The following is a 144,179-nucleotide window of genomic DNA, read 5'->3' as shown; positions in this document are numbered from 1 at the left end:
GTGTGTCTGAATTCATGGAGCTGCTCCTGTAACTGGCAATGGCTTGATTAGGTGCCCTTCCAGTAGTGAATAGCACCTGCAGTGTCTCTGGGAAAGCATACTGTTTCACTAAATCTGGATGTGTATCTATCCTTAATAAATATGTATACAACACCTGCATTACCTTGCACACTGTCAGTTTAAGGTATGAACATGTGGAAGGATGTGTAGTCTAGTATGACTGTGGTGCTGTCCACAGCTGTAAACCAGGTGTCTTTGACTGCAGAAATGTCTGCATATTTCAAGGTGGGGACACCTTCCACAGAGTGGGGTTTAGTATTGCCCAGCATGTAGCAGCATAAATGTGATGTTGTTTGAAGATGGCGTTTTTATTGGAAAGTTTTCCCTCCAGATTGTGTCTATAAGATGCACTGTAGGGGTGTCAGCGGCCTTAGCCAGTACTCAAAATTACCATAAAAACACCAACTTGCAAAAAAGAAGAAAAATGAACCAAATAGCTGAATTGAACCATGATAATTTACTGCAAAAGAACTCAGATAAAAATCACAAAGTAAGCGCTTTCGTAAGGCACAATAGTCAGCCTTCATCAGACAAATTCATCTCACAAGTACTCAACATTTATATTACAAACCATACCCACTAAACAATTAAAACTAAATTAAAATTAAAATTTATTAAAAATAAAATGTTTGTAGACAGGGCTTATCCTAAGTATTTGATTAATAATATCATGAAGTAAGTGGTAGACAAATGTTTCAAAGGGATTAATAAACCCATTTTAAATAATACGGGGCAAGTGTTTTGAGTCCGGTGGTATCTCTGCATGGAGTGGACATGGATGGGAGCTCTATTGCTCCTGGTGTTACCCTTGTTCATGGTGGTGAAGGGATATCCAGTGGGTCTGAACTGGGAGAGAGATTTTCCTGCCCTTTCTTGACTACGTTTTCCAGTGATAGTTATTCTATACAAGATATAGTTAATAAAAATTGGATTGTTTTGAAAAGTGATCCTGCTATGGAGGCCCTGTTTGGTGAACAGCCTGAAATTGTTTTCAGGAGGGGGAGGAATATCAAAAACATTTTAGAGCAAGCGAAGGATACTAAGATACAAGGTAAAATTACATCTTGTGGGGCCTGTAGTCAGTGTAAACACATTTTAATTACATCTAAGGTGAAGATTTGCAACAAAGAAATCAGTGTTCATAGGTTCACAGGTTCATAGGTTGATACTAGACTATCTGCCCTAGGGCATTTATAAACCTAGCCAGAGTGTGTTTGGCTTTCGCCACCCTTTTAGATTAGTTGACTGTGCCTCTGTATAGTAGGTCACAGAAGGTAGCCCTTTTAAGGTTAGTTTACTGTACCTCTGTCAAGCAGGGACACAGAAGAGATCCCAGGGGTAAACGTACAATCTCCCATCCATTCATCAAGATTTCTCTTGAAGAGGGTCAGTGAAGGGCTCTGCCTAACATGGATTGGGATTTTGTTCCAGAGTGAGAGGAGCCTCTGGGATATGAATCTGTCCCTTCAGCATGTCTTATTTATTTCTGTGCTGAGGGTCAAGTCCCTGGAGCGTGTAGCTCTAAGGCATTTGGATTTCCTGAGGTGAAGCATGTCCATTAATTTTGGGTTGGACATGGCTTTATACGTCAGACACAGATCGCCTCTGAGTAGGCGGTACACAACTGAGTAGAGCTGGAGTTTCTTTAACTGAACTGCATAGGGCATCTGTTTGAGCCCCTTGATCCTCTTGGTGAGGTACTTTTGGGGTCTTTCCAGTTGCTGCAGGTGTCGGGTAAGGTACATCCCAAATGGGGCATTGTATTCAATTATGGGCCTGATAAGTGATGAGTAGAGGGGCACAATGACCTCTCTTGATCTAGATGTGAACCCTTTCATGATAAGGTGGGCTATATAGAAGGTCTTTCTAACCACTTTGGCAACGTGATTGTCAAAGGAGAGATTGCTATCTACTTGGGTCCCCAAGTCCCTAATTACTTCTTCCATACTTAATGGATTACCACCTATGTGGTAATTTGTGGGCACTTTGTTTTTCCCAAAGGGGATGACTATGCACTTTTTGGCATTTAGCTTTAGGCCATGGCTCTGGCACCAGTTATCCGTCTCTGTGAGACCCTTTTGGAGGATGCTTGTGTCAGCCAGAGAGTCGATTATTGCACCCAGTTTGCAGTCATCTGCGAACTTGGTCAGCCATAGTCCACCCATGTTAGCCTGTACCTCGGAGAAATATATACCGAACAAGAGAGGAGAGGTCCCGGGACTGAGCCTTGTGGGATGCCACTTGTAACTGGTTTAGAGTCTGACATAGCACCTGCTATTCTGACCATGTGGATTCTATCCCTGAGCTAGTTTGCAACCCATCTTGTGACATAGGGGTTGATATTTAAGCTGGTGAGCTTATTTATGATGCCCAAGTGGGGTATTGTGTTGAAGGCTTTTGCGAGGTCCAGGTAGGCTGTGTGGACTACCTTCCCTTCATCTATGGCATTGGTAACTGTTTTAAAGAAGTTGACCAGGTTCAAGAGGCAAGATCTGCCCTTAACAAAGCCAAATTGGGTAGGATCCAGTGTCTGGAGGTTTCTAATGTCTTTGTTTATGATTTCCATGATGATACGCTCCATAGCTTTGCAGACCAGGCTAGTCAGGCTTATAGGGCAATAGTTTCCGGGGTCTGTTGTGGCACCACCTTTGTGGAGTGGGACCACTGTTGCTCTACGCCATTCCTTGGGTACATATCCTGTAGTAAGGCTGAGAATGAACAGTGACTTTATATGAGGGTTTAGTTCTTCTTGAAGCTCATGTAAGATGCAGCCCAGGACACCGTCTGGTCCCATTGGTGCTGTGTTTTTTGCTTTGGAGAGAGCACCTCTCACCTGTGCATCTGTGATCTCAGGAAGGCTACACGCTGTTGGGATAGACATTTGCTCTTTTGGGGGGGAAGGGGGGGAGAAGTTTGCACTGAACCTTTCTGCTAGGATGTTGGCAATGTCTGTGGGTTCAGTGTATTTTTTGTCATTTTGCACTAGCTCAGAACATATCTGGGAGTTGCCTCCCAGGTTTCTGACATAACTAAAGAAGGCCTTGTGATTATCTTTAGTGTCTTGTGCAATTTTTCTTTCAAAGATGGCCTTAGATGATTTTATGAGGGATTGTAGTTTCTTTCTAGTACTGATCAGAGACGCCTTCCCTTTTTGGGATTTTGCTCTATCATGTAGTAGCTTTCTCTTTCTGTTGTATAGCTTATTTATGGCCGGGGTCCACCAGACAGGTCTCCTGTCTTTGGAGGAGTGCGTCTTGGTTTTATTTGGGATAGCATGCTCCATGCATTTCTGTAGGTGTCCATAGAATACTTTTGTAAAGGATTCTGCATTTTGGGCCATATTTTCCACTGGCCCAGGGGCTTTGAAGGATTCCACCTCAGTTTTGAGAAGTGTGAAGTTTGCTTTTGAGAAGTTCTTCATCATGGTTACCTTGACTGGGGGTGGGGATGGAATATGGATGTTCAGTGAGATTAGTTTATGGTCTGATCTTACCAATGAGGGGTATACCACTGGTGTGGAACATAGAGACCCCATGTTGGTGATGACCAGATCCAATATGTTTTCCCCTCTTATGGGAGTGGTGACCAGTTGTTCCATAGCATTTGAGTTTATAAATTCTAGGAACCGTTGGGCGAGGGTGTTTGGGCTTGAGTAGTTTTCACAATCAATGTTTGGGTAGTTGAAGTCACCCAATATAATGGTGTTTGGAGAGACCTTCGTATTCTCCAGTGTTCTCAGGAAAGCCGAGTGAGGTTCCTGTGTTTGGGAGGGTGGTCTGTAGCAGACTGCAAACTGAAAGGCAGTTTTGCCCACTGTTAGTTGTACATGGATGGTCTCTGATGCTTCGTGCAGTGCCACTAACCTGGAGGTGTGGGTATCTTTGATAAATATGGATACTCCCCCTCCTTTTGTGGTTCGGTCCGAGTTTTGGGGCCAAAAAGCATGGTATGAAGTATAACCTGTTATTGCTGGGGTGCTCTCGGGAGCCTTGAACCAGGTTTCTGTTACTGCACAGATATCGATATACTCCATACTGAGGAGAGTCTCGAGTGCATGCATCTTGAGGTTTAGACTTCTGGCGTTGAGCAGCATTAACCTTAGTTTTTTTTTCTTTGTGTTGTCTATGGAGATGGGTTTGTCTTTTGAGCCTTGCCTAAAAAAGGCACTATGGGGGAGGCAAGAGCCTTTGCCAGTATTCAAAAACCCAGGGGTGACAGGTGCAAGCCATCCCTAGCGAAGCAACGTGGCTTGTCAAGCATGTCATCCCAGGCTGACAGACACTGGATCCTCTTTGAATGACACCAATACTTTAGCCAATTGTTAAAACTGATCATTTTGTCTTTATACTGTGGCATCATTCTTGGTGAGGATAAGATGCTACTCAAGGTCAGGGTCATACCGGCCTGGGCTACATGATCAAAGAGCTCCTCTATGTCTCTTTTTATGTAGTCCAGGGAGGTATGTCTCAGGTCATTCACACCAGCATGGACAATGACGGAGTAATATTTGTACTTGCTTTGGAGTGACCTGAGTGCTTGTGTTATGTGGCGGATCCTGGCACCAGACAAGCAGCTTACAGTGACCTTCGCCTTGTTCAGCCTGGTGAGTGGGACGTCAGTGTGTCTGACAATAGAGTCACCTATTACAAGTGTATTAGGTGTGTTGTTTAGCCTTAAGGGCTGTGACTGTGTGGCACACTGACTTTGTGAGCTATGTGCTATGTGGGTATTGTTTCGTGGTAGGGGTTGCTTGGATGTCTGCTTTGGAGGTCTCTGCTGCTTAGGCAAATTTTTATTTAGAGCCTCCGAGTATGTTCTTGTGTGTTTATGTGTTTGGTTTGCTGATGTGATAGGTCTATGTGAGACTGGATTTGTGGTGTGTGTGGTTACCTTCTCCTCCTGACAGGCTGTGCCAGTACTGGGTTGAGAGAACTTAGCCTCCAGTCTGGCTATATAGTTGCATCTCTCACATATATTTGAGCTTGTTGGGAGGAGAAGAGGGTGGTCTGTATACATAAGGCAGTTGTAACATTGCCTCAAGATTCCCAGATTCACCAACTGGACTGGAGAGTAAACCCGAAACTGACCTTTGGACATGCCTGAATAATATAGGGAACTACTTATTGACTGATCAGAAAGAACCAATAGGGAGCAAGTACTTAAAAGGAGTATAAGAGGAAGTAGTGCTTAAGTTTATTAGTATTTACCTATGAGATTACTTATACGAGCAAGTGCAGGGCTTTAGAATGAAAATAGAGTGGTTATTTTGAAATTTAGAGCAGTTCTAAGGGAAAAAGTGAAGAGCAGACTTTGTGGAGCCGGGAATACTTTAAACCTGTTTAAGTGGCGTTGCCCGACGCTGCTCTATGCGCAAGACCACGCAAAAAGAGAGTTGCAGGGTTTTAAGAGAGAGAGATCAAGGAGTTTGGAATTGACCCAAAATGGCCAATAAAACTACAGTTTCTAGGCAGTAACCACTCCTATAGGGACAGGCAGGCTGTTCAGTCTTAACCACTGCCACTGGTGAACACAGAGACTTCCCTTTAGCCCAAGCAAGCACTGGCCTCCAAGAAACTTACAAACAGTTCAGAACAGCAACTCTGTAACTGAACTTTTTTTTAAATTAGAGAAAGTGGGAAAATAGCAAGATTTTTTTTTTTTTTAAGGATAGCAGAGACACACAAGTAGCAAACTAGTCAGAACAGTGCAATAAATGACCCCAACACATGTGTGCTAGGTCAGAGGCAGGAAACATGCAATTTAAGAAAAAACTATTTGAAATTAAGTGCAACACAAACAGGCTCTAGGTATATTTTAAATACTGTTTCTAACCCAAATATCAACTTTTGCAATCAATAAAATGCCGAAAAGTAGGCGGCAATGCAGTTTTTCTAAGAAATAAATCATAAGAAAATACTTAAAGGGAAATTTACTTGTCACACATAGGGAGTAGTATATGCGGCTTTGTGTTCTCACTGTGCCAGCTTTTATGTTGGAAAGACCCAAAGGAAGCTGACCCAGAGAATATATGAACATCTGTATGATGTCCGCCGTTGTGACGAAAAGAATGCCTTATATACGCATATCAAAAAATTCCCTAACCGTGTTTTTGAATTTTTGGTATTATAGCAGGTTAGAATTGGTGACAGGGTTGGTCCTTGGTAAATTTATAATAAGAATAACATTTTTATTTATGAATTGTTTATTATTGTACAAAATATATATATATATAGATAGATATATATATATATATATATATATATATATATATATATATATATATATATATATATATATATATATTGTTTTTAGGTATGATTGTTTTATATATAATTGTTAACATTCAATTATTCTGCAAGTTTTATGTATTTTAAGTGATTAATTGTGGATTCATTGTTTAGTGTGTGTGGTTTGCAATATAAATGTTGAGCACTTGTGAGATGAATTTGTCTGATGAAGTTTGGCTATTGTGCCTTACAAAAGCACTTACTTTGTGATTTTTATCTGAGTTCTTTTGTAGAAAATTATTGTGGTTCAATTCAGCTGTTTGGTTCAGTACTCAAAATCCCAAGGGTGAGAGATGAAGACCATCTCTGGCAAAGCATTGACATCTATCAAGCAAGTCATCCCAGGCAGACAAGTAGTGGAACCCTTTACAATGACACCACACACTAAGGCAATTATTGGTGTCCCTCATTTTCCATGTGTATTGAGCCATCATCCTAGGTGAGGGTAAAATGCAGCTGAATAATATGGGCATACTCGCAAGAGACACACAGTGTGTAAGCTCAGTCATTTGTCTGCATACAGTCTGGTGACATATTTCCTAGTCATACACACCTGCAGGAAATATGATGTCATCATTATGTCACCTGATATTCCTTGAATTGTGGCAATATGTGGTATGGCGTATCGTGTCAACCGACAGACAGCTTACTGTGATGTTTCCCATATGTAGCCTGGTGACAGAAACATCAATGTGTCTCGAGATGTACTCACCTATGAATAATAGGTTTGCTTTTGTGTTTTGCCTCCAGAGGTAGGATTTTCTGAGGTGTCTGCTGTTTGGAAATGCGTCTGATAAGGAGCTGCACATATGCAGGTCTGTGTGATGTGGATGTGGGTGGTGCGGGAGGTGAGTTGTGCATGTTGACAAAATGCTCATTGCCATATGTACTAACTGCAGCATAGCAGTAAAGGGGTAGGTACACTTTCCACATATCATCAGCTGTCATTGATAGTGCCATTAGCAATACAGTCATGCTTGTGTGTACGTCACAGCATGCCATCATTAGGCAGTGTCATGACAGATGGTGAAACGTAACATGTCACCTTTATGTAGGTCCTCTAAGTTAACAGCAACTGACAGTGTGCCATACAATGCTTTGCCAGCCATGTGGACCTAGGATTGACCATAATCATGTCATTAGGCATGGTCCCAATATCATGCCTACAAATGAGACACTGTGCAATCCTGCAGAGTTAGGGTCATGTTGCCAAACGCTTGTGGTTGACAGCCTGAAATACAGTGTTTGTAGGCACACCATGCAGTGAGTTATGGATGCCTGTGCATGCACACAGGACTTGTTCAATGTTGCTGACATTACATTGGCCTTGCAAGCATACAATGCCTGTCAAGCAACCACACAGCAACTCGGTTGTTGTGTGACATGATGTGGGAACACAGATGTGTGTTCCAGGTACATAACTGTACAATTTGACATACCTAGGACATGTGGCAGGTGGACACACTTTGGCCAAAGTTGGCCAGTCCTCTGCAGTAGCCCTCACAGCCATGTCATGCAGATAGCCACCATTAATCTGTTGAAGGGCAGGATGCATGAAGTATTGTGAAATTGTTCCCCAAGATTGATCACCACTGCTGTGCTGCTTGTATCAGCAAGCCTGGACATTGCACATTATATTGTGACACTGCAGCTTTGCTCCTAATCACCATCTGGTCAGTTCCCTTGTGACATACCACCAACCCTGGTACAGAAGGCATAATACTGCAAAAGCCAACTGATTGCTCAGGTCGCTAATCAAGGCATCTACCTGCAGGAGGGTATGTGAAGCCTACAGAGCCTTTCATGATGTGGAACAACCATGTGGATAAACAATCAGGCTGCATCCTGCCACTCATCATGTGCTTCATAGCAACATTTTGTGTGTGACGACAGAAAAAAATATCAAAGCATGGTATCCCATGTCAGAGTGTTTGTGGTGAGATCAGCAGTAGTAGTAACCAGGCACCAGCAATTCAGGGGACTCCCCTGCTCTATCCATTCTTCACAAGGTTATATTGTCCTTTCAGTACATACCACTTGAGTAGTGTCTACCTGCAGAATACTGTGTGAATCCTCCCACCTTATCTTCACAGGGTATACATATTACACTTCCCTCTATTGTTTGCCTGTGCTCTGTACAGGCACCTTGGATGACTCATTTCTTGGAATCTGATGGAAGTAACTGCAATACTTAGTTGCACAGAGGACAACTACCATGCAGTGATAACCAGCATCACCAGATCTCTCAGTCATCTGATATGTAAAGCAATGGAAGGAGTTAGCATGGATACAGTCAGTAACAATGTTGTACACCTATTGACGCTGGACTAAACACAGTTTGTTTTGCTCAGGGGCAAATCATGCCTACCTACCATAACTAGTGGACCTCATTGAGTGTTACACTATGCAATGGATGATGGGAATAGGACTCACTCCACCTATCATGGCCTGACAAGTATTTGACAATATTAGGCCAGCAGGCCTTGCTGGAAACTGTGTAGGTTATTTACAGAGTGATATGTCAGCTGATGGATAGCCAAGTGTCTAATAGTCATAATCTGGGAAGATAGCATTGGGCAGGCCTATGCTGCAATGACACCAGCCACCAGTGGACAGTCACACACAGAACCAACAGTTATCCAGGGTGGCCTGAGACACACATTCAGTTGTCATCAGAGCCACTGACAAATAGTAATTGTCAAGGACTGCACAATACTATCCTTTTGGAAGTCATCCACTCCTGGAAAATATAGTAGTGTCAACAGACCACACACAGTTGAACCATTACTCATAGACTTATGGACACAGAGAGTAATGTAGCCTTTGACTTTCACTAGTCAGTATGTTATGTGACTCCATTCAATTTTGTACAACCTATACAGAAAGGTATGGCATGTATATCCCAGACTGTCATTGTTATACCATATTTGGCACTCATTACACCTATCACTGAGTGCAATGGTACCTTTGCTATGTCAGTAACAGGCATATCTTACAACTGTAGCAGGCAAACAGGTTCCATGGTAAACCAATACACACTGCAGATAACAAGTCCGATACAGTCTGTGTCAATAGTGTACATGTACAGCCTGTCTCTTACATGCTTTGGAGGGGGTGTGTATGGCTACCATACAGGGAGGTGACAGATCCCACTGTGTAACTCGTACTTATCCAAGACAGAACTAACACATGTATTACCTGTTCTACACACCTACACCATCACTGTGATATAAATAGTACATGCTGGAGAGACAGGTATGTAACACAGACACTGCACCCTATATGTAACAGGCTCCCCACGCATGTGAAGCACACATCTGTTGTAATGCACATCATGTGCAAGTTACACAATGGGATGCAGAACAAGACAATCATAACTGGTGTAGGACAAATGTCTGTAATGGACACAGGAAATCTGTAGATGGGGCATCTCCATCACCACAGCTCATAGAAATGTTAGCGCCAGAAAACCTGGTGACACTTATCAAGGGTATCAGACTGTGTCATAAATGAAGGATGCATGAGTAGGCTGCATGATGCCATTGTCCTTGTTAGCCTGTTATACATGCATGACCCTATGGAGCCATGCACCTATACTGATGTACCTTGCTGGAGATATATGTCTTATGTGCTGACATTCCATCCTGTGCTATGATGTCTATGGGTTTATTGCTGCTGTGTATCCATAGGTGCCCCCTACAGACTCCTGAAACTGAACCATAAACAGGCCTGTGATACATCTTCCATTGAATAAGTATACAGCCATTACAACATGATACAACATAAGGTACACAAAACTATGTGGCTTACTCATTACAGATATCAGCATACAGTATATATCAATGACCAGTACAAGTGGCATGGCTAAGCAAAACTGCATTCCACAATTACATTTTAATGTATATAGTCACTCTGTGCATCAGACACATAGCTTCATTTCCTTGCATCATTGACAAGGATGACAAGGATGCGGCACAGGTATCATCACTTGCACAGGCTATTGTGTGGGGGTGCAGGAGGCCTAGGCTGACCCAATAGGTTGAAATCATGTGTGTGAGTCAGGAAGGGAAGCAGACAAGATGGACCATGGAAATGTGTTGTGTGTGTCTGTAGGTGACCTGATTTTGACAGTGGTGTGTGCATAAACACAGTCAAGCTCAGTGCTAGCCCTACATGTGTGCATGTTGGACAGCTGTGAACTGTGCATGATAGAGCAGACAGTTCACCATCTTTGCCCACAAACATGGGAACTGGCTTTTCCAGGAGTTGCACTGGCACCTCCTTGACCAAGGTAAAAAGCAGTGCTAGTACCTGACTGTGACTGCTGTCTGCTGGGATTGTGTCCTCCATGGGAACACCCAGGACCACAAGCCCATGGCCTGCCATGCCTTGGTGTAGACAGCACATTCCCCTCTGGAGTGCTGGATGTACTGCAAATATGGGAGCATGATTGAGCATGGCCATGTGGACTCTCAGCATATGTAGTTCCTGACCTATATCCACAAGTCCGATGCTCAACTCCAACCAGATGTTCCACCACAGACAATGTGCATTCCAAGACAGATGTTCTGCAATCTGTCTCATACCACCTTCTTTCCATTGCATCAGTGAACTGATCCAGGATATTACCAGTGCAGTGGAGGTAGTCATGGATGGCAGACTGCGCTGCATCCATAACCCTGAGCATTCATCTGGAGTTCCTTTCAGAATGTGCTCATGCCTCCATAATGACCCAAAACATACACTGTGTGATCTGTAATGAGACATCTGCAACAGGTGATGGAATGACAGTAGGCCTCCCAGGGGTACCCCTATCAATCCACTTGTGTGGAACCTTACCAGCTCTATGGCTATATTCAATGTCTACACTCACTGGAGCCATAGTTGCCACACTTTCCTGTTCAATGTCCCCAGCCTCTGACTGTCCAGTATCTGTGGCCTCCATGGACTGGGTATGTGTAGGCATGCTGACTGTGTGTGGTGATAATGAGGGAAGAAGAGAGATGTTAACCTCTGGGACAGATTCAGCCCCTGAAACCCCCACCTGTGCCTCACTTTGGCCACCATCATCAGGGACTGAAGAGACAATGACATCAGGTTGTGTAGGGGACAGAGACCAACCTCCCCAAACATGTCTGTTAAGAAAGGGAAAAGCAGTACATTAATATCCACACTAGTATGTTCTGCAGTACTATGTTGCAATATATGTAAAGCTGTATACACTGTTGACACTATTACAGACCTGTTTAACCCCCAACCTCATATAGTAGCACATGAGGGCATTACTTTTACCACAAACATCTGTAGTTACTTGTAAATAAAACCTCTTTACACTGCAGTCTCATCAACAACAATGAGGTACACTTTTGACATTTGTAAAGACTCTTCACAGTTAACACATATGCAATCTGTAATGTCGTGACAATACTGTCACATCTAGCAGTGTGGTCACACCTACAAGACATATATAAGAGCCTAAAGTGTGTACAGTCAGAAAATATATGTTTAGTTGGAAATCATGCTGACAGTACAGCAATCCACACAGTAGGCCTGGGATGACATATTAGGGAATACATTGCAGTAAATCTACATCTGTAACAAAACAGTGTTATGCTTACCAGGAGCAGGACCACAGCCTTGTTTGATTCCTGAGAGATCTGTGAATAGTTGAGGGAGAGGTAATGTAAACAACACTGCATATTGCACTTTAACATGGTAATTTGTCTATATATCTGACATTTACAGTAGTTACTCTGTTAATTGTTATGTTGGTCAAAATCTGAGCATGAGATTCAAACTCCAGTTAGCCCCTCCCCCCAAAGGACAAATACCTGACACCATGGAAAATGAGCTACACCTTGGCACACTGAATGTTACAGTATTCCAATGCTGATCAAACTGAGCCTACCTGGACACTCCTCTGGTATGGAAACTGTGGCACCCACATCCACAATATATGATGTGATGGATGCCTGGGAGTTCTCGTGTGTTCCTTGGTTCGCCAGAAATTCCTCAGTACCTGAGGGTGGTTGTTCTGCTGCAGGACCGCCACTGGTGACACTACAATCCCTTGCCACATCTGCTGCTCTTCTGCATGCATTAATCATATCTGTGGCACGGTGTCGAACCTGCTGATATGTCCTGCTTTGGTGACCTATGGCATTCACATTATGGAAAAGGTCAGCCCACAATGCCGCCTGCTGTCCCCTGTTGTGCCACTCCCAGGACAGTAGGAGTTTATGGTGTTGATGGAGGCCTTCCAGGATTATATCATTCTCAGTATCTGTAAAAGGGACACATCGTCTGGCATACCTTTCCTAAAAGACAACAAAATGGGAACACATGACAGGATCACATATGTGGAAATGCACTTATGTAGAGATACAGCAAGAACAGAATGGCTGACAGTATCCACTGCTTGATCATACATATCATATTCCACAGTGTGCAAACATATTAACTGTGTGGATACAACTTGTATACTAGCAATATTCAGCTATTCCCGTGTGTGCCATGACAGATACTGCTGTATGATCACACAACCAAAACAGGAGTCCATTGTAGTTTGTCCCCTAGGGGCAACCCCCCCTAATAATATGTCAAAACAACAGTACCAAACAAATAGCAGTGTGGTTTTGCAACCAGTATAAAGTGACATTCCCATGAGACCAGTGTGCCACATTGACAAATTCATGTACTGTACATCCTCTGTAGGTGTAACATGTCATCATTACAGTTCTAAGATAGGCTTAATGCTGTAATCCCCATTCCCCCTAAGTATATTCACATATATGCATCATTTTGTAAACAAAAAGGTTACATACCTGATAGAGTACAATACTCCTCTATTGATCTGTGCAGATATATAAAATGTTTGGCAATTTATTTACTTCCTGAAGAAAGTCTCATATAGACTGGTTCCCCTAGTCAGCTGTTTGCCTTTTTAACATGGTTTTCATTACCATGTGATTGTCTCTTAACCAATCTGCGGTTGTGAAATGCTAATTGCAGCCAACACAGCTGATTTTTCAGTATAATCAGCCAATGACATGCAACCACTGAACAAGATATAAAGCCTTCATGTAGATTAGAAGCCCTTTCTGATATATTGTGCTGGACATTCCTGGGGTCAAGATACTACATAATCGCAGAGAGCATGTCTGTAGCAGCTACTTTTACATACAGATGTGTATGATACAGGCTGCAGCTGATGCAGGAGGCAATACGCATAACCAGAGAGTGTGAACACTTTGGAGGACAACAGGCTGTAATAGGAACTGTGGGAGCTGTGGCAGCCTTATTGTTGAGGCAGGGCCAGAGTGAGGGTACCCATTCCACTGCAAATTAAAGCATGTGTTTAAGGTAAGTATGTTAGGCAATGGTATCACTAACAGAGTACTAGACAGCATGTTTGTTGGGCCCTTAAGCAACATAGGTGGTAAATATACCATTATGTCAACCATTTGGGCAACTGTCAGGCCATGTGTTACATTATGGTAGTCATTTGGAATGTGTGTGCTGGCAGTCCTTGTTACTAGCAGGACCTCCATATGTGTATGTTAGTTGTACAGCTGTGCTAATCTGTAATATCATTATGAACTGATTGCGTGCTGCACTCTATTAGTAGGCCTCATTTGCATTACCTAAGTTAAAATCCTCTGTGAATGCATATTAATGCATGACCTGACATTTTAAGTCCTTATAGTGCTGCTATAGGGATATGTAAAATATGTTCCTATCTGCATGCCCGTGACTTCCATCAGTGAAAAGCAGACATTTCATTTGAAATGCATTGTGTGGATAATGACTGCATGACTCACCAATTCACTGATGGCTTCACAATAATGTAATTTAAATGTCGCACAACACTGGATTTGAACACAGTGCTATGTGTGGCAAAAATGACTGCTTATAAAGCATTTAACAAACTGAGCTACTGAGTCATTGTGACAACATGTGTATTTGTGAAGGTATAAGTGCACACATACAGTCTGTGACTTACCTCCAGTACATCTGTTATTATGTGCCTGCTTTATAGGGATGTATTTCTCCACCAGAAACCCAGCTGAACAAGTATTTTGCCATTAATGTTTTAGTAGGTGTACCTGTACATGTTGCGGTTAAAAGTGCCCATTTACTTGCTATTAGAGACTTCAGTTATATCCATTAGTCTTTGTCTGGCTTTGTAGTGGTGTAGTCCTGTAACTGACTTGAAATTGCGCTCCCAGTTTTTCCTTTACTTTTTCAGCAAGTTTGCATAACGTGGTGTGACGCGCAGCTCTGTTTACACATGCTTAATTACACTAACTTGCAATTACCATGTATTGCATAAACCACCTGTTTTAATTAACAGCTGTGTGGCATGGCAGGTTAATGCAGTGGTCTGCAGATGTGATGGTCTCAAGTTTGAAATAGGAGACAGGTGTTTATTTTGTATGTGCTTATTATCATTTAAAACACACATCAATATAGCTCCATTTAGCTGAGCTTAGTGACACTGTGCAATGTGCCATGTCATGCATTTTCAAGCAAAAAAACTTTAAAGGAAAGAAAAAAGAGCAAGTAGCACACTGGTGAAATGCAGTGGAAGCAGGGGGAAAAACATAGTGAAAAGCAGGTAGGTATGTGCAGGAAGGGTGTAGGGAAGACCCATCGCTATCCATTTCTTGCACAGCAATAACTGTGCCCTTGACAGGATCTGTAGAGGAATTTGGACTGTCACCCCCAGAGAAAGGAGTGAGGATAACACAACTATGTTGTCAAGCCAATTGGACCAAATGTTGACACATGTGAAATGGAGAGTTATGTGTGGGACAATATATTTTTATTTGGGGGGGGAGCAGGTGCCCAGTTTTTTTTAAGGTGAGAGTGGAATGTTAGGGAAGGGACATAGGTATGTGTGGGGGAGGTAAGTTGGGAAGATGAGGAAGCTTTTGCAGACAGGCAAGACAGCAGGCAGGCATGGTGTGTGACACAAGAGGGAGGTGAACACCTTGGACGGGGAGGGTGTTGCGGAATCCCAGTCTCAAGTACTTTTGCAAGGTAGGAGAGTGACTCAACTCCCCACCCATGTGAATTTTGGCACTGCTCCTTCACTGCCCCTGGGGTGGCAGTGGTGGAGCTTGGACTCCGGGTGAGGTTGCCCCACCAGGGTGGCCAGTATGCCCTCCATCCAGTGCAGGCAGCATCCAAAAGCATGGAACACAATCCTGTGTACCAAACCAGACAGTTCATTGCTGGTGACAACACCCCCGCCACCACCACTCATAGATGGTGGAGGAGCCCCGTCCTGTGGGGCAGAACTACCCAATGCTGCAGGTAGTGTAGGTCAGCAGAGGGGCACCACCAGGCTGGGTCCCAGATGTGCTGAGTCCAAGTGCCACAGCCAGAGGAGCCAAGGTAGGTGGATCACCTGGAACCGGCTATCTTGTCACTCTGTAGTAAATTAGTTGTAACAACAGATTAAAGTTAGTAATAACCAAACCAATGTATTAGTAACATACTGGAACATAATATTGATTAATCCAAATACATATTAAGGTATATTATTTGGAACACAACTTTAAATAACATAACAGTAAGTATGTTAACAGCAAACCAGAATGAAATAACCCATAATGCCAGCAAAACAGTTTAACAGAATATATTAATATTAAATCATAACAATAAATAACATTAATAAACTAAAGAGGATAAGTGTTGGGGAGAGAGAGAAAAATATACCATTATTGAAGTCACAGATTATATTAATACACAGACTGCTAATACATTCTTCTACAGGTGTGCAGTGTGCAGTGTCATTTTTGACTACAGTGACTCAAATTCACCTATAGATGATGCAGCATGTACATACATCTCAAGCTGTTAGCATGGGATAGTATGGGTCAAGCACTAACTAATGCAGGTACACATCTACACGGAATTGTTTCACGTAATGTGCATGTACATAACTACCAAGGTGTTCTGTAAACAGATTTGCAAATACATTGCATTCCAGGTAATCATTTTCTACTTATCACGGACCAGACAGATTGTGCAGTTGTCATTACATTATGAAAAATCATGACACTTGAGAGGTATGTTTGTGTACACTAAGTAGACTAGACAGCCATCATGTCTTAGTTGGCAAGCATGGTAGTAGAACCCTAAAGCTATGACTGCAGGGGCCATGTGCACATTATCTAACAATTGACTGCAGTGAGATTAGAACCAATATGCAATGAATACAGCCCTACTACACTTATTTTGGCATATTATTATGAAACCACAATCCTGCTTAATGTTATTGCTCTTTAGAATCTGTGAAGTATACACATGATATCTGCCCAGAATGTGGGCTACCTTACCCATATACCTTGTTACTGGAGTGGGAGGAATAGAGAGCATTATGTGACTGAAAGTGGGCCACAGACAGCCCTGAACCATACTGTGGGTTGTGCAATACATTTATCAGGCAATTACTTTTGCATCCTTTATTTATTTCAGTTTTACAGCTGATTGCAGCAATATTAGAACAAACATGCAATGAATACAGCCCTACTGCACTTATTTTGACATATTATTATGAAACCACAGTCCTGCTTTACACTTTATTGTTATTGCTCCTTATAATCTGTGAGGTATACACATAATATCTGCCCAGAACGTGGGCTACCTTACACATATTCCTTGCTGCTGGAGTGGGATGCATAGAGTTGAATACAGCCTTACTGCACTTATTACAACACATTAGGTATCAAACCACAATCCTACTTTACACCTTATTACATATTGTTATTGTTAATTGTTTATTGCAGTACAGTTATCAAAAAATATCCATACTTACCACACTCATGGTGCATCCTGGCCAGGCGCCTGGCATGAGACTTGACGTTGCAAGCGAGTTCAGCTGCAGCTGTTGGAAGAGAAGCACATCATTATGCATACTGGTTTTGCACAGATTCTGCTTGTATTTTAGTAAAGTAGTGAACGCCCAGTCCTAGCCTTTTGGACCCAGGTGTCCAAGGTTCCCCTCTTCCTTCACTTCAGGTCATCATAGTGGTGATGACCCTGCTCGCCAGTGCAGGGGATACCAGTAGCACTGGTAAGATCCCTGGCCAACTGATCCCAGGCTTCAACTTTACATTTTAAGCCCTGGTAATCGTCCTGCAACAGCTGGGGTTCATAGTTCCAGACCAGGACTCCAGCAAACACTCTGGACTCCTGCACACACCACCTCTGTGCCCAAAAGCATGCTCCCTCACTGACTACCAGGTATATTGACAGGTTAATAAGACTCCAATGAATGCTGCAGAATTCCCACCTATTGCCCCTAATATAGGCTGTTTTTCCACCCTTACACATCATACTGCAACATTCAAAAAAGTACCACATTGCTAAGCATCACGCAAACCTGCTTAGTGGAGCTGAATGTTGTGTAAACTAACCCAGCTGTGTTTTAGAGAAGCTTAGCAATGCACAAATAGGAGTAACCATTAACCATGTTTAAGCAGTGCTTCACACCATGCAACTTTTTCAAATGTAACAATTTTGTTTTTACATTAAACCACCCTTCAGATCAGCTCACACATTTCCACAGCAATAAATGTAAAAAAGTGTGACTGCTGGGGATTCAATCCCAGGACCTGCAACACTCTAGGTCATGGCTCTACATATTCAGGTATGTGGTAGTAAGAAAAGCACTATCCCCTTCACATATACTGCTAAGCTACCTGTTAGCATTACTAACCACCACCCCACACCATGGAAATGACCATTCATAATATAAAATAAAAACATAGTAGACAAAAACACATAATTAATTACATCCATTTTCTATTTATAGATGTCTGGCCGATATCACCTGTGCATGTGTAAGCACACTTCGGCATTGCTGCTCTCTGCATCACCCAAATGGGCATTAAAAGAAAGCAAAATAATTAAATACATCTGGTTTCTATTTTTAGATGTCTGGTAGATGTCAACTGTGTATGTGTAAGAGGAGCTCGGCATTGCTGCTTTCTGCGCCGCACCACACAAACAGGCATTAAACATTTTAAAAATGAATAAATAAAAGTAAAACAAAGCATATTTGCACTACACTAGCAGGGTACATTACAGGGATCCTTCTCCTGCACATAAGATCTGTCCAGGAATTCCGTGGACAATCCACAACCTTGGGAACCTACACTATTGCCTACATGGATTCATTATCTCTGTTCCTGTGATTTTCCTCGGCAGCATGGCATGATTAATATGCATGGTGTGCTGCCAAGGGGGAACCATGGCCATATACACCGGTACATTACATGTAGTCTCTACATGGAGCCTACATGGATTTTATTGAATCCTGAAGTAAGTGTAACATATATTTGATGAAAGGAATGTAGGAGGAAGATGTGATGCAAATATTGTTTATTGTAAATATTGTACATGTTGTTGTCTTTCGGCTTTTCCTGGTTAGGGGTCGCCACAGCGGAACTCCGGTCCACTAATGATTGGCAGTAGATTTTCACAAACGCCGAGGTGCCAGCTCGATGTTCAACCTTCCACGAAGGCACGCCCATTTATGCATGTCTTTCGAACGCCCACTCAACTGCGGGGAGGACATGTAGACTCCACACAGAAGGCACTCCCCACACTCCAACCGAGAATTGAACGGGAGAACCTCTTGCTGTGAGGCAACAACGCTACTGCTACACCACCTATTGTACATAATGTAAAGAAAGAAAAAGCCCTGTTCCTGAGTGATGGAACAAATACACAACAATCCAATCAAAAACAAAAATATGTTCCAAACACTGAACCACCACAAAGGAGCTCAAATCCAAGTAGAAATCCAAATAAAGTCCAAATGAGATTTATTACAAGAGTAAGCACTTTCACAACCTATCCTGGTTGCTTCCTCACACCAAAATGAATTCTTAAAAACTCACACCCATTTTAAAATACATGTCATATAAAATCAGCCAATCAAATCAAGAAAAGCGCAAATGCTTTCCCAGCTTAAAAAGATAGACAATTTAAAAACATAGACAATTCAAAAGCAGTTTAGAGGCAGCTTAGTTACAATTCAATAACATGTTCTCCTACCCTATCCAAAAAACATATGTAATCACAATAAAATATATATTACAATGTATATTTCTAAAATATATGTCTAAAAATATAAATATATATATATATATGGGTCACCTTCAGATGCCCGACAACGCGTTTCGCCGACACGGAATCCGACGGGACGAAAACACCGACAACGCAGATGACCGACAAGGTGAGAATCCGACGGACTCGGTAAGTGTGCGATCGAGTGAGGGATGTAGTGTTACGGAGCGGACAGGTAAGTGTGCGATAGTGAGGGACTGTGGGTTTAGGGGTGGGTTAAGTGAGTTAGGGTTAGGGTGCAGGTAGGGTGAGTGTGCGGTAGTGTCGGATCTTGGGGTTAGGGGTGGGTAAGTGAGTTAGGGTTAGGGTGCAGGTAGGGTGAGTGTGCGGTAGTGTCGGATCTTGGGGTTAGGGGTGGGTAAGTGAGTTAGGGTCAGGGTGCAGGTAGGGTAAGTGTGCGGTAGTGTCGGACCTTAGGGTTAGGGTTTGGGTTAGGGATAGTGGATATGTTATGTAGTGTACTGTGTTGTTTACGTGTAGTGTGTTGGTGTAATGGTTTTCGGTGTTTTGCGTTGTCGGTATTTTTAGTTGTCGGTCTTTTGGTGTCGGTGATTAGTGTGTCGGTGAAACGCGATTTCGGGGATATAAAGGTGATCCATATATATATATATATATATATAAACAAAGAGGGAGTCTAACAAAACTGCTTCATGTTACTTTTTTCCTAAGTTTCCTACTTTTTAAGACTGGTTTCAGTGATATATAATCATTTAGCCCCGGTGGTTTATGTGCGGCTAACATCAAAATCCATCTAAGCTCTTTCTGTTTGGTTTTATTACATAAATCCCCACCTCTCATGCTGTCTGTTAAGGTATCTATAATGGAAAAACTAAAATAATGATTCTCCCCATTTTGAATCGTGTGTTTAGCTATTGCACTATGCTCCTGTCCTGTCCTAAAGCAATAAAGATGGTCACGAATCCACTCTCTCAAGCATCAGTTGGTCTTCCCAACATAAAATGCCTCACAGCACACACACTGGGCCAAATATATCACATCCTTACTTTGACAATTCCCGGTCACCCTAAACTTATATAATCTCCGTATTGTAGAATGAACAAACAATTTGTTTGTCTCAATGTATTGACAAAATGCACAACTATTGCACCTCATTGTTCAATAATTCACCAAAGGGATATGGTCCATCCTTTCTTTGTAGCAAAGCATTTGTCTGAGTGACCTCTTATTCTTATATATAAACTTAGGCTTATCACCCACTATTTTCCTGACTTGGTCATCAGTCCCTAAAATATTCCAATTCCTGTATAGTATATCCTTTACCAAGTTCATATCAGCCGAGTGTGTCATGCTGTAATTTAGGGTTTGTATATCATCCACCCTTTTCTCAGAGGTCAGACCACCTCTACTCGGACTGGAGAAGTAGGGTTTCCCTATATTATCTCTCTTAGTCTTGGCTATCAAGCAAGCCTCATCTATCTCTTTCTCATGGTAGCCTCTGGCTACAAACTCATCTTTCAGAGTCATCAAACTAGCCTCAAAGTCCTGGTCCCTTGCATGTAGTCTTGACATTCATACGGCCTGGTTTTTAACAACATTTTTAAAAATGTGGGGTGGGATGCATGCTCGTGTGGTGGACATAGCTATTACGATAGCAATCCTTTCTATGTAATCTAGTATATATCTTCCCTGTTGTCATTTCCAATATTACTTTAACATCCAAGAAGTCAACACTGACCCTTGAACTGTTCACAGTAAAATTTAAGAATTCTGTGCTATTATTTAAGCATTCAACAAATTCATATAACCTTTCTTCAGTGCCACCCCATAAAAGAAACAAATCATCTGCAAACTGTCAAAAGAACAATATGTTCCTACTAAAAACATTGTTATACATCATGAAACTTTGTTCCCACTGAGCCATTACTAAACTGGCATAGCTATTAGCTGTGGGGGTCCCCATGGCTACTCCTGATGTTTGTAAAAATTACTTTGTCTCAAAGGTAAAAACATTGAATTCCAATATCAATTCAAGTAAAAAAACATTAAAATCAATATTTTCTACACTTAATGTGGCATCCTTCTTCAAGAATTCCCTTAGAGAATTCCCTTAGATAACATATTCCTATTTCATTGGGAATGTTAGTAAAAAGGGATACCACATCTAGGGTAACCAAAAGTTCTTTCCCAGTTGTCTTATGTTGTTGTTGTGTCTTTCGGCTTTTCCCGGCTAGGGGTCGCCACAGCGGAACTCCGGTCCGCTAATGATCGGTAGTTGATTTTTATGTGCCAAGTTACCAGCCCTGACGCACAAACTTCAACAAAGGTATGCCCATTCATGCATGTCTCCACGCAGAAGACGTTCTAGCTGAGAATCGAACCGGACAGCATCTGACTGTGAGGCGACAACGCTACCGCAGCACCACCACTGCGGTCCCCAGTTGCCTTATAATTGCTTAAAAAGGCATAAAAATCTTTCACAAAATGTTCTGTGTCTCTCAATATTAAACAATATTTAGATATCAAGGGTCTGAATTGTTTTTCCATAAAAATAGATGCTGGCTCAATGATCCACCCAGCATAGGTCTGAAGGGTTGTTTCAATCTGTTTTTATGGACCTTGGGAAGTCCATTGAAACTGGGAACAGTTGGTGTATCAACAATAAAATATTTATATAAATCATCAGATATAACATTCTCCAAAAAACAATTTTCAATTTGACGGTTGTAGCTCTCAGTCAATGAATGCACTTCTGTTTCATCAATCACCTTATATGCGTTTGCACAGTCTAGTAAATTATTCATAGATTCTAAATAGAAGGACTTGTCCATCACCACTATTAAATGCCCCTTATCTGCTGGTTTAATAATTATTTCCCCATCATTACAAAGCCTATTCAATGCCTGTTTTTCATTCAGTGTCATATTATAGAATCTCTTACCCCTATAGTTAGACCTAAAAATGTCATACAAACCCTTCTCGCATGCTTTAACAAAGACTTCTATACTAGGTGGTAAAGTTGGTGTGAATATGTTGTGAATGGGTGTGAGTTTTTAAAAATTCATTTTGGTCTGAGGAAACAACCAGGACAGGTTATAAAAGTGCTTACCCTTGTAATAAATCTCATTTGGACTTTATTTGGATTTCTACTTGGATTTGAGCTCCTTGGTGGTGGTTCAGTGCTTGGAACATATTTTTGTTTTGACTGTACATAATGAATTTAGTACAAAATATGTATATAAAATGTAAATAAGGATGATTGTTTTAATAAAGGACCGCAGCTTTTTTCAATAGGCATCATCAGATCTTTTATATCCACCTGAGCTACTATCAACTCAAGCAGATGGGGTCTCTGTTTAACATCTCATGCAAAGGACAACACACTCAGAGAGCAGCACTGCAGTATCAGCAATTGATTTCCCTGGTGCATGAAGAGAACCCACAGCCTTTGGCAACAAAGGCAAATTTGCTACCTGTTGAGCCACTGACACCGCACAGTACATGAACATGTCTGTATTTAAAAGCTGTACCTCTCAGCCAAACAGTAGGAAGAAACAAAAACAAATGTACTCTTTGAAAACTAAATATACAAAACACAAATTTCAGTAAAAGCTTACTTTTGAAAGACTGGACACTCACACACTATAGGTTTGAATGTGTTATATGAGTAAAAGTGCTATCCCACACACGTTTGGCATGCAGATGTCCTGTTTCATTAAATAATGGCATGTGAATGTTTTGAATGAAGTGTGATGACTCATTTTAGTTATGAAAGGGTTCAATGGAGTTCAGCACTCCTGTTTCATGATATCTTTTCGGCCTGTGACCTGTAAGTGCTGTCAAATTTTGTGACTGAATAGAAAGGACAATGGTTCAGAAGTTGAAACAAGACTTTAATTAATAAAGCCAAATGATTATACATTTGATAGCAGTAAATAATCGGGTCATGAATATTGTCTTACCATAATGATTTGGCATGGAATTTAACTTTTCTTTAAACAGAAAAACCTTTTAACCCATACTTTAATCTTGTATTATTGATTAGTTCTGATAATGAGTAATGAAATATCATAGAACAACACAGAAAGCAAGCACCCAGACATCAGAAGTTTGCAAACTGCAATATTTAGGGCAAAAACATTTTCATGATGGTGCAATACCCAAGGAAATATCTTTAGTTTCTTGTGAGAAAGAAATTCAAAACTAATAGCTTTCTCAGATCTCCTTAGCATTACTGAGCACAAATTGCTATAAACAAACAGTTCTGAATCGAAGAACAAATAAAGCTATGAATAGGAAAGGTTTCATAAAAAAAGTCTGCAAACAAATGTTCACTTGCAAGTGTTATGAACAGAAGTATTCACTTGAACAAATACATGTTTCATGCTGTTACATTTACTAGGCAATAAATTTTTTCAGATCCCAGCTTTTCTTTTCAGTGATTGCACAACAAGTTGTGATATACATTCTTTGGAGACCCAGTCTGGCTGACAGGTATTAATTGCCTAACGCTTTTGTTTAGAACAATATATGCATTAAATAATGGGACAAAAGGCTATGCACATAGCACCAAAGAAGGTCATCATGGAATAATGCAAATGACTTTTCTATTGGCTCTGGGAAGTGACTGTTGGATTAATTAAAATATACCAGGAGAAAGCAGCACAAATAAGAAACCATTCATTAAATATTCTTGTAATTTGTTTACCATTTTATCCTTATACTTCACTTGTTCCGATATGTACTGCTAGGATCGGTAGCCCTTTGTAATGACAGGTCTTAAAAAAAACCTACATAAGAAAATAAGTAAAATATTCAGTATCTTAAATTGGAAGAGTACTGCTTTGTAAACATACCACAGAGAATGTAAATCAAGTAAACATGCTGAAAAAAGCATGGTATGTCATAGAATGTTAAAAGGAAACCAATGCCTTCCAGTATGAAAGTTAAATGAACAATTTCACCCACCTTATTATATATCTGTGTGTGTGATTGTTTAGAGACACAGACACACACACATAAACAGATCATCACAGAACCTTTAATAATCCGAAAAAAAAAATGTTTTTTTATCGACTGTATGATGAATTCATGGAATATCCTTCCTGAATCCTGAGTTCAACAAATGCATTGTGTTAAAAAATCTATGACACAAGCAAGAAGCAAGTCTACAATGAGATAAATACTGGAGTGCAGTTAGCTAACTTATGCAAAAAGTAGGGAAGTATGAACAACTGATGTATTAAACTTTAGCTAGACCATAATTTGAATTTGAACACTATGTCTCAGTATTTGTAGCATTCTATTATCTCAATTGTAGGCATAATTGGTTAATTGTCATATTAAAAGGTATTTTATTTGGGTGTAGACAGAAGTCAATTATCCTTTATGTGTAGTCATACCTATACCAAACTTATATAACCAGGAACCCAGCTTTTCAAGTAATCATATGCATGTTGCTCTATGATTTTTGTAGATATACTAAAAGCGATACCTTCCTACGTACTGACCCACCATGGTGATGCTGTAACCTATGCATTTTACAAGGGCCTATAAAGTTTTGTATTTGCTATGAGAAGGAAAAGAGGTTCAGAGATTGTGTGGTGTATGCTTACGGGTAAAACACATACCTACAACAACTTGTACACCAAACAACATGATATAATATCTATACCTCCTCAAGGAGTTTTACCCAGTATCAGTGATAGCAATCCAACTAGCTATCTTTGTCAAAATACCAGCATTGCCACATGTATAGGAGAAGGTTCTAGTACAGTGGACATGTACTGGCCCTGTGCAGATAGGTCTAGTGGTGATGTACAGGAGCATGCAAACAAGTATCCCATCTGTAACAATGGCAAATACAATTATTTGGCTGTGGTTTAATATTTTATGCAGCACTTGAACAACTTCTATACAGCTGGGAACAATGCAGCCTGGCTTTACAATAACTATAGATAAGACATTTTGGGGTAAAATGGAAACATCTTCTCAAAGAAAGCTAAGCAAAACTGTTTCTCAAAGTGATACTATCAGTTATTTCCCAAACTCTCCCAACAACTTCCTCCTTTATCTCCCCATCTCTCTTCAACTTCTCTACCACCTGTCTTCATAAACCAATTATAGTTCAAAAGCACCCACCTACCTGCAAATCCAAACCTAAATTCTACAACCAGCTCTTACATTTTACTCCACTCACACTTGTTGCTAGTAACTTACTCCACTCCAGAGACATCCGCCCCAACCCATGCCCCTTTTCCTCTTCCCATAGTCACATACCCTACATGCCTCCCTCCAACTCTCCCTCTCCCCATACTTCCAACCATCCTCATCCTCATACTCAAAATACATAACCATCCTCATCCTTATACTCAAAATACATCTTTATACAAACACCTAACTATCTACTCACTAAATATTCAAAGCCTAACCAACAAAATCACTGAGCTACACACCTGGATAGCCCATACCTCCCCTCACAGTCTTTCCTTATCTGAAAAATGGCTCAAGCCACACATTACTGACAACAAAATACTCCCACTTGTCTATAATATCTACCACTCAGACAGATTCCCAAAAAAGGGGGTGATATAGCAAACAAAAGATCTTCCCCTGCTACAAATTTACACAGAACTACGGAATCTACTACATTAAACCACTTCTGAAGATTAAACCCGGCTCTCCCTCCACTGATAATCTCCCTCCTATCTTCCTCAAACTTGCTGCAGAATCTATAGCCTATCCTGTATCCATCCTCATCAATAGATCTATTGAAGAATCTACAGTTCCATTCAATTGGAAATCCTTCTTCACCATCCCCCTGCATAAAGGAGGAAACTCAACTGACCCATCTAATTACTGTTCTATTGTCATCCTATCCCCCATCTCTAAGATACTTGAAAAATGCATTAATTCACAGCTTTTCAGTTACCTCCTCCAGCATAACCTTCTCACCTCCACTCAGCATGGTTTCCAGCCTAACCATAGCACAACTACTGCCCTCTTATCTTTCACTGATACTATCTCTGAGGCCTGAGATAACAATCAACTCATATCCTGTCTCTTCCTTGACCTTTCCAAATGTTTGACATGGCCTCCCACTCTATACTGCTATCTAAACTTTCTAACTTCAACCTATCTGCTACCTTTCTTGCCTGGTTCTCAAGCTACATTTCTTCCAGGCAGCAATCTGTCAGATGGCTCTCATCCTACTGTCCCTTTATTCCGGTCCCAACTGGAGTACCACAAGGTTTCATCTTGGGTCCCCTGCTGTTTAACATCTTCACTAAAGAACTTTATACATTGTGCAAACAATCCTCCCTCATCCAATATGCAGACGACTCCACTCTCATCAACATCTCCACCAATATTTTTGAACTCCATACCCTAACCCAACACACGTTTCTATCCACTGAACAGTGGTTGTCTGACAATTTTCTCATCCTTAACCCTAAAACGACCAAATTCTTACTCTTTATCCCCCACTCTCTTTCTCACCATAAATCCACCTTTGCTATTACATCCTCCAACAACACAATCATAAAACCTGAACCCCACACAAATCTCCTAGGTGTTATCATTGATGATGAACTGACATTCAACCTGCACACACTCTAATGTATTAAAAAAAACACACCAGAAACTAGGTTTACTATATCGCAATAAAAAAATTCTAACTTCTAATGTTAGAATCTCCCTGGCACAGGCACTCCTCCTCTCCTCCTTTCTATATGCTGTCCCAGTTCTAACCAACATTCAGGCCACAACCTTGAACAAACTTCAACAAACATACCATAAAATAGCTAGATTCATTATGAATTCACCATACAACCTGCACCACTGCCTTGCCCTAAACTCTCTCCAATGGCTCGAACTTCACCAACAACTCTTTCTATCGCAATTTCAAATAATACACTCTATTCTATACAAACCATCTTCCTGTCCTGCTCTCTCATCCCTGGTCTCCACCTATTCCCCACCTCAGACCCTCTGCACCTCTAACCAACAACTTCTGGATATCTACCAACCCAAGAAAATTGTGGGCAAACTTCTATACAAATGCTCTGTAGCCCAAACTTGGAACAAACTTCCCTTAGACATACATTCCATTACCCACCCATAACACTTTAAAAAAGAACTTAAACTTTATCTACTTAATACTAAGAGCTGCCCCTCCTATCACCCAACCTAACCCGCCCTACCCCCTGTATATGTATCTAATATAGGCTCTCCCCTCTCACGTAGTAACCTGCTAGGTGGCTACCTGCTAAACTCAATCAACAAAACTGAAGGTTTAAATTAATATGTAGATTTATATTTATCTTTGTAAAATTGCTACTTGTATATTGCTATGTGCTTGCTTTCTACTTTTTAATCTTTTTTTTTTTTTTTTTTACTTATTGAATTTCATGTTTTTTTAATGTCTTTGAATGTAAATTTCTTTTTACTATAAATTGTCTGTAACTGGAGATTTTCTCCTCAGGTCTCCACTGAAAATGGGCCACAAGCCCAGCTGGACCATCTTGAGTGCTTGAGTACTTGAGTATCTGTCAGGCAGACATATTTTTTCTTTTGCATTAGTAGATAAAGGAATAGCAAGACTGAGTTTTTTGTTAGATCAAGTATGATTTAATATAGTACATCTTAAAAATGTGAATTTTTTGATAACTACATACATCTCTGGTTCTGGAACCATCCATCTCAGCTGGGCATATTGACTTTCTCTCTTTCTTTAATACTGACTCTCGGAAGATGCCTCAAGTAGATATGGGGAGAAAAATTGTGCCAGTAGGTGTGAAAAATCACATCAATGTGACTCTAAGCTGAAGAAAGATAGACTCTGTCCGCTATTCTAGTATTATTTACCTAACAGCTATTTATAACTGTTTGCCTTCTTACAGAAATAGGGAGAGATATTTGTTAGGGCAATAAACTACTTGGTCTGTAGTTCTACTAAGGGACGACAGTATTTACTTGAGACATAACAGATACACCTGTAGGGTAGTGGTCCCGAGGAACAGTTTGCCATATCTGAACCTAAATGGTGAAGTGTTATTGGACATTTGTGCCAGGCATGAACTGCCTATAACAAGCACCATATTGTAACACAAGGCAGGACATAAGAACTCTTTGTACTAGTGTATTATGCTGCTGGCTGGTGCTTTACTTCGTAGTCTTGTTATCACATTTGAAGCCTCAAGTTCAGAGGTTTAGACATCTGAGTCAAGAAAAGTTCTGTGCGAATAAATGATCATCTCTTAATGCTAAGTTGGATCATGACATCAAGACTGTGGCTGGTTAGATATGAGAAAAACAAACATGTAGTTAAGATATTCTGTTAATGAGTAGCTGGCAATCCATTGCTGAATAAGGTCACCTCACCCTTTTAAATGGGTTTCATTCATGTATTGTTGGAGGGCAAAGGTGTGGAGCCAGGGTAATCCTATGGGCTAGGCTTGTGAAGGCTCCAGGGCCATTAGCCTAGTACACACCTATGAGCCTATGAACCTATGAATAGATCTTGGTCAAGACTATAGTAAGAAGGAGCTGTGCTCAAAATATGGCCTGTGTTTGATCTGGCAATAATCAAAGAACTCAGTGGTCTATGAAAACTCAAATTAATGAAAGAGGATTTCCATGTAGGGCTAGGGGTAAGGGGTGGTCTACAGAACTGCATGATAAGTACTAATAGGATAGGAAGGCAGCAGATTCTGCAGTTATTAAAGTCATGGGTATAGGCAAGGTCACAAAGAATAACTTTAATGCTTTTGGCCTCAAAAAAGTATGAGAAAATGATCCAGTAAGTTGATGGATAACAAATACATCACACTGGCAGTTCTCAGCAAGACTGCAGAAATGCTGACATTATTTGGATTTTATGTCTGACGTTGGAAGAAACTCTTTGAGAAACTTCTGAACTGAGGTTCAATACTTTCCATCAAGAAAAAAAGTGCCAGAACTAGAAGGAGTAGATGAATTTCTGCAGACAAATTCACTGCAACAAATAGTTCCACTGCAGCAAGGCTAAGTGAGTTAATGAAATCTATTTGGAAGAGGTAAAAGGACTTGGTATTGTTGTGTTTTGTCAGTTCACTGTGAAATTTGGAGACAATACCTCTAGACTGAATGAAACAGGAGTACTTGCCAATCACACATTGATCTCACTATGCAGCATTCTAGAAAAGGTAATAAAAAAAGACAGTGTGCAATATCTGGCCTTCTAAATACAGGGGGATAATGCATATTCTTTCCTGGAAGAAGAAGATGGATTGCCTGTTTGTTTTGTTATAAATGAAAAAAGGATTGTGGGAGTTTGCCTGCATAGTCTACAAGATTTAGTGAACCTAGATAATGCAAATGGCGGTATTTCCTTTAATTAGCTGTTAACAAGTTTTTTTCTGTAGTCAGGGGTACAGGGTTCAACTCCTTCCACCACCGTTTGCCTACTGTATGATTCTAAGCAAGTTATAAAAACTATTAAAAAATACAGTGATTTACTTACTTTAACTTAACTTAAAGATTTAAAGTTACTTATCCTGAAAAGGGACAAGTTTACAATGGGCTTACACAGTTAACAAATGAGAAAACATGTCTTATGAATATCGATACACACATGTGGGGTGCAAGTCCAGCTATTGCTGACCTTTTGGTCACTCTGTTTGCAAAGGAGGTACTGTGTCCTCCTTGTCTGCATTAAATTGAAAATGTTCAAGATAAACATAAGACCCTGGCAAAGGTGTGTGCCTCCTTTCATCCTGTTTCTGATTTTCATGAGCAGGATATCAAGGGCTCATCTTAGAAATGGAGAGTATCTAGATTGGGGTATGAGATTTCCATATTTTTTTCAGTTGCAGTTTTCTTTTTATTTTCAAGTGACTATGATCACCTCTGTACCTCAGTGTGATTTGCTACTGATTGTGCTGTACCTGTGATGACAATCTGCATCTCTAAATCAGAAGTCATGTTTGCCTTCTGGAAGGGAAGGAGGCAATTTCTCTGAGGAGGAGAGAGGGAGATTAGTTCACCAAACTGGAGAACTTTTTTATCTTAACATTTTTTTTGGGGGGGGGGCAAGGCACTTGGGAGACTGACCAGTGGATGGCTGTAGGGGTGGCAGTTCTTTGGGCAAAAATGTGATAGCAAAGTCAACTGGGCCATAGGATGCAGCTCTTACTTTACCTGTCACTCTGTGTCCCTATCCTTAACTATCACATGTTTTGGGAAGTGTGGCACAAGCAGAGGAAATGATTTTCTTTCACAGTGTTGCTGCTCTCTCCTTTTTTTTTTTTTTTTTTTTTTTGACACTTTTGGGTTGAAGGGAGTCAGCTGAGAGGGTTTGGGCACCTAGTTAGGATGCCAAGTCTACCTCCAGCAAGAGGTATATGAATTACAACTGACAGAGAAGCACCCCCCCAGACATACCCAGGACATACTGAAGAGATTATAGTTTTAAGAGAATCACAAGATCACAGATGTTACAGAGTGTGTAGGTTAAGAGAATATTTGCACCTTACTTACACCAAGTCAAAAAATGCACCTCCTACTACCTGGAAGGCAAAATATGGCAGGCCAAGGAAGAATTTGTAGATACCCATCCAATCATCCAGGTTCTTCTTGAAAGATGAAAGGGCTTTATGCTGTTTGACATATAAAGACAGTTTGTTTCAGAGAAGAGGTAATAGTTGGATGATAACTCTGTCCCTCCAATCTGTTTCTATATGTGCTGGTACAGATTTAGATCTTTAGTTCAAGTGTTTGTGCACCTGCTTGTCTTAAGGAGGTATAAACGACCAAATAGGCAAGGGTTATTGATGTCACTGTATACAAGACAGAAATGTCCTTACATGAGACTATAAGTATAGGGATAGGGCTTCAAGCCTGTCTTAAAAGCTAGGGCTTTTCTAGCTGTGTGATATGTCTGGCTAGGTTCTGTACTGTCTAATTAGTGCTGAGTATAGGGGTATAATAACATTTTGACCTGAAAGAGATGTCTTTAGGAATTAGTTGAACTAAGTAAATGGATTTTTTGATTACTGTTGCAATATTGTGGTTGAAGAAGAGAAAGTTGCTGACCCAGGTGCCAAGGTTCCTGACTACTGTGTCTGTTTGCAGTGGAGTATTGGCCATGCTCCAAGTTTTAGATGAGGAGTGTGTACCAAAAGGTAACCATATGAATGTCAGGACCTACTAAAGGGAGTGCCAAAATATGGAGTCTGAATGGCCGAAGGAACAGACTTACATATATTGTCTGCGATGCCATTTCTCAGAATATTCCCTTTTTTCCAAGGTATAGCAATCTCAGAGCTGGTATTTATAAGTTCATGGGGTGTGCAGTTTAATGGGGAAGAGTGATTTTTGATTAGTCCTTACGGTAGTGATTTTATGCATGGGGGGAAGTTAATGATAACATGCAACTTACAGTCATTGACAATTTTGGTTAGCCTTTCATAGGTCTGGGTTTACAGTATGGGGATCAGAAAAGCATATGCTGAAAACAGGGGTCCAGTACTGAGACTTAGGGTACCTGTTACTTTCTTACTTTATGAAGTGGTACTTGTCACCTTAATTATGTATGTTGTTTTTTCATCCAATTTACAATTTCTCTAGCCTCACAAGGTCGTTTAAAAAACTCTTCTGCACTCTGTAGCAATCTGCTTGCTACAAATTTAATAATCATCCTGCTGAAGTTAAATCACCTCATAAAGAAAAATTCAACCATGACTGTAATGCATCATCATCATTCATTTTTTTATATTGTGGTTAAATCAAAGTGCATTGCATACCTCTGCATTCAAGTTTATAGAGCTGCACTGCACTGCACTGAGTTCTGCACCTCAAAATGGTGAGTCACAGAGCACTCCACAGTCATAAGCCATTACAATTAACCCAGCCATTAAAGCTAGTGTTTCCCTATAAAATCCACTTATTACATCAGTCTCCATGTTCACCTTAGCTGATTTTTGTTGTGCTTTGTGCTGTTGAGATGGTTGATATTATTATATACCCCTAGTAATGGCTATTCATTGTAACCTCTTATTCTAAAATGTCCAAGCACTGACTAAGGGCAAAGTAACAGTTCAAAACACTTACCCCTTATAAGAAACAAACCCTCCAGGCTGATGAAAGTCAAATCAACTTATGTCCACTCTGTCACCAACCTTGAAGCACTATATGTCTTATGCAGTGTAGAAAGTGCCTAATGCTCAGACAATGAAATATTATTTGGCATACGTGACATGATCTGTGATAGATACAACTATCTCTTAAAAAGATGGCCTATGATAACTATAAAGCACCACCCACACTTCTTGAGGCTGTCAAAAAGTCACTTCCTAAGCTTTCTAAAACCAGGAACTATGAAAGTTAAGTCTTGCCAAAACAGTAGTATCACTAGATAACCACCCACACATATCAACAGGTCACCAATCTTTAGAACCTTATGTTGATGCTAATTCAGCAAATACAAACTGGAAGTGTCTTAATAATTAATTACTCCATTGCCAGGTACATTGACTTCTTTCACACAAGGCAGAAACAGAATAGGGTGACAGTTGTCTCTCTGAAAATGGGATCCATGTTGTCATGAGGGTTCTTTAGTCCCATACACTGAGCAAATATAACTATGACCTAGCAGCAGTCCATGTGGGTATGAATGATTTGTACTGCTCAACCCAGAAGGACATGAAGAGAGTCATATTGGATATCACCATGCATCTGTTAAATGCATGAAAAAACCCTTGTCCAGAGTAGAATCCTACCTTCACCAAGAATGATGACTAAATACAAACTTAAAACAATTGGCTACACAGGTGGCCCAGACTAAAATGGAAGACAGGCCTGCTCCTCTCATTCTATGGCTTCTGCTTAATGACCAAAGCATGCTGCCTCCAGAAGAAAAAGTCCAGCTATTGGAAATTCTGGCACAACAGACACATTTACAGCAAATTCCAGTTCTGACCATATCAAGATTGGTTTTCTCAACAATAATTAATAATAAACTGTCTGGCCTAGACGCTGTCCTGCAACCTGAACACATCCTTCTCTATATCATACCAAAGACATAGTATCACTGTAACCAATATACCAATTTTACCTGCCTTTAGTGCTTACCATGTATTCAGACCTGAGATCAAATCACTTCTAGACAGATTCTCCTTAGACCCACAACCTGAACTCTTTCAACTCCAGCTTACCCTTAACAAGAACAAGCTATCAATGTATAGCTTGCTATATATAGGACATGCCACATTCCCAGAACACCACATGACTCGTGAGATTCTGAAAGGTAATCACTAAACTGTCCTTACTGCAGAATTTGCATATGTTGGGAATTTTTAATTATCCTTTGATTAACTGGTGTACCTATGCCTCAAAAGCTTGGTTAGCCCAAATATTCATTGAGCTAATAAATGACAGTTTCTGAGAACAGTTTATCAGCTCATTGGGGCCAGAGCATTCTAGTCCTTATTAACATAGCCCCTAAGTGTATCTCATCTATTATCTCCTTCTGTGATCAAGTCAGACCACAAATGAGTAACTTTGTCCTTTAAAGTGGCAAATTCCATTGCTGTCAACAAATGGACTTGAAACATACAAATCGGATTAACTTGTGTAAAGAACTCACTATAAGGCAACTTTAGCTGCTGCTTATATAACTGAGTTCTACCTTATTGCATTCTCCACTAGAATCAAATGTTATGGGAAATAAAAAAAATAACAACAACACTGATGTTTTCTCAATATAAAAAAAGCTCTTTAACAAAAAATAATAAATACATAAATAAATAAAGTTCTAAAGTTGTATAGCAAATCCAAAACTACACACATTGAAGACAATTAAGTCAGCAATGAACCACAAGCAGCTATAAGAAAGGTTAAAGCTGGGGGGGGGGTGGCCAAGATGCCAGAGGGAGAACAGTACTTTCTTGTTGCTCTGCCTGTGAAGTAATGTTTCTGACAGGATTTTTATAATTTTATTTAAAAAACTTTGAAGATTTTACATCATAACTATTCTTTATACTATTGTGGATTACCTTCTGGGAAAAAGTTCGAACTTTTATTGAATTTTTCTCACATTTTACTGTCAGAACTTCTGAAGCTGAATACAGATTGCTGAAGCCATGAGACACTCAAAATCATCAGTTCAAGAATGTCTCATGAAAAAAGAACTTCAAACTATAATTAGTAGTATTCAAAGACCTCTCAACAAAAATGGACAACTTAGAACACACAATGGAAAACATGAAGAAAGAAAGCAGGAAACAAATTGAAGATTTGAAAGAAATAATCACAAAACATTCAGACCAAATTGCCAGCATAGAGGAATCTGTCAATGAATTAGATGGAAGACAAATGGAGAATGATACTCAAATTAAATTTCTTCTGAAGCAAAATAATTCCTTAACAGAAAAAAATAGATAACCTAGAATCGAGATCAAGAAGAAACAACATTAAAATTTATGGGGTCCCTGAAAAGACAACAACATGATTCTTTTTTTGAACAACTGGTTACATAAGGTATTAAACCTTCCTGAGACCCTGTCATTCGGAATCGAGAGAGCTCACAGGTCTCTATCTAATCCATCTTTCTCAAAAAAATTCATCCTTAGTGAGATCTATTATTGTCAAACTTTTATCTACTCAGGATAAAAATTTAGTTCTGAGAGCTGCTTGGGCAGGGAACCCCATCCAAGACAATGGAAGGAGCATTAGATTTGACAATGATTATACATCTACAACTATAACTAAAAGGAAAGCATACATTCCTCTAATCAAAGACCTTTAAAAAGCTAACATAAAAGCTCAGATCCTTTGTCCAGCTAGAATAAGGATTACCTTACCAGATGGACAGAAAATCTTTAACAATCTAGAAGAAGCTACTGATTTTGTCAGAAAAAAACAATCTATTAGATAAACTAGAAGACATGGACTTCTCTTTACCAAGTTTAACAAGACAAGCTACTAATGGAAAAACAATAAGTGATAAAACTACTAAGAAACTTAAAGGGAAGTAAGTTATCTCATATTTCCAATCACTGCCTGCAATGGACCTTTTTCTTTTAAAACATAAGAAATCATCAAATATATTACAAGGTAAAATCTTTATTACACTTAAAAATAGCATATTTATTGTTTTCCTTTGTTCTTCTTCCTCATATTTGTGCTTTACTATTAGTTCTTTTTTTCTTTCCTCTCTCTACTCATTTCTCTCTTTCCATTTCTATTTTAGCAATGTTTATTATATAGAGTTAATCGAGCATCTAATACTTTCTAATGTTAAAGCTTGTTGATAGTGACTTAGCCCTTACAGGAAAACATAGTATGTTTTAAGAGGGTTTATTTATTTATTTATTTATATATAGATAATGCACACTTAAAGAACATCCCTTTGTATGGCTTAGTAACATGCTTTCAGTAGAGAAATACAGTATTAGCATTAAGTAGACAACTTCTCCATTTGAAAGGGAAATGGGGGATGTGTGTCATATAAATGCAGCTAAGACGATTCCTTTATTTGTATTAACAGCAGTTGATTACAGTCAATCAAGTATGTTTATTACCCTTATTGTTAGACAAAAACTATGTAATTATTCATTTAGAGTATGTTTAATGAGGTTACATTGATAGGGGTGATGTTTTATGCTGGGGAACACATTTACTGTAACACCTACTTAACAGTTTCTTTTTTTAATTTTAAATGCACTAAATTCCAGCTTTTAACTTATGAGCACCTGTTAAAAAGGCTTTTTCTTCAAATTGCATACTTTACTAACCTCAAGACTTGTACTGGCACCATAAAGTTGAAAAGCTTCACTAAAACCATTCCTTGAGCATTTCTACAGCTTCCCCAAGCCCTGAGGATACTGTATGAGCGTGGGAACTGAAAGACTGAGCTAGATGACCTTTGAACTCATGTCGCACACTTTTTAACATATGTGATGAAGGAAAATGGTGTCTCAGTGCTGTACAGCCATTTTTAAGAAGATTGCAGCTTATTTAGATTCTAAAAAACTGTAAGTTACAGCTTATAACTTAAAAAGAAGCTGTATTATATTATCTTAATGATGTTCTTGCATTTAAATAATCAGCTTCCTGTTTAATCATAGAAATACTGGCTTGTATTAAGCTCATAGCATTTAGTTTTCAGGAATATGCTTCACATGTCATGAGAGAAATTATTCAATTACATTATGCATAGTAGTTTCTTTTTAATACAGTTTCTGATATGAAGTTGTTTTTATATTGCCAGTAAGGTGACTTATTCACAGTTATACTATTAATGCTGCATCATTATATTTACCTGCCTATTTCTTCACAATGCATGCATAACTTGCCACACATTATGTTAACTGCAGTAATTTAATAAGAAAGCTTCTATAGATGTCAAATGCATTGTATAGTAGTTAGAGTTTTGAAGGTTAATTTTTGAATAGGATTTGATTTGCTAGAGCTCAGGCATGTTTTGAGTAGTTAATACATGAGAAACTATCTCCCCATTTTTTTTTTTTTTTTTTGCAAGGAGTATAAGAAACACAGTTACATATCTAAGGTACCTTGTTATAATAGAGGATATAGTTTATGTAAAGATTTTACACATGAATGGTACTGTTTCTCCCATATTTATGCTGATAATTTAAAGATATATATAAAAGTTTAGGTAGAAGTTTTTAATTCTGTTGTAAGGGCAAGTATATTTCATTACTAACTAGTTGTATGTTCAGCTTTAATGACTAAAATGTATAAAACAAATCTCATTAAGTTTTACTAGACACTGATCATGCACAATATGCCAAACACCTCTCATATACTTTTATGCTGCAATGTATATAAGTTAATAGATGTTCTCTATTATCCAATATGAGATTAATCTATAGTGGAAGTTATGTTTGACTATAATTAATCTTTATGTCTACTGATCTATTAAATGGTTTATTTAGGTACATACAATCCTTATCTAAACATCTACATCAGTGGATTAAGATAATTTTTGAGTAAGAAGGGGGAGGGGGAGAGGGATGTGGGATGGGAAATTTAATGAGATATTCTTAAAGCTCTTTACAATCAAAAGAAAAACAAGTTGAATGGTAGGAGAAAGCTGAAATAAGCAAATACGAATAACATAATGCTAAAGCAACTAAAAACTTTAATATGGTAAGCGCTTTCAGTGGTAAAAATATTCCACCTTCTTCAGACCCAGAACAACATAAAACTGATGCTTATATAGCTTGTAGTTAATTATCAATTAGTCAATCAATCAACCAATAAAAATAAAACCAGATAAAAGTACAATATTTAAACAGTATGAAACCTGCTCTAAAATGTTACAATGTTAAGTACATAATACTCAATTTATAAATAACATTAAATATATATGTATAACATGTGTAAATGTTATACTAAAAAATCACATTTTAAAAAGCTACTAGGGCAAAACTGAAAATGTATAATGTGTAATAATGACATAAATTTACTGTAAGAACTAAGTATTTAGCTAAATATAGACACATAAAAAATATATAGTAATAGGTAAAAAATAAATAAATAATTAATTGCATGCTGGTTAAAGACCAAAATCTGATCATAATAATACTGAATATATGACCAAAAACAAAGTACATATTTTTATATATATAAAACTGTGTAAATGTTACTATGTTTCAAACTTAATCAACAAAAAGGTACAGTATCAAATTCGAAATCTTTTATGCAAAATTAATATGTTATCTATTTAAAGCTTTTAATTTTAACACGCTTTTAATAGACACAAATTCATTTAAACCAGGGAAAATGTATGCAGCCGTTTTGATTTGCCAATACAACTCATTTTGTTCTAATAAAAGTTGCCAAGGCCCCCCTCTCGGGTCTAAAAGTGTTTGGTGTACAACCAAAAATAAAAACTCATGTGTTGGAAATTGTAAAATATGCCGAGCAAGAGCATTGTTAACATCACCTTTACTAACAGCATAACAATGCTCGTATATTCTTTGTTTTGGTTTCCGCTCGGTCTTACCTATATAAAATGAGGGACAAACCTGACAGCAAGCTGCATATACTACAGCTTTGGACTCACAATTAAAGGAGCCATTTATTGTGTAGTGTTTGTTATTAATATTGATGTCAGTAGTCACTTGAATGTGTTTACACTGTGTGCAATGCCCACATTTATGCATACCTTTATGTACCCGCTTGTTCGTACCTAGATGCTCATTCTTATGCCTTTCCAACAGATTTTTAAGGTTAAAACCCCTTCTAAAAGTGAAGCGGGGTCTGATACCTAGCTTAGTACAAGTGTTCGGTTCTTCCAAAATTAATGCCCAATTTTTTATAAAAATCTCTTTGACTCTTGCCGTGTCAGCTGAAAAAGTAGATAGGAAACTGAGATGTAATAACGTGACACTGTCATCGTTTTTGTCATGCTGTCGTGTAATTAGATTAGTATTGGTAGTAATACCATCCTTATATGCTCTACTAGTTAAAATAGGTTTAAACCAACCTGTGGATCTCTTATCTTTAACTTCTGTAAGTGTTTCTAAAAATAATTTAATAGGATACCCCCTACTTGTGAACATGGACTTCATCTTGTTACATTATAAGTCAAAGTCAACATCTTCAGTGACCATCCGTGCAGCTCTCACCAACTGGCCTTTAACAACTGCCCTTTTCTGGTGATATGGATGTTCACTAGTATAGTGCAGGAAGGCATTGGAGTAGGTAGGTTTCCTATAAATGGTAGCTTTATACTGCTTGTTATACCTGTCATTAATCAGTTGTACATCAAGATATGTTATGCTATCTACCCCTACTTCATAAGTGAATTCAAGAAAATCGGTTTTGTTGGTAATATGTTGTATGAATCCTTCGATCAGTTTGATGTCACCTTGCCATACCAGACACATGTCGTCTTGGTATCTGGTGTACCATAGTACATTTTCCTGAAAAACACTATCAGGGAACAAAAAATTATGTTCCCAATATGCCATGACACTGTTGGCGAAACTGGCACCACATGGGGTCCCCATGGCTACCCCTTTGTTTTGTAAAAATATATTCTTGTCAAACATAATATAGTTATTAGAAAGAATCAGATCCAAATGTGTTTCAACCAGACATATTTTATCATGCTCTACATTCTTGGACACCATAAATTCTCTCACCCATTCTATACCCAGTTGGTGGGGGATGACTGTGTATAGATCGTTTACATCGATCGTAACAAAAATGTTGTTGTCCTTATACTCCAAGTTGTTAATATTATCCAGGAAACTCCATGAATCACGACATATTTGTAACTCCTGGTTAATAAGTGGTTTAAGAATACTATCTACCAATTTAGCACAAGCAAAAGTAATCGAACCCCTACCATCAACAATGGGTCTAAAAGGGGGGTTCCTAATATCCTTGTGTAGTTTTGGAGTCCCAAAAATACTAGGAATTCTAGGTGCTGCCATAGAAAGATACTGAAAGGTGTCTATATCAATAGACCCTTCCAGAAATAAATCGTCAAGAGCAGTTCTAATGTGCCTGTATGCAGTATTAACCTGATGTAAACTAGCAGCGGTATATACCTCAGAATCCATGTGTTCACACATCTTACTAATGTAGTTAGACTGATTCATAAACACCATGCCCCCTCCCTTGTCTGGCTTCATAACTCTAATACCACAATTGTATATCAAGTAGATGTATTGTTTGTCCTCAGAAATAATGTTAGTGTGCGTTAATCTAACATGCGTATCATTATCTGATAGTCTCCTTAAATCTATCTCACACATTTTTTCAAAGGACATTAATGTGGGTACAAGTGGGGGGTTAAACAAACTAGAAACTCGTAGAGAGTTCACAAGTGTAGAATTGGTCCCCATCAGAACCGCTAAATTCAATTTGCGCACATACATTTTAAGATCAACTATCATTTTTACAAAATTAGTTTTCTGATGGGGGACAAAGGAAAGACCTTTAGCAAAGAAATCAACCATATTTTGATCTACAGTTAAAGCAGTATAGTTGAAAATTTTAAAGTCACTGTGTGTGCTCAATAAAATTTCTGGTTCATTAGGTGCAATTGGTGTTATCTCCTCCTCTTGTTCCTCCGATTGTTCTTCCAATTCCCTTGCCGTCTCAGGTTCGATTGATTGTTCTGGTTGTTGTGGTTTGAATCCCTGTCCACTTGAAAAACCTGGTTGTTAGCAGTTGAACTAGAGCCATTAACATCATTCAACTGCTGCTGGTTAAGTTGTGTTTGATTATTTCTTATTCTTTCACTTCTACGTAAAGGTTCTTCCAGATGAGCATTATGGTGAAAGGAGTTATTGGGACCATTATTGTTAGGTACAAAATCAGGTCTAGAACCCATATAATCTTGAATACCATTCATGTGGGTGACTGGGGGGGGGGGGGCAGGGTATGCCTTGTTATGGACATAAGCCTGTACATCTCTGTCAATTTTTTTCTTTTTGGTGGCTAACAATTTGTTAATGGTAGCATCAATACTTGAATAAATTCTGCAATAGTCATATTTATACTGTTCAAAGTTGTGATCCCCACAAATAGAATGTTCCATTATTTCAAGTTCAGTTTTAAAAGTAGCAATTTCAGTATTATAAAAATTAACCAAAGTTTTAATGAATTCAGCTGCTTGCCTGTCAAATAATGCTAAAAGTTCCTTATGAAAAACAGATTCAGCAATTAAACCTGCAGGGAAGCGCCACTGTCTAAGCCCTTTGGGAATGATTTTCTTGTCTAAACATTCAGTTAGATAGGCAACTTCAAGCTGCAGTAATATGCAGCATATAAGGATGGTATTACTACCAATACTAATCTAATTACACGACAGCATGACAAAAACGATGGCAGTGTCACGTTATTACATCTCAGTTTCCTATCTACTTTTTCAGCTGACACGGCAAGAGTCAAAGAGATTTTTATAAAAAATTGGGCATTAATTTTGGAAGAACCGAACACTTGTACTAAGCTAGGTATCAGACCCCGCTTCACTTTTAGAAGGGGTTTTAACCTTAAAAATCTGTTGGAAAGGCATAAGAATGAGCATCTAGGTACGAACAAGTGGGTACATAAAGGTATGCGTAAATGTGGGCATTGCACACAGTGTAAACACATTCAAGTGACTACTGACATCAATATTAATAACAAACACTACACAATAAATGGCTCCTTTAATTGTGAGTCCAAAGCTGTAGTATATGCAGCTTGCTGTCAGGTTTTTCCCTCATTTTATATAGGTAAGACCGAGCGGAAACTAAAACAAAGAATATACGAGCATTGTTATGCTGTTAGTAAAGGTGATGTTAACAATGCTCTTGCTCGGCATATTTTACAATTTCCAACACATGAGTTTTTATTTTTGGTTGTACACCAAACACGTTTAGACCCAAGAGGGGGGCCTTGGCAACTTTTATTAGAACAAAATGAGTTGTATTGGCAAATCAAAACGGCTGCATACATTTTCCCTGGTTTAAATGAATTTGTGTCTATTAAAAGCGTGTTAAAATTAAAAAGCTTTAAATAGATAACATATTAATTTTGCATAAAAGATTTCGAATTTGATACTGTACCTTTTTGTTGATTAAGTTTGAAACATAGTAACATTTACACAGTTTTATATATATAAAAATATGTACTTTGTTTTTGGTCATATATTCAGTATTATTATGATCAGATTTTGGTCTTTAACCAGCATGCAATTAATTAATTATTTATTTTTTACATATTACTATATATTTTTTATGTGTCTATATTTAGCTAAATACTTAGTTCTTACAGTAAATTTATGTCATTATCACATATTATACATTTTCAGTTTTGCCCTAGTAGCTTTTTAAAATGTGATTTTTTAGTATAACATTTACACATGTTATACATATATATTTAATGTTATTTATAAATTGAGTATTATGTACTTAACATTGTAACATTTTAGAGCAGGTTTCATACTGTTTAAATATTGTACTTTTATCTGGTTTTATTTTTATTGGTTGATTGATTGACTAATTGATAATTAACTACAAGCTATATAAGCATCGGTTTTATGTTGTTCTGGGTCTGAAGAAAGTGGAATATTTTTACCACTGAAAGCACTTACCATATTAAAGTTTTTAGTTGCTTTAGCATTACGTTATTTGTATTTGCTTATTTCAGCTTTCTCCTACCATTCAACTCGTTTTTCTTTTGATTTTTAGTAGTTTTTTGGTTTTCTTAGCTCTTTACAATCAATAAAATGTAGGACTATACAATAACATAAATCGGATACCTTAGTATTGTACAGAAGAAAGGGAAGAAGAGATGGGAAGGATGAGAGTTTTAGATATAATATCCGACACTTTATTTTACGCTTACTTTATGATAAATGCAGATAGTTTTCATAAATGTAAATAATAGGTTTAGATTCATGATAAACTATTATTATCATTATTTATGTTCTTTATTTCTTTATAATTTTGTATTAGGAATTGAGATATAATTAGTGACTTCAGTCAGATTAATCAACATAAAGTTCCATTGTTTGTTAGAATTTAGTATATTTCACTTTCATATACGCTGTATGGAGCTATGCTACATTTCTTTTTATGACATTAGTTATTGCAAATTAAATCATATACCGTTAAAAAGTTTATTCTCATATTTAATCTGTATAAGTATTTAAATGAAGGCAGAACCACTTGATGGATATTGATGAGAGTCTTAGTGTGTGAAGATGGTGGTTTGGATGATGCATTCATCAAGCCAGGAATCTGTATTTCCATGTTTAAAATTGTGTACAGTTATACTTGTTTCATTAGATATGTTTTGTTTTAAATTAGAGCCCATAACAAACTTTAAGAATGACATTTTTTTGCATACATATAAATGTTTATCCTTAAATATTAATGGCCTTAACAAACCCATAAAAAGAGGAAGTATTTGAAAATGAATAAAATAGACATAGCATTTCTACAAGAAACACACCTTATTAAAAAGGACTTAGAATATCTTTCAATGGTTACACAACACTTGTGGAATCCCATTTCCAGGCTAAGAAAACAGGCACTATGATATTGTAGAACAATTCTTTACAGGTGCCCAAAATAGTAGACACTTTTTCAGAGAAGAATGGTATGTTATGTTTAGTTGTGCTAGAGTTGAATAAATGATACATCACTTTAGCTAGTACATACTAGATCCCTGGTATCAGTGCAGGAACTGCTAATAAATATTATAGCAATAACCCACACCTGGGTGTGGGTAATGCTGGATTTACCCACGGTTGTGTGGTTTGGTCATGAGGGCGAAGCCCGAGTGGCTAAACAAAGACTACCATGGGTAAATCCAGCATTACCCACACCCAGAAGTGGTTATTGTTATTATAATGACATTATTTAAGAAAAAAAATAATTACTTTTCTTAAATAATGGCATTGTATAATGCCTCCTTGCTGCCCTTCCGCAGCTGTCTGGTATTCTGTGGCAGTTCTGATGTATTGCAAATGCGTATGCTTACGCAGTACATCAGAGCTGTGAGTGGAAGCAATGGAGAAAGCAAGATCTCTGTTGCTTCTTACAAAGTGTCTCACTATGTTAAAGGAGTTTAACATAGCTAGACTAATCTCCATTGCTTTTTTTAAAGCTGTCTCATTATGTTAAACCCATTTAACATAGCGAGACAGCTTTAAAAAAAGCAATGGAGAAAGCAAGATTTCTGTTACTTTTTTTAAAGCTGTCTCGCTATGTTAAACTCCTTTAACATAGCGAGACAGTGTGTAAAAAGCAACAGAGATCTTGCATTCTCCATTGCTGTAAAAAAAAGACTTATACTAATGGAAAAAGTCTGGGCGACCGGACCTTTTTCCATTAGTATAAGTCTCATTTACAACGTGCATGCTGACCAATCAGCGTGCACATTTTGGAATATTAATGGGGGGTCATTGTATAAATATAATTAATATGTGTATATTAATATCTATTAAAGCCAAAGGAGACATAGTTTATGCTGGAGATTTTAATTGTATTCTTACTAAAAAGGATACCACCAAAAATGATAACTTCAAATTGTCTGCTCCAGCTAAAAAACTAAAAAAACCTTATTAATTCTTTAAATCTCAGAGACACATATGATATAAAAGAACCAGAATCATTAAACTACATGCACTACTCATATAGATATGGAACACAGACAGCTATTGTCAAAGTATTCATTTCTAATAGTCTAATTTCTAAAAACTCATGACATTTTAATTAGTTCTTGCCCTTTGTCAGATCACAATGCTCTTTTATTCAAGATTAACATCAGTCCTAAAGATCTAATAGATTGGCAAAGATTACCTGCTTACATTGTGAAACTCAATGGGTTTAAAGACTGGTTCTTAAATGAAACTAAGTCATTTTTTGCTATCAGTGACAACAATGAGACTTTTAAGGCTATTGTTTAGGATTTGTTAAAATCATATCTTTATGGTAAAATAAAAAAAAAATGGTATTTAAAGAAAAAGAAACAATGGTATGATGAGCTAATAACATTACAAACAAAAACTGATGCACTGAAATAATTTAAATAGCAAAGATATAAATACAAACTCTAAACTAAAAACATTAAATGCAAAGTATGTAGAAACCTTGAATCATAAAGTGGCTATAAATCTTGAGGCTTAAGCTACAATCATTCTTTGCAAATCCAAAAAATCTGCATAGATTGGCAGTTAAATCAAAAAATTCAGCTAATGCAAGCTATATAAAAGAACTTACTGACAACAAAAGGAACAAACATAGGCAATTGACAGACTTAAAGGAAATCTTAGAAATGTTTAGATTTCATCATGAGGCCTTAAACAATGCTAATTTAGATTCTAGCAACACTCTAAAAGAAAATTTTCTGATTGAAAATGTTAATAAGAAAGTAACCAATGAACAAAACATCAAATTGATAAAACCAATCTCACTAATAGAAGTTAAGGAAAATATTAAAAACATTAAAGCAATATGGCCCCAGGAATAGACAGTATTATTGGTGAATTTTACAAACTTCTTCCTGATGAAACTCTAAAAATTTGAGTAGCAGCTTTTGAGGAATTTAGAAAGTCTGGAAATTGCTTCCCCTCTTGGAAATATGCCATAATCTCTCCCATTTTAAAGCAGGACAAAGATCCCAAACTAGTAACATCATACCACCTTATTTCTCTATTGAACGTTGATTATAAAATTTTCACCTCAATTCTCGCTAAAAGATTAAACCAGTTCTTGCCAAAATTAATAGCAGAAGATCAAACAGGCTTCATATCAAACAGGAAAGTTCAAGACAATATCATCAAAATTATATCTTTAATAGATCTAGCAAACAGGAAAAAGAAAAAATTACCCATCATCAGTTTAGATCTGGACAAAGCTTTCAACTCTATTACTTGGCCTTATTTATATAAAGTACTAGAATCATTTAATTTTTTTGCCTGATTTTATAAAATGAATAAACAATCTATATGAAAATTCAATGTCTTACATCAAAATTGGGGCTTTCTTGTCCACTCAAATCAAAATATTAAAAGGAACCAAACAAGGCTGCCCACTTTCACCCCTGTTATTTGCCTTAGCAGTGGAACCATTAGCCAACTACATCAGAAATTATGCTAATATTGTTAGCTTTGATATTAGTTTATATCATTCTTGTAAAATACACCTTTTCACAGATGATAGTCTGTTAATTATTGGGAATATAGATTATTCAATACACCATATTATAAAATCTCTAAAAAATTTTGAAGAAATCTCAGGCTTAGAATTTAACACTAACAAAACGTAAACTATACTGTTAAGCAAAAAAAACAGCACCATATTAGAAAAACACAGTAATTTTAACTGGAAAAATGACACCTTCAAATATCTAGGTGTGCAGATAAAAACAAATTGGAAAGACATTATACATTCAAATTATAATAACCTAACTGTGGTTAAGAAACATTTAAGCAAGTGGGGAAAATGTTTTTCTCTATGGAAGAAAAAGTATCCTTAATAAAAATGTGTATTTTACCAAAAACTGTATTCCTATTTCAGACTATAATAGTTGGACCTCCAAAAACATTAATAAAACAACTCAACTCACTTCTGTTTAAATGTTTATGACATTCGCAGAAATCAAGAATAAGGTATGATTGGCATTGTAGGGAGTGGGATAAGGGAGGCATTGTATTTCCAAATCTAGAACTTTATGCTGAAGCAGCTACACTTAATATAATGAGTCAGTGGTTAAGTAATAAATATATATCAAACTGGAAGAAACTGCATGAAACTATATTGCTTTCTAACCTTGATGAGACAATAAATAATGACTTGTTTACAGATAATAATAAGATGTTTTTGATTGTAAAAGACATAACTTTTAAAGAAAATAGAATTGAAAGATACCCTCAGTGTATCAGCTACATATTAAACAACTTTAAAAGATAATGAATAGTAACTATAAGACAAGACATCTCTTATTCTTAATATTTCTGGTTGCATTGACAAGAAAATGTCTAGATTCATTTAATAAAGGGAAATTAATGGTGATGAAGGAAAATGGTCTAATATATTGGCATCAATTCATTAGTAGCAAGGATATATATGACACAGACAGCCTTATGGCTAGGTATAATTATAATCAAAATAACTGGTTAAATATCCAGATTTTTAGAGAACATCTACTAAACAAGCTCAAATCAGATCAAGTGCTTGATGTTTCATTATATCCAAAAGTAATCTCTCTTTTCTGTGAACTGAATATGACAAACCACAACATAGACTTTTCATTATCTAGGATTTACAAAACACTAAGAGCAGACCTACAAATACCAGAAGATTCTTTAAGGAGTTATATTGAAAAATTAAATAAAGCTAAATTTTCAGACTCTGATAGAGCCTTGACATTGAAATCAGTTAACAACACAACCTCATCTCCTTTCTGGAAAATTTCCACTTGGAAGTTTATCCATAGGAGCTGCATTACCCCTCATAAATTAGCATTGATCTCACATACTAGTACTCATAAATGTTGGAGATGTGAAGAAACTTTGTGTGCTGACTGAGCACATATGTTTCTTGAAAGTAAAACAGTTGCAACCTTTTGGCAGGAATTTAAGTCCTTTTCAAAGGCTTTGTGGTCTAACAAATGTGACATTTCAGATTCTTTGATATTATTTAATGCACCGATACCAGCACATATTCCAAATACACACGTGCATCTTCTCTGGTCTCTTCTTGCAATTGCAAGGAAAATTATAACATCAAACTGGAAAAGTAGAAACATCCTCTCTTTTTCTGAGTTTATTTTACTGGCCAAAACTATATGCAAAAGAGAACTGTTTACCCATGTTTTAAGATCAACAAAAGTAACTCAGAAGAAATTATCATGGATAAAAATAAAGAATTTATTAGGTAAGATGTAACATATACATTGTAAATTTTGTATGTTATGGGCATTGTAAATAGTTGTGTTGTATATAGTTTTGTTTTATTCAATTTGTTTAAATGCACATATTTCTTTGTTTTGTTTATAAAAATTCAATAAAAATTGTTTCAAAAAAAGAAAGGTAAAAGCTAAATAAAAATTAAAATTAACATTTGAAGACAATGATAACTACAAATCTTTCTTTAATTACATTAGAAAATTGAAATATAACATCTAGCAGTGATCTGAACTAATCCAAAATGGCATTAACTGCTATGACTCTAAAGATAAAGATAACTTATTCAGAAAGCCATAGTAACTTATCTAACACCCACTGCAGTTCCCCAACCTGTCACCGCTAACTCTAAACTGAAGTCCTGAAAGAAAAAGAGTATGAAAATGATTGGTTAGCTACAGTTAGAATACCACATGTTTTAATTGGAAATGCATAGATTCAGCTGTACCTTGTAGGACGAAGCTTAGGGCAGACCCCCCATGATGAAACCACAATGTCAGCAAGTTTTAAAATAAAAGAAAGCAAATTTTGACTAAACACAGGAAGAGAAATTCACAAAATGATAGAACCTTATTTACTGAAATAAATAAACATCTCAGGCGCTATCAACCAAAGTCACGTTAAGGCTAAAATAGCCACCCAAGCCAAAAACAATCACAAGGCCTTTTTTAGTTATGCTTGTATTCTCAGAAACATAACACACCAGTGCACTGAGTTGATTATGAATTATGTTACCTACACTGAGGCTGAACCTACTGGCCAATAAACTCAGCTAAAACATTATTCCTCTCCCCTCTGTTTTTCCCACAATATATACCTGAAACTGACTCTCTTCCAGCTAGAACACAATACAAAGTTCTAAAAGTGTTATCAGTAACTAAAATACTGCATTGATGGGTCATGACAATATCTCTGGAAGCATCTTAAATAGAATGAAGCACAATTTAGACACAGCCCTAACAAGACTGTTTAACCTCAGCCTCCATACAGGTTTTGTACCAAGTGAATGCAGAAAAGCTGCAGTCATTCTCCTGCATAAGGGAGGACCTTCCACAGACCCAGGCAGTTACTGCCAATAAGTTTAGCCTTTATCATATGCAAAGCCATGGAAAGATTTATCATGGAACTAATCAACAAGGACATAGAGAACCTCCAAACACTGAACCCATCTCAGTTGGGATTTGTCAAGGGCACATTATGCTTACTCAACCTAGTGGACTTTTTGAAAAGGTCATCAAACCAATAGGTGAATGTAAAATGGTACACACCACATACCTCTACCCGGCCAAATCTTTTGACACAGTCTCCCACTCAAGTAAAGTAGGAAATCTAAATAAACTGTGAATAACCCCCCACATCACCTGTTGGATTGCTAGCTGGATCAAAGATAGGTCACAGGAGATCAAAATAGGAAAAGCTACCTCCACAAAGAGACCAGTCACCAGTGGAATCCCCCAGGGGTTGGTGCTGGGACTTCTCCTGTTTAGCATCTACTTCTCTGAAGTAAAAGCCAATACCAAAGGATACTGGCTGACTATGTTTGCAGATGACTGCAAGCTATGAGCAGTCATTGAATCCCAAATTCATAAACTTTAATTGTACTGTGATGTAAGAATGGAGACTATTCTTGTTATAGTATTAGGAACTACCTTAATTTGGAGAAATTAAAATAGACAGAGATAAATAAAAACATATATTGCAATGTTATTTTTCTAACATATAAACATATTTTGATACTAGGAAAATGTTTAAAAGGGTATTATAGACACAATGAATCATTGTCAGATCATAACTGCCCATAGACTCAGTGAAACAGCCATTAACTGAACTGGAAAATTATAGTTTCATAAGTAGGTACCAGGCTAGCTGCCCAATGGGTCATTTTAAGCTGAGACAATTTCCCCAAAATTGAGAATCAAACCCTGTACCTTGTGTCAATGAAGTAAACATCTTAACCATTAAGCCAACCCCCAGCCCCAACTGGCACTTAAAACAAGAGTACCAGAGAATTATTATTACTACAAAACTGTATAGTCTCAGCAAAGATTTATTTTCTTTTCTTCAAGGATGTGATACCTTAGAGTTGTAAAATGTGAATAGGGTGATGAGAGAGGGGAACAATCATGTGTAAAAGGTGATAGCGGGCTTGGTTCAAGTAAAAGTCCTGTTTTGGGATTTTACTTGTTTTTTTCATTTCAACAAGATTCTGATGAAACAATCATGTTTATTTGTGATACAGTGATCAGTAATTTAGTAAGATGCATTGAACCTATTTGAAAGAAGTACACAAGAGATGGAAAAAAGTTCATCCATCGATCATTTATATACATTGTAGAAATATGGTCACATATTCAGTGAAAGCTTCCCTACTCTAGTGTGACCTACATGAGGATGCAATTCACAATCACTGCTCACCATAAGGGATTATTTCAGAGCAGTTTTTATTAGTCAGTAGTAGTGATTCATAGCATTTGAGCTTGTCTTTTTCTCAGCATCTGTGCAACCATGGTGTTCATATATATATTTATGTGGGTTTATGTTACATTCCCAAAATTTCAAATAATCGAAAATCAAAGGAGTGAGATGATAACACTGAAACTGCATAAGACTGAATGTTTAGTTTCCCGAAGTTCAAAACAGCAAAACAGCAGCTGTTTAAAAAAAAAACACAAAAATACACCTTCTCTAACATTTTTACAGGGGGTCAAGCCCCCCCCTGCTCCCCAGACCCCCTGCAAATTATATGTACCAACTCTGAGATTACATTACAGTGAGGAAAAGGTTACATTTACAATTACTGTACTGCGATCTCCATTTAGGAGCTCAGAGTGGTGTGGAACATGCAAAGGTGCTGTTTCACTGTTTTGAAGTTATACACACACACACACACACACACACACACACACACACACACATATATATATATATATATATATATATATATATATATATATATATATTATTTGTGTGTGTATCTGTGTGTGTATGAGGATGATGTGGAGGCATGGCCCTATAACGGAGAAGGGAGACTTATCCTCCAGTAGAAGCATCTTTATTTGCATGTAGTCAAAGCTATGGCTTGATGGTTTTGTCTGACTGAACTTTCAACCTATGCAGCTCAGCATGACATTCTTGAACCATCAGTGCATTAAATGGGATAACATTATTTTGCCTAGTCTTAGCTGGAGGTAGTGCTGAGTGCATTTGACAAAAGTAGGGAAAATAAGATGAAGGTACCTACATCACTTTTGAAAACAGCGTTTTAGGGAACAAGTTAGGCTACTTTGTAGTAAACAGTCTTTAAAGGAATGGTACATTAGAGTGCTTGATAGATCTTAAAAATAAAAAGTTTGCAAGTGAAAGAAAGAGAATTGGAACTGGAAAGTGATATTTAGAGTGGCTGTAAAAACAGAGTCTGCTGAGGTCTAGCAAGGTTGTGTAGCAATAATTAGTATTGTCTGTACTGGTTATGCCATTTTTCCCATTAGCAGAGTTATTTGCAGACAAGCAGCCCAAGTGGTTAGATATTGCATAGCGAGATAAGATCATACAGTCAATAGATCTTAGTCATTATAGTTATAATAACACAGAGTTCTTTATAAAAGCTGTCTTTTAACCACACTTGTTGCTGTATTTGTCTGTATGGACTGAAATCATTTGATGAAGGCAGCTAGTTCATATACTGTATATGCATGCTATCAGGTGCCTGGTTAGATTCTAAACACCATAACTAGATTTTAGACTTTGTGGAACAGAAGAACAAATCTATAAGTATTCATGGTAAGTATGAAACTGATACAGTGACCCTCAGAGACAGTACATATAAATAACAAGGGTATGGAGCTGATCCCACACACCAAGGGGTGCAGGGTACAAAGATTTCAAACTCCCCTGCATAAATCCTTTAAAAGTGTAAAGGTCAGTTTTCAGAATTTACTGTGTTTTTTTCGAAGTGCAATTCAATATTCAAAGTGTCAAGACTATTTTTTGTTGTACTCTTTGCTCTTCTGTCTGTTGGTCATCAGCCGTCTCCTGATTAATCATTCCATTCATTTCTCATGACTGTTGTGAGAGTCAACCATGAGGAGCAATTATTCAGGTTCAAGGTTTTTTTTTTCTTGTCTTTACTCCAACATGCACCCAGTGATGTGTCTGGGAGGGATGTGTAATGGACTGGTCGCAGAAAACATTCACTTTTGGTCCAGTCAGACTTAGCCCTCCCTTGAAGTATAGACATTGGTTTCCCCTGGTCTACAGGGTTGAGGTGAGTGGGCCATGCTCCTTCTTTCCTTCTACTCCATCCCTTCATGGTTCTTTCATTGTAAGAGACACTAATTGAGCCCTGGTCACCTGGGTTGTGGTCAAGACTCTATCACTTGGTGTGCTATGGAGTCAGGCTAAAAGCATCTAGATTCAAAGTACTGCCTCTTGCAGTTTTGGCAGTGAGCCCATATTTTCTTCCCCATAAATATGCATAAGTAGAACATGGCATACTTACAATCTGTGCCTCTTTAGAGCTTGTCACCAGAATTGAATTTTTAAATTAGAACAGAAAATGACAGCTACAATATTGGATTTAAGAAAGACTACTGACTATTTTCATCATACTTCGCAAATATGCCTGCAGTCAGGTGATGACAACAAATGTAGTTATAGTTCTTATTCAGCTAAATAGACATATTTGCATGGGAAACCTCATGTGTTCAATGTTTCACGGTAAATGTCTTAAGTGCTTGAGAATGACCGAGCTGCACACATTGTTACTTCATACCAAATGGCTCACCACATGTTGCAGCAAAGTGCATGGCACTGAAACTGATACTTTGTATGAAACTGATATTTTGTATGAAACTGATACTTTGTATGCCCTCTAAAATCATGGTGTTTAACAGTAAAAGTGATGAGTTTTTGTTTTAAATGCTAACACTTTCTCTGAGTTGGAGTATCCCCATAGAAGGAATAATAAAGACAGTGGATCTGGTGGGTGAAATACAAACTCCCCAATGTAACAATGCAGAGGGGGCTTCCCCATGGGGGGAAAAAAAAAACTTTTTCTATTTTTGGGTTGTTGTCAATGCACAAAATTAACTTACTTGAGAGTAAGTGCATTTAGACCATATGTATATTCATGTAATCTTATGGAATATGGGGTAGACTCTTGTGTTTAGAGGTACTGGGTTTCAATGTATGATAGTGAAACATTTTTGCAATGGTAACTAATTTTTATCACTATAATTGTTCTGTGTTGCTAACAAATTAATCACATTTGGGTGTTATGTGTGGAAGTAGTATATAATGGCTTATAACAACAAACTGCAAGTATTTAAACTGCAAGCTTCAAATTTACTGATAATAAAAGTAAATAAATCCAAACATATCTTAAAGCACTGAAAGAGTAAGGCCATAGTAAATTAAATTTCTGAAACCTTTTAGATAATCTGGAATAGTGTGGAAGATGTGTGATTAGAAATGTGAACTTTGTGAAAAAAACAATAATAGACAGTCAAGAGGTATTTTAAGAAAAAGCATAATAAAAAGTGAGTAGCTCCTAAGTGCATTAATTATAGACAGATGTAAGGAATAGGTAGATGGAAGGAATACTTACAAGTGAAAGGATATTATGGGTCTCAGCAGTATCAGAAAAGAAATGGTGGTATAAAATGACAGCACACTAAATGCAGCATAATAACATAAGCAGAGTTTTTGAGAATATGCTGCCCTTAAGTTTTAATCAAAGTTTGTACCCTCAGCTTTCTTTTTATTCTGAAACATGAACATATGAGCACTAACAGAATATGACACATCAGAGGAAATGCAGTTAAAGTTAATAGGCAGTCTGCAAAAGAAAAGCAAATTAGTCACTATAAAAGAAAATAGTAGAGAAGGGAACACTAGAAGCTAAAAGAGACGGTGAAGGGGGACTAGAAAAACACAATTGTAATAAACTAGAGAAAAGAACAGAAAACATGATCATGGGGCAAAAAGAAGGTATGAACCAACAAGATCAAATACATTAATTTCTAGTCCAAGAATTTAGACTGAATACTAGAAAAAAAAACAGAATTTTCATGGATTTTAACATTTTGACCAGAACATTTATTCACTGCTGTCAAATGAAACATATTTTGTTGGATTGAAAACAACCATCCAGTCAGTGTCATTTCTTCAGTGCCATTTAGACTCCTGAGGAGTGGTCTTTACTTAGTCTTCTGTATTATGAATGATCGAGCACTCTTTGAACCCCTTTACCGAAACAGAGCCAGTGGTAAAACAAATGCCTGTTGTAGAGACTTAAATCTATAATACCACATCAATATCACCAGATGACATAACAGGTACCTTACTATTCACCATTTGTGGAATAGACTGTCCTTACCAATAAAGCAAAGAAGTTCAGTAGCAACCTTTAAAACCAAATTGAATGACTGGGTGATTCCAAATTTGCAGCTGGGATATGTGAGGAAAATCTACTTAATAGAAGCTATTGTTAGTATTCCATCAGTACCGGTTGATGTGGCTGAGCTTCATAAAGGTCTCCTTGACTGTAAGCTTAATAAGAACCTATCAACCAATAAACAGTTATGAGTCTTTATTGTCAACTACTATCAAATGATATATGTTTTATTTGGATTGAAAACATGCTAATAGTTGGGTATTTCATTGCAAAAAATGGAATTGTTTACTGATGCTAACATTTCATTTTTGTTTTCCATGATGCATTACCCCATCATGCAATAAGACTGCTAGTGCATTTTAGCAGCTGTTTTAAAAAGAAAAACAGATTCTGTTTGAGTTTGATATCTATAAAACTCCATGGAGTCTATAGAAGGAGAGATGATGCAGTCATTTCCTTACTCTGGCCTGTTACTTGGACTTAGAAAATCTGTATAACCTCTATAGAATGTATAGAATTAAAACTGCAGTTGTCTTCTTTTTTACCCTTTACAGTTGCCTGAGACTATTATTTGGACTTGGAAAATTCTCTCTAACTGCCATGGAGTACATTGAACCAAGATCTGCTCTGTCATTTTCTTTCTGTTTGCGTGGAACTCTTAGCTGGATTTGGGAAGCTCTACCTTACAGAGAAATTTAAACCAAAGATTTCTGAAAGCTTGTGGCTGATGTTTTATTTTATTAGAGAAGAGTATTCTCACAGTGCTGGTGAATATTTAGGAGAGAGACTGCTTCAGCTACTATAATTTACTGTTGGTTGGCTTATTGGAAAAGTGGTTAGTAGCTGAGATCTCGGCATCAGATTAGAAACTTGATTGGTGGCAGCATGTACCATGATTGCAGGTAAAGGGTACCACAATTGTAGAGGTTTAATGGGGAAGCATTGTAGGACTGTGTATATAAGAAAACATTTTTAATTGCCTCAGTTACTTTTGTTAAGATTTCAATAGAAGGTGTATGTCTCAGCCTGATGTGGGTAAAATCCTGGGGAAATCAGTGATTACTTCTCTGTTCTGCAGTTGGTAATGCAAAACCTATTTTAGTATGGCAGGTGGTAGTCAAAACTCAATACAGTAGTTTTCACTAGCCATAAGCTCTTAAGTCCAAGCACCATAACAGGTGATTATGGTATAAAGTTGGGCTCTGTAACTCCCAATACCTCACATTATTTGGTAACAGTGTAGACAGATTTAAGGCCCTAGCTCCTATTCTTTACATTATTTTGTTGCAGCAGTGGAATTCAAATACAATTTGTATGATGCAATTATGACTTGCATTTCTACTCCTATATATTCCTTTTATTACTGTAATTTTGCTTACTGAGTGCTTTGTGTCAATAATCTGTTTTAAATTTTCATATATGCATATACACTAAACATTTCTATGAGCTCATAATGACTGGAGATTACACTTTCTACTAAAGCACATTGGGATGACATCCAACTGAGAGAGTGGTGCCAAATACAGTGGAAGTGCCAGGGAGGGATGGCACTTCACAGCTGTAGAAACCATAGTGACTTCTACAGTTATAAGTACAAGGAATAAAGCCATCTCCCTCCTGAGGTCATTGCACAAGGCTGACCACTTACTTCATGCAGCACCTAAATATGAATCCAGTGATGTAGGATTTACAAGCATAGCAGCCTGCTGGTCTTCATTCTGTCATGGTATATTTACTGTGCATATTAGGGCAAATCCTTTAATCATAGCTATAATTCCTGGATTTCACCATACCACCAGATGGGATTTCATTTTTTTTAAGAATGTAAAATTCCCATTCTTAGACATATGTGCAGTGGAGTAAGAGGGAGATATTGTGGAGAGGTAGATAAGGAAACTAGAGTCCTAAGCTAATTTTTCACTTCATCCTTCACACAGAAGGAGGAGAGGTAGATATTATTATTGGACAGTAGGGTGGTACAAAAGGCTGATGAATGGTTTGCTAAAACAGTCACCATAGAGAAAATGAAGAGGGAGTTCACAGCACTGTTGGACAATATGGCACAGGGAATGTGTTGCTTTCCATCACAAATATTTAAGGAGCTACTAACAGCTGAAGGAGAGCCACTTGCCATTTTTCCTGGTGAGATGTGCCCAGGAAGAAAAAAGGGCAACCCTTATCATACGGCTATGTCTACAAACAGCCAGTAATTTCTGCTTTATGAATTACACCTTCATGCTGTGAGGGGGGTTGTAAGGGATACTGAGGACAGGAAGGTGGAGCTGTTGAAACATAATCATCTCAGATATAAACACTGGTGCGGCTCTATGCAGAACAGCCCATGCCAGTTTAACCTTCTACAGTTGTTGTATGATAAGGTCACACCAGAGGTGAACATTAGGAACCCATTGGTCATAGGTAAGCTGTGTTTTAGCATAACCTTTGACACTGTGCCATACAGAACTTTGAGGAATTTTAGACAACAGGGGGTTGCTAAGACCAGTGATGTGGTTTACAATTAAAGTGTATAATAATACCCTAAGTGTAGAGATCAGAGAGCAGTCTAAAACGATAGAGTTAAAAGCAGCTAGTGTGATTCATGAAAATTATATATTAGTAGATCATTTGCATACCTTTACATGCTGGTAAGTCAGAGTGATGCCATGCACCTGGCATAACCAGGTGGCTAGCAAAGGAGAATGGGATAACATGCAAAAGAGACAGTGGTGTCAATCACAGAGAAAGTGCCAAGAGGGATGGCAAGCCATAAATCTAGAAACCAAAGAAACTTCTACAGTTATGAGTACAAGGAGTAAGACTGCCACTCCTCTTTTGTCACCACACGAGGCTGACCACTTCATACTAACCCTCTAAGAATCCATTAATGTGGGACTTACATGTACAGTAGCATGTTGTTTTTTATTTTACTATGCTATATTTTATAGTGCATGTCAGAGCAAAACCTTTAATAATACATTGTGTAAAATACTACTGATGCTGGGATATTTATCAATCACAATGTCCTACAACTAATATTGTTTATTTATTTGATCAGTTCAGCTCAATTTCATTCTCAGCCCAGTGTTACATTGTGCACACTGTAAAATGACTCTACCAAAGGTATAAAAACAATGTACTTAAATGTACAAAAGAAAGGAAGATCACAGGGTGTGGCCAAGATGCCAATCTGATAGAGTAGAAATCTATAGCTCTGTTTAGATTTTAATATCCTGACAGGAAATATACTTTAATTTTAGAAATATCTAACTAAACGTATACTAAATGTTAGATTAACATAGAATCTTTATTATCTTCTAAAAATTAATGCATAGTCAGGAGAATTTTTTAATTATTCCTGTCAAGAAGTTTTCTACTGGAGATCTCATGATGAGCAACTCGAAGAACCCACACCAGGAGAGTGCAGTGAAGAAAGAACTACAACTTATAATAACAAACATCCAAGAAATGTCACTAAAAATGGTCAAATTCGAAAACAAAATGGATATTATCAAACAGGAATGCAGTAAACAACTGGAACTTCTAAATGGCATAGTAAAAAAACAATCTGAACGGATTCTTGCCTTAGAGGAAACAGTAACTGACTTAGATACTAGAGTGACAGAAAATGAACATCACAATGAATTTCTTTTGAAACAACACACCAGGCTGATTGAGAAACTAGAAGACCTTGAAAGTAGATCAAGCAGGAATAACATAAGAATATATGGAATTCCTGAGAAAGAAGAGGGTGTTAACATGATTCAGTTCCTCAAAAAGTGGTTTTCATCAGCACTAAACATGCCTGAATCCCTCTCTTTTTGAATTGAGAGGGCTCATTGGTCCCTGGCAAATCCAGCTTCATCTCTGAGTTCATTTAACCCCAGGTCTATAATAGTTAGATTTATTTCCTGGCAAGACAAGGACTTTGTGCTGACGTTAGCTTGGACTAATTCCCCTATCAAGATGGGTGAAAAAGTCATTTGTTTTGACAATGACTACACCTCTACAGTCATATCCAGAAGAAAGGAGTGTGTTCCTCTAATTAAGTCCTTGAAAAAAAGCCAATGTTAAAGCTTAAATTCTTTTTCCTGCAAGAATAAAAATCACCTTGCCAGAAGGAGTGAAGATCTTTCATTTCCTACAAGAAGCAGTAGAATTTATCTAAAAGAAGAAAATACCATCGGACATAGAAATGGAATGGTCATCCCAGAGTTTGAAGAGATAGGCAACAAAAAATGGATGGTCTGTGGAGGAATGAGCAAACAAAACTAAGACACTAAAGGACAAATGAATAAATTCCTTCTAATTTTAAATGCCTTGTTTTATGAATCATAATATATTTCATTCTGGAAAGTCTCTATGCTGTAAGGTAATGTGAATTATTTTTATTATTAACTTTCTCTTTTCAATTTTATATCTACTTCTTCTAATTACATATAGTACTAAGTATTTAAATAACATTCTCTCTTTCTGTCTTCTTTCTTCCTGTTCTTTTTTGTTACCAGTGTTCCTTTTCTCTCTTTTCCCCATTATAAGTACTTTACATACGTTTCCTTTTTAAATAACTACAAATGATGCATGTCTTCTAATTCTTCAGTAATAGTATAATTTGACTTGATACCAAAGTGCATTTTTTCTAGTGGGTCAGTGGTGGGTTAACAAGGTGTTTCTGATTAGTGTTTCTAACTAGATGTTTTAGACTCTTTGTTTAGATACATTTAGACATTAATACAGTACATTAATGGTGTTTAATAGATAGCTAAATATAAGTTATATATATATATATATATATATATATATATATATATATATATATATATTAGGTTCCTTTTTTTCTCTCTCTCTGGCCTGGTTAACTGGTGTTATAATATAATTTCTGATTTGAGGCAGCTGTTGTTACTTCTAAATAGCTATTTATATATGAAAGGGTTATTTTTTTCATGATATTGATGTTTTGTGAGTAAACTGGTGGTCTGTGTGACTGTTCTCATTGTGGAGATTCATGACATGCACCGCCAAGGCAGCTTGAGTGTTTTTTATGTTTTATTTTTTATTTTTTTGCTTTTTGTAAACTGTAAAAGCTTCAAAATCTGAATTTCCCACCAAAAATGTTTTTTTCCTTACTAGAGACAACTTCTGTTGTGCATGAGCCTATTTAGATACTTTTTAACAAGTTTATGAAGCTGCAGCTTGAGGAAACAACAGTGATGACATCATTTAACCTTTTGAACTTGTACTTAGAATTCTTTTTTCTTGAAATTCTGTTATCCTTCACTAGATACTTTAAATGGTAAATAATTAGTTCTGATAAAAGTGTTTAACTCCTTTGAAAATGCCTATGTTCTCTTATAGATGCATACATTCTGCAGATTCAATGACACTATAAGTAACTAAATGACATCAAGTGAACTAGGAGATGCATTAGAAAACCCATTATGCAAATTAACATCAGACATGTTATATAACTAAACCTTTACGCCCCTTTTTTTTCTCCCCCCCCTTCCTGATGAAAGACGTCAACACAGATATCGCTAGTAAATATGAGTAATATGTGTATAATTGCAAAATATAATAGTTATGTTGTAATAAGTGTTATATATATATTCAACAGATCCTTAAATGAAAAATGTTACATGACTGTCAAAATAGTTAAATTATCCAATGTTTCCTGAAAAGTCTTGGAAGTAATGACTCTTCTTAACCTTCAGCTTCTAATGTTTATACATACTTTGATCTGATGTATATTGCTGGCATATCTATGTATTAGAGGTGCTATTATCGTATGTGACAAATTCATATAGCTTCAGATATATTGGACACTCTCATTCTAATGTATATTTCATGGATTCAGATTTTTTTAGTTGCTTTCATAATGCTTTTCTTTTTTGTTTTATACTATATTCTAAGCAGAGGTGGATAATGTGTGTCATTTGGTATTGGAGAGGTGGTGGATGGATGGTTTAGTTAAGGTTTTAACTAAACCAGAAACTTTATGTTTCATGTATGTGTTTGTAAATAGTTTGGGGTTTTTGAAAGTAGTGCTTAATACACATTATGCATCCGTGATTAAGTAAGTTTTCAGTAGATTTCAAGTCAACACGGAAGAAAGGTCTTTAAGTTAGTAATAGCATACACATTATAGTCAATGGCTTATAAATGTTTATCATTAAATATTAATGGTTTGAACAATAATGTCAAAAGAGCTGGTTTGCTTAAATATATAAAAATGCATAAAGCCCAGATCATCTTTTTACAGGGAACCCATCTATTAAAAAAAGATCTACAAAAATACTCATTCAATGGCTATACCATTCTGGCTGATTCATGTTTTAAGACTTAGAGAAGGGGCATTCTTATTCTATGGAAAAATACTTATACTATGCCAAGAATTATAGATACAATTTCAGATAAAGATGGGATGCTAAACATGGTTATTTTGGAAATCAATAGGAAGTATTATACTTTGATTAACACATACTGGATACTAGAACTGAATACTAAATATGTTAACAAATATCTGGACCTAATTACTTTAAATGCAAAAGAGGAACGTATAGCAACAGATGATTTTAACAACCTATTATCAAGCAATGATACTTCTACAAATGGTAAAATAAAACTAACATCTCAAGCCAAGAAGTTAAATGACTTTACAAACCAGATGCACCTTAAAGATATATATGGTCTAAGAGAACAGTATCCCTTATTCTATACTCACTATTCATATCAGTCTGGCACACAAACAAACATTGATAAGGTCTTTGTATCAAATAATTTATGCTCTAAAATAAATGATGTATCTATAATGACTTGTCCACTTTCAGACCATAATGCTATAAACTTTGCATTGACTACACGTACAGATGATTTAAGATTTCTACAGAGAATTCCTACTACTACTACTACTGTCTGTTTATTTTAACTGTGGAGCTTTTTTCCCCAGGCCTCCGCTAAAAATGGACCTATGTCCAGTCGGACACTCCCGGTCAACAAATGTAAATAAATAAATAAAAATTCCTGCTTACATAACTAAGTCAAATGACTTTAGGGAATGGATAATGAAAGAAACAGACATGTTTATGGAAACAAATGATAATGGTGAAGTGACTGATACTGTACTATACTATGGGACACCTTTAAAGTTTATATATGTGGCAGAATAAAATCCTGGTACCTTAAAAAAGGAGAGAGTAGGACAAAGAACTTTTAGACTTACAAAAAAAATAGACTAGATAAAAATGGATGCAAAACCAAATAACAAAGTAGCACATAATGAAATTACTAAGTTAAATCAAAAATACTTAGAAGTTCTGAATCATAAGGTAGCCATAAACCTGGAAAAATTGAAATTAAAATATTATGCTGTAAATCCCAAATATCTACATAAAATAGTCGTAAGATCCCAAAAAATAAGCAATCAAAATCTTATTAATGAGATTAAATATAAAAGTGATGGTTCAGTTAAGAGTACATCTAACTTAATGGGCATATTAGAAGTGTTCAAAAACTACTTTAAAGATATAAATAATAACACACTACTTTTGGAGACAGATAATGTAATAAATACTTTTGTTCAAGAAAATATAACTACTAAGGTGTCAATGCAACAAAATAACATATTAAATAAACAAATAACACTAACAGAAGTGAAAGAGCAAATAAAAAAAAGATAATAAAGTTCCAGGACTGGATGGAATAATTCTTGAACTATATAACATTTTTCCTGAATATATAATAAAGAAAATGATGAGTGCTTTTATTATGGTTAAGCAAAAATGTATAACAACCCCATCATGGAAATACTCAATTATCTCCCCCATATTAAAACAAGGAAAGGACCCCAAATCGTGTGATTCATATAGGCCAAATTCATTACTAAAATTGATTATAAAGTTTTCATGACAATATTTGCTAATAGGATAAAAACAATGTTACCTAATCTAATGCATAATGATCAAACAGGGTTTATTCTTCACAGAAAAGTGCAAGATAACAGTATTAAATTACTATCATTAATAGACATAGCATGCAAATACAAAAAAAAACTAACTATTATCAGCCTAGACATAGAAAAGGCTTTCAATTCTATTAGTTAGGCTTATCTACAAAGAATTCTGATTGGTTTTGAATTCTCCTCAGATTTTGTCAACATATTAATGAAAATTTATAGTGGGGCACAAGCTTATGTGAAAATTGGATCATGTCTATCTTCACCACTAGAAATCCTCAAGGGAACTAGACAAGGTTGACCATTATTGTTTGCCCTTTCAATGGAACATTTTGCTACATACATCAGAAACAAGCAAAATATAAAAGCTTTCAAATTAATAAGGACTATTGTCCTATGATACAATTATTTGCTGATGATATGTTGTTAACATTTGGTGATATTGATGGTTCTTTGGATGATGTTATAAATACCTTAAGCAAGTTTGAAAGAATTTCAGGGCTTAAATTTAATCATAATAAATCCAAAACATTAATAATTAACAAAAAAAAAATCAACAAAAACCAAAGAGAGAACAGCCTGTTTAAGTGGGAGAATGATGTGTTAGAATATTTGAGTGTCAGTATAAGAGTATATGGAAAAAGTCTGTTAAACTAAACTACAACAATTTAATAACCACCATTAGTGAACTAATCAAAATATGGAATACAATATTCTTCACAATGGAGGATAGGCTCTCTTAAATTAAAATGATAATTTTACCCAACATTTTGTTTTATATACAGTCATTGATGCTACCCCCTCCCAAAAACTTATTTAAAAAAAAATAGATTCCATGCTACTTACATTTTTATGGTTCCCCTTAAAACCTAGGATTGCATATAAATGGCACATTAGAGCTTGGAACAGTAATGGGATAGCATTCCCTAGCTTAGATCTTTATTCCAAGTCAGTTATAATTAATGTAATATTACATTGGCTCACACCTACCTATATATCTGACTGGAAAACAATACATGAGATTCATATAACTGATGTCGGAACTATAGAAAATCAATTTAAGGAACAATATCGACTAAGTAGCGTTCAGTGGCTTTTACGTGAATTTGTTTGATTATTTTTCTTATGGCACTAATCAAATATTTAATAACTTTAAAATATAATTGATTGTTATTACAGCATTAAACAATTTCTATTTTTGATATTTCCTATAGCATACTTCCCTGATTTCTTAGATTCTTTCAACATCAATGGCATGCAAAATTAAATGAAAATAAGCTGATATTCTGGCATCAGTTTATTGAAATTAAGAGTATTAAACCACTAAAGTCTCTTTTATGTAGTTTTGATAATAGTTAAGACAGATAGTTGTTTATACACTCATTACGGCAGTTTATAGAAAACAAAATGAGAGTATCAATCAACCTAGAGACTGAATCTGTACCTAGTTTGATTCAACTTTTTATTAGTTGTCTTGAGAAGACAGATAATCTGAAATTAAGTATCTCACCTATCTATAAGATACTAAGAGAAGACACTCTAAAGTTTGACTCAGATTTCTGGAATTACTATGTAAAGATTAAAGGAGAACAAATATCTGATGAATCCAAAAAATTGTTGTTGGATTCTACGTATGGTACCTCTTCTTCATTATACATGGAAATTTATGAATAGGAGTCTCTATACTCCACATAAAATAAATCTTATACTCAAAAGTAGTAAAAGTAAATGTTGGAAATGTGATGAATTACTAGAGGCCAACTGGGTTCACATGTTCATTGAATGTAGAAATGTTGTTCAATACTGGAAAGACTTCAGATATTTTTAAATGCTTTATGGACTGATAACTGTCATATTTCTAACTCACTAATCCTATTCAATGTTCCTATACCTAATGTAATACCTAAATCTCAGATTCAGTTACTCTGGTCAATTCTTGCAATTGCCAGAAAAGTTATTACTTTGAACTGGAAAAGTAAACAAGATTTGATGTTTAAAGATTTTATTAATTTAGTAAAAGGTGTTTGTAAAAAAGAACTGCAAACCATTTGTTATAGAACTCATAACATTACTCAAAAAAATAGCATGGCAAAAATTGGATAATCTTTTGAACAAATACTGATAACTTCTCATGGATAAAATTATTTTTTTATCATGGATGAATATAAATATTGTAAATAGTTCTGTTATTGTTTTATTGTATTTGTTATATGTACATTTGCATATGTTTATAATGAAAACAAACTAAAAATGTTTTTGATAAAAAAGGAAGATCGCAAATAGAATATGTCCTATTTACAATCTATACACAGGATAGAGATGATGAACAAGAAGGATGTCAGAATGCATAAGCATGTAAGATCAAATGGTAGAAAACTGGAGGAAATTCAGAGTAGGAAAGATAAGAGATAAGTCAGGAGAAGGAAGGATTATGTTATGTGCCCTGCCTAATAACAGCCACATTTACACTGGTTAACCACTATGACAGCAGTAGCTTACAGCTATTCTGAATGGGTCAGACCTAAGACGGAGTGAAGTACTATAATGACAACAACCACCTCTAGACATGCGGTGCCTGCCCACAGTACCTAAAACTTTATTGCAAAGCTTCAGCCAGACAATAAGCAAAAAAGATAAATCAAGGCTATTTTAAAGCTTTTCTTTCATAAGGGTTTCTTATTATGTTCATATTTGTTGGCTGAATCTAATAGTCCTTGTAGCTCATCAGTAAAGACTTAACATTGCTGTAGCACAATAACAAACCACTAACTCTACTATTTTTTGCAGGCAGTTTATCACATTCCATAGAAATAATGTCATTACTGGCATTCTTCACACTTGTTTCAGTTTTCACATATATAAATGTGTTCCTATCCGTTTTTGTTTATTACCGGAATTTGATACATTGTCTATCAATTGCTTAGATCAATGAGATACAGAAATAGTTTCATTGCATAATAATCTGCCTATGTGATGAGTGTGTGTGTGTGTGTGTGTGTGTGTGTGTGTGTGTGTGTGTGTGTGTGTGTGTGTGTGTATATGTGTGTGTGTGTGTGTGTGTGTGTGTGTGTGTGTGTGTGTGTGTGTGTGTGTGTGTGTGTGTGTGTGTGTGTGTGTATATATATATATATATATATATATATATATATATATATATATATATAGATCTACTTCAGATGTTCAACATTCCAAAATGCCGAATTTCATATGGCTGAGACCATATGACTGACATTTTAAAATGTTGAACATCTCCTATATAATGTAAAACACACAAAAACACTTCACTAACTGTGTTTAGCAGGGGGCAACACCGCCTGCTACTTAAATATTCCTACTCTGAGATTGCACTGTTGTTGTTGTCTTTCGGCTTTTCCCGGTTAGGGGTCACCACAGTGGAACTCCGTTCCGCTAATGATTGGCAATAATTTTCACAAACGCCGAGGTGCCAGCTCGATGAGATTGCACTACAGTGCAGAAAAGGGAAATCTTCCAGGGCTGTGCTGTATAGGGATCTCCGCTATACATGTTCGACATTTCAAAATGTTGATCATATGGTCTCGGTCATATGAATGTCAATGTTTTGAATTTTTTGAACATCTCAAGTAGACCTATATATATATATATATATATATATATATATATATATATATATATATATATATATCTATATATGAGTATGTGTATTTATATGAGTTGCCGAATAGCTGGGTAACTACAGCAGAGATGGTAAGGGAGACATCTAGAAAGGTGCTTGGTGTAACATCTAGACAGAGGAAGGAGGACAAGGAAACCTGGCGGTGGAATGAGGAAGTAGAGGAGAGTATACAGAGGAAGAGGCTGGTGAAGAAGAAGTGGGATTGTCAGAGAGATGAAGAAAGTAGACAGGAGTATAAGGAGATGAGGAGCATGGCAAAGATAGAGGTGGCGAAGGCTAAGGATAAGGCATATGGAGAGTTGTATGAATGGTTGGACACTAAAGAGGGAGAAAAGGACCTGTATCAACTGGCTAGACAGAGGGAACAAGCTGGGAAAGATGTGCAGCAGGTAAGGGTGATAAAGGATAGTAAGGGAAATGTACTCACAAGTGAGGAGAGTGTATTGAGCAGCTGGAAAGAGTACTTTGAGGGGCTGATGAATGAAGAGAATGAGAGAGAGAGAGAGAGAGAGAGAAGGTTGCATGATGTGGAGATAGTGAATCAGGAAGTGAAACAGATTAGTAAAGAGGAAGTACAGACAGCTATGAAGAGGATGAAGAATGGAAAGGCTGTTGGTTCAGATAACATACCAGTGGAAGCATGGAGGTGCTTAGGAGAAATGGCAGTGGAGTTTTTAACCAGATTGTTTAATGAAATCTTGGAAAGTCAGAGGATGCCTGAGGAGTGGAGAAAAAGTGTTTTGGTGCCTATTTTAAGAATAAGGGTGATGTACAGAGTTGTAGTAACTACAGAGGGATAAAACTGATCAGTCACAGCTTGAAGTTATGGGAAAGAGTAGTGGAAGCTAGGTTAAGAAGGGAGGTGATGATTAGCAATCAGCAGTATGGTTTCATGCCGGGAAAGAGCACTACAGATGCGATGTTTGCTCTGAGAGTGTTGATGGAGAAATTTAGAGAAGGTCAGAAGGAGTTGCATTGTGTCTTTGTGGACTTGGAGAAAGCTTATACTAGGGTGCCTAGAGAGGAGTTGTGGCACTGTATGAGGAAGTCAGGAGTGGCAGAGAAGTTTGTAAGAGTGGTACAGGATATGTACGAGGGTAGTGTGACAGTGGTGACGTCTGCAGTGGGAGTGACAGATCCGTTTAAGGTGGAGGTGGGATTACATCAGGTATCAGCTCTGAGCCCTTTCTTATTTCCAATGGTGATGGACAGGTTGACAGACGAGATCAGACAGGAGGCCCCATGGACTATGATGTTTGCAGATGACATTGTGATCTGTAGTGAGAGTGGGGACAAGGTTGAGGAGACCCTGGAGAGGTAGAGATATGCTCTAGAGAGGAGAGGAATGAAGGTCAGCAGGACTAAGACAGAATATGTGTGTGTGAAAGAGAGGGATGATAGAGGAATGGTGAGGATGCTCAGAGTAAAGTTGGCGAAGGTGGATGAGTTTAAGTACTTGGGATCAACAGTTCAGAGTAATGATGAGTGTGGAAGATAGGTGAAGAAGAGAGTACAGGCAGGGTGGAATGGGTGGAGAAGAGTGTCAGGAGTGATTTGTGACAGACGGGTACCAGTAAGAGTGAAAGGGTAGGTCTACAAGAGGGTAGTGAGACCAGCTATGTTGTATGGATTGGAGACAGTGGCACTGACAAAAAGGCAGGACTCAGAGCTGGAAGTGGCAGAGTTAAAGATGTTAAGATGTGCAGTGGGTGTGAAAAGGATGGACAGGATTAGGAATTAGTATATTAGGCGGTCAGCTCAGGTTGGATGCTTTGGAGACAAAGTCAGAGAGGCGAGATTGCATTGGTTTGGACATGTGCTGAGGAGGGATGATGGGTATATTGGGAAAAGGATGCTAAGGATGGATCTGTCAGGTAAGAGGAAAAGAGGAAGGCCTAAGATAAGGTTTATGGACCTGGTGAGACAGGACATGCAGGTGGTTGGTGTGACAGAGAAATATGCAGAGGACAAGAAGAAATGGAAACAGATGATCTGCTGTGGTGACCCCTAACGGGAACAGTTAAAAGAGAAGAAGAAGAAGAAGATATATATATATATATATATATATATATATATATATATATATATATATATATAGGTTCATAGGACATTACTAGGCTAATGGCCCTGCAAGCCCAGCCATATTTATCCCAAGTTGCCCCAATTGTCAGTAGTTTTATGACTGAGGTTTGCAGAGGTACGGGTCTATGGTAGTACCGACTTCCTCTGTCCAAGAGGGACATAGGCACCACCCAAGTAGTGAATTTGCCGTCACATATCCATTGATCTAGGTTGCATTTGAAGAAGGTCAGAGAGTGGCTCTGTTTCACGTGAATTGAAAGCTTGTTCCAGAGAAGTGGCAGTCTCTGGGAGATGTCTCTATCTCTCCAGCACAATCTACGTCAGAGGCTAGGTTAAGATCCCCAGAGGAAGTGACCTTCTTGCAGTTTGATTTAGGAATGTGTAGCACACACACACACACACACACACACACACACACACACACACACACGTGTGTGTGTGTGTGTGTGTGTGTGTGTGTGTGTGTGTGTGTGTGTGTGTGTGTGTGTGTGTGTGTGTGTGTGTGTGTGTGTGTGTGTGTGTGTGTGTGTGTGTGTATAAAAACAGCATTCCGTATAATCATTCATAATGTTGAATGTGTTTAACACCAGCAAAAGTAATCAAAAGTCTTTTGATCATTTCTGCTAGTCTTAAATCCGTGCTAGATTGTGCACAGTGAGAATCTAGGAATTTGGTCTTTCCACACTGTAATCTCAGTGTTGGTATATATAATAAGTAGAGGGTTTAGGGGTGTAGCCCTCCACATGGATGGTGCAAAAACATAAGTGTTTTGTTTTTTCATTTTTTTGGCTTTTGATCTTTCAGAATACTATCAAAAGACCAAAACAATGCTGACCTCAATGCTGAACACCCAGAATTACCTTTCTGCTGCAGGCATGCCTTTCAACTGTCCAGATTTTGACAGAATGTCCAGATTGCTGATTTATATTTTTGGTCTGTTCATAGCTTCATAGATTAGTTCTAGGCTAACTGCCCTTCTGAGCCATTTTAAGCCTAGCCAGTTCCCTCATGTGAGAATCAAACCCTGCATCTTGTGTGTAAACATTTTAGCCATTATGGCAGCCTCCCACCCAAAAAGCTTGGAATGTCCTGTATTAGAACCCAGGATCATGTGTATGGTAGCCCTACACTTACACTTGTTACCATAGTTCTCATAAAATTTGTGGTTTTCTGACAAATCACTGGCATAATCTGAGGATTGAAGTCACTAAATAATGACATACATCTGAGTTTCAGACTTCAAATCCTTCAGAAAATGTATGTTGAAACAAATCCTGTTATTCTAGCTACTTTCTAAGTTTGTAAGAGTAATATTTAAAATATGATCCTATTTTTGGGACTTTGTTCCTCCATTTTGTTTGGCTTTGTCCAGATTTCTTGCACTAAGAGGTTGAGAGTATGCCTGCAGGACCCATGTTGCCACTCATTTCTGAGTCCACAATCCACACTAGCAGGGAGATTCGTTATTTCAGATTTTTAGATACTGTGGTCTTCAGCATTTCAGTCTTTTGCTATTATGTTCCCTGGATTTTACTTTTCTAGATTTTCTGTTTTAACATTTTCATAATAAACCATCTAAACAATTATCACTGTTTGATAGTAACTACAGCTACACCATTACTTGTATTGTGTCAGTTTTTCCATTTATTTTATGTTTGTATTACTAATCATGTATGTTTTCCTTACTAGATTACATTTTTCCAACAATACTACTGACAGTTTTTTTTTTCTTTTATCTTTATTACTTTTACTCATGTTTTCTGTGCCTCTCTATAGCTGCAAAAGCTATAACACAGAACTTCTACAAAAAAATGTTTTACTGACACAAATATTTTAATTTCTGAGTAAAGAAAATAGGAAGAAAGAAACAAAGAAGCTACATGGTTTCATAGCTATGCATTCTTGCTAAGCACTAATCATATTAATTCACACAAATTGGTATCCAAACCATCACTAGCTCTAATACTGCAAGATGCTAATAGGTATAATTTGGTTCCAAACAGTATAACAGTCTGCATTTGTTCTGCACATGTATATGAAGAACTAAGCTATTGCCTAGTGTGCTTGCCTTAAGAACCAATAAAAGTTTAATAAAAGCTGCATGTAATAAAACAAGCTCAGACAACCCATGCTTAAGTAACATGTGCAGCTTGAATGTCACATTAGCATTAACAGCTGCAGAAAACAGCTTTTTACTCTGCTAATCTTATTCATACCATAGACAAAGCAAACTTTAAAGGGCCAGTATATTTTTATTGTCAAAGTTTCTCATTACTGGCATTAAGATTCAGTAGACCATTTCAAAGTCAAAGCACTGTGTTCTTTAAACTTTCTGCACAGTGATGAACTAGAAAAAATGTCTGTGTATAATTTAGGTGTGAATGTTTGACAAGACTGGTAGAAGAGGACAAATATTGCCTATTCAAATAATTTTTCTATTTTCTAAAAACATTTATTAGAGTGAGAATATATTTTACATTTTTGTGAAAAATCAATCTGTTAATGCATATTTCCCACTCTTTATTATATCTATTAAATCTTTCAGCCTCTCCAATAACCAAATCATGGGAAACATATGTTTCTGAAAAGTACAGAAATTATAATGTTGATTAATTTCACAGTAATTCCAGTTTTGTATAACAATAGTGTTCTATCCATCTTGAGTACTGTCCACTACAGACTGTCTCTTCTTACTGCAGGAGTTACTTTTTTTAGCCTCAGATTGTGCTATGCTTCTCTTAGATTTATTGATTTTCTTCATAAAGATGAAACTGTTAAATGGAAATATTCAATATTAAAAAAATGAAGCAAAACAATACAAAGATTCTTTATCCCTAACTATATGGGGGTCTAGTTTCTACAGATTGTCCATTTCAAGATATAAGATACTGTTCCTCATCTGGGTTTTCAGCTATGATCTTCAAAGGCTAGTACTTTGATTTTACTTCAGAGGTTGATATATATATATATATATATCTGCAGAAAAACAAATGCATTTACTTTTGCACCAGGGCAATCAACAAAGACCCCTGGCTGTGTAGGAAAAATATCAAGGCAGAATTGCAACAGATAGTAAAGACAACCACAAGGCCTTCTATAGTTCTGTAAAGAATCTCCACGGCAATACCCAGATTTGCTCTGAGCTACTGCACAATGGTACCTCCTATGCCAAGCCAACAGATATTGCCAATATAATGGCCGACAGAATCAGTGCCAACTTTACCCCTCTATCCCCCTCCCCAAAGGACCAGTCACAATACCAGTAGATTGCCAAACACCCAGTATTACTGCTGTACAGGTTAAAACAGCACTGTCCAAGGCCAAGAATACAGCTTCTATGAGACCTGACAATATCCCTGACTGTGTTCTACATGAATTACTGAGTGAACTGGCACCTCACCTGTGTGCCCGGTAATCACAGCCTCACCTCAGGCTTTGTCCTATTTGAATGGTGCACTGCTACAGTCATCCCTCTCCATAAAGGGGGAGCGACTACAGATCCTGGGAATTATCACCCCATTAGCCTGATGAGTCTGATATGTAAGGCTATGGATCGCAGCATCATGGACTTAATAAACAAGGATACAGGGAATCTCCAATCTCTGGATCCCACACAGTTTGGTTTTGTGAAGGGTAGATCATGCCTACTCAACTTGGTTGACTTCTTTAAGTCAGTCACCAGAGCTGTGGATGAAGGCAAGATGGTTCATACAGCCTACCTTGATCTGGCCAAGGCCTTTGATACCATTCCCCACTCAGGAGTCATAGAAAAACTCACTAAGCTAGGTATCAGCCCCTATATCACTAGGTGGGTTGCAAACTGACTCGCAGATAAAACCCATAGTGTAAAAGCAGCAGACTCCAAGTCAGACTGTTAACTAGTTATGAGTGGAGTCCCACAGGGTTCAATCCTGGGTCTTCTGTTTGGTATCTACTTCTCTGAAGTCCAGACCAACACAAAGGGACTCTGGCTGACAAAGTTCACAGACGATTGCAAGTTGGGAGCTATTATTAACTCCCCAAGTGATGTTGACATCCTAAGAATGGCTTCACTGAGACTGACTGGTGTCAGAACCATGGCCTTAAGCTCAATGCCAAAAAATGTGTCATTATCCCCTTTGGGAAAAACCCAGTTCCCGTGAATTACCACATTGATGGTAATCCACTGAACATGGAAGGCGTTATAAGAGATCTGGGAACACAGGTTGACAGCAACCTCTCTTTTGATCACCACATTGCCACTGTGGTCAGAAAGTCCTTCTATGTGGCACATCTCATTACTAAGGGTTTTGCATCCAGGAAGAAAGAGATGATTGTTTCCCATTACTCCTCTCTCATTAGCCCAATCATCGAGTACAATGCCCCATTTGGCGTGTACCTCATTAGACACATGCATCACCTGGAGAGACCACAAAAGTTCCTCACAAAGAGGATCCTAGGCCTTAAACACTTGTCTTATATGGACAGACTCAAAAAACTACAACTATTCTCTGTCTCATATCGCCTACTTAGAGGCAAACTCTGCTTGACTTACAAAGCCATGTCTGACCCAGCTCTGTTAGAAATGCTACACCTAAAAAAATCCCAATCCCTCCACATCATACACTCCAGAGACCTCAGCCTCATTACCACAATCAACAAAATGTACTGGAGGGACAGGTTCATAACCCAGAGACTGCCCATGCTATGGGATAGCCTTCCCATACATGTCAAGCAGAGCACCTCGCTGACCATCTTGATGAGAGGATGGGGAATAGAAAATTCACACCGTGGATAACTCCAGTGGCTCTACTCGACAGAGGCACTGGGAAATAAGGTCAGGTGGCACGATGCCAGGGTAATCCTATGGCTAGGCTTGTAAAGGCCCCAGGGCCTTTAGCCTAGTATACACCTATGAACTTATGAACATGCTTCTAATAGGTTATATATTAAACATCCATGGTTGAGAATCCCAGTCTGTACTTATGTACTTTTGGAGTGTGAACAAGTCTCTAAAAGAGATTGAACTCCCAGATCACCCCCAAAAAGAGGGGTTTGCACTAAGGCTACCTACAACACTTGTATAATATGTGCCACAAGTAAACTTTTAAACAGAGAAACATTTGTGAAGATTGGAGAAAGATGGGTGAGGTTGCCAGCCTAGTCAAATAGAATTTGATACATAATTCTATAATTTCTATATATAAATGTAAAATACAAACTTGTGTTCTTAAATGAAAGAAAATGCTGTAAAATGTTTACTTCAAGATTGTAGCAACATTGCCATCTGCTGTAAGGAAAATTAAGCCAAGCATTTCAAATGTTCTTTGAAGTAAAAATATCTAAATACTGGGGCCGAAGTGGCTGGCTGAACACATTCCTTCTATTGTCTTAACTTAAGGAATAATTGCTAGAGTGTACATGTGAAATGTCTTTTATTGTTGTAGTTTCCTGAGCAGGTGTTAGATTGCTAAATAATGTAGCCTTTTTGCCTGGGAACTCCAGACTAAGTGTCAAAATAATGTAATGTGTATACTGGGAAAACCTAAGTGTCAAAATTATGTAATTTGGGAGGACCTAGCAAAGATGTTTGTTAGTTAGTTTAAAAACTATTGTTCAGAGAGAGAGACTGTAAGCATTTTGTCTTGGACCATCAACCCCAGCACTGCTCATGCTCTATATGTATGTAAGTAGGACTGTAGCACTGTGTTTTCTCTTAAGAATAGCTAAATATTAGAAAGTTATATTAAGTGTTTTTCTTTGACATCAGACCTGCCCTACTGTATTATTTTACATTTCTGTGTGATCTCTGAACTCTTAGATATCACTGTGGTGTAGTAGTATTGTCTTGTGTTTTTAATTATTTATTATTAAAATTTTAAAACATTTACCTGTGGCTGGTTTGTGTAGAGATAAGTAAGCTCTAGAATACATTGCATAGTTATAGAGTTTATTGTAATAAGCCACTCTAATAAGCCTTAGACTGAATAGTTACATTACCAATTGGATAATAATATTGCACAGTAATAAATGGACACCCTTTTAAGGGCCTTTGGGTAGCTGATAAGTATTAGCTGGTGGTGGCAGAAATTACTACCATATAGTCTGGGTAAAGGGGCACAGCTGGAGAATCTGTGTCAGCCTTTTCCAGGAGTGTCTGTGAAGCTGTATAAATACTTATCTCAAAGTGTGTGTGTGGTGTGTCAGCTACCTGGGCAGGGACATGAAGCACTGGTGGGACAGAGAGGGTACTGGAGGTTAGCTTGCCAGCTAGGCTGAAATCTTGACCCTATAGCTGTGCCAGTGGGGAGTCTTATTGGGGACCTGAAGAGCAAGGGAGCAACCAGCCCCAGACTGACTGTGACCTCTGTCTGCACTTAAGGGAAATTGTACTTTACTGTGTGCATTTGTTATCCTTTCCTCTTATATGGTGTTAGTGATGAAGACTGAGGCTCCTTGATTGCTAGGCCAGGGCACGGTCATCACAACATTAAAAACTAAATATTAAATATTATTGAACTTTCACCAGTATATTTATTGGTTTGTTTAAAATAGACATTATATATTTAAAAGACCACTGTGAGCAGAAAATAAAAAAATCTATATTTTTATCTTGCCATTAGTTCTACATAAATCAAAACTGCCAGCAACACAATAATTTTAATTTTCCTGAAGAGCGTGTGTCCCCATGGGATAGACATACTGATGCAATATCCGTTTCTTGGAAAAGTTACATTTAGCCCATAATGCACTGTGAACATGGGTGTTGCAAGCAAATTCCATTTTGTACTCACAAGTTCTTAGTGCTGCCTGCCCGATGCCTTTCATTTAAAAATGGACACATCTGTCAATATGCTACCCCCAAGCACTTAATTAATGTAAACCTCATTTTCAGCTGATCCCCCTAAAATTATTAAAAATGTTCTCCAGGATTTAGTAAATTCTATGTAGGCTTCATGCAAAGCCTACATGGAGCTTACATGTTTGTGCAGTGGTGCGATGCAAGCAGTACTGAGCAATGCATAATAATGATGCGTGGTACGCCTCATGGCTGGCAATAGTGTCAACAGCCAGGAAAGGATATAAGTGAATGCAAATACAATTCTATTTAAAGTAGAGCACCTATGGTCTGTGGATTTGTGCAAAATGCTTCATTGACTAACAGGGTTTCACAGAGAGCTGCGAATCTGTGAGTGCAACATATTTCCACAAAGCCCAACATAATGCGGGGACATTTAACCAGAAATAGGGACATATTTGCCATAGATGCCACATAGAAATGTGGTACAATGAAACTGAAACATACCCGTCATCCTCTTTGAGCAAGATATGTGGCCAAAGGCACACATAATGTGGGGGGGGGCAAAATAGGGGCATGTTTTTAATATTCCTCTTCCAAACTTAGAAAGTTGATAGAATAATAGGCTGTACGTTAGCATGAACTTACTGAAGAGCATGAAGTTTGAAACTCAAATGTCATTCATCAGTTTCTGACTTCACTCCACAAAGACATGCCAATGATTTGCCTGAAAACAAAAATGTTATGAGGAAAAGATTACAAATATGAGACAAAAAATGGACATTCTGCATAAATCAGAACAGTTGAGAGATATGCACTCAAATGTATATAATACTGAGTCACAGAAGTCCAGAGACCATCCCAGTAATATGGCAGGAAGACACAAATTTGATAAGAAAAATATTTGGAAATCCCAGGAATATCTGGGCAGCTGAGAAGTGTGAATGTGAAGTATATGGTCCAAACACAGTACAGGACTGTGTACCTACAGTGCAGACTAATGTGATATCATATTCCTGTCATTCTGTACTGAAGCTGTGTTAATGATCTGTAACAGGACATAGACTGCTATGTAAAATGATCACTCAGAGGAAGTGTGTGCATTAAATAGGGGTACATAGATGAATTGTAGAAATGAACACATGGAAAGAGGACAGGTGAAACTCTGTCATGTACAGCAGAGGAGGGCATGTTCATGGAAGATGGTTGCAAGAGCAACACCAAGCACACATCTATATGGTACAGTACCGTACAGTGAAAATGTGTTGTCTGTGATTATCACACAAGGTGACATAACAATGCAGAGGATGTCTGTGTGAGGTATGCATCCTTACATTAATAATGCAGAGGACATTTATCGGGGATCTGGCATACAATTGGGGTAGGGTGCATATTGCAAAGCTGTGCAAACTAATATTCCTGAATATGAGCATACTCTCAGCAGAAGTGTCCAGCAAGGTGGCCACAGGTAAAGGCTCATGGAAAACAGTATAAGAACCAACCACAATAATGTATAGTATCAGAATAATACCACCAGTAATCCCATGCCTCTGACATAATATATGTGATGTGGAGTGATAAGAGATGAGCCTCCACACACACACTTGAACAACTATTATGATGCATCCACAATCTATGACGGTAACCACACACACTGTCCTGGCACTGTAATAGCTGCAGAAGGTGTTAGGAGGGACACTGCTATACCTGTATGTGACCATGTGAGGGAGAGAGAGAGCACAATCCACACTGTCATGGAAGAGATACATGCCATTAATGTAGGCAGAGCAGGTAGCTCACATGCATCTGGTGTAACAACTTCATTGGTGTTTTGCATCATCAGACAGAAGCATATTCCACAGAAAGAATACCTAGGTATGGTCAGTAAGCTGTGTGACAGTGTACTGTGACAAAGATGGTACACTTCAGTTACACATCACTGGAAGATGTGTAGGGAGGTTCATAAAGAAGGTGCATTGTACACAATTATTGGTCTGATTATAGGGTGTGATGGCCAGATTATACTTGGGTGGTATGTTTGTGCCCTGATTCAACAAATCCCTCCATGTTTCTTGTCAATGCAGGTGTTGTCATGGCTGTGGCAGCATTTTTTTATGTGTTGATACTGTCTGTATTACACTAATATCACAGTTGGAGTTAATGATTGCCCACCGTCTGTAGTCTTTCAGGCAGCTTTTTGGACACAGCATGTGTATGTTATCTGTGATGTCCATCACTTAACTAATTGACAGGAAAGGGCCTACCGGACACCTTTGATGTAATGACATGATCACTGGACCTGAGATATAGGTTATATCACACATTTCAACACAGTGAGATGCCAAGAATGAACTGGCCTACCCATTTGATGATATAGCTGTTTATGGCCACATATGACAGTGTTGATTGAATACCTCAGTGTGGATTTGTGTCAAGTGCTTTGACCTGGTCAAGTTCCACAAGATGATACTGTTGTCATCATGCATGCCCTTGATGATGTCTTTGAGAACATCTATCGGATGTAATGGACTTGATGTAACATTAACAACTCACACAGATCTATTGCATACACCTGGAATATTACTAGTGTACATGTAGAGGAGGTCCATGATGATATGTTGGTCTACCTCACAGTCAAGAAAAGTCAGGAGATCTGTATACATGCATACATCAGGTGCAGTCCCCCAACACAGGTTGCATGGAGGATGTGTTTAACTGTGTATTCAACCATATCAGGAAGGTGCATGTGCTGAGTCATGCCATAGGTGATCTGTGATGTTGTCACAGCCTGTTGATTCTATGTGATAGGCCTGGATGAATGTAAGACAGTGCATACTGCCTACAGTAATCTGGCCTACAGTTTTGACACAATCCCCCATGCAGGTATCATTGAGAAAACATCCAAGCTGGGTATTAACCCTTATGTCAGTTGATGGTTAGCCAAACTGGCTCACTGACAAAACACATCATGTGAAAGTTGGTGAATCACCCTGTAGCAGTAGAGTTGTCACCACTGGCAAACCCCAGGGATCTGAGCTTAACCCTTCACTGTTTGAACTCTATTTATCAGCAGTTCAGGCTAAAGTATATGACCTTTGGCTTACCATGTTTGATGATTCTCACATACTAAGTCCACCAATGGTGATAACATAGTACCGGGGGAGTTAACATACACAGCTGAATAGTTACAAAGGCACACAATCTACAAATAAATGCAGCAATGTGTGTTTGTAATGTTGTCCATCTGAAAAGTGGAATTCCACATTAATCACAGCATTGACAACAGTCCTGCTATGCAGACACCCAGTGATGTAAGCACTGGGAACACATGTAGGTAACGATCTGAACTCTGACCACCAAGTGTCCACATTGGTAATGAAAGTCTATGTTGTGCACAGCATAAGTCACACCATCATATGGAGATCTTAGGATTGTATGACAGCACTGAAGTCAAACCTCATCACAAGAGTAATAGAGTATAATGCTCTCTTTTTCATGTACCTCACCAGACACATGTAGCATCGAGAGAGACCACAGGGTTTTCTCAGCAAGATAACACGGGGCCTACAAACCATGCCATGATGTTTGTGGATAGATTAAAAGTTACGTCAATGTAATCTTTATTGTATAGGAAGAGGTAATTTCTCTTTGGCCTCCAGGCCAGTCCCTAATCTTACCATGGTGAGAGTACTGCATATCCAAAAATCCGATAGAGCTGATGACATTAGCAGTGTCTGTTGAGAAGAATATAATAGTGTCCCACATGCTAGTGTAAAATGCTCTCTGTAATGCCAAGAACAACTCACACACACACACACACACACACACACACACACACACACACACACACACACACACACACACACACACACACAAAGTTGACTGCAGTGAGAATAGAACCCCTACCTAAGTACACAGACTGGAGAATCCAGTACTTTACTCAAGTGCCATAGTTCAAGTCTGACTTGGAATTTGTCAGCCAACACTTTATAGCTGATGACATCAGCAGTTTATGTCAAGGAGAATGTAGCAATATCCCACATGGTGGTGTAAAATGCTCTCTGTAATGTCAAGCAACAGCTCTCACACACACACACACACACACACACACACACACACACACACACACACACACACACACACACACACACACACACAGTTGACTGCAGGAAGAATAGAACACATACCCAAGTACACAGACTACAGAACACAGTACTTTATGTAAGCACCACAGCTTAAGTCCAACTGTGAGTGTGTCGGACAACACTTTATAGCTGATGGCATCAGCAGAGTCTGTTGAGGAGATATAACAGTGTCCCACATGGTGGTGTAAGATGTTTTTGTAATGTCAAGCAACAGCTCACCCACATACACAAACACACATTTACACACAGTTGACTGCAGTGAGAAGAGAACCCCTACTTATCTAAGGACATAGACTATAGAACACAGTACTTTATGCAAGTGTCACAGCTCAAGTCTGATTTGGAGTGTGTCAGACAACATTTTGTAGCTGATGACATCAGCAGTGTCTGTTGAGGAGAAGAAAAACAGTGTCAAACATGGTGGTATAAAATGGTCTCTATAATGTCAAGCAACAGCTCTCTCTCACACACACACACACACACACACACACACACACACACACACACACACACACACACACACACTTGACTGCAGTGGGACTAGAACCCCTATCTGTCTACATACACGGACTACAGAACACAGTACTTTACGCAAATATGACAGCACAAGTCTGACTTTTACAAAACTGCAGGTGAACTTATAGTAGATGATATCAGTAGGCCATGTGAGTGACAAGATGTTGGGTGGCCTGTATGAAATGAATGTGTATACATCAGCAAGAATCAAAATACTGTCAATCCTTGGTATTGGAGCAGTAACTGTGGGATACACACTTTTGCTTTTCTGTCTAGAAAAAGACACATCCAGTTGACTGCAGTGAGAACAGAATCCCTCCCTATGGAAGTACTCAAGCTACAGAACTCAATACTTTCCACAAACACCACGGCACAAGTCTGATTTGCACACAGCTGCAGGTCAACCTATAGTGAATGACATCAGCAGTGCATGTTTAAGAGAAGAAGTTGGGAGGCCTGCATGAAATGGATCTGTAGGCATGTGTAAGTATCAAAATACTGTCAATTCATGGGATTGGAGTGATAACTGCAGGATGCGCACTTCTGCACTTCTGGCTAAACACACACACACACACACACACACACACACACACACACACACACACACACACACACACACACACACACACAGTTAACTGCAGTGAGAACAGAACCTCTGCCTATCTGAGTGCACAAACTACAGAACACGGTATATTACACAAGAGCCACAACAGAAGTCCAACTTTTACAAAACTGCAGGTGAACTTATAGTGGATAATATCAACAGGCCATGTGGGAGACAACATGTTGGGAGACCTGCATAGGCTCATAACTTCATATGTTCATAGGAGGCTACTAGCCTAATGGCCCTATGGTGTTTAGAAGCCTAGCTATGTAAAAACACAAATACCTTTTTTGAGCATAGTTGGATGGTCATTGTCAGCATACTGATTTTGTGAGCAGCATCAATTGGCTTTGTCCATGAGGAACATAGGTAACACACCCAGAGGTAACTTTACAATCACCCAACCAGTAATCAAGATTGTGCCTAAACAGGGTCATTGAGGAGCACTGATTCACACCCTGTGGGAGCCTATTAGAGAGGAGTGTGGGTTGTTAGGGAATATATCTGTCTCCTGGCATGATCTGTTTATGTCACAGGCTAGGCTGAGAAGCTTGGGCCAAGTTATTCTTGTCCATTTGATTTGCAGATGTGCATTATTTCTAGTAGGGCAGGGTCTGAGACTGCTCTGTAGTGCAGGCATAGGTTGCCTTTCAGCAGCCTGTGCAATACTGAGTGCACTGACAGGTCTTTCAGTCTTTCCACATAAGTCATGTTTAAAGGCCCTGGAGTCTCCCAGGCACAAACCTGTGTTTTCTCCAATTGATGTAGGGGTCTGATGAGATACACACAGAAGAGAGCATTGTACTCAATTAGTGGTCTGATAAGGGTAGAGTATAGCAGAGGTATGAAGACCCTGATCTTGGATGTGATGCCCATATGAATGATGTGTACAATGTAGAATGTGTGTGTGTGTGTCACCACTATGGGAACATAGTGATGAAAGTGCAGATTGCTATCAACATGTGTTCCCAAGTCTCACAACACTGTGTTTGAGCTTACAGGTGTGCTATGTATGTAATAATTAGCAGGGTACTTTATTGCTAAAGGGGACAAAGAGTCATTACATGCTTTAAGGTTCAGTCCGTGAGTTTGGCACCAATCATTTGTGTATGGCAGCCCCTTCTGTAATATGTTATCATCATTGGGGGACTCTATATTAGTGTTGCCAATTACCAGTCATCTGGAAACTTGGTAAACCACAGGCCATTTACCATTGCCTGCACTTCAGTGAAGTAGATTGCTAATATTTGAAGGCCCAGCACAGATCATTGTGGTATTCTAATGGTAATTGGCTACTGGTGGAGGTGCAGGCCCCAACTTTGAGAGTGTGTGTTATATCAGTGAGCCAGTTGCCTATCCCTGTACTACTGTATGGCTTAATTCCCACATGGGAGATCTTTACTATGATACATGAATGGGGGATAGTGTCAAAGGCCTTGGATAAGTCAACATAGGCAGTATTTCCTATTATCCTTCATCCAGGTCTGTGGGATTAGTATCCAAGAATTCTACAAGGTTCAAATAAGTAAGGTCTACCCTTGGCAAAAACAAAATGGGTAGGGTCAAGTGTGCTGAAGGTCACCTATGTCCCTGTGGATATGGTCCATGCTGATTAATTCCCTAACCTTGTAGATAAGTCTTTTTAGGCATATAGGTCAATAGTTCTAGCTCTGCATGTTACCAGATTGATATGCATAGCATAGCACACATTTCACATCACATTTTGTACTGTGGTTGATATATGTGTGGAAAAAGAACTGAGATATCAGGGCTGCAATGCTTGTGGGATGGCAACAGAGGGATGTATTGTAAATATGTAATGTTAACACATGTAATCTCATGTCATACACAGGGAATGGACAGTAAACAGCAGTAATACAACATAATATGTACATTTCCATAGCACTGTGAACAGTGGGTTTGTGCAATCGTTACCAAAGTGTATACATGTATGATACACATGCTTGTGTGTAGGTAAGCAGTGCACAAAAGCGAGCCACATTGCTAAAGCCTGACAGTTAGTACTGAGTCTATGAAATACACCTGCTGCTTAACTGACTCTGTGTCAGCATGTGTTAATGCATTGATGCATTCCTTGTTGGGGCCAGATGGTATTGGGTTTAAATACAGGTGTACCTAATACTTTTTAAATACATGCACATACATTGCCGCCATTCCCCCTTGCTGTGCGTTGGTGTGCGATGTGCACCTTCACACAAAAATGGCCTAAAGAAGTAAAATGGGTAGCTAGGACAGTGGGGAAATAGGGAGTAATGAGGGGGAAGAACAAAAGGAAAGCAGGGCAAGAATGCGCTGGAGGGAGAAAGGAAAGAACTGTAGCTTTCCATTTGTTTAACAGTGTAAAGTCGAGAGTGGTGACCAAAACACAACCATGTCGTATAGCCAATTTCGACCAAATCAAGTCTGTCAAGAAGACACATTTGCAAAATGGAGAGATATGTATGGGATGATTTTTTTTTTTTTTTTTTTTTTTTTTTGTGGGAACAGGTGCACATTTTTTTTTTCTTTGGAGATAGAGAAGAATATTGGGTAAGGGATGTAGGATTGTCTAGGTCAGGTAAGTTGGGTAGGTGAGGAAGTAATCATAGACAAACAAGACAAAGAAGACAAAAGACAGGAGCAGTGATGGGCACAAAATCTGGGGCACACCATGATTGGGATGAGGGTAAGGACATCCTGAACCCATGGTCGACAAGCTGGGTGACAGTGAGAATCAAGTCCTCTCCCACTGGACTGTTATCATTGTCACCTCATTTGCCACTTGCTATAGTGCTTGGCATCTCCTTCTCCTCCTCCTGGTACTAAATAAAATGAGGGAGAGCAGCCTCTCCAGCTGGTGTAGGCATGCAACATCAGTGCAGCACACAACCCCTATGCAACATCCCTGGCAAGTTGGTATTGGTGATAAAATCACCACCTCTGACACTGCTACTGGATCATTTTCTGGTCAGGACTACCTGAGGGGGCAGGTAGTGCAGGGGCAGCAGAGGTGGTGCTGCCAGGGTGGTTCCCAGACATGCTGGGCAATGGTGCTGTAGCTGGGGGAGGAGGGAGCAGGCATATCCTGTGGGGCAGGCCTACCCCACTGTGCTGTGGAGCATTTAGTTATGTGGAGCACATGGATGGCATGGACACATTTTGACATGTAATAAAATTAATAAAATGCAAATAAAATAAAAAATAATTTTACAATAAAATAAAATAAGCTAAAATAAAATAAAAATAATGACACAAAATTATTTTGCTATAAATAATAGGAAATAAAATAAAAATAGAATAAAAAAGAGAGATAAGGGTTGGGGTGAGAGAAAAAAAGAGATAAGATTAATACCTTTGTATGTGACATGCATTGGATTAATACAACTATCTGACTCTATTATTTTAATTTTTACATTTAAGACTAGAACAGATGCACTATACTACAGATTGCAGCAAGTAATCCTTGATGTGTGCATATATTGCGCATATGCATGTTCCAGTTACACAAATTACAGTTTACAGCAAGGCATTTGTGCCACTGGTGTACAGGTTTTAATTTAAATGTAATATTATTGAAGAAGTAACAGTATTGTATAGTTGGGAAGTGTGGTATTTGAATGCCCAACCTCTGACTAAATTCTAATATTGTAGTCTTGGTCTGTAGTACAGAATAATGCATGCATACTTGCTTTCACAGTTGAGATATGCATACTCAATTTGCTGCAACTCTATAAAATACCAAAAAAAACTATCTTTAACTTTTAATGCTACCATAACACTACTCTCTGCTGCATATGTACAACATGCTTCCCTCATCATCGCCAATCTAGACCCATGGGTTCAGACACTGACTTCAGGTTCATGGGCAGCTGTGGAAAAAAAACAGAACAGAACAAAATACCATTATGAATACCAGTCTTGCCTATATTCAGCTTTTAAACCTTACAAGTACTCTCTGTAGTTAATACTTACACAGGTGTAGGATGTCCTCGGTCCTTAATTTCTTGATCCAATGGTCAGGGTATCCCTTTTCCTCTTCTGAAGGTCATTGTAGTGATGCCTAAATTGGTCACCAGTGTGCTGGATACTGGTGGCACCGGTTACAGCCAAGGGTAAATTATCCTAAGCTTCCAACTTATACTGGGAGCCAGAATAGTCCCCCCACACAAGCCAGAACTGTGGTTCTTAACTAGGAGTCTAATAAAAATCCTGGACACCTGGACACCCCATCTCTGTGCCCTAAATCTAACACCTTCCCCACAATCACCTGCCATGTCTGCCATGGATCTAGAGCAATGGAGACTGATGCTTTCCCGCTAGTTCCAGTTATTGCATTTACTGGGACTAAGTACACTGTTTGAAACTGTTGCTTTCTACTTACCATAATGCAAAAATGGTGTTCAGCTGTGTGCACCACTGAGCACCACATTTTTTTTTTTTCAAAACAGGTTTATTGTTTTAACATACAAGAGAAATATCATAACAATTTTATACAAGTAATTAAAAATAGATATGATTATAACATTCAACAAAACAACTAAAGTATTTACAAAGACATCCACTACAATCAGATCAATTAATTAAACTAAAATACCATGCTATTGAAATTAGGATTTTTTTAACAAATTTTGTAAATTATCCGATACAATATAATAAGATGTTTTTCTAGTTGTTCTTGACCTAATTGTGTTTATTTCCATATGGCACACTATATTCATAACATTTTTAAATTCATTGAACGAAGGAGGTGTATCTGAAATCCAATTTCTGGTTATTATTTTCCTAGCCACTGCTAGAATAGACCATAACAAGGGAAGCTTAACCTTTTTAACACTTTGAGGTACAGGTGTGTTGAATAATATAAGAGATTTAGAAATAATGAAATTATCTGTAAAAAGTAAAAAAAGCCTGCAAAAATTCATTAATTGACTTCCAGTATTCTTTCAATTTTATACAGTCATAAAACATATGAGCCCAGTCAGCATTAATTTCTACATTACATCTCTTACATAGATTATCTTTATTATTTATTTTTTTCATCATCAAAGGTGTATAAAAAGATCTATGTAAAAATTTCCATGTATAAAGTCTCCAGACAATGGAAGACGTAGTTCTATAGGCAGATTCCAATATATATTGTTTATCTTGTTGATTTGGTGGGTCCCCATTAATAGAAGTGAAATAATTCCAGTATGTATCTACACTGTAAAAAGTTTCTTGTCTGATAATTTTATGTATGTATGAAAGTTTACCTTTATCAGAAACTTTATGTTGTAAATTTAATATCAAGTAATCAATCAGTGTTGGAATAGATTCTTTAACTGTTATAGACATTAGATCTATTTTATTAATGAGATGTTGTCTAAAGGTCTGAACCTCTAACCAGCAAGTTTCTCTTAGATCAAATTCTTGTTTTAAGAAATCTAGATTTTTAACTTTATTATCAGATATCAACTGATACCAGTACTTTAGATCATTATCTATAGCTAAATGAGTTCCTTCAGAAGTAGATGACAAAAGCATACCCTGAGTATACATTATAGGCAATATAATAAAATTCCATTCCCTATACTTAGGGTGCATGAATATAAAGTTACGATAGCTAATAATAATATTTAATGGGTAACAAACCATATGTTTAGGTGTAATAGGTGAAGTACAAAATTCCTTTAGTAACCATAACATGGAGTTATTTACAATCATATTTTTATGTGTTAAGGAGATTTTCATGAAGTGCATACTAATTAGCTCCCAATAATCTTTCCATTTTGTGACATATAACTGATCTATTAATAAAGTAATAACTTTTACAATAGAAGAGATAGTATATAAATTAAAGTCTGGAAAAGAAATACCCCCTTGAGACCAGCTATTAGTATGTTTCTTTAATGCAATCCTAGGTCTATTAGGTGCCCATAGGAAATTTAACATTAGTGTATTCAGTTTCTTGATAATTATTTTTGTAGGTGGAAGTATTATTGATTGTATTAAGTATAAAATCTTGGGGAATATTATCATTTTAATAATTGTAAGTCTCTCCTCCATAGTAAAAAATTATTCCAGGTATTAAAAAGATTTTGTATATTAAGAAAACAGGTATTATAATTATTATATATAATAGATTTAATATCTTTAGATAGTATTATACCTAAATAAGTTATCTGACCTGAATTGGGTACATATTTAGTAAAATCACTAATGAGAATATTTTTTCGTGCATATATAGGTAGTATTTTAGTTTTTTCTTCATTGAATATTAAACCAGAAATACTTTTAAAATTCATCATTTTATCAAATAGAGACTGCATAGAAGAATTAGATCCTGCTGATGTAATTAGAACATCATCTGCAAAAAGTTGAATTTTGGATGTTGTATTTTCATCTATTTCAAAACCCTCTATGTCAGTACTGTTTCTGATCAAATTAGGCCGAGGCTCCATTACTAAAGTGAATAATAGTGGAGAAAGTGGACATCCTTGTTTTGTACCTTTAAAAATGGGTATTTTTGTGAAACATATGTTCCTACCTTAATATAAGCCAATGTTCCTTTGTATAAATGCTCAATTAGATTTACAAATGCATCTGAGAAGTTTGTGCACTTCAGTAAGGTAAACAGATAGTCCCAACTTACTGAATCAAATGCTGAACTTATATCAAGACTAATAAGTGTTAAATCTTTCTTTTTCCTATTTGCAAAATCAATTAATGTTAAAGTTCTTCTTATATTATCAAAAGTATTTCTATTTACAATGAAGCCTGTCTGATCTATATCTATAATGCCGGGATGATTGTCTTCAATCTATCAGCAAAAATACTCATAAACATTTTATAATCAACATTAAGTAATGAGATGGGCCGATATGAAGTACATCTAGTTGGATCTTTATTAGGTTTTAAAATTGGCGAAATAAATGTATATTGCCAAGATGGGGGGGGTTATTAACTCAGTTTGGGCCAAAATAAAAACCTTATGTATTAATGAATATGTACTTTTAGAAAGGATTTTATATATCTCTGGTATAATACCATCATTACCCGGTGCTTTGTTTGATTTAAGCTTATTTATTTGTGTAATAACCTCTGTATATGAAATACTTTTGTCCAATAGTTTAATCTGTTGTTTATTAAGCTTTTTCTTCATGTTTGTGGTTATAAACTCCTTTATTTTATCTTTAGGTTCCATGTTAATGTTATTATGGTTAATTTTGTGAAAGTGATTTCTAAATTCATCTAGTATTTCTGGTATACTAGAAACATTCTTCTTTTCCTTAGAGAAAAGATTTCTTTGATATGGTTTTGTTTATTCAACCTTTTGTTTTATTTTTAAGTCTATGTAAGTATTTGGGGCTTATTGAATAAGACAAAACGATATTTCTCTAAAGTTATTTTAACTTTATGAGTTAAAATTTCTTTGTATTTCTCATTTAGTTTGTTTATTTCTTCAATAACTTTCTTGTCCATAATATTTTCTTTATTATTATGTTTATAAGAGTCTAATTTACTTTGAATATCTAACAATTCCTTATCCCAAGATTTCCTTTTATTATTATACCATCTGATACTTTGTCCATATAGATATGATTTTAAGGCATCCCAAACATAGACAATGGAGACTTCAGGAGTATTATTTATGTCTAAAAAATGTTTTACTTCTGAAAGTATATATTCTTTATAGTCTTTTAGTTGAGTTAAGTATGCTGGTATCCTTTTGATCTGAACATTATGAGTATTTTTTATCATGAATTCAAAAACAATTGAATTATGATCAGATATAGGACATGAAATGATTTTGGAATTAATTAAATCTGTTACCATCTGGTTAGAAATAAAGACCCTATCTATTTTTGAATAAGTTTTGTATCTGTTAGAAAAAAAGGTGTATGGTAAGGATTTTGAATCTATCTAATTATTAATATCATTCAAATTATAAGAATTAGCAAAATCATTTAAATGTTTTGCATTAGATGTAATTCTTCTTTTTCCTATAGTGGTAGTAGCACTTTCATGTAGTATACAATTAAAGTCACCAGCTAAAATAATATCTCCTATAGAGAATGATATGATCTTATCAAGATGATGGTTCACTATATTAATACCAATTCCAGGTATCCAATATACATTAATTAAAGTGTAAGTCTTCCCATTAATTTGTATTGTAACCATACAAAACATTCCTTTGTCATCCTGATAAGACTTAATGGTTTTAGAAATGGGCATACTTTTATTCCTTAAAATAGCCACTCCTCTTTTTTTCTGAGTGTGCTCTGAACTAACCAATACTGTATATTTGTTTGTGGCTAGTTTATCAATATCTTTTTTCAAGAGATGGGTTTCTTGCAGGAAGACTAAGTTGGCCTTATGTAAATTAATGTATCTTATTAGGCTTGCCCTTTTACACAGATTATTCAATCTATTAATGTTTAAAGAAATTCCTTTTAAAGATGTCATTTGGCATTTTTAAAACTTAAGAATCTTATGATCAAAATAACAAATAACAACATAAGTAATGTTAGATCTCCTCCTTTAGGTGTACCTTTAAATATAGCTGTATTTATTGAATCTCTTATGGGATTTTGTATAGGATTCAGTTTTGTTTGTAGTGACAATGAGTGTACAAAATATATTGTGGATGTCAAAACGATATACATATAACAATGAACAAGTGAAAATAATGTAAGGATTAAACCTTGCATCCAGCCTGGAGTTAAAAACTCCAACTTAGAGTAGTATTTACCACTCAAGTTAACCCACTACCCTAAGCAGCAGTACCTCAGCTACCACCTTATCAATTTAATACTGGTTATATTTAACTTAAATTAACAGCTTTCAATTCAATTATCTAGCAAGACAAGACTACACATTTGATAAAACAGCATCATATAAACTAAAATAAACTTTTTTTTTTAAACTAGTCATACTACTATATACATCTATGTAATATAATACACTTGTATTCAAATAGCATTCAAATAATCTTGATATTAGGAACCAAGAGGAGAGAGAGAAATAAAAGACGTGAAAGAGGGAGAGAGAGTGAAAGAAAGAGAGAGAGAAAAAAGGAAGGCATATTTACATATTAATTTATTCAAAGTATGTAAAAATAAGCTCTAACATTCATTTAAATCAAAAACTTTGGCTAATATAGTTCAGACATTACATATATTAAGATGCATCTATTTTCTGTCATGTAAATGCAGTCAACAGCTTCCAAAAAAAAAACATTGAATTGCTTGTATATGAGCATTTTACTCATACTCATTATTGTCAATAGAATAAAATATTATATTTATAGAAATTGTTATAAATCATACTGCATAGTTATGCAAATTCTCAGAAACACTTGCATTATTGTAAAAAGCCATCTGTATCTTGTATGTCTATACTACTGCTTTAAAATATATCACATGACAATTTCTTCCAGAATAGAGTTATAAAGTTATTTATGCTTGTCAATCAGATGAATTAAATGAGTTATAGTAATGTATATGTTTGGAACATAAGTTTTAACACAGATTAGTATGCTGCAGTCATGTAGATTTTCAAAAACACTTGAATAAATGTTTCATTTTCTATGCCTTCTAAAATAAGACATTTACTTACTACAAGAAACTGCATCATTTAAAATCATTATAACTGACATATTTTATGAATTATAACATAGATATTTAAGTAATTATATAAAATAACTCACATTTAAATGTTAAAGAGTTCATTTTCCTTCACATAGTCTCATTTGCATCAGTTCTACTTCCTGGTAGAGTGTTCTTCCTGAATCTGCGATGTGTCAGTGTGATATCTGGGTCAAAGGTCAAATTGACTGCTTTCAGCTTCTCTGTGAGAATTCTGAGAGTAGAAGCTTTTAAAACAACTCAAGGACACTGTTCATGAGGTAGCCCACATCCCAGATTGTCTCCCTTAACATTTTGGCGGGAAACTTGTTAAAAACTAGTGACAAACATTCATTTAGCAGTGTAAATGCATCTAAACATGACAAAACCTTCACAATGTATTTTACAGGTTATTACAGCCTCTATGTAAGTGAAATTAAGCCCAAAGTTATTAATAAGTAATAAAACTCAATATTTTTGTCCCAACTCAATTTTTATGCAAATCTTATTATTTACTGTGTCTATATGATCAAAAGCATTTCTATATATTAATATGAAAAAAAAAGAGAAAGAATAAAGAAAAGAAAAAGAGAGTAGAAAATAAAAGAGTGTAAAGCAGAAATAAAAAATGTAAGAGAAAGCTATAAGAAGTATATACAATGGAATATTACTTACTGTTTATATTAATAGAGTTAAAAATAAAACATATTATTTACTATTATTTAGTTCTAATTATTATTAGTTAAAGCATGACAGGTTATTTACAAACAAGCATAAGCAGTATAATCAAGAAAGTATAATTAGGAATAGCATTTGAAGAACATATAAAATTTTACAAGGAATAAATATGTTATTATTCCATTTATCATATTTTCATTACTCTTCTCTCCCTGCCCTCCCCCACCCTTTACCCACTACATAATCTAAATAGAATGTCATTGTTTAAACAAAGAAAAGAAGAAAAGGAGAAAAAAAAAGAAAAAAAATGTATCAAATTACTGACCTTACTTCTCTTTTCAGAAAGAGAAACAAATTGAATAATAGCTTGTTATTAGTTCCTCAGATATTTTGACTGGTTATGAAACAAAACATTTCTTTGCAGACAGAGAATAACTTTGATTAAATCTTTTCAGAATATTTGTGGCTTTCTGGAAATGCAGGAACTATATTTAAAAAGATTAATAATGAAGTAAAATGATGAGAGAAAAAAGAAAAAACATAGAACAAATCATTTTTTTTTAGTCTCTTCTTCTTCTCTGAAGTCTTCCACGAAGTTTCAGTTGCCAGTCTCTTTAATGAAGGACTAGCCCATTCCATTTCCTCTATTTTATCCAAAATCTTATTTTTTTTGATAAACAGTAAAGCAGAGTCTAAGTCATCAAAAATTTTAGGACCATCAGGAAGGAAGATTTTTAGCTTGGCAGGAAACAGAAGGTATGTTTTAAACTGTGCTTTTTAAGCTCCCTTATTAGTGGCAGAAAAACTTTTCTTTTAGCTATTACCAAGGAAGAATAGTCATTGTCAAAACGCACAGTTGTCTCATTAATCTTAACAGGAGCTTTAGCCCAAGCAGATTTAAGAACCATCTCTTTATCAAAAGATGATAGAAATCTAACTATAACTGATCTAGGATAGTTTTTGTTAGAGTTAGTATTAGCTATAGATCTATGTGCTCTTTCGATACCAAAAGAGAATGCTTCTGGTAAGTCTAAAGTTTTAGGGAGCCATGTTGTTAAAAAAGAAGTAATATTGTTACCTTCAATATTTTCTGGCAGTCCAAAAATCCTAATGTTATTGCACCTAGATCTATTTTCCAGGTCATCCAGCTTTGTTTGTAAATGTGTATTTTGTTTCAGCAGAAACTCAATGTTGATTTCCTCTTCTTGGATTCTATTTTCCATGTCATTCACAGCTTCTTCTATGCCTGTCATCTGGATCTTCTGTTGTTGCAGGTCTATATGTAACAAGTCTATTTGTTTTGTAGTTTTTTCTACGAAGGTATCAATTTTAGTATCCATTTTATCCATCTTAGCAGTAAGTTGCTGGATTATAGTTATCAGAGACTGAAGTTCTTTCTTGATGCTGGAGTCTTGAGAATTTGTCTTACTGGAACTCATTTCAGACTGATAAACCGACAGGAAAATTTCCAAAGTGATTTCTGACAGGAATATTGTTAAAATTTCCTTTCTTTTTTAGATATAGTTCAAGAACTATATAAAACAAACATATTTAGAAAGAAAATTACTTCAAAAATTATTTTTTTTAAGTAATTAATTCCTATCAGTGTAATGAAATTGGTGGAGCTGAAGAAATCTGCTGCTATCCTGTGTTCATCCTTGGCCACGCCCCCAGCACCACATTTTTTGATGGTAAGTGGAGCACAACAGTGGTAAACAGTGAGGCATTACATAATTGAAGTTGCAGTTTCAAGGTTATTGGATGTACAGGCAATTGTGTATGTGTTTTAGGCAAATGTGAATGCCATGCCAGTTCAAATAGCAGAAATATACTTACAGAAATACAGTACACAGTATACCCACAGTCATACATTTGATAATAAATGTGATAATACATAGCTATATACATAAATAACTGACACAATAATAGTGTCTCAGCCCTCACACATATAATTCATATCAGCTCCACTATGTCAAGTGTTATAAGTGAGAGTGACTATAATGGGAAGTAAAGCAACAGTAAACGTGTATGGAATATGATGTATTCAAACCCAGGACCATTTGCATAGCAGACCTGCACTTACACCTGTTGCCACAAGAAGGATGAGAAACCACTTGTCTATGTTGCAATTCATTGCTGTAAACTGCAATGTCACAACAGTAAAACATAGGCTGTACACCCTGAACTAGAATCCAGGACCATCTGTATTCCAGCCCTACACTTACACCTGCTGGCACAGGACTACTTACATGGCATTTCCTAATGTACTAGCATTCTTAATGTCTCACTGTTAACCACCATGCAACACTACTTAGCAGGTTTGCACTATACCCAATAGTATTAATTGAATACATCCGGTTTCTATTTTTGTCTGTCTGGGTTTTGTCTGCTTTCTAGGGGATTCAGTTGCCCAGTTTGTGCACTGCCATGCTTAATGCAAGCAAAATAAGTGCAACCAAACCTGGCATTCATTTCCTCTGTTCCCGTGTTTGTGATATGCACCACAACAAGCAAATACTGCCTCCTCCCAAAAAAAAAAAAAAAATTAGACAAACAAAGGCAGAAAAGGAGCAAAAAAAAAAAAAACAGTGAACTACTGCAGTTTCAGTGCCTGTTGAGTCTGGATGTAGCCAAAGTGTGGGCGAGGTGCCATGCAGGAGGGTTGATAGGAGTGCTCAGAGATGGTCTTCTGTACCTCCTCCACCTGGTACAGGTGTTTCTTCCCATGCCACTCAATGTATGTTTAGGGCCGTCAAGGAGACACATGCATAGTCCCATAGCTGCTCCAGATAAATGCTCAAGGTTGCAGATATGGCACAGTCTGACATGCGTGACTGCCTCCACCAAGTTGCCAATTCAATGGATCAGATGAATGATGCATAGGAATGAGAGGTGTCTGTCATAGAGCATCTGCTGGGAGTGGAACAGAATCCACATAGGCGTAGGTCAGCCACATCATTTGCTGTCAGCCAATGTGGTTGTGTCTGATCATACTCCCATAGTGGCAGTACTTCCACTGCTCCATCAGTGACTGTGCTATCCACACCCAGATGTGGTAGACCATGGGGTCATGGTCCTGGGTGTGGATGTGCCAGTTCAACTCCTGACAGAACCAGTTCTCATGGTCTCGGATGACAGCATTGAACTGTCACCTTGACCATGCATGACTTACATCTCTCCAACATATCAAGACATAGAGCCAGCATGATGTTTGGCTGTTCTCATGCAGACACTCACACACCAATTTCACCTGAAGGATCCCTACAGACACACACACAATTGTTACTCATTTTGTCTCACTGGCTATTTGTTGGTGTATCCAACTGTTTGCCTGTTTCTCTTTCTTACTTACACACACTTACCGACCATTTGTGTCAGCCTAGGCTTCCTGCCCCCCCTCCCCCCATACAACACCCTGTGCAATTGATGATAACTGTGCCATATCCCTGTTTTCTATCTTTTGGATTCAGGGATACATAAGCTTTGTGTCTGATCTTCAAGGTGCATAGCTAATTTAGTGCTTAGTATATCTGCATTTATGGTGTTGAACTGTTAATTGCACCTTTGACATATATTGGCCTTGGAAAATTAGACAGTTGGTAGCAACAACATTTCCCAACTGTATAGTGAATGATCTTGTGAAGGTTGTGAAGTCAGAAACTGAAATGTGTTTCATTAATTTCTAGATTCTTTCTTTAATGATTTTCCAGTACAAACGTATGATGCTAAACTGAGGGCATGCAGTAGTCATCAGTACTTTTGAGAGGTATGACTGTGTGTCTTTGATGCCTGAGACCTACTACATAGTAATGGACACATGTAAGTCAAATAGGTCTCTGCTGTCACATGTTACGGTACTTTCTGTACAAATCTCCCACCTCTTACTTGCTTACCAGACCAAGTAATGAAATACAAGGATATGACACACATTCATATTATTAAACAATACACTCCAGGTTCAGGACTTACCTTGAAAATGCAGCAGTTGTCAAAGTTTTAGTTCAGATCTGACTCTGATGCAAGCAGTAAACAGCCATTACATGGGGAGGTAAAGGTTGTATGAGTTGCCTGACATCAGTGTTACTATATGTATGTGAGTGGGAGGAAGGTTTTAGGCCCCTAAGTGGTGAATGATTGTGCTATGCATTGTCTCGTAGCCAATGCAAGGGCATACTGAGCATACCTATGTCTGCCTACACCCACAACAGCTGGTGGTTTCCTCTCTGACTGCTCATTTGCCTGTGGCTGTGGTGACTTTGTTGGGGGTGTGTGCCCCTTCCCCTTGTTGATCCTGCTGAAGCTGTTTCCTCAGGATTATGTTGTGTAACATGGCACATACTGTGAATATTTCTGTACATGTCCGTGGATTGTACAGCAGGACTCTCCCAGATGTATCTAGGCACTGGAACCATGACTTCAGTAGCCCAGATACATGTTCTATGATATTTCTGGTTTGAGCATATACCTCATTATGCCATTCTTCCATGGGTGTGTGTGCATTTCTAATAGATGTCATCAGCCATGGTTCCAGTGCATAGCCTGCAACCCCCAGTAAATGACCCTGTGGATATCCCCCCCTAGCAAACATCTGATGGAGTTGGGAGGTGTGCCAGATATGTGAGTTGTGGTAACAGCCAGGATTGCCAGCACACACATTCAAAATTATTCCCTTGGCATTACACATGACTTGTCAGTTGATAGAGTGGCAGCCCTTTCTGTTTATGTACAGCCTACACTGTTCCCTGGGTGGTTCTTTCATTTTTAGATGTGTGTAATCTATGCACCCAGTAATTCAAGGCAGTGTGCTACACAGTAGAACTCCTACATATTTCTTGCACTCTCCTCAGAACTACGGGGAGTTTGTATGTGGTCACTGGCATGTTGGAGCATAGCATTCAAGATGGAGGATCCTGGATGCTGATGCCTGTGACACCCCCAACATTTCCCCCATTTAGTTTCTAACAGGTGCCTGTAGTTAAGATTCTAAGGGCTACACATTCCTTGTCTCCACTGGGATGGGCTCACCTCAGTTGGCTCTGGCTCTGAGTTGAGGGCAGCAGAGGTCTCAGAGTTCCTGCAATGTGCCCCTGTCTACCCTGTAGTGCTCGACAATTTCCACATCATGTAGGTTGTGAAAAGTTAAATGGGGCCCAAAAACTCTTCTCCTTCTTAGCCTAGGTGTATTGTCAGCAACAGCTGCATTGGCTTCAGCCTGTAGCACATACAAATAAATTAAAGCTGCAGCAGTCCCTAACATTCTGTCAGTGTAGACTCCTTTCCATGGTTGTATTCCAAAAGTTTTGGAATTCTCAGAAGAAACAGCATGGAGTCTACCTGAATGTTTTATAGCTTGTTGAATAGCTCCACTATGTTAGATTGGCTGATTAGCATGCAGTTCAGCTGCTTATGCTGTAATTAGCATGCCACGGCATTTACCTTGTTTCCACAGAGGTGCACATCTCTACACAGTGCTTATTGAATCTAAATTTCACTGCTACCATGTGCATGTCAAAATGACTGTGTGGGATGTTTTGAATCCCTCGATTGCTTTTAGACTTGCTATATTGCATCTTTTGTTAAAGGCATTTGTTTAGGCAGTTGTAGATATAATATGACCTGAAAAATGCCATGTTGATATGATGATTAAAAAAATTTACTCAGTAGAGTACAAAGAGTATGCCTGACTGCACCCTTCACTGTAAGGGTACAGATGATGATATTGCAGTGCCCTAAACTATCCTGTCAGATCACAGTCTCATTCACTTAGAATGGAAGCAGTAAAAAGGTGAAGTTTGAGAATCCTCAGTAAAAATGCTGGTGTTTTTTTTTTTTTTTTTTTTTACATTGACTCCTGCAGATGTGTTCCCTACACGTGTGCAGGTGTTCCTGCAGATGTGTTTCCTAAATGTGTACTTCTCTCTCTCTCATTTTACTGTATCTATCTACAGTACTTTCTGTCCTTTCATCTCCACTTTATCTTTGTCATCAAATCAAACTACCCGATTTTATTATTCACAGATATTTACTACTGTGTTGTAGTATATGCCAGTGTAGGTTCATCACAGGATTTGAATGTTATTTCCTTTACTGATCATTTTTGTTTAATCATATGTCTCTATACTGCAGTTGCTATCCTATGTGACTTTTATTCTTTGTATTGATGTATGGCATTGTATAATTTTTGTGTAGAGCTTTTGTTCCCAGGCTACCACTGAGAAATATTTTTATTGCCCAGTCAGACTATCCTGAACAACAAACAGAAATTAATTAATTAATTAATTAATTAATTAATTAATTATTAACATATGAAATCATTCCCCTTCAACTATTTAAATTTATTGGCCATCCTACTGTATTCCATAGTACCAGACTACAAAGTGACCACCCTCTTTCAATCTATCTTGCTGTTTTAAAAATAGTGACTCTCCATTAAAACTTAACTTTTTAGACAGGTAAAACTTAAGTTACCTACTTTCACACCTAACTCCTCTAGTGCCCACTGCAGTGTTTAGGATAAACCCTTTTGTTCATCTTATCTTTAAGCATCTATTCCAAGACCACCAGTTATTGGAAATCCCACATTCTGTCTCTCAGTAGTCATCTTGGGATTAGTGCTTCTGTTTTCTCCTGGTGAGAGAAGGAGTGCAGTTACATTATTTCCTGGAGACTGCTGATCACCAGAAAGCATAATAGCTGCTTTATAGGTGACAGCTTGGACTCTGTGCTTATATTCTGATCCTGGTGAGAGTAGGAACAGAGTGCATTGATTCCTGACTCTTTGTGGTTGGATAGTGAGTGCCTGTGCTTAACGTACCTGATTGGTTTGGTTGCTATTCAAGGCATCTACCAGAAAAAGGCTACAAGCCTACAGACCCTTGCATCATCTGGGACAAGCCTGTGGATCACCAAACATGCTGTGGCCTGCTTCTCATCTTGAGATTGGTGCAAACACTTTGCTTCTAGTGAGAGAAGACGCAAAGGAGTATTGTATCTCAACAGAGTAAAGCTGTGCTGAGACCAGCATTAGTAGTAGCCAGTCAGTAGCCATTTATGCGACTCCCCTCTTTTCATCAATCTTGACAAGCTAATTCTTTATTTTTCAGTAAGTACTGCTTGATTTCTTTCTAACTTCAGAATATCTGCATAAATACTTCATCCTTAAATTTTCAGGGTCTACATATTGGTTTCCCCTCAAGTGTTTGGCAGTGCTCTGTACAGACTTAGACACCCTGAGTGAAATTTTTCCTGTAAAATGAATATATAAGGAAGCAGCCCCAGTACTTAGTAATAATGACCATCCCTCCTGGCATGTCTAAAGGTCAGTTCCCTATTAACCTGGTGAATTTGGGGCTTCTGAGGCAGTGTAACAACTGCTTCATGTACAGACAACCCTCTCCTCTTACCTCCCAACATTCAGACTAGTGAGAGATGCACTTATGTATCCTTATCTGGAATAGCTGGTCAAGAGGAGAAGGTCAATGCTTGCACCACACTACCTGCAACACATAGCCCTCCAAAACACCCACCATCACAGCTCTCACATAAAAATACAAACCACACACTCACCTTCGTGAAGGCTCTCAATAGAAATCTACCCAAACAGTAGAGACCTCCAAGGCATAAACACAATTGACCACCACAACACAGCACAAACCACAAGACACATAGCTCACCTACAGAGTATGCCCCTCAACCTATGCCCCTAAGGCAAAACAGCTTGTCCTATACACTAATCAATAGTGAGGCACACTGATGTCCCACTCATTAGGTTGAATAACGAGAAGGTAACAGCCAGCTGTCTATCAGGTGCCAGAATCCGACACATAACACATGCACTCAGGTCATACCACAACAAGTACAAGTATGACTCGATCATTGTCCATGTGGGTGTGAATGACCTGAGATGCACCTCCCTGGACTATATGAAAAGAGATGTGGAGGAGCTCTCGGATTATGTGGCCCAGGTATGACCCTAGGCCCTGAGCAGCATCCTACTCTAGCCCAGAACGATACCACAGTACAAGCAGAAAATGATTGACTTCAACAATTGGCTAAGTTTCTGATGTCATTCTGAGGGGATCCAGCATCTGTCTACTTGGGATGACATGATTGACAGACCTCGATGCATTGCCAGAGATGGCCTGCATCTGTCACCCCTGGGATTCTGGATACTGGCTAAGGTTCTTGCCACCCCCATAGTGCCTTTTTAGGCAATGTTCCAAAGACCAAATTATCACTATAACAGCTATAAATAAATGCAATCTGAGGGTCATGCTGCTCAACATTAGCAGTCTAAATCTCAAGATGCACTTGATCAAAGCACTCCTCAAAATGGAGAACATCGACATTTGTGCTGTAATGGAGACCTGGTTTAAAGCAGCAAAAAGCACCCCTGAGCTACCAGGCTATAACTCATTCCACACATTTCAGCCCCAGAACATGGACTGAAGCTCCAAAGGTGATGGTGTCTTGTCTCTATATTCGTAAAGGATATGCACACCTCCAGACTAGTAGCTCAGCATAATGCATCTGAGATACTTCAGGTACAACTAACATTGAGTAAGATGTCGATTCATGTCACAGCCTGCTATAGGTCCCCAACCATGTCCCAATACTCTCACTCCACATTCCTAAGCACCCTTGAAACTATTAGGGTCCAACCCAACAATCTCATACTAGGTGACTTTAACTACCCCTCAATCAACTGAGAAAACTACTCATGTACCACTGGCCCAAAGCTTCCTGGAATTCATCAATTCCAGTGACCTGGATCAGCTCATTCTTACACCCACTAGAGGAAGCAACATCCTTGACCTGGTTATTACTAACATGGGCCATTGCTCTATACCAATAGTCAATTCCTCACTGGTTAAATCCAACCACAAACTAATCACTATGGAAATCCACATCTCACCTACACCCCCCCCCCTCGCAAAGTTAACCAACATGAAAACTTCTCCAAAGCTGACTTTGGGTTTCTAAAAACAGAGGAGGCTAACTTCACAGCACCCATGTCAATGGAAAATAGATGCATGACTGCAGAATCATACACCAATGCACTGTACGAACATGTACATAAATGCATGGAATTAGCCATACCCAATAGAACCAAGATGCTCTCCTCCAAAAAAGGAAGCCAATCTGGTGGCCCCCTGCCATTTATAAACTCTACAACAGAAGGAAGAAACTGTTGCAGAAAAAAGAGAAGTCCCAAGACTGGAAAAACTTCCTTATTAGCCTCAACAAAAATTTGAGATCCCTCATCAAAACCTCTAAAGCTAGCCATGAAGGCAAAATTGCAGCAGACACTAAAAACAACCACAAAGCCTTCTACATTTATATCAAGAATCTCTATGGCAATACCCAAGTTTGCTCTGAGTTACTGCACAATGGTACCTCCTATACTGAGCCAAAAGATATTGCCAACATACTGGCCAACAGATTCAGTGCCAACTTTACCCCTCCCCTCCAAGGACCAATCACAATACTGGAGAAATGCCAGGCACCCAGCATTACTGCAGCACAGGTTAAAGCTGCATTGTCCAAGGCCAAGAATACAGCTTCCATGGGACCCAGCTATATCCCTGGATGTGTTCTACGTGAACCACAAAGTGAATTGGCACCACATCTGTGTGCCCTGTTCAATCACAGCCTCACCTAAGGCTTTGTCCCTACAGAATGGTGAACTACTACAGTCATCCCACCCCATAAATGGGGAGTGACTACAGATCCTGGGAATTATCGCCCCATTAGCCTCATGAGACTGATATGTAAGGCCATGGACCACATCATCACAGATCTAATTAACAAGGATATAGGGAAACTCCAAACTCTAGAACCCACGCAATTGGGTTTTGTGAAAGTTAGATGATGCCTGCTCAACCTGGTTGACTTCTTTGAGTCAGTCACCAGAACTGTGGATGAGAGCAAGGCAGTTCATACAGACTACTTCGATCTGGCCAAGGCCTTTTATACCATCCCCCACTCAGGAATTACTGATAAACTCACCCAACTAGGCATCAACCCCTATATCACTAGGTGGGTTGCAAATTGGCTCACAGATAGAACCCACAGTATGAAAGTAAGTCAGACTGCCAACCAGTCATGAGTGGATTCCCAGAGGGATCGGTCCTGGGTCCTCTCCTGTTTGGCATCTACTTCTCAGAAGTCCAGGCCGACATGGAGGGACTCTGGCTGACCAAGTTTGCAGACAACTGCAAGCTGGGAGCCATTATTAACTCTCCAAATGATGTAGACATCCTACAGAAAGGCTTCACTGAGACCAATGACTGATGTCAAAACCATGGCCTTAAGCTTAATGCCAAAAAATGAGTTGTCATCCCCTTTGGAAAAAAATCAGTTCCCACTAATTACCACATCAATGGGAGCCCACTGAACACTGAAGGCATTATAAGAGTTCTGGGGGCACAGGTTGACAGCAATCTCTCCTTCGACCACCACATTGCCACTGTGGTCAGAAAGTCCTTCTATGTGGCACATCTTATTACCAAGGGTTTTGCATCCAGGAAGAAAGAGGTCATCATCTCTCTCTCTACTCTTCCCTCAATAGGCCAATCATCACTTATAATGCCCCATTTGGCATGTACTTCACTAGACACATGCAACAGCTAGAAAGACCACAAAGGTACCTTACAAAGATGATCCTAGGCCTTAAACAAATGTCCTAGATGGACAGACTCAAAAAACTCCAACTATTCTCTGTCTCATATCGCCTACTTAGAGGCAATCTCTGCTTGACTTACAAAGCCATGTCTGACCCAGCTCTATTAGAAATGCTACATCTAAAGAAATCCCAATCTCTATGCACCTCACACTCCAGAGACCTCAACCTCATTACCACAATCAACAGAACATGCTGGAGGGACGGGTTCATAACCCAGAGACTGCCCATGCTCTGGAATAGACTTCCCATACACGTCAAGCAAAGCACCTCACTGGTCACCTGCAAAAGAAATCTTGATGTGTGGATGGGAAATAGAAAGTTCACCGCGGAGATCACTCCAGTGGCTCTGCTTGATAGAGGAACTGGGAACTAACGTTGGTTGGCATGATGCCAGGGCATTTCTATGGGCTAGGCTTGTAAAGGCTCTAGGGCCATTAGCCTAGTACACACCTATGAACCTATGTTTTCTGCCATAACTGTAAGATGTTCTTGCAAAATGATAAAGAAATAGCTGAAACAGCACTGTCCCTTTTAAAAAGTGATATTTAGTGAGTTTCAGGCTCTGTCTTCCTTCCTTACCTACTTCCTCAAGTCAGCTAGTGTGGCATACTTAGAAATAATGTATCCACCTCAACCAAAGGTCACTCAGCACAAAATCCAGATGTAAAAATAAGAAACCAAAGTTAGCAGCACAGCTGAACTAAAAATAAAATTGTATACTGATGAAGCAAAGTTAAATGAAAGGTATGGATCTTTCAGTACTGAGTTTTATGAGAGAGGTTATGGATTTAAAGAGGTTGAGGATACTTTGAATCAAGCTAGAATGCTGCAAACAGCACAAGGGAGATTTACTTTGATAAGGTACATAACTGTGGTTATGGATTGAACCAGACTACTAAGTGCCTACGGATTGGTTTTACATACTCTAATAAAATCAGTGATGTTTGCAATATTATAAAACAGAACTAGCCAATATTGATGGCTGATGAAGGAGCTTAAAAAGTTGTAGGTGCGCAATATAAGAATAATTTTTTGACTGAGCCATGTAATCTGTCAGTAAGGAATGGTACTCATTCCTGTTGTGGCTGTAAAGCTTGCAGTTTTATCTCTGAGGTTCCTTATTTTGTGCACCCTACTACTAACATCAAGTATGAACTTCAGTTCTATGCAGACTGTAAAAGTAGGCACTTGGTATGTGTTGCAACCTCTAAAAATTGCCCTTGTTTTTATGTGGGGATGACCAACTGGAGTTTGAATGAGAGGGTCTTAGAACACATAAGTGAAATCAGAAGAGATGTTAGCACTAATGCTCTGAACAAACACATACAGTCTCATGCTGGTCATATTTTGTTTTATTTAAGGTATTACAGTTGGCATACAAGAATGTTAGAGGTGGTTGTATGAAAAATAAGACAGAAAACAATGAAATGGGTTATGACTCTGTCGGCTGACAGAGGCTATGGCCTGAATGAAAATATATCGCTTGAAAGCACATATAAAAATTTGTTGCTATGATGATTAATTATTTTATTATTTTATTGATGTCACCTGTTTTTTAAGGAGAGAATTGTATTTAAGTGTGTTTTTTTATGGTTATGTTTGTCTGAAGAAATGCTTATACGCGAAAGTGCTTACTATGTTTAATAAATAATTTATTTTTGGTTCAGCTGTGCTGGTCATTTTGGTTTCTTAGTTTTAAGTGCAGCATATTTCCTGCCTTCCACAGTTGATAGTAATTGCTGTAAGTGGTTATCAAATTACTCACCTTCAGACTACAGAGGGCTTAATAGGATTATCCTTGGGAAGGAAATGACTGGGGCTTTATTTGACAGTACACAGTCAAAAAGCTGTGAATATTTTAGCATGAATTGCTTCATGACCACAGAGAGTGTGAAATATGAAGAAAGAGCTACTACAACCATTTTGCTGTGCTTTGCTTGGCAAAAAAAAATCATATGCAATGGAGGAAATGATGTAATACTATGGGGAAACAAATTTAAAAAAAAAGGAAAATGAGATTTCATTCATCTCTGATATGGTGTGCAACAATGAATCTGACTAGAATAGAATGTCACAGAAGAGGATAAACTGCTTTTTTAATATGTCCAAATCATATCATTCTATTGGGAGAAAAATACAATGTGGAGAAAGAAAACACTCTGTTTAGGTGTAGTTGTCATTTAAATGTCTGTTTTAAATGTGCTGTTGTACTAAGATTGACATTGTTTTCAGTTCATTTTTTTGAATTGTTTACTTTCACATTTTTTCAGGTATCTGCAGTGGTACAGCGGTAGCATTGTTCCCTCACAGCAAGAGGTTCTCCTGTTAGATTCTTGGCTGGAGTGCCTTCTGTGTGGAATCTGCATGTGCTCCCCGCGGTCGAGTGGCCTACGAAAGACATGCGTGAATGGGCGTGCCTTCGCTGAAGGTTGGGCATCGGGCTGACAACTTGGCACCATAAAAATCGACTGCCAATCATTAGCGGACTGGAGTTCCACTGTGGCGACCCCTAACCGGGAAAGGCCGAAAAGACAAACTTTCACATTTTTTCAGAGTATGTTACATACTGTTAGGTGGCTAAAGTATATTACATCATAGTGTACATAATTTAATGCTAATAAGCACAAACATTTAGAGTGATTTATCAATGTTTCATTGAAAATAAATCCTTCAACAGCACCCAGTACTACATTCAGGGTCAAATCTAGTTTAGATGGCCTGGCAGAGGAAGTGGAAGGGAGGAGAGTTGGTGCAATGATACAATCTATCATCACCAGATAAAACAGGAAAGGAAGGAGATTAGAGACTGAAAGAAGAGTAAATTAGTGGAATAGGATAATACTTATAGGGAATCTGAATTTGCCTGGAGAAGGCTTGGAGTTTCCAACCTTCAAGTTAGGGAGGGAGCAGATATAAATTAAGGTTTTGGACCATTATAGATTTAGATAACTTGTACATGACTGGATCAAAATGAACACAATTCTAGCCATGGTTTTAACCAGTGCAGACAGTATCATGGATATTTAGGTTAAGGCATCATTAGATATAAGTGAGTGTGTCACTATGTTGTCTAGTGTAGAAGGAAAAAATATAAGAAAAAAAGATAAAAAAATGAGTTGGGTTTCAGAAGAGTGAGCTATGGAACATTGCTGATGAGGTAAAAGGTGAATTAGTACACTAATAGAAAACTGATGATTAATGAAATAACATGAATGGGGCAGGCATGAAATACTCTGGGCTAAGGATAGGAGTGTGACAGGCAAAAAAAAGACAAACCAATGGAATGGCATAGGAATGTGAGGCTAACAATTAGGGTAAAAGTTAGAGCCGACACAAAGTGGAAAGTATGGGGTGGAAAGGCAGAGGAGGAGGTGCATTGCAGGGAAGGTAAAAAATGGCAACAGATATAGAAAGGATGGCAAAGGTAAAAAAATGAAACAGACTCAACAAAAGAGACAAGGAAGGCAGGCAGTTTTTAGGTAAAGAGCACAAAGAAAGAAAGAAAGAAAGAAGGGAGGGACAGAACTGACTAGACTGAGTAAAATGGGAGGGAAATCAGAGAGGAATGGGAGAAGCAGAGATATTGAACTAATATGTTGTTTCATTCTTTACAAAAGATTATACAAAGAGAAGCAAGAGGGTAGTGCTGTACTGGAATGAGGCAGGGCAGAATGGGGGAGGGGACAGTGCACAGAAAAGGAAGAGGTGGTGAAGTAACCGGAGAACCAATACAGAAATTATACACTGTGTACCACAAGGCTCTGCCCTGGCTCCTGTAGTTTTTAAAGTGCTTTTTTTCAGATGTATATGTGGGAAAAGAGAACAGGATCAACCTCTTTGCTGATACCACAAAGATAAGTGCAGCAGACAAAGATAGTAGAGATTCTAGGGAAGGATTTTAAAGGCTGAATAAGTGAGCCACAACATCAAAATAGTAATCTTAAGCTACAATAACTGAAGTATTAAATGTCATATGGGAGAGTGAAAATGATTGCAACATGGCAGAAAAAGGATATGGTGCATTGATCACACCTGGCTAGAACCACGGCAGCATCAGTGGCTTAAAAGGTATCCCAGTTGTCTTTGGTGCTGGAAGACCAGAAGTATGTGGGGGTTTTGTCCCACTCCAGGTGACTGGATCGCTAACATTGTAGTGTAGGATTAAGTGGTGGTGAGGTTGTTGCACTTCTCATGTGTCATCCTTTGGATAAGATATTAAACTGAGGTATCATCTGCTTAAATTAGTGGTAGCTCCCATGATCTATCAAAAAGAGTTGGTATCCTTTATTTAACACAACATAAAAAACATTACTTACTTACAGGTTAATAAGTTCATAGATCTGTACTAGTAAGTATAAGCAGTGGCTTGGGAGATGAAACATTTGCAAGCAGGGGCCTGGGAAATGGAATATTTACAGGCTTTCTGTGACCATTAGGGACATAGGTGCCAAATCAGGGAGGAATTGCCTGTTCCCCATTAAATTCTTCAAGTTACACTTGAATTAGTTTATGGAAGATTCATTTAATCTTGAATCCCATATGAAAGAAAACACCAATTCCACAATTTCCTTTTCATATTTTATTGGGATCATAAAACCATTTGGCACACACACTATATTTCCCATTAATACTGAATTCACCACATAAACCTTTTTTTCCTGAATACTTATCTATACATCTTCCACAGAAGACATATTTTTTCATTTCTTTTATCAAACCCTCCCTTAGCATCATGACTACATATTTTTTTCCAATTTTATTCCCAGCCAAGACACTTCATTCACTGAAAAATATGCACCACCAGTTTTTGCCACATCACCCAAACCCACACTTTCATCTTTATTCAAGTTCATTCCCATTTCCTTTAAGCATCCATTCAGACAAACCAGCAGTTCCTTTATCCTTATTTTGTTCTTAGCAACTACAGCTATATCTTCTGTGTATGCCAAAACTACTGGAATTACCAGCTCCTTTTGCAACATTTATCTAACATCTTTTATTTTATAAGCTACTTCAGTCACTATCATATTCATTACCAATGCAAACAGTATTCCACTTGTGGGACATCCGTGTCTTATACTACACTTCATGCATATTTCTTTACTCAGCCACCCATTCACTAATACTCTCACTGTATTATTTTGATATGCTGACAAACACATTCTCCTGATTCTGTTACCTATGTCCTGCTGCATCAAATGCATTGCTAACATCACCCACCTTAAGTTTCACATCTGCCTTTTACTTGTTTTCTAAAGTTTTATTACATTTTTACATTGATGTTGGCGTTACAGTACAGTTATCCAACCACCAGGAGAGTCTGTTCTGCCTTCTCTGGCATGCCATCCAATTTTCTAGATTTCCTAAGGTACTGGAAAACATAAAGCAGACAGTAAAGAGCACCATATACCTGACAGCAGAAGACAATTACAACTACAGTTGCTGGACATACTGTACAGTGACAATGCAAAAACTGAATACTTACAATAAGGCATGTCTCCCCCACATCCTTTTCTTCCCACTGAAATAAAATGTTTGAATGACTCATCTTCAGGTCACTATACTGGCAAGCTCATGAAAGACATCCAATTTATAAAGGGACCTGTTGTAGTCCCTCAACAGGTGTTCCTGATGTTTCCTGTGCATCAGGTGTAAAAAGATGTTGCACTCCTGCATGCTAATTCGGCAGGGTGAGTTAAGCTTTATGACATGGATCCACTGACTGTAAGTTGTTTGAATTTTATTATGAATGTCTTGTGAGTAATTATTTAAAATATTGGAGGTGATCTCCTCAGTTAGTTCCTCAATGACACACTCCCACAAGGCTCCTTTGGGTATCATAAACAAATTTACTTCAGGTAAAAAAAAAAAAAATCATACAATACCTTTGGTGATTCCCGATATTCTACCTATACTTCTAAATTATAGATCTCCCTCCTTACTGTTGTCAGACTAATATCTTTCCCCTCTGGTTTCAAAGATAAACTAAATGACTACCTGTTTAATTCCTGGCACTGCTCTTGTTACAACTCACCTGGCTAAACTCATCATTACATTTCTTGTTTTTATTCTACAAATATTTACATATTATATTTGCATTTCCTGTCTTTAACTCTACTCTTTCCCTCTAATCATGCTGTCTTCCCTTTATTATACTAAAAACCTCTGATCTTACTCTCTCTCTCTCTTCTACCAGTGAGGTGTTGCCTTTTCACTTACACTAAATCCCTCTCTGCAAACTGCTCCAACAATCTTTCCTATAATAATGCCTCCTTGCTCTCTTGTCTCTTCCTAATTATAATAGTTCCAGTCTCATTAATACTTCCTCCATACACACTGCATATTTTATATTCCTTTGCTATTACTATTAATATATATATATATATATATATATATATATATATATATATATGAATATGTATACATATATATATATATATTATATATGTATGTGTGTGCATGTATACATACACACACACACACACACACACACACACACACACACACACACACACACACACACACACACATATATGAATTCGTGAGGCCTCATCAACAACTTTAATGTCAACAGTTACTTAGTCATAAAAGTGATAAAGAATGTCATCGTTAGTTTTAAATACAAATCACTAGACCAGTGTTTTTGCAGGGAGCAAGCCTCTCTGCATTCCTCCTTTTGGGGAATGCAAACAGCTATGAGTATCTATATATCTGTCTGTCTCTCTCTGTATGTATATATAAATATATATATATATTTGTATGTATGTATGTATCTTCTTCTTCTTTCGGCTGCTCCTGTTAGGGGTCACCACAGTGGATCATCTGTTTCCATTTCTTCCTGTCCTCTACATCTTGCTCTGTTACACCAACCACCTGCATGTCCTCTCTCACCACATCCATAAACCTTATCTTAGGCCTTCCTCTTTTCCTGTTATCTGGCAGCTTCATCCTTAGCATCTTTTTCCCAGTATACTCTGCATCCCTCCTTAGTATATGTCCAAACCAACATAATCTTGCCTCTTTGGCTTTGCCTCCAAACCTTCCAACCTAGGTTGACCCTCTAATATACTTATTCCTAATCCTGTCCACCCTCATCACACCCAGTGCAAATCTTAACATTTTTAACTCTGCCACGTCCAGCTCTGACTCCTGCCTTTTTGTCAGTGCCACTGTCTCCAACCCATATAACATAGCTGGTCTCACCACCCTCTTGTAGACCTTCTCTTTCACTCTTACTGGTACTTGTCTGTCACAAATCACTCCTGACACTCTTCTCCCCCCACTCCATCCTGCTTGTAATCTCTTTTTCACCTCTCTTTCACACTCACCATTACTCTGAACTGTTGATCCCAAGTATTTAAACATATCCACTTTTGCCACCTCTACTCCCTGCATCCTCACCATTCCTCTATCCTTCCTCTCATTCACATACATATATTAGTCCTACTGACCTTCATTCCTCTTCTCTCTAGAGCATATCTCCACCCCTCCAGGGTCAACTCCACCTGTTCCTTACTCTCACTACAGATCACAATGTCATCTGCAAAAATCATAGTCCACGGGGACTACTGTCTGATCTCGTCTGTCAACCTGTTCATCACCATTGCAAATAAGAAAGGGCTCAGAGCTGATCCTTGATGTAATCCCACCTCCACCTTAAATGCATCCATCACTCCCACCGCAGAACTCACCGCTGTCACACTACCCTCGTACATATCCTGTACCACTCTTACATACTTCTCTGACACACCAGAATTCTTCATACAATACCACAACTCCTGTCTAGGCACCCTGTCATATGCTTTCTCTAAGTCCACAAAGACACAATGCTTTCTCTAAGTCCACAAAGACACAATGCATCACCTTCTGACCTTCTCTGTGCTTCTTCATCAACACTCTCAGAGCAAACATTGCATTTGTAGTGCTCTTTCCTGGCATGAAACCATATTGCTGATCACTGATAATCACCTCCCTTCTTAACCTAGCTTCCACTACTCTTTCCCATAACTTCATGCTGTGACTGATCAATTTAATCCCTCTGTAGTTACTACAGTTCTGCATATCACCATTATTCTTAAAAATCGGTACCAAAACACTTTTTCCTCCATTCCTCAGGCATTCTCTCACTTTTCAAGATTACATTAAACAATCTAGTTAAAAACTCCACTGCCATTTCACCTAGACACCTCCAAGCTTCCACAGGTATGACATCTGGATCAACAGCCTTTCCATTCTTCATCTTCTTCATAGCTATCCTTACTTCCTCCTTGTTAATCCAGTGCACTTCATGATTCACTATCCGCACATCATCCAATCTTCTCTCCCTCTCATTCTCTTCATTCATCAGCCCTCTAAGTACTCTTTCCATCTGCTCAACACACTCTCCTTGCTTGTGAATACATTTCTCTCATTATCCTTTATCACCCTTACCTGCTGCTCATCTTTACTAGCTCGGTCCCTCTGTCTAGTCAATCGGTACAGGTCCTTTTCTCCCTCCTTAGTGTCCAACCTTTCATACAACTCTTCATATGTCTTATCCTTAGCCTTCGCCATCTCTCTCTTTGCCATGCACCTCATCTCCTTATACTTCTACTTTCTTCATCTCTCTGACAATCCCACTTCTTCTTCACCACTCTCTTTCTCTGTATACTCTCCTGTACTTCCTCATTCTGCCACCAGGTCTTCTTGCCCTTCTTCCTCTTTCCAGATGTCACACCAAGCATCTTTCTAGCCATCCCCCTTACTAGCTCTGCTGTAGTTAGCCAGCTATTCAGTAACTCTTCACTGCCACCCAGTGCCAGTCTTAACTCTTCCCTGAACTCCACTTCACAATTACCCTTTTTCAATTTCCACCATTTGATCCTTGGTGTTGCCCTCACACTCCACACACACACACACACACACACACACACACACACACACACACACACATACATATATATATATATATATATATATATATATATATATATATATATATATATATATATGTGTGTGTATATATATATATATATATATATATATATATATATATATATATATATATATATACATATACATATGGATCTATTATTTCTCATCAAACAGACGCAATGTTGGTATTCGGAAAATCGACATCCTAATGTCAAAACACTGAACATTGACAAATTGTGCGCATGCTGCTAGGATTACCCCAGTGTGGGTTAAATCAACATCAAGTATCTTTACAGGGGGCACAACCTTTGCTAATTATATATACTAACTCCGAGACTACTCACTCCCTTGGAAAGGGAATATTCCCCTACTTGGGAATTATTGATCTCTTGCACATCAACCATCTGTTTCTGTTGACCAAATGGTGTTGACCAAACAAATGTTGACATTGTACTTATTCAATATGAATGAATACACCCATATCTATATATTCATATATCAATATATCTATATATCCATATGTACTTCATCAGCACTGTACAAAAACAAGGAATAGGAAGAACTTCCTAACCCTTGACTTTTATAATCTTACTGTTTCCCATGCCTCACGATCAAACACCTTTGTTTCTTGCTGATGAACATGCATTCAGTAGGTAGCAGAAATATGAAAACTCAAAGTGGTATATCACTGACTCACATTTCACCAATAAAACTCTACCAACTGCACATTCCATTGAATGTGCAGTAAACACAGAAATTTTCTTTTTTTTTTCATGGAAGCAACCTCCCCCACATCCCTCACATACTTCTTGCCACTTATATGTAGCAACTATGAAGTCACATAACAGTGGGGAAAAAGAAAGCACCCTAAATCCCACTGCCACATGATTTTGCACTAAGTCAACAAAAGATGAATTGGCTAGAAAAAAGATTCACTCTTCAATGAAAGAATATTTTAACCACAATACCTCTAACCATATACATACGTACATGCATATCTCTGTCTATCTTATATATCTGTCTATCTGTCTTTGCACACACACACACACACACACACACACACACACACACACACACACACACACACACACACACACACACACACACACACACACACATATATACCTATACGTATATATATGAAAAGTGTGTATGAGTGTGCGTGTGTGTGTGATATTTATATATAACAGTTGTGTTCACTTTGTGAGACACAAGTGAACTGGTGTATGTTTTGTGAGAAAGGGCATTTGTGCAAACACTGCATTTAATGACTTCCAGTTGGTCAACAAATGTTATGTGTTAGGGTTTGGAGTTTGTGTGCAAGTGATTTAGGGTTAGGATAAGGGCTAGGTAAGGAAATAGATTTAGTGAGTATTCAAGTGTGAGCGTTTTAAGGTTAGAGTAAGTGTTAGGTAAGGGGATAGGTTAATTGTGCATGTACATTTTGTGTGCGTGTGTGTGTGTGTGTGTGTGTGTGTGTGTGTGTGTGTGTGTGTGCATGCACATGTGGTGAATGCGTGGGCTGTCTTGTGTAGTGGTAGTTTTATGGAAAGGGATTTTTAAAGGTAAACTGCTAGTTAGGGTTAGGGACAGGAGCAGGACATAATCAGATAAATAGATGGACAGAGATAGATAGATAGATAGATAGATAGATAGATAGATAGATAGATAGATAGATAGATGGATAGATAGATGATTTTCCACAGTTGTCTCGAAAATAAAACATAGTGAAGATGACTTGGGTTTGGAGATAACAAGTGATGGGCACTAGCAATTTTAAGTAGAATATTTGTCAATGAATGATTTAAAGTGATCGATGAATGATTTGGTCATTTGTAAGACTTTGTGGAGCATTTTCACTGAAGTTGCTGATGTTCATTATTCCCCCTGCTCCAGTAGCCCTTAGGCTATTTGAGTTGTTTCCCATCTAGGAATCAACAATTAGCCAGCTTCAAAAAGCGCTGCACCCACTAATTCCTTCACTCCGATGCTGATTAGTTAATTCCTAGTAGGCAAAAGCAGTCAGAGTGAAACTTTCATCAGGAGTGCCTTGCCATCTCGAGATGAAGCATCTCTCAGAGTTCACAGAAGCATCAATTGGCTAAGAGCTTATTTTGTAGCAGATAAATCCCCATTGGGAAATATTGCCCCTTTATAAAAGCATTTTATCTATTTTTGACTAAACGTGGCACTTCCCCTTTAACAAACCTGGTATTTTTCAGAGTATCCTGTCAGAGACCACTATTTTAGCTTACTGTGTTCATTACAGTATTGGGAGCTAATTTTCTGAAAAATTGTTTACTGCTTTTGTAAACTTTGAATTTTGTGGAACAGGAAAGTTTAATGAGAATCTGGTTTGGTACAGTACTATACTCATCACTGCAATGCTTATGTTCACTTTGTGAAAATCTACTGGCAATTTTGATTCTGTCAGTGTATGTGCCAAGTGCTTGAACAGTACTGACAGAGAAACTCTGCTCTACGTTTACATGCTATAATCTGTGGGATTGTGAAAAGTGTTAAGAGAGTAAGTGTGCTGCTTGTGCATACTTAGAGACTATTCACCTTCTGACCAACTCACTCCTGCTGTGCTAACCATTTTTGTTGCATATACCAAGTTACATCATGGATAATTAGTCTGTTCTGGCTGCCTCTTCTCCTGTACTTAAAAAGAAAAATATTACCAAGGAGTCCTTGCTGTTGTTGCAGACTCAGTCTATGCCTCAGCCGAAATGAACCTGCAGTGGTCATTGGTTGTTCCTCAGTCCACTCACTTATTTATTTATTTTTCTCTATTGTTCCAGTGTTCAAAATAGGCATGGGAGAATCGTCTTCACTGGGCCTGGAGTCCACTCACTTATTTATTTGTCTTCCTCTATTGTTCCAGTGCTCAAAATAGGCATGGGAGAATCGTCTTCACTGGGCCTGGGAGAAACTCTAGGATATTCTTCCTAGTGAACTAAGGCAATAGACCATTACACTAGGCACACATCCCATCTTCAATTCGGTCTTCTTTTACCGGAACTCCTATTAGAAAGTTAAACATTATTCTTCTAATGACATTTTTAATAAGGATAAGTTCCTTACCTTGGCTAGACAGGCATTACAGGCAGTAATTTCTGGTGAATGGAATAATTTACAGATGGCCATTCCCTCTCAAATTATTCCTGAGGAAACAGGACTGATGATTTTGATTTTTTACATATGCAGGGCTTATTCTCCTGTAAATTCCCAAGCCCAACCCTCTGATTGGGAGGAAAACATTAATTCTTATCCTCATGTGGAGGAATTTTATTCTAATCAGACCTTTGCAGGATAAATGAGGTATTTTTATGGGAATAAATAGATGTATCCCCTGAGCTGAAAAGTTATAATGATATATTAAAATGGATATACCTCATACCTCTCGTATTCTTCCTATAATGCTGTCTGTAATTATCCTGATGCCCAGCCATCAGTCCCTAAAAAGCAGATAAGCTATATAAGATAGTGTAGGCATGGATGTGGAACTATATGCTCTGTCACATGGACAATCTGAGGATATTGGTTTCCCAAACTGCTTCTACCTTTTCTCAGGTATCGAAACTTCTTTTGAAGAGTATGCATAATTGTGAAGATATTGTGTCTAGGGACACTGCTACTGTGTGGAGAAGGTATGCTTGGATACATAACCAAAAGTTTACTGATGAATCTGAAATCTTGGATTCAGCTTTAGATAAGGAGGTATTCTTTGTCTGTTTTCTGGCAAACAAAATACAAAAATAGTTACTAAAAAGGGGGTCCTTCACAAAAAGGGACAAACCAGCAGTACAGATGGACTATGTCTGCTTTCCTAACCCCCCCCCCCAACCAGGCCAATATCTCCACAATTCTGTCCTAAAAACAATGGCCTTCAACATTCCCTTTGGCATAGGGTTTTTTTTTTTTACTCTTAGGTATTAGAAAGTGGTGCAGGAGGGTTGTATATGGCACTGGATAAAAAATACTCCTTTCAGGGAGAATAGCTTCTCGTCTTCCAAACCAAACATAATGTTTTACTCAGGTTCTTCAATCTTTACACTCCCAGAAAGTCATAGAAGCAGTGCCTTTAAGTCAAAGGGAAAAGGGCTTCAGTTACTGAATGTTTCTGCAACATATGAAAAAGGCTTTTTGGAGAACAGTACTAACTTTTTGATTTCCAAATATATACGTGAACATTTCAAAGTTCAAAATGTTGACCATACAGACACTTACCTCTCATTCCTCTCATAAGTTATTTGGTAATTCTAGACCTAAAAGATGGTTACTTCCATATTCCCATACAACAGGATTCAGGAATTTTCTAAGATTCTCAGCTTCTGGGTCACATTATCAGTTCTCTGCATTACCTTTTGGTTTATATACAGCTCCAGGGCCATTCACAAAATGTCTATACCCAGTCATATATTACTGCAAATTGAATGGCACTCACGTATTTCCTTATTTAGAAAACTTGCTTTTCTTTTCAATGTTCTTGTCCAAATGTCGAGAGTCATTAACATGGGTTATGTCTTTTTTTACCAATTTGGGTTTCCAGAGAAATATTATAAAACTCTCATTGATGCCTTCTCACAGGATTGTAGTTCTGGGATGTCTTATAGATTCCTTTCTTCAAAAGGCCCTTTGTAACAAAAAACAGGGTGGTTCTTTAACTGGAATTTTTTTTGAACATCTCCAATTAGTGTCAGAATTCTGTAAGAGAATTTCTCAGGATCCTAGGATTCATGGCTTCTATAATTCTTATGATACCAGTTGCTAGACTGCACACAATGATATAAAAAAAAAATACACAGACCAAGCATTTGCTTTCTCTGAAATATCAAATTCCAGTTTTGGACTTTATTACAAAAGGAACTGAATTGATGGAGACAACATATTCAACTAAACCTAGGTCTCCCCTTCTCTCCTCAGACTCCAAACCAGTCTGTCACCACAGACACATCGGATTTTACATGAGGAGCAGTTTCCAGAGGGGTAAAGGTGCAAGGTCTGTAGAATCCTTCAGACAGAACCACATCAGCTTAAAAGGGATTTTGGCATTGTCTTCAAGTCTCTCCATCACCTTGGTTCCCTGGACCTCTTAAAGTGATTGCAGACAATACCACAGTCGTGTGGTATATCAACAAGCATGAAGGTACAATGTTGTACCTCCTATGCAAACTGGTAATGGTGTTTAGGAGTTAGTTCATCACATTTTAACCCTCAAAGCATTTTACATTCCATCAGAACAAACCATAATTGCAGACAAGCTAAGCAGGACCAAGACAGACCCTGAAAAATAGAACTTGTATGGGGGTGGGGGTTCCAGGAATTTATCCAGTTGTGGTGAGCACCTCAAATAGATCTGTTCATCTCCTTGTTTGAAAACAGACAACTAATCAACTTTTATTTCAGGACTCCTTACAAACAAGCCTGGAAGATAAATACAGTTTCAGTCTATTGGGGGTAGTGTTCCTTTGTGTGTTTCCCCCCATTCTACTGACAAGATTCAAAAGGATACACCAAAAATAATTGTGGTGATCTCCTTTTGGCCCAGTCAACACTGGTTCTTCCTTCCTAAGGAACTGGTCAAGGGCAGTTACCACAAGCTTCCTCACAACGTGCATCTACTTACACAAGACAGGGAGTTTGATATACCCCAATATCAATAAACTTCAACTGACTGACTGGATGATTCAATTTTAATACCTTTTAGGCACATATTTCATTAGAACATGCAGCAGGTATTAAAGGAAGAAATAAAGCTTGCTACTAGAAAATTCACCCTACGATTAAGCAAATAACTTCCAGGTACTTGTCATCAGCTATTAGTTTTTGCTATTCCCATTATGGCAAATCCCTTCCAAGCATATCAAAACTCATTTCACTAGAGCCTTGTCTTTTTTGATGGCATATGGGAAAGGGATAGACTCTAGAAACATTCTCTGTGCATACTTTTACAAAGCTTTATAAAATAGATTCCTTTTCTAGGTCCCAAACTTTGCTAGGACCATTCTCCAGAAGCTCCTGTATCCATATTCATCTTCCTCTCAATATAGATAGACTTTGGTATGTAACCCATACAGCTTAAGAGCTACTGCAGAAGTGGAAAGGATGAACTTAGTACAGATGTGTAAATTGCACTTACCCATAACAGTAGATATTCAAATTCCTCATTGCTGCAGTAGCCACACCCAACCTCCGACACCCTAATCTTGTATATAGTTGTAGCTGGGATATAAAGAAGGGTTGTGTTTGTTTCTACTTTTATATGTTTCATTGTTTTTATTGATTGTTTATTTCAAAAGTTTGAAGCTATTCTCTCATTTTTATGGGCAAGAAAGTCCCAAGGAAAGTTTCACTCTGACTGCTGATTTCCCTCCTAGGGATTAGCAAATCGGCAGTCAGAGTGATGAAGTGGGAAGGAGCCAAAGCATCTTGAAACTAGCCAGTTGTTTCCAAAGTGGGAAACAACCCCTAAGGGTTATTTATTAAGGGCTATTGCAGCAGTGATGAATTTGAGAATCTACTGTTATAGGCTAAGTGCAAGTAAACACAACTGTACTTTCCTTGTCAGTCTTTTGAAAGCATTCCAAAGAAATGATGGATTATTTTTATGTCTGTCCCACAGATTAATATAATAATTTTGTTTTGTTTGTCATATTTGTCATTGACATCTATTCCTATATCCCATATAGTTTCAGGTATGTACTGACAGTGATATAGAAATGCAGTTACTGAAAGACATTACTGGGTGAGGCTGGTACGAGCAAATATCATCAGTAAAGAGAGAAATTTAGTCTTATTTTTTTGTGGAAGAAATATGCTATGTCCAGGGCTTACTGTTTAAAGCAGACAAAATAGTGGTTCCCAATGAACTGAGACAAAAATTGCTTTGGATAATACATGAATCACAGCAGAGAACAGTAAAATGTAAAGAAAGAGCAAGAGGTGTGATATCTTGGCCAGTAATGTTTATTCAAACTGAGCAAGTAGTTCAGAGTTCTGCCATATGCAGAGCATATCATAAAAATGTGAAGGAGGGGATGACAGAATATTCATCCCCAGGTTATCCATGTGGTAGAGTGGGTACTTATTTTCTTAGTTAAAATGTATCTTTCATCTGTAGATTATTATTTAATATTTCCATAAAATAATCTGTTTGACAAACAGAAGAAGTCCTGTTTATATTAGTGCATTAAAGTAAATATACCTCTAGAATATGTACAGAGCATACCGGATATTGCCATATAAAAGCTGTACTGGAGGATTAACAGACATCTGTATAAGACAAATATGTTGGAGTTCAAGCTAGAAGAGCAACAAGATTTTTTGCAACCTGTGCTATCTCAGGAAAATAAAGAAAATGAAAACTGTGAAAATCGGAACAAGATGCATTGCTTCCTATGTAGGCAAAACAAACAGCCATCCTAAACACAGAAAAGTAGAATGCCATGCTGATAACTGGAGTGGTGTTCTGCCTAATGCTTTAGCAAAGCAAATAACTGAAAATTCCATAGAGCACTGTTTTATGCTTAGAGTCATTGAAAGGACTGATGCAAATCCTAGAGGAAGGTCAGGGTCTAGAACCAGATCTCCTTGAGTCAGAGATGCCACCTGTCCATTTTTTTCAGATTATCTGGAAATGGAACCCTCTCATGTGGTTCTCTGGTTGCCCAGGTGCATGGTCTGGGCTTTGGACATTCTGTCAGTATCAGGTGTTTGTCAGCATGCCCATATGCAGCTGGGAAGGGCTGACATTTAATATACACTAATACTCTCGCTGCCTCTCCCAGTTGTTGATTGGCTGAGAGGCTCAGTGTTGCACTGCAGACACAGATAGCAAATTCAGAAACTGAAAATAATGCTGAGAACATTGCTTTAAACATTAAGGCCTGGGCATAGCATACTTCCAGAAAACAAAAATAAGACATTTTCTCACCTTACTGTTAATTTTTGCTAATGCAAGCCTCACTAATATCTTTCAGTAACTGCATTTCTGTGTCACTGTCAGTACATCTCTGGGACACACACACATAGATAGATAAAAAGCATCCAAAGAGGCTCATGATATAGAAAGACTGAGGGGAACTAATCTTTACTTTCCAAGTCAGGTAAGTTGTTGTGGCTATTTAACAACATTGGTTTGCCATTTATTTCTAATTCTTTGTGCCAGTTTCCCATGTTTTTCAGGTATGTCACATTCTGAATATATTCATTTAATGGTGAAACGTATCACTAAAATTTGTCAACTGTCCGTCTTTATATTTTTACTGAGGACTATAATCAGTCAGTAACACCAGACATTAGAGTATCATACATCTTAATGTTCAGAATATGCATGTTGATGGTGCTAAATCTGCCATTCTACTGTTTAAATTAAAGTAGCATCTACAAATTGTCCATGCTTTTGGTCCTTTGTCCCCCTCCCCATTATTTTTGGCTTTGTCCACAAATCTTGACAAAAAAAATTGAGATGCATGATGGACTTGTGTTTGGTTTGTTCCTTGAGAAGGTGGTGATGGTGCTCTGGCAAATCACTGTGTTTCAGACTTTCTGTATTTTTCAGACAATGCATGTTAATGCAAAACCAACGTTTTATGACTATAACAGGAACAATTTAAATCTATTCCTGATTTGGGGTGTTAGTTCCCTATTACTTCTTGACTTTATTACTTAAAACTATGGTATTTTGAAAGGTACACACAGACACATCAGAATATAAGGACTGTCTGTGGATAAAAATGACTGACATTGCTGTCATAATCAAGTTGGTCATTCATCTAGCTATTATTAGCCATAAGTGAAAAGCAAGTTGGAGTACTTTATTCTAGCCATTTTATCATAGCCAGATATCAGAGGTATACACAGTCAGCAAAAGGACTGAAGCTGATGCATAGAACCTATCTGTGGATGAAGGTGGAACGCCTCTGCTGTTTGATTACAGTTATGTAGTCAGCCACTGATCTGGCAATGCAGGAGCAGTTTCACACCGTGTGTTGTATTTGCTGAAATAGGTGTAAAAATTATTATTGCTGTGGTTTATGCTTGCATGTGTGTGTAAATTTAAGAGCAACAATTTGGATACAGTTTGTTTTGCTTTCCTTCCCTGTCAAACATCAGCATTGTACACAACAAGTAGCTATCTTTGGTGGTCTAGCCAGAATGCGTGTGAAATCAACTGATCATTGGCAGAGTGCTGCGGAGAGTTCCCATCTTACAGTGGTCATCTGTCTAGTTGATTTTTTTGGTATGGTTCTTTCTGTGTGAAGTCTGCATGTGCTTTTTGTGTCTGTGTGGGTTTTATCTAGGGGCTCTGGTTTTCTCATTTACACCAATGATATGCTATAGGTAAATTGGGATTTCTCCAGCTTAGTTGTTGGTAAGCTTAAAATTAGTGTGTTTGTGCATTCTATAATAGAACTGGATTGAATGTGTGTGTCCATGTGTAAAAAATCAGTGTATCTTGTGACAGACCTAGCTTGTCATGGACAGTGTCGGTGTGCATGTGTGTGTGTTAATAGGTTCATAGGTAGGTACTAGGCTATTGGCCCTAGGGCCTATATAAGCCTAGCCAAAAAATGTACCCTGGCTTTCGCCACCCAAGAAAATTATTTTCCTGTGCCCCTGTCGAGCAGAGCCACAGAAGTGATCCCTGGGGTGAATTTCCCATTTCCCATCCACTCATCAAGATTTGTCTTGAAGAGTGCTAATGAGGAGCTCTGTATGACATAGATAGGTAGTCTGTTCCAGAGTATGGGAAGTATCTGGGACAGGAATCTATCCCTCCAGTATGTTCTGTTTATTGTGGTGACAAGGTTTAGGTCCCTAGAATGTGTAGCTCGGAGGGATTGGGATTTCTTTAAGTGGAGCATGTCCAACAGCTCTGGGTTTGACATAGCTTTGTATGTTAGGCAGAGATCACCCCTGAGTAGGCGATATGCGATGGAGTAAAGCTGTAGTTTTTTGAGATGGTCTGCGTAGGGCATCTGTTTGAGGCCAGTAATCCTCTTTGTGAGGTATTTCTGTGGTCTTTCCAGTTGTTGTAGATGTCTTGTGAGGTACATACCAAAAGGGGCGTTGTACTCTATAATGGGTCTAATGAGTGATGAGTAGAGGGGAACAATTACCTCTTTTTTTCTGGATGAGAATCCTTTTGTGATGAGATGAGCCACGTAGAAGGATTTCCTGACCACTGTGGCGATGTGATTATCAAAGGAGAGACTACTGTCCACCTGTGTGCCAAGGTCTCTTATCACATTTTCGGCATTAAGTAGACTACCAGCTATGTGGTAGTTAATGGGTACAGAGTTTTTACCAAAGGGGATGACAATACACTTTTTGGCATTGAGCTTCAGGCCATGGCTTTGACACCAGGTATCTGTCTCAGTGAGGCCCTTTAGTAGTTTGTCCACATCGTTAGGAGTTTTGATTATGGCTCCTAGTTTGCAGTCATCTACAAACTTTGTTAGCCAAAGACCTTCTGTGTTAGCCTGCACTTCAGAGAAGTAGATACCAAACAGGAGAGGACCCAGGACTGAACCCTGTGGTACCCCACTTGTCACTGGTCTGAAGTCGCATTTGGAATCCGCTACTTTCACAGTGTGGGTCCTGTCCATGAGCCAGTTGGCAACCCATCTTGTGACATAGGGATTTATACCTAGTTTAGTGAGCTTATCTATAATTCCAGAGTGGGAGATGGTGTTGAAAGCCTTGGCGAGATCTAGATAAGCTGTGTGAACCATTTTACCCTCATCTATGGCTTTGGTGACTGCTTCAAAGAAGTCAATCAGGTTTAGAAGACATGATCTGCCTTTTACAAATCCAAACTGGGTAGGGTCCAGAGTTTGGAGATTACCAATGTCTTTGTTTATGAGTTCCACGATGATACGTTCCATGGCCTTGCAGACCAGGTTTGTCAAGCTAATGGGGTGGTAGTTCCTGGCGTCCATCATGGCTCCCCCTTTGTGGAGTGGGATAACCGTCGTGGTGCGCCATTCAGTGGGTACAAAGCCTGAGGTGAGACTATGACTGAACATGGTACTTAGGTAGGGTGCCAGTTCATTCTGTAATTTGTGTAGAACGCAGCCTGGGATATTGTCAGGTCCCATGGATGCTGTGTTCTTGGCTTTGGAGAGTGTGTTTTTTACCTGTGCAGCCGTGATTATAGGAACTTTGCATTCTTCCGGTATAGAGATGGGCCCTCTAGGGGGTGAGAGGGGGGTAAAGTTAGCACTGAACCTATCTGCTAGGATGTTGGCAATATCAGTTGTTTCTGTATATTTAGCGCCATTGTGCTGTAACTCAAAGCAGATCTGAGTGTTCCCATTGAGATTCTTGACATAGCTATAGAATGCTTTGTGGTTGTCTTTAGAGTCAGTGGCAATTCTGTTTTCGTAACTAGCTTTGGAGGATTTTATGAGGGATCTCAGCTTCTTACTGAGGTTGACTAGGGAGTTCCTCCAGTCATGGGATTTTACTCTTTTTTGCAACAGTTTCTTTCTTCTGTTGTAGAGTTTGTTTATGGCAGAGGACCACCAGATTGGCTTCCTTTTTTTGGAGGATAACATCTTGGTTCTATTAGGGCTAGCATGATACATGCACTCGTGTAAGTGATTATAAAGTGCATTTGTGTAGGATTCAGCAGTCATACCTCTATTGTCCATCTGCATGTGTGTCGTGAAGTTTGCCACTTCTGTCTTAAGAAGTGTGAAGTTGGCTTTGGAGAAGTTTTTTACGATGGTTTCCCTAATTGGGGGTGGGGGTGGGATGTTGATGTCTAGGCTGATTAGCTTGTGGTTGGATCTGACCAATGAGGAATTGACCTCTGGTGTGGAACACCAGTTTCCCATGTTGGTAATGACCAGATCTAGGATATTGCTGCCCCTGGTGGGGGTGTGAATAAGTTGATCCAAGGCATTGGAATTTGAATTCTAGAAAACGTTGAGCAAAAGAGTTGGTACATGAGTAGTTTTCCCAGTTAATGGTGGGGTATTTGAAATTGCCCATTATTAGGGTGTTGGGTTGTACCCTAATACTCTTCAGTGTATCAAGAAATGAGGAGTGGGAATCCTGGGGTATGGTGGGGGGTCTGTAGCAAGCTACAATTTGGATTGCGGTCTTGCCCAGAGTTAGTTGCACTTGGATAATCTCGGATGCATTATGCTGTGCAACTAGCCTGGAGGTGTGGATATCCTTAATGAATATGGACACGCCTCCGCCTTTAGTGCTTCGTTCTGGGTTAGGTGGCCGAAAGGTATGGTATGAATTGTAGCCTGGTAATGTAGGGGTGCTCTCTGGAGCTTTGAACCAGGTCTCTGTCACTGCACAGATGTCAATGTTCTCCATTTTAAGGAGTGCCTCGAGTGAGTGTATTTTGAGGTTTAGCATTGAGTAGCATTACCCTCAGATTTTGCTTGCTTGTACCTGTTACAGTGGTGAATTTGTCATTTGAACCTTGCCTAAAAAAGGCACTATAGGGGTGGCAAGAACCTTAGCCAGTATCCGGAATTCTAAGGGTGACAGGTACAGGCCATCTCTGGCAAAGCATCGTGGTCTGTCGATCATGTCGTCCCAGGCAGACAAATACTGGATCCCCTTAGAATGACACCAGAAGCTTAGCCAATTGTTGAAGTCAATCATTTTGTCCTTGTACTGTGGTATCATTCTGGGTGATGGCAGGATGCTACTCAGGGTTAGGGTCATACCTGCCTGGGATACAAGATCGGAGAGCTCCTCCATGTCTCTTTTCATGTAGTACAGGGAGGTATGTCTCAGGTCATTGTGTGTGTGTGTGTGTGTGTGTGTGTGTGTGTGTGTGTGTGTGTGTGTGTGTGTGTGTGTGTGTGTGTGTGTGTGTAAATATAATATCCCAGATTGTTATGTGTGGACATATGCATCATACAGGCTGAAAAATATATATAAGTCTTCTGAGTAGCAAAAAAAAAAATGCAAGTCATTACCTTCCAAAGATAAGGCATGCATGCAGCATGGAACACTGAGACCCTCTGAGATTCTGGAGTTCTAGCAGCACCCCCTTAACCATGGCCGTATAAATGAATATTGACACAAACTTAGCATGGACCTATTCTAAAACCATCAGATGCACAGTAAAAACAGCCAACACAGTGATAAAGCCAGTGAAAATTCAAAAGTCACAAATTAAAAGGATACAAGAAATCACTGGTACCAGAGTAAACTTGGTGAAACACTGTTTAACACACAAGTTAAAACTTTTGTCAAAGGGCTTCATCAGGCATAGAGAAAACTAAAATCTCATCATTAAACACTTTCAAATAGAATCAAATAATTTAAACAAATTAAACAATCAATTAAATAAGCTATTAATCCTGTTTATGTAGTTCACGTAATAGAAGCTTTAAAGATATGTGGCCATTTAAACCAGGAGAAAAATGTGCTTTTAAATGGGGTATCCAATAATACTCTTCCATCTCTGGTCTATGTATAATATCTCTTCCACATAATGATTCCTGTATAACGCTAGGTATAAAGAACCTAAAATGATGATTCATACCTTTCTCCATCTTATGTTTATATAATGCATTATTAGGTATCTGACTCAATCTCTGAAATGTGGTTACCAATGCATTCTTTAAATCTCTGATTCATCTTACCAACATAAAATGCATTACACTGGGAGCAGAGTGCTATATATACTATATATTTATTGTCATAATTACCATATACATCACTTCGATATTCTCTAACATCTATAGGGTGATAAAAAGGTTTTACCAATGTAGATATATTTACACTACATGCAATTACCGCACTTAAAGTGCCTTTCTTAACAGTTCTAAAAGACATGTTAGTGTGGTGCTGTTCTTTATAACACAATAGATGTTTCAGATTAGTATTTCTCTTATATTCAAAAGATGGTAGTTGGGAGGTAACAGAGTTTAATTCAGGAATGCCATCCAAAAGATGCCAGTATTTACTAATGATCTGCTTCATGGCCATAGTACTCTTGTAATAAGTTAAAAGGCATCTAGGCGCTTGCATGTCAGACATACATTTCTGTTTTTTTATTATTTTCTCTTATGTGCTCAGTACAAAATGTAAATTTGGTCATGGCACTCCATAATAATTTAACATGTCTTTGAATAGCACTAACTTTACCATTGCCATAGATTCTATTAATAAAATCAGAAGCAACCATATTGAGTTGTTCTTCCATCTTCATATCTAAAGTATTCAACTTCACTACCCTAAACATCTGATTCTTAATAACATTATTAAATGTAAACTATGGATGCATACTATTTCTATGTAAGTATGCATTTCTTTTAACAGCTTTTTTTATACAATATTGTCTCGATGCAAACTACTTCATTCTTAAAAATGATTACATCTAAAACATCAATTCTATATTGAGATAATTCATTCTTAAATTTCAAGAAACTTAATGTATCATTAATGTAAAAAATAATTCAAAAGAATCTACATCATCTCACCATACAAAAAGGAGTTCATCTACAAAACAATGATAAAAAGCCACACCATTCAATAATGGATTTTCTGATGATAAAACCCATTTCCTTTCCCAAATGTACATTACTATGTTGGCATATGTGTTGCTGACAGGAATACCCATCGCCACACCAGTCACCTGCTTAAATATTTGCTCCTGAAAAAAAAACATTATTAGAAATTATCAACATCAGTAGTTCACATGAGGTATTAATATAGACTTGAGGATATTTGGTAAAGTCTAATAGGAACTCTTTAACAAACTGACAGTCAATGTTATTGGGTATCACTGTAATTAAAGAATCAAGAAAAAACAAAATCACCACTCCAAGTAGCCAAGAACCAGACTCGGTAGTATCAAATAAAAATATTTAATTCCACAACAAGAAATACTCAGTAGTAACACAGTCAGTCAAGCGCTTTCGTCATCCAAGACTTCTTCAGAACTGTGTAATACGTCACTGAGACACCTTAAATAAGCAGTCCCCCCCACTTAACACACTAATTAAACCTTAAAAACATACACCCTAAAAAATCATTCTAAAACAGCAATGCATAATACATAAATACAATTTTGAACTAGTACAAAGTGTTTGACAAGTATGGTATATAATAACACCAATACTATAACTTAGTAGCCCTATGTTTCAACTCTGACTTGATACAAATGTGGTCATTAATACCAGGGGCTACAGTGGCATTCAAACTAATTTGCCATCGCATTTCAGCCCTGTCCAATTTGTTGGTCCAGTCACCCCCTCTAATGTCCATACATACCACCTCCAAAATACCAAAATGGAAAAAGTGGTCAGGATTGAGGTTAATATGCCGGAATAGTGCATTATTGTCACCCCTTTTCCTAATACTATATAGGTGTTCATAAATTCTTCTCCGAAACCTCCTTTCCATTTTATCTATATAGAAATTGTGACAACCCTGGCATACGGCAATATAGACTACACCGTTGGTGTTACAAGTTCATGTGGCCAACCTAATTTCAAAGTCATTGGAACCTAAGCAAACAGGAGGGCATGAGATAATGTATTTACAATACTCGCATGCCCCACACTTGGTAGTTCCCTTAATATTCTTATTCTTACTCTCAATAGGATGTTCTAACAAGTTTTTCAAATTCCTGTTGGTCCTGTAGGAGAAAATAGGTACCTCGCCTAAAACAGCCATCAATTCTTGGTTCACTTTGAATAAAACCCAATTTTTCTTTATAATCTCTCTAATGAGGTTCGAAGTGTCCCCAGAAGTCAGAACCATAGAATAAGAGAAGTCATTATTTTGTTGGTGAGTGACTTCAAGTTCCTTATTCTGGCTAACCCCAAGTAGAGGTTTGTACCTATTACCCCACTAACTTGTGGCTTGCTCGCTAATGGTAACCACAGAATCCGACTGGTACCCCCTGACTACAAACATTTTGATCAGTTTGTCCATTTCCAGCTTAACTGTGTCAAAGTCAGAGCACATTCTGGCTATACACACCATCTGACCTTTCACTATATTCCTTTTCACAAAGTGGGGGTGACAACTCCGGAACTCAAGATAGCCATTTGAGAAAGTGGGTTTTCGGTAAACACTAGACCGAAAACACTTCTTATTCGAGTCCTTCCAAATACACACATCCAGGTAGCTAATTCTAGAGCTACCACTGTTACCAGTAAATTTAAAATAATCACAAAGATTGTTAAGAAAATCTAAGAAGTTGATATGTTGGTCCCCTACTTTCCAAAGAATGAAAAGATCATCCACAAATCTTAAATACACCACCCAAGAGTCTTTAAATGGACTTTTAAAAATGAACATACTTTGCCAACGGTACATGACTAAGTTTGCAAACAAAGGTGCACAACTATTATTCATTGCTATACCATTTGTCTGGCGGAAAAACTCCCCACCAAAACTAAGAAAATTGTTCATCAAAATAATCTCCATTAACACCATAATAAAATTGACCATGGTGTTCCCCAAATTAGTTTTCTCAACTAGTACCTCATGAAAATATTCCAAGCCTAACTCATGGGGTATAGAAGTGAATAAGTCCACAACATCAACTGTGGAAAAGCTAACCTCCTCACTATAATGTTCTTTCTTTATCCGACCCAAAAATCTCAAGAGTCTACTAACATATGGTGAATATGGGTTAAGGATTTCCTCACCACCCAGTCAACAAAAAACCCTAATGAGTAGGAAATACTGTTTTGGCAGGAGATTATAAATCTGTATGGAGGATCATAAATATTTTTATGGGTCTTTGGAATACCGAAGGCCACCAGAATTGTTGGATGTTCCTTATACAAAAAATGGTAGGTTTCTTCCTTAATTACTCCCTGAAGTAGACAGTCTTCCAGTGTCATTTTAATTTTCCTGTAAGCGATGTTTATTTCATTTCTAGAAACACACTGGTATTTATTCTCGTCATGTAACATACCAAATATTTTGTTGTTATAATCTTCAGTGTTAACAATAGTCATCCCCCACCTTTATCCGGTTTCATAAGTCTCAAACCAGACTTACTTCTTAGTTCTTCTAACAGTTCTTTTTCTTTTCTAGGCAAGTTGAAGTGTTTATATCTGTGTTGTTTCAACATTTGATATATCTCCTGGATATTGTCAAATGTCCCAATAAGGGGGTGTAGAGGTGGGTTATAACAGCTCTTCTTTTTAAATTTTTTCTTTTCATTATATGAAGGGTTGTCCCTAAACAGATATTTCAAGTTCATATTTCTAGTGAAAATTTTAAATTCAGTTAAAGCAGTACAAACATCCTCCTTCCTAGATGGTACAAATGTTATTCCCTTAATTAAAAGCAAAAAAGGTCCTTACTTACTTCAACACCTACATAGTTGAAAATATTAAACCCCCGGTATGTGTGTAGGACTCCCCCGAATGAAGTAATGATCTCAGCTGCTTCACTCACTGTTGTATTATCACAAGTAGGAATATCTAGTGGTAACTGTTCTTCCTCCATTGTTTCTGATTCTTGTAAGTGTTCACCCTTCCCCCTCCCTGTTGTCCTAAAAAAGCATTATTATCATTCCAAAAATTGTTTTTATTTTGAAGTCTTTCGGACCTCCTTAGAGGGGGGTATTCTTGGTCATATGTAGTATCCCAAGCACCTTCCCTTTGAGTAGAGTCTGGCCTAGTGTTATAGTTGTCAACCCTCTGTTGCCTGCATTGTCATACCCCACTTCAGTGTAAGCTTTGGGCAAAGGGTAAGCTAAATTATTAGTGTATTCAAATTCGTCCGTCACCAACTTCCTCTTTTTCCTTTCTATGTTCATCATGTTCAACCTTGTCAAACACTCTATTATATTTGTCCAAAAAATTATTAAAATTAATATTATTCAAAATAATTTCATTCTTATTATCAATTTCAGCTAGTAACTCATCAATCTTTTTATTGTTATCCCTAACAATAAATTCCATTAGTTCAATATCATGGTGATCAAACATTTGTAACAGTTCTTCACACTCAGTCTGTCCCTTTTTTACTCCATTGGGAAATCTAAAGACATGCAGTCCCTTAGGGACCCTGCGCTTAGCCACACACTCAGTTAAATAAGCATTGTCACACTGAAGATTCTGAACTTTAGTTAACTTCTGTTCAAGTGTGACTAACCTTGCTTCCATAGTATCATTTTCATTAGTACTACTTGTTTTAAAGTTCTAAAGTTCGGAATCTTCAGTGTGACAATGCTTATACTACCGAGTCTGGTTCTTGGTGGTGATTTTGGTTTTTCTTGGTGCATTGTTTCCACTCCGTACACCATTTTGTTGTTCTTGGTAATTAAAGAATCATCATCCAAGGTTGCAAAAAGAAAACACTTTAAGGTAATTTAGTTGTGACCATTCATAAAGCTGCAGTAAAAACCAAGTGGTATCTTTAACAATGTTTCCTGTTTTTTTTTTTCAAAACCTACCCTTAATTTTGTCTCAAGAAATTTGGAAATGGGTTCAGTCACCCAGTCTTTAGCAGAGACAATAGGTCTCATTGGTGGGGCAGTGATATTTTTGCACTATTTTGGAATGCCATAAATGAATGGTGTTTTTTGGAAATTCAGTGAGGAGGTATTTTAAAATCTGAACATTAATTCTACCCTGATCATACAGCTTATACAAAGAGTTTGATAACATGATTTACTGTCAGATTCTGTTCATGTTTAATAGTCTTCACATAATCAGTTTCAGTTAACATTTCATTCACTGTATCCCTATAATAACGTGTCAAGCACAACCACTCCACCACCTTTATTGGTGTTTTTTATCACAAGCTCCTTATTTTCAATCAATGAAGTGAAGGCAGAATGTTCAGGAGGTGTGAGCGTATCAAGCTTAATAAGTTTTTCTTGTTTATATAATTCATAAATTTCCTGTTCAACAGCTTTCTCAAATACTTGAATAACGTTATGGTTATAAGGTATATGTAAGCTGGAACATTTAGGTATATACTAAAAAATTATTAGAAACTGAGTTAATATTGTTACCATATAAAACTTTTACATTTTGTGTCTGTACAAAATACTTAACCTTTGACAAAGTTCTAGAGATGTCATTAAGGCATGCAGGGATGAAAGTTAAACCTTTGTTTGGATGAAAGTTAAACCTTTGTTTAACACTGAAAACTTATCAAAAGTCAATTCATGTTTTGAAAGATTAAATGCTAGCTTATTCAATTCCTTGCCTGGCTCTATGTGACTGGATAAGTTCTTTGCTGTTGATGGTTTACAGATGCACTCTTCCTCTGAGATAATGGCTGCAGGATTATATTCTTCATCTGAGGTGTTGCCATTGGCAAAGGCTGATCCATTAATAAAGAGAAATCCACTGGGTCTAATGCTTGAACTGAGTTAGCTTCAACAAAGAAGATCTATCCAAATCTGAACATAATTGCTCTATCTGAGTAGCAGTAAACTGAGAAAATGTTACTGGAGGGGCTGGCTCATGATGTTTAGACCTAGCTAGTCTCTCATATTGCTCCAAATGAAAACATTACCATTTTTAAAGCTATTTATATCCCTCTGTAATTTCCTCTTCTCTGTTACCTTTAATCTATTTTCAAAGGCAGTAATATGATCTACTGCTTCATATAGCAGGTTGGAATGAGCATTCAGTTCAACATATGACATGAGATCAGCATAGAGTTCCTCTGTTTGAGTACCTTCTACCCTCTGCTTTTCCCGAAATAGCTGTTGCTCCTTACTATTTGACCTAGATTCTCATACTCTAGCCTTTTAACCCCCATTACTTGTACTCCAGAGAAGATACTAAGGCAACATAACTATCTTCCTTCATTGAAAATATTTCTTTCCTACCTACTCGTTATCAGCTTTCAGACTCCACCACCCTAAATATCCTTCTACCCTGCAATTTGTTTTTCCTTCTTGATCCCTTCTTCCCCACCACCTGTTAACTATAACATACAGATACGTTTACTTAATCATGCTCCTCAGCTTATCCTCTAGTCTTCTCATGCTACTAGGTCATCTTTAATTCTACCAAGACCCTACAACAGCTCTTAACATCTCTCCAACACTGTTTCAACCACCTCTTCATACCCCCCACCCTACACTCTCCACACATTGCACCAAACCTATTTAATGATGCCCCTCACCTTTACTCCAAATATAGACTGATTAATCCATTTCAACTCAAAAACAAAACAAAATTAAGTGGAAAAATACTTTCCAAAGCCAAGTATAACTAATTCCCCAATATACTAAAATCCTTTTAGTAGGAGACATTCACCCTAGTTCTGGCCATACCTACCACGATGAATATCAAGACAATTCTTTTCCACACACTACTCTTACCCCGGTAATCTGTCTTTTCCTGCTATAAATATCAGAAGCATAAGAAATAAAATTGCTGAACTGCATGCCTGGAACACAAGCCCGATAATCTCATTACAACTGAAACTTGTCTTGAACCCAGCATAAATGACTTTGAAATTACAACTCCTGAGTGTAATATCATCTGTAATGGCTTTATAAACAGGAAAGGTGGTGGTATTGATTTAATATTTCCCAGCAACTGCCACATTTCCCTTTACAACAAATGAATGCCAAAATTCAATTCAGCAGGGCTTCTTATCACTTTCCTGTAATTAAACAATTATGAACAAATATGTATTACTGTTGTTTACATCCCTCCTAGTGACAATGCAGCTGCACTGAAGATATTCTACACTGGATATCCTTAACAATTCCACAAGAAACAATGCTACTAGGTGACGTGAATGTCAGTTGGTTGGACATAAACTCTAACTCACCTACATCTAGCGTGAACTTATTTGACTTCACAAAACTAAATGAGCCCCACAGATTATAGTAAGACTTCAAATTCCCTATTATACTGGATCCTAGTATCAGAACCTAGCAAATACACCACCTCAGGTATGTCTGACTGTCTTAGTGTTCATCTCCCAGTCTATACAATCAGACATCCAGCTAAACAGCATATTTATAAAACAACATGGAACCTTTCCAAGTTTAACTCAGAAATGTTCTTTACCAACCTATCATCTATTAACTGTATTACTACAGTTGATGACATTACAAACTTTGCAAAAACCACATTTCTTTGCCCTTAGTGAGTTGTTGTGAGCATAGTTGGTGCCTCTACCATCATTCTTACATAAGATTCTTCTAAGATTCTTTTTGTTCTTAAATGAGAAACTTGGAGTGTCTCCAACAATCCCTTTTAATTTTTTATCTGAAGTTAAGATCGGCCGATACTTCTTAATCACTTGGCAGATATTGTCATGGTCCATGGTGTACATTAAGTTGACCCTTAGGTTAGATGTTCTTTTACATGTGACGGGAAATTGATATGCACTTTCACCTTCCGTAACCTTATGAGAATAAAAAGGTCTGCCTTTTCCTTTACGTATATCATTGATTTTAGCTTTATTCAAACCCAGGTTCTTCATCCCATAACCTCGTTAACTAAAGTTTTTAACAAGCCTCTCTTCTTCTTCGAGAAAGGTTTTTTTCTTCTGTACATAACTTTGAAATCCTTGTGACTTGGTTTTCAACAATATTGGAAAAGATGTGCCCGGGATGCATATTAGAAAAATGAAGCATGTGATTCCGCCATATAGATTTCCTGTAGAGACAAGTGTCTGTCCCTTTTATTGGATCAAGAAACAATCTTACATCAAGGAATTCAATCATCTCTCTAGATGTTTCTACATCAAATTTCAGGAAGGTGGTTGTCTGTGATAAAAAGTCAACAAGACACCTTAGATCTTCTTCATTGCCCTTCCATGCAATGAAGGTGTCATCCACAAACCGATTATAGGAAGGTGGTTGTCTGTGATAAAAAGTCAACAAGACACCTTAGATCTTCTTCATTGCCCTTCCATGCAATGAAGGTGTCATCCACAAACCGATTATAAAGAATTATCTGATCATTCCAAGTATTACTAGCATATTTGGACCAACCTCTCTCCCACTTAGCCAGAACCAAATTTGCATAACTATTAGCACAGGGGTTGCCCATGGCAACCCCCCATCTCTGGCAATAGTAACTGTCATCATAGGTAAACACATTGTAATCCAACACAATTTCCAAGAGATCGCATAGCAAACGTGATTCTACCTTTTCTTCAGTTAGGAACTCTCTTATAGCTTCTATGCCATAATCGTTCGGTATAGAAGTGAATAAACTATTCACATCCAAAGTGACCAATAACAGGTTATCACGATCATTTCGATCTCCTAAGGCTGTATATAGATGTTGTAGAAACTCAGCAGTATCTTTAATAACAGTGGAGGCCCTAGGTAACACCTTTTTTAATTCCTGTTCGATAAACATAGAAATAGATTCAGTTAGCTATCCTCTGTCAGCCACTATTGGTCGCAAAGGTGGACACTTAATGTCTTTGTGAATTTTTGGTAGTCCACTGATAGTTGGTATGGTGGGGTACTCAGTGACAAAAAGATCATACAGATTCTCATTGATTTCTCTTTGTAACAGCATGCCATAAAGAACATGCTGAATGTTTGGTTTCATAATATTTAGTTCATTTCTACTAATCAAAGAGTAGGTCTTTCTATCACTAAGTAGTTCTTTCATCCATTGGACACACATCACTACATCCAGTACCACTACAGCACCTCCTTTATCAGCAGGTTTAACCACGATGCCATTCCTTTCTTTGAGTTCTTTGAGTGCCTGATTCTCTTCTTTAGTTAAATTAAAATCAGATTTTCCTTCATGAGACATTCTTAATCTCATTAACTCATCTTCACAGGCATGAATGAAGGAGTCAGCAGCTGGGTGATTAAGAGGAACAAACGTGCTAGGTTTCTTAATATCAGTTCTTCTAATAGTATTGGTACTAAAGATCATCCATCAGGAACAATACCTAAGAAAGAAGCACAACATGCCACGATCACAGAGCAGTTTCCTTTTTTAATGTTGAGCAAAGTCTCTCGAACAGGAGATCTATAAGCAGAGAAATAAAGAAAAGGAAAGTGACACAATAACCTCCTTAGTGGTTAATATTTCTAACACTGAGCTCAGTCAGCCTCAGCTGGGTTTACTAGAGAAAGGTTTCAGTTTCATTCCAGCAATGAAGTCCACACATGATTAATTTGTTTAGCTCTTAAAATGTTTGGAAGGAATCTTACTTTGAAGTATATTTTTGGGCAACATTGTGCTTAAGAAACCTAGCACGTTTGTTCCTCCTAATCACTTAAAAGGGATTGTTGGAGACACCCCAAGTTTCTCATTTAAGAACAAAAAGAATCTTAAAAGAATCTTATGTAAGAATGATGGTACAGGCACCAACTATGTTCACAACAACTCACTAGGGACAAAGAAATGTGGTTTTTGCAAAGTTTGTAATGTCATCAACTGTAGTAATATGTTTACACATCCGGTTACCAAGCAGAAGTTTTGTCTTTCATGGATCAGCTAGTTTTTAACTAGCAACACTGTTTATATAGCTACCTGTACTTCATGTACAGCATTTTATGTTGGAAAAACTAACATGAAGCTCAAGGAAAGAATTACTAAACATCAATCTGACATTAGTAACTGAAAGGAAACCAGTTCCTTATTTCTTCACCTACGTGAGCATGATGGACATAGCCTTGTCTTCATGGTCATTTCTATGCTACAAATTACTTCAAGAGAAGGAGACTTGGTTAACTTAACTGAGAGAGAAGAAGCCAAGTGGATAATGCGGTTGAGGGCAGATTGTCCTCCTGGCCTTAATGGTTGTATCCCATTAAAACCTTTCCTTAAGAACAGACGAGCAACAAAGTATGTTTGCTCATGATCTGTTTGCTAACTTTTTAGTAACATGCATAGTAACCCAGGCTAGCCTGACATGTTGGTCTCGGTCTCTAATGATGATAAAACTGCTGAAATTAAGCAGTAAGAAGTGGCTTTACGGTTCCTTCTCTTATTTTCTATTATTACTCATTTCATCTTATGTCTTGGCTGATATGTGGACTTCGCCTTCAAATGAGAATTGATTGTAAGGATTTTTACAATGGTCCCTTTTGAGAAAATGACTTAATATGTGTCTTATTATTTTAATTTTAAAAGGAACATAAGAATTTTACTATTTTCTAAATAAAGAGTTTTAACTAATGTTTGTCGTAACAACATGGAGGTGTGTACCAATGGACCCCTTTGATTGGTTGATACTCGTCACTTTGTGAAGTCTGCCTCATTGGATGCTACTGATTTTTAAACACTGAACCCTGTTGACTTGTTTGGATCTGAAGAAGGCTTGAAAAAGCTGAAAGAGCTTGTCCATTTGTTTATATCAGAAGGGTTCTTCGTTTTATGTTTTTTATGGTATCTACTCGTTCTAATACTGTGGAACTTTAACCTAAGTTTTACTTGGCTTTTGCATTTGTGAAGCCTATGTTTATACATCATGAATTCAGCACAGTAGAGTTTATAACTGAAGTTTTCGTTTGAAGCTGTATGTTTCTTACATTGGATATTCAGTACGTTTGATGTTACAGCCAAAAGTATCTGTGGTGCAACGCTCTTGTTTATTACATTTGTTGCTGTTCTGTTGAGCATTCTCTAGCGGAAATCACTTCTCCTTTTGGATTTTATCCTTCTATTGTAGCATTTTATACTAAGTATGAAGAACAAATATGTGAAATGTATAACAGTGTTAAAGCTTCAGGGTTTTATAATCTATCACAAGTAGAATGTAGAGCAATAGATGGTCTAATACCCAACATGAGCATTGTGATTAACATGGGGTAATAAGGGCAGTGCAATTTTTGTTATGAACAAAGAAGACTGCATAAATGCTATATTAAAACTGTTATCAGATGTTTCAATGTTCAGAGAAATCAATATGAAACAAGTTGATAAACTTGTCCAAAAAGTCAATTGTGCATTATATGAATTGTAGCTGTCCAATGATTTTCTACCAGACTTATATAATTCTTATATGTGGCAGTTCCAAAAATACTCCTTCTATATGGACTTCACAAGACCCCACCCCCATTATGCTAGGTAACAGGTAGGTGACTGAAGCAATATGAAACAATTACACTACACCTGAAAAAAGTCTTAAAAGCTTACTTGAAAAATGAAGAAAGTTAAATCCAGGACACAAATGACTTTCTGATGTGCTTGTACATCCTAGGACTCTATTAGTTTGGGAAATTCATTAGAATAAAACAGTATTGTTAAATATAAACTAGATAAAAGGGGTAGCTAAGCAGCAGAAGTAAAGATAGAGTCCCAGATTTACTAATCTTCCGTGTAGGACTACCTTAGTCCTGCATGGAAGCGGCTGTTTAGGAGCAGAACAGCAGCATGCCATGCATATTAATGAGGCACGCTGCCTGAGCTCCTAATCTTACATGGAGCATGTAAGAGTGTAGGCGGCATGTCTGAGAACAGAGCTCTTAGAATATACACGCCCCTGCAATGAAGAACAGCAGAAAGGCCCAAGAAATGAGCGAGACCACTCATAGGTGTCCGCATATCCCCACCAACATTCCCCCTGGTGTATAACAGCAAGTAAATACAAATAAAATGAACAAACCTGTTTTTTTATTTTTTAAAAATCTGACTAAAGCTAACCGTAGGTGCACAGGTCTGCCCATCGCTTAGCTATGGTTAATGCAGCTTAAATGGCTTAAGAGGATAACAAGGAAGATATATGCAAATGAAGCAGCATAGCAATAGTGTAGTGGACAGAGCATTCACCTTACGAGCAGATATTCCTGGTTTGAGTCTCACTGTAGCACATTCCATTTTCCATGGCAAAGCATGTTATGACCATTATTTATGTTGCATAACTCACTAAATAACATATATTTATGAACTGGAGTACTGCAGTAAATGCACATATGAGGTGTCAGTGTCATAATGAATAAAGCACTAGTAAGCAAGTTTAAGCTTGTTTACATGGGGGTAAGCAATGCACACACAGGTTAAGCAATTTTGAAGCTAACTCTCTGTAAGCATATGTAACTGGAGGTTAGCTTTGCTTACTCTCACGCAGACCGACAAAAACCCACTTACAAATGCTCAAAAGTGCCCTAATCACTCTGTATATGTAACCAGAGGTTAGCATTGCTTACCCTTGTGCAAACCCACACAAACCCACTTACAAATGCTCAAAAGTGCCTTAATCACTCTGTATCCAATGGCCCTTGTTCTACCCAGCAACAGAATAAACAAACAGCCTTGCAGGTCTTGAACCCAAGACCCTATGCACTATAGTCACAGTGGTTAACCACCAAGCCATCACAGCAGTACAGAATAATGAGGTATCAGCAAACAAGTCTTCACTATAGTAAAATCAAACTGAACCCGTGAAAGGAATCCGTATACAGACATATGTTCCATAACCCACTACATAACATAAATATGTGAAATGGAGTACAGCAGTAAACCCAGAAGTCAGGTGTAATTGTTATAAAGTGTAGAAGTCCCCAATAAAATACAAGGACCTCATACAGTGTATGTACACATGAATCATGGATACCAGGCATACATATAAGATGTAATGAATAATAAATCAATGCCAAAAAGGAAATATAATGCAAGGTCAAATGTAAGCAATGCTAAACATTGCACAGGCCAGCTTAGGAGGTGTAAGCAATGTGTAAGCCAGCTAACTCAATGTGCCAAGTGTTATATCCCTTTAAACAATGCCAACCTTAGCTACGCAGGTTTGACCATAGCTTAGCCTTGTCAAAACTGGCCAATCACATAAAAGTGTGGGAAATCGGCCCTAATTTAACCCAAGATGCAGGAATACATCTCATAACTGGTTGTAGCTTCCCCTGCAAGCACTATTTCAGGAAGGGGAGATTGTGTGCGCTTTCGGGCACAGAGCTGGTGCATCGAGGAGTCCAGAGTCATGGCAAGACTCCTTGTCAAAGACAATGAACAGAGATTGCTGCAGGGCCAGTACCAGGGCTCCCAATATAAGGCAGATGCCTGTGACTGTCTCGTCCGTGACCTCACCAGTTCCACTGGCATATCCCGAACTGCTGAGCAGCTCAGGCATCACTATGCCAACTTGAAGCAGTGTAAGGGGGACCTCTTGGAGCAGTGGATCCAAGAGGCTAGAATGGCGGGGGACGTCCCAGCTGTGTGTAAATATCCCCCCACTATGTGTGTAATAATTGCCAGCTCATGTATATCATGGATAGGTATGGCTAAATATTCCTCTTATGTCCTACACAGCTGCAATCAAGGGGCCACGAACCAGGAAGCCTGGAGAGGTTGTGATGCGAGGCAGGTCAGTAATACTCTTGCATATACTGTCATAGGAAATAAACCTAAAAGTATTAGTAAATTAATTGCCTGTATAAAACCTGTATTGTTTAAGGCAAGTACTGCATACACCAGAGAATATGTCAGGAAAAGACTCATATAGTATGTATGGAAATAAAAGCGTAATAGCCTGACAATAAAGGTCTAACTGCTGTACTGCATGTGTATACTCTGGTATCATATGGTAATGTACATTTGCATTCATGTAATAGTACTGTTGTAATAAGCACTGTTACCCACAGTGCACCATAAATAGAATGTGTAGGAATACTGGTATATGACTGGTGTAACCCCCCAGATGCCATTTAGTACAACTGAGAGACACATAGAAAACAGGGAAAAGGCAGACATCAAAACCTGAATAGTGCATGCAACTGAGATGTGAACTGGTGTTTTTTTAGCACACACAGCCATAGTTCGAATCCTGCCAGTGGTAGTAGTCTGCATACAGAATCATACCTCACAACTGTACAAATATGTCCAGAATGTCCAGTAGAGTGGCCTATATCTGTTGTCTGTCAACCTGCCCCCCTGAGAAATCAGTGGGATGATCCCAGAAGTATAAGCAGCAAACAGGAAATACAACTGACTGACACACATCTATGGATACAAAGCTGGCACACTAGCAACTCCCCAAAACATTATGAGACTAAGAAGCCACATATGTCTCATTTACATCCCCATCTCATCAAGCTGTGGCCAGAGTGTGTACAGTAACAGAGTGAGATGTATGTGCATAACACTAATGTGTAATCTGGAAATTTGAGTGGCAACATTTAGGTACTGCTAAAAAAACATTGCTCCCACAGGTATGTCAGATACGAGCACTGTGCTGATAAATAAAAAACATTATACTCTGTACTGGTACTGTTTACTCTTGTATTGTAGGGAATTGTGAATGTTGCAGTTTCTCTGAATAATAAAGTATCACTGATCAATGTCACCCACACTGTGCTACATAATATAACTGTGTAGGAAAGCATGTATATGTGTGTGTCAAGTCACCAAAGGTTGAAGAGGGCAATAGTCTAGATATGTCCCGGTACAGCTGCAAGTGGTCAACACATGGCCAGAGTCTGTTCAGAAAGAGTTGGATAGCTATGTGCACAACATCAACCCGGAATCTGGGAGTATGTGTAGAAACAGTTAGTTAGTGTTAGCAAACATTCCCTCTACAGGTATACCAGGCAAGAGGTGTATACTGCAGGTAAAATCAGTTCAGGAATAATGATGATGACAGAAATATGACTGTCCAAACTAGGGCTATAGGGTAGTGTAGTAAGACTTGTAACGTACAGATAACTGCACTGACTAGGAAAGTAATGTTGATTACAGGAACATACTAGTTGTTAATTGACATCTTTCCCCCCCACCATATCTCCAACAATAAACAACATACCCAACCGGTATGTAATGACTCCAATGTTCTGATAATGTCCTGTTGTTTGATAAATATTCTAATTGATCCCATGCATGTGCTATATTGAATTATTCTAACATTGGTGTCATGGTGCCATCAATGTACCTGCATGCTGTTCTTATTACCACCATGATCCCATATATGCATGCGTTCTGTTTGCTATTTAACTGTTCCGTATCTGGTGTCTGGGTTAATGGGAATATCTATGCATGCTGTTATACCTAACCCTGGAATGTGTTGACTATTACTAACCCACATATGAAGATAAAATCTAAACACTATAGCACATTTGGGAAGGCCGGTCCCAGCAGACCCACCTGGCCCACCTCAGCTGGCTGTAGGACCGGGCACCAGGATGTCTGGGGCCCAACCCGAGACATTCCTCTCCATTGGTCCTGCACCACCTTCAGGTGGAACCGCCTCAGGGGATGGGCCCCCCCTGGGAGTGGGCGTGGACAGCAACCTGTCACCCATCACCAGGACTGGGTCATGGTGTGCAGCAAGCTCAACCAGCAATTTGGTGATCTGCTACTCCAGTTTGAGGGCAGCATGTCATGATTAGAGGGTCAACCTGGCTCTGCGACTAAGCCCCCAGCACAGCCACCTTCAGAGCTGTGAAGGTGCAGTGGTAACTGTCCATGGGTGGTGACCTCAGTCATACTGTGTCCACTAGAGGGCTCATGGGCTTCTGATTTCCCAACACCCCTCCAAATCAAGATGTTTACCCCCACGTGTCACATACCACCCCTGTATGCATCTTGTTTGTCTTCTGTGTTAACCTACCTAACCTACCTCCCCAAATATACCTACTATCCCTCCCCAACATTCCACTCTCACCTAGAAAAAAAAAAGAGGGCAATCTGTTCCCAAAAAAAAAAAAACACTCGGCCCATGCATAGCTGTCCATTTCGCACACGTGTCCACTGGACACATGTAATCTGGTCTAATTGGCATCACAACTTATTATTGTTGTCCTCTCCCCCTCCCAGGGGTTTGAGTGTCCAAATCTACCTTCAAATTCAGTGTATATGCACAGCTATTGCTGTAGAAGAAATGGGCAGTTATGGACCTTCCCCACACCCCTCCTGCACATCCCTAGCTATTTTCCCTACTGTCTTTACCTCTTTGTGCCCCTTTTTCACCACTTTCTTATCAATCTTTTTTCTTTTCTTTTAAAGAAATTAGCACGGGGTAAGTGGGAGTAAACACTTTTAAGCAGAAGTAAGCAAGTTTAAGCCTGTTTGCATGGGGGTAAGCAATGCCTACACAGGTTAAGCAATTTAGAAGCTAACTGAGTCTAAGAAACTGTAACCGGAAGTTAGCAGTGCTTACCTTGCACAAACCCACGCAAACCCACTTACAACTGCTCAAAAGTGCCTTACTCACTATCTATATGTCTAAATATATACAGCAAGTTATATATATGTAAGTATATATGTAAGCAGATATATATATCTATGTAGGTATATACGGACATAGTTATATATATGTAAGCAGATATATATATATATATATATATATATATATATATATATATAGGTATATACGGACATACATCTGTAGATAACAATGGGAACATAACAAAAACATATATGTCCACATGCACCTTAATGGAGTTGAGAGGCACCAAACAACATATGTCTTGTATGAATAACACATACACAAACATCCACACCTGCCATGTGTGGGAATTGAACCCCTACCAGAGTTCTATATCACACTACAGCATAAAGCTCTTATAGGAACCACCATGGAGATTATTGGAGTACTCCTTCACCAAAGGTGTATTTCACAATGAATGATATTAGCAGGATTGCCAAAGTAGGGCATTTGAATTGTAGTGAGTGTGGCTAGACTAAAATGCATTGCTCCCTACACAGACATAGAAACACACACAAAACATCCACAACTGTCATGTGTTAGAACCCCTGCCAGAGTTCTATGTCACACTACAGCATGTAGCTGTTATAGGAACCACCATGGGGATTACTGGAGTACTCCTTCTCCAAAGTTGTATTTCACAGTGAATGACATTGTCAGGATTGCCAATGCAGGGCATTTGAATTGTAGTGAGTGTAACTAGCATAAAATGCATTGCTCCCTACACAGATGGTGACACACACATGCACACACACACACACACACACACACACACACACACACACACAGTTGCCATGTCTGGGATTAGAACTCCTACCTAACTAGTTTATCACACTACAGCAATATGCAGTTATAGGACGCACCACTGAGATTACTGGGCTACTATTTTCCAAAAGGTGTATTTCACAGTGTATGACATCAGCAGCCTTGAAAAGTAGGGCATTTGAATGTAGTGAGTGTGACTAGCCTAAAAAGCAGTGTTCTCTACACAGAGACACACACACACACAGTTGCCATGTCTGGGATTAGAACTCCTAGCAAACTAGTTTATCACACTACAGCAGTACACAGTTATAGGATGCTCCATGGAGTTTACTGGGCTACAATTTTCTGAAAGGTGTATTTCACAGTGTATGACATCAGCAGCCTTGCCAAATTTAGGCATTTGATTTGTAGTGAGTGTGACTAGCCTAAAAAGCAGTGCTCTCTACACACACACACACACACACACACACACACACACACAGCTGCCATGTCTGGGATTAGAACTCCTACCTAACTAGTTTATCACACTACAGCAATATGCCGTTATAGGACACACCATGGAGATTACTGGGCTACAGCTTTCAGAAAGGTGTATTTCACAGTGTATGACATCAGCAGCCTTGCCAAAGTAGGGCATTTGAATTGTAGTGAGTGTGACTAGCCTAAAAGGCATTGCTCTCTACACAGACAGACACACACACACACACACACACACACACACACACACACACACAGTTGGCATGGGTGGGATTAGAACTCTTACCTAACTAGTTTATCACACTATGTCCATACGCAGTTATAGGACATGCCATGGAGAGTATTGGGCTACAACTTTCCAAAAGGTGTGTTTCACAGAGTATGACATCAGCAGCCTTGCCAAAGTAGGGCATTTGAATTGTAATGAGTGTGACTAGCCTAAAAAGCATTGCTCTCTACACAGACACACACACACACACACACACACACACACACACACACACACACACACACACACACACACACACACACACACACACACACACACACACACACACACACACACACACACACACAGTTGCCATGTCTGGGATTATAAATCCTACCTAACTAGTTTATCACACTACAGCAGTATGCTGTTATAGGAAGCACCACAGATATTACTGGCCTGCACCTTTCACAAGGGTGTATTTCAAAGTGGATGACCTCAGCAGTCTTGTCGTATTAGGGCTATGGGGAGGGCAGTGTGTGTGTACATGAGCCATAACCCATTCATCTAGAGGTTGACACACTGCATGCAGGCACACGCAGGGTTATATTCCACAGGTATGTGTATACAGCTGCTAGATGACTACTTCCTTGTAAAGTCATGTTGCATTGTTAGCACTTGGGCCACATAGTCCATAATGCTGACAGATACCAATGGCTAAGGTTTACAGTAAGTGACATCTGAACCTCATGTGGTTGTAGCCATTTGGCTATGTGATGGGTGGAACAGACCTCATAATGGATGGCCCTTTGTGACAGTCACTCTCTTCCACACATCTATGTACATCTACTTTTGGCTTATTATAGTGTGTTGTCTTTGGATATATGCCTGTATTCCTATCCAGTGTGTGTGTGTGTGCAAAGCATGAGTGGTGCATACTGAGGAGTGTATGCACTAACACCTTCAACGGCCAGATATGCCTGGTCCATTGTTGTTTGCAGACATAGCCTTCATTTGTTAAAGTGTGTGAGCATGCCCAGTATGCCCTTCTGTGTTGCATGTGTGGATTGATTCCAGGTATTTTGTACTGCAGTGCATACCTTTGTGTTGTACACCTACAGGTAGCATACTGTTTCTGCAGGATATCTGTCGATCATTTGGAAATATGGGGACAAACTTTGCAGGGGATAGTGTGTACTGTAGGTGATTGTGTCTGTGCTGCTTCAGCTGCATGGTACTGCTGTTAGCAGAGATATTCAGACATGTGTACTGTTATACACAGTGATGTTTTCTGTCCTCATGTACTGTCAGGTGGACATTCTTGCTCACAGTGATGACTTGGGTGACAAGGGCAACTGCAGCTGTGTCTGGTATTGTGGGCAGACACCCACGCATTCATGGTAAGTTATGCCATTCTGGAGGGGGAGCTGCAGACACTTGGTGCTGGGTTTGTGTATCCAGGTCAGCACCTTGATACAGTGCTGTCAGAGGATCCCATACTTGTCCACCTATCAACATGACAGTATGGCCTTATCTTGCTGTGGCAATGCCTCACAGCTGTATAGATTTGCACGGGTTAGACAGAGGCCGGGGCCATGTGTCAGGACATTTAACCTATTGTGGTGTATGGGCAGGTGTGTAGCCACCCATTTATGTGTTTGCAGCCAGGGATAGTGTGTGCACACAGCCTGGTGTTGGACCTTGCACATTCCATGCTGCCCATGTTCCCACACCCCCTCTGTTATTCTAACCTCTTCCATACATTATGCATACATTCTCTGATACTTTCCCTAAGGGTATCACCCCATCACAGGTGTGTGTTAGTGTTGGTCCACAGATCATGCAGTGGGACATGGTGGACATGTTACTGTGGTCTGTCCACATGGCCTTGCATATGGCTCATTTGGAGTGTGTTATGTTGTTATTTGGGTGTCCATGACATAACATGCATTGGCAGTACATGTGAGACACAGGCCTTTGGTAGATGCCTGTGGAGCATTAGGTGTTGCTGCAAGCCAGATGTGGCAGGCCATTGCATTCTGTCAGTACTACAGTCCCAGACCACCATACAGTATATTCCCCTATGGTGACAGGGTAGGTTTGATAGATGTTCATGTCAATACCTTCTATCAGTCTTGATCAGGTGGTATGGATGCTGGCAGGGTACTACCTACAGCTAGGGATACACCTGCATGGGACACCTGCACGGCATGCTGCAGTCTTCCGCTATTGCCATATACAGGTAGGGTCTTACTGTACCCATTCCCCACAGCAGGGATATTACCAGAGAGGTGCCTGTGGGTGGTGTTTGCATAGCTGGGTGCATGTGTGCTATGGACACTACTTGCATCTGACACACAAATATGAATGGGGCATTCCAGTTATGCTGGCATGTGCAGGTACATCAGCTGATTCCAAATACATCAGTCCTACCTCCTTTGTGATCTGCAGGTGTTCAGGCAGACATCACCGGTATCCCCTACTATAGATCCAGTTACTGTGATGCATACCTATATGGACAAATCCAAGGGTGTCTCCATTTCACAGTGACACAATATATACTGTATGTCTGGGGTACTTTCCCCTGTATACTGCTTGTATATACTGGTGGGGATTGTCTTTGGCACTGCACTCATGAGGGCTTGTCCCTGTCATCAGCAGCAGTAGTGGGCAATGGCCACCAGGTCTTACCTCAACATGCATACATACTGACCACTCTCACACATTATGAAACACACACCATCCTAACACACACAGACCTGCATATTGTGCAAATGCTACAAC

Source organism: Protopterus annectens, chromosome 11.part0 (assembly GCF_019279795.1).
Source record: "Protopterus annectens isolate FY-2018-M chromosome 11.part0, PAN1.0, whole genome shotgun sequence".
Classification (NCBI taxonomy): Eukaryota; Metazoa; Chordata; order Ceratodontiformes; family Protopteridae; genus Protopterus; species Protopterus annectens.
Note: the sequence above shows the minus strand (reverse complement) of the source record.